Raw genomic sequence first — 121,896 nt, forward strand, 5'->3', positions numbered from 1 at the left:
ACCGAAGAGATTATCCACAGAACTCCGTCGAGCTGTAGATTGCTAGATTTGATCAGGAATCCCCCTGAGATAAGAAGGCATTTCTAGCAGCGGAAGACAGAGTCTGGATTTCCAACAGGCTGTGCTGAAAGTAAGCGAGACATTTTTTTCTTTCTCTTTTAAAAACGTTTTTAACGAGCTAGCCTCCTTCTGTCTAAATCTTATCAACTAACTTAAATTACTATCGTAAAAGAGACTTGTTTACGAATCGGCAACTCAGAAACTTGGGTGAGTCACACTTTTTTCGTATTATACAAAGCTAAGGAAGAAGGGAGCAATTCAAAGAACCTGCTTTATTTTTTATGACAAAAAGCTGTCTTAAAGCTGGAATTACAAAGATTAAACGGATAAGAGGCAACTTATTAGATAAGATGATTTGATTATTTGAAGGAAATATATCTGAGAATATTTTTTTCTATTTTTTTTATTTCGGATTAAATTTTTTTTTTTGAACGAATCTGCTGTTCGTGTATCTTACTAACTGCTGGATGCTGAGAACTGGATTTGTTTTATATTCCTGAATGTGCTGGAGATAAGAACTGTGTTGGTTAAACAGGCCTGGAATATTAACTTTTTTGTTGCTGGGAGAAAAGAAACTGTTTGCCTCTACATTGGCTAATAATAGAAAAGGTTTTTTTTTTCAAGAATGACAACTAGGAAAGCAGCCAAAGTTTTGGAGCGAAGAGTTTCAATTGATACACAGGAAGGGATGGACATGTTCCAGAAAATTATGGAGGGATTTAGTGATTTTAAACAAGAGTTGAAACAAGAGATGAACAGGACAGACAACAACTTAAAGATGAATTTTGCAATATGAAAAAGGATTTTAAAGATTTACAAGATCATATTAAAACAGAAGTGGGTGAGATTAAAAATAACATTGGGCAATTAACACAGGATGTAAAAAATGTTAAAGATAAGGTGCAATCCTTAGAGAATAGAATAGATATTACAAATATGGAATTGGAAAAAAATTTGGACTATATTGCTGTTATGGAACTTAGAGATAAAGAACATTGCTTGAGATTCCATGCAATTTCTGAGGAAACAGGTGAAGATATCAGAGAGAAAATTGTTAATGTTTTGGCAAAATCCTTTGACAGGAATGAAGATCAGATGGAATTTGAAATAGATAAAGTTTATAGAATTAATTCCAGATATGCAACAATAAAAAAAATCCCAAGAGATGTGCTTGTTTATTTTTTAAAAAAGAGGACCAGAGATATGGTTTTGCAACATCATTTTAACAATGTCTTCAAAATTGATGGTAAAGAAATACAGGTGATGAAGGAAATTCCTGTTAGGCTTCTACGTAAGAGAAAAGATTACGCTTTCTTCACAGAAAAACTTAAACAATGTAAAATTCAATTTAGATGGGATGTTCCAGAGGGAGTGATTTTTACATTTAGACAACAGAAGTATTGATTAAATACTGTTCAAAAAGCAAGGGATTTCTTGAGAAAAGCTTCAAAAGACATGGAAGAAGATAAACTCAAAGATATGGACATAATTCCTGGGAAACAAAGTCAACAGAAACAGGTAGAGGAAGAAAAGGATGATGATGGATCAAAGGGAGCAACAGGCACAGACTTTTCTAAAATACATGCTTGAAAATGGATTACAAATATCTAACTTGGAATATAAATGGAGCTAATTCGTCGCAGAAGAGAAAGTATTTCATTATTTGAAAAAATTAAAATTGGATATAATTTGTTTACAAGAAACTCATATTAAGAAGAAAGATTCTAAATATTTAATTTGTAAAAATTTGGGTGAAGAATTTATTTCGGCAAGATTCAAAAAAAAAAGGTGTGGTTCTTTGTATTAATTCACAATTGTCTCCTAAATTGATATTATTGGATGATAGTGGCAGATTTGTGGGAGTTGAAATCACCATTCAGGGTACAAAAATTTTGATAGTGGGCATTTATGCTCCTAATGTACAAGTGTCAGGAAATTCCCTCAGAAAAAATAGAAGAGTATATATCCAAACAGAATTTGCCTAAAATTACAGATCTTCAGAGACAAGCTATTAATGGTCCTATTACATCAAGAGAAATATCTGAGGCTATAAGTAAAATTAAACTAGGAAAGGCACCAGGACCGGATGGACTATCAGCAATGTATTACAAATGCTTGGAGGAGGAACTTTTACTACCTTTACAGTATACAATGAATTCTATTTTACAAGAGGGGAAGATACCGGATAGTTGGAAAAATGCCAATATAACATTAATACCTAAAGAGGAGCAGGACCTAACTAAAACAAAAAATTATCGGCCGATTTCTTTATTGAATAATGATTATAAAATATTTACAATGATTTTGGCAGAAAGAATGAAAATAATATTGCAACAATTATCCAGGAAGATCAATCGGGTTTTTTACCTAAAAGACAACTATGTGATAACGTCAGGAATGTTTTGAATGTGTTGGAATATTTAGAACAACGAAATGATAAACAAGCAGCTTTGATCTTTTTAGATGCTGAGAAAGCGTTTGATAATTTGAATTGGAAATTTATGTTTAAGGTCCTGGAGCAAATGGATTTTGGAGATAATTTTATTAAATGGATTAGATCGATTTATACATCTCAGAAGGCACAGATAATTGTCAACGGGGGCTTAACGGATTCATGTGAAATACAAAAGGGTACAAGACAGGGATGTCCGTTATCTCCCCTTTTATTTATCTTGGTCTTAGAAGTGCTGCTTAGAGATATAAGGCAAGATAAAAGGATTTGGGGATTAAAGATTAAAAAAGAAGAATATAAACTGAGAGCATTTGCTGATGACTTGATGATTGTATTAGAAAATCCTTTGGAAGGAATTAATGTATTGATGGATAAATTAAAAGAATTTGGACCGTTAGCAGGATTTAAGATTAATAATAAAAAAACAAAGATGTTGGTGAAAAATTTATCTCTAAGGGAACAAAAAGAGTTAATGGACAAGACAGATTTGAAATAATCTGTCAAAAAAAGTTGAAATATCTAGGTGTTATTATGACAAATAAAAATTCAAAGTTGTTTCATAATAATTATGAAAAATTATGGACAGAGATTAAGAAAGATTTGTGAAGATGGGATAAACTACAGTTGTCATTAATGGGTAGAATATCTGTGATAAAAATGAATGTATTACCGAGAATGATGTTTTTGTTTCAAACAATACCTGTAATATCCTCTGATTTACCTTTTAAACAATGGCAAAAAGATATTTCTAAATTTGTATGGCAGGGAAAAAAACCAAGAGTTAAATTTAAACTATTACAAGATTCCAAAGAAAGAGGAGGATTGGGACTACCAAATCTGAGACTTTATTTTGCTGCTTGTTGTTTGGTCTGGATAAAAGAATGGATTTTACTGAGGAACAAAAGACTATTGGATTTGGAGGGTCACAACCTGAAGTGGGGATGGCATGGATATCTATGGTATGACAAAGTAAAAGTTAATATGGACTGTAATAATCATTTTATCCTTTGTTGAAAATATGGAATAGATATAAATCAAGGTTTTGTTCCAAAATACCATTATGTGTCTCAAGTCAAGAAGCGTTCTATAGAAGAGAAATGGCCGGAAAAGAGAAATGGTTAACTTATCAAGAACTATTAGAAAATGTGCATGGAGAATATATAATGAAACAGAGAGAACAACTAATAAAGGAAGGATATAGTTCTCAATGGTTTGCCTATTTACAATTGTTGGAAAGATATAAAATGGATAAAAAAATGTATGGTTTTGAAATAAGTAAATCTGATTTTGAAATATGTCTGTGTACAAATGATGAATGTATAATTGCGAAAATGTATAAACTTTTGTTAAAAATGGAAATGGAAGAAGAACAAGTAAGAGTGCATGGTAAAATGGGCAAAAAAAATTGGTTATAACATACAAATGGATCAATGGGAAAATATGTGGAAAAAAGGATTGAAATTTACACTATGTTACAATCTTAAAGAAAATTTCTATAAAATGATGTATCGTTGGTACATGACTCCAGAAAAGTTGTCAAAAATGTATAGCAATGTTCCTAATGTTTGTTGGAAATGTAAACACCAAGAAGGATCATTTTATCATATGTGGTGGTTGTGTAAACAGGCGAAATCATTTTGGGCACAGATAGGTAGGATGATGCAAAAATGTTTAAAGATAAATATTCAATTAAAGCCAGAATTTTTTTTATTGGGTTTTATGGATAAACAAATAGAAAAGAAATATGGAATAATAATATTATATATGATTACGGCAGCAAGATTATTATATGCACAAAAGTGGAAAATGGAATCAACACCAACAACGGAAGACTGGCTATTGAAATTAATGGACTTAGTAGAGATGGATAAATTGACATGTTTACTTAGAGAAAAATCGACAGACACATTTCTTAAGGAATGGAAGCCTCTCTTAGACTTTTTGCTGAAAGATCAAAATGAAATGATGATAATGGGATTTGACGATTAATTAAGATAGCCTATGGAGAAAAGTGATCTTGTATCGATTAAGGGACAGGTTTGATATATACTATATACTTATAGCTGATCTGCGACAAATCGGAAGTCAAGATTTTTAGTGTACTATTATGTTTTTGTTTTTTGACTTTGTTTTGTTTTGTTTTCTGAAACGTTGAATAAAAAATATTTTTTTAAAAAAGAAATTTTAATCAAATAAATATATTTTATGTTCTATCAATCTAGCCTGATGATTCACGTGGTGGTGATGAAATGCCTTGTGCTACCACTTCACTACAGTAAATTTGTTATTACTAGTTAATATACATTTGCCATTTATGAAGGAGTCAGAGTCGGAGTCAGACAGTAGAAAAACAGAGGAGTCGGAGTTAGTGTCGAAGGTTTGGCATACCCACTCCACAGCCCTGTGATGACCCCCGCTATTTGACATTGATGGATGACCCCCTGGCCTCCCCCTGACCTCCCCCACCCCAGCCCTTACCCCCCTCTCCAATGACATCACCTGCCCCAACCCTGGTCTGTGGGGTCCATTTCCAACCCTCCCCCTCCAGATTGACCCAATACAGCTACATCACTCAATAGGCTGAGGTTTTGAACCAATCAGGAAAGGGGGCGGTCAGACCAGGCATTTTACATGCCCAGACACATTGTGAGCTTTGAACATAGCCCCAGACATGTTCTGAGCTTTGAACATGGAAGCATCAATACCAGCATTTGAGGACCAAGCTGTCACCAGTCATTACAGGTAGACATAAGTAGCTTCCCTGAGTGGCTGCTGGTCACCTCCCATGAAGTCAGAAGCCTTATTTCTAAACTGAAAGCTGGTAAAGCACCAGGGAGTGATAATATTCCATCAGAACTCCTCAAGTTAAATTTAGAGTGGTGGGCCCCTATCCTAGCATCATTATTTACATGTATTGATCATACAGCATGTGTTCCAGAGGACTGGGGGCTTGCCATCATTATTCCAATATACAAAAAAGGAAAAAGGTCTGATCCTGCTAATTACATACCGATTAGCTTGCTAAGTATAATTAGCAAGCTATATGCTTCTCATTTACATGAGAAACTACTAAGCTGGCTAGAGCAGGAAAATATACTCGGTGACAAGCAGGTTGGTTTTAGGTCAGGTCGCTCCACAATTGATCAAATACTTGTTCTTCGATATCTTATGGAAAAATATACTCTATCAACGAAGGAGGGGCTTTACGCAGCTTTTATTGACTTTAAATTTGTGTTTGATTCAATTTCAAGAGACAAACTTTGGGAAAAATTTGAGGCCACAAACATTGATAGGAGGCTCCTTATATTGATGCATAGTCTTTATGAAAACACATGCTTGAGGGTTAAATGTGACCGTGTTGGTCACTTAACAGGTCCCATTCCCACTTTTAATGGAGTGAAACAGGGATGCATTTTAGCTCCCACGTTATTTAACTTTTATATCAATTCATTGATCGAAACCCTAGCAAAGGTAAATTCACATCCTCCTAAGTTGGCAAATAGACCTGTGTCAATCCTTCTCTACGCAGATGATGTGGTTCTTCTATCCTCGTGAAGAATCGGCCTGAGATGCCTTTTATGCACTTTAGCCTGATACTGCAAAGATGAACGACTGACAATTAACTATGACAAGTCTAAGGTCCTAATTTTTAACAGGAGGAGAAGTAGGCATCAGTGGCAGATTAATGACCATCAAATTGAGCAGGTTACCTTCTACAGATATTTAGGTGTAACCTTTCATTCAACAGGCTCATGGAAAGTTCAAATAAAAAATGCCATTGCGAATGCCCAGAGAAGTACAAAGGCACTTCTATCCTTCTATTACACCAAAGGTGGCCAATATATCCCCGCAGCCCTACAGGTTTTTGTTGCTAAGATCATAGCCCAGATGCTGTACAGTTCCCAGCTATGTGTTTTTGATAATTTTGCTCCTTTTGAGACTTCAAACTAAATTTATAAGAGCAATATTAGGTACTCAGCTATGTGCCCCTAATATAATTTTACGGCTGGAGGTGGGCCAAATCTCTGTTGAGGGTTGCACATTGATATATAAGATAAACGTCTGTCTAAAACTAATGTTCTTCCCAGTGGGTTTAGCTCCTTTGACTCTGGTAGATACTTTTCAATCTAGATGGAAAAGAGAATTGTCAATGAAATTGTTGTACTTGGGGTTTTCCATCCCCGCTATTATGGCATTAGGCTATGTTCAAGTAAAAAAGGCTGTCTCTCAGCTACTCAGGGACATTGATTTACAAACCCATTTGAGCTTGGCTGCACTCTATTCTAACTATGGAGACTATGCGAGAAATTTTATGACAACAAATTATATGAGAAATCTGTCGACTCCTAAACACAGAAAAGCTTTCACGCTTGCTACACTTAATGTCTTACCTTCTGCACTTTTAGAAGGTAGATTTAGCAAGGTGCCAGTACAGGAGAGCTTTTGTCCTTGTGATACGGGAAGTGTGGAAATGGCTGTACATGTATTGTTGTATTGTCCGTTTTATCGAGACTCCTGATTCGATTTTATTAATCCAATTCTCCAAAAAATCCCAGGGAAGTCTGAAGCATTTTATTTAGAATATTTGCTCTCCGACAGGAACCAGGAGGTGACAGCCAAGGTGGCAAGATTCTGTGCTTCGGCTGTTACCTGCAGGAGACTGATGATGGCAAATAACAATAATAGTTAATCTTGGGTGGGTCACTGATGTCTTAACCTAACAACATTAGTACCATATTATTTCAGGCTGCTGCTCTGGTTTCCTCTTCTGTATAATACTGATATGTTTTATTGTTTTACTGTTTTTACATTTTATAGTGCTGGTCATTGACCGTAATAAATGATGATGATGATGATGATGAGGCCAGCATTTGGGCTAGTAGGTTTTTCCTATCCTGAAGCACCTTTGAAAATGCATTCAAAAAGGCCATAGGAGTTTATCATTCCCATCAGCAGATATGAAAACTAACCGTGGAAAGAAAGAGCCTGTGCATTTCAGAAAAAAAGGTTCTGTTTCAACAAGAAGCTTACCTGTAGCGGTGTTTACTGCCAGATCCAGACCCTGAAACCAAGTTCTGGGCAAATTCTAGTGAACCCAGGTCCAATACAGAATGTGATTGTGGGTGTGATCTGAAGACTCACTTCCTAAAAGCAGAAGAAGAACTTATGAAACCTGCCAGAGTTTGTGGATGGAGGTGTCCTTTTTCAACCGTCGGAGGAAATGGACGATAAAGAAAATGTGCTGCCAGAAGAATTAAATGAAGGCATTGAGCAAGGGAGTCCACAGGTAAGTGTTTTGTTTCCGAGTTGTGTTTTAATAGTGTGTTGTTTTCCAGTATGGTGCAACATCAATGCTAAAATGCCTCTTTGTTTTCTACAGGAAGATGTGCAGCATGATGGTGATTATGAAAATCTACACATCAAGAGTTCGCCAACTGTTAATATTTCCTGCATTTCATGTGTCTGTCCCCATCCTGAACCCTGAAAGCATAAGTTTTTGTACCAATAAAAATAGTTTGTTTTATTACTCGGTGTCCATACTTGTATCAATCAGCAATATGGCTGAGCATGAAAAAATTCTAAAAAACATATATTACTCACCCGGGGAGGTTGGGAGCTTTGAGGGAGTGAACCTTCTATTTCAGGAGGCAAAAAAGCAGAGGAAAACACTAAGAAGGAAACATGTTTTGACATGGCTTTCAGACCAGGATGCTTACACACTGCATAAACCGGTCAGAATCCATTTTAAAAGAAACAAGACTATTGTGTCTGATGTTGATGCCCAATGGCAGGCTGACTTAGTAGATATGCAGCAATTTTCTAAGCACAACAAGAACTATAGGTACATTTTATCAGTCATAGATATTCTGTCTAAGTATGCATGGGCATTGCCTTTAAAAGACAAAACAGGCAAAGCGGTCTCTAGGGCTTTTAATGTTATATTCAGTCAGAGAGGAAGAAAGCCCAGAAAGCTCCAAACAGACCGTGGCAAAGAATTTCTAGCCAGAGCCATAAGCTGTTTGTTAAAACAGCATGGAGTTCACCACTTTGTCACCAATAATGAAGTAAAAGCTGCTATTATTGAAAGATTTAATAGAACTTTGAAATCAAAGATGTGGAGGTATTTTACAGCTAACAATACCTATAGTTATATTGATGTCCTGCCACAACTCGTAAAATGTTATAATCATAGCTTTCACAGAACAGCAAGGCCTGTTGATATTAATCATTCTAATGCCTTGTCAGTATGGAAAACAATGTATGGAGATTGCATTTACAGAAAAGATGTACCACCGCTATTCAGTAAAGGCGACCAAGGGGATTTCTAAAAGCAAAGGGGTATTTGTCAAGGGCTATGAACAAAATTTCACCACAGAGCTGTTTATAGTGGATCAGGTCATCAGAAGAGGTAGGAGAACTGTCTTCCTGTTACAAGATTATGCAGAGGAGCCTGTAGTTGGTTCTTTCTATTCTGAAGAATTGCAGATGGTTGATGCCAATCAGGACAAGGTGTACAGGACTGAAAAAGTTCTAACATGTATCTACAATTCTATCAACAAAAGGCAGGTATCATCTAGTGAAATGGTTAGGCTGGCCCAGTAAGTTCAACAGTTGGGTACTTGCTTCTGATCTTCATGAACCTGCCCAGAAGAATGGGAACTAGCCGTTCTTACATTACTCTATCTAGCAATGCCTGTATAATTGTTTTTCCACAGAACACTAGCTCAGTCTTTTACTATTCGCCTAGCAAGGCCCCTGGATCTACCAGGGGCTTGGGAAGTCGGGTTAGTTGAGATACAGTACCCACGCAGTTGGAACAATCTAACATCTGATGCCCGATTTGAAATTGCTAATGGAAGAAAATATGGTCCTACCATCTGCGACGTTCATCGGCTTGAATGCCAAGAATACTAAGGATGAGATGGTTGGGCTGATTTGATGTCAGACCTGCAGAATCATAGAATCATAGAGTTGGAAGGGGCCTTGTAGGCTATTGAGTCCAACCCCCTGCTCACAGCAGGAAATCCACAGCTAGAGCATCTCCCGCAGATAGCTGTCAAGCCTCTGCTTGAAGACATCCAGCGAAGGGGATCCCACCACCTCCCTAGGCAGTCGGTTCCATTGCCGAACTGCCCTTACTGTCAAGAAGTTCCTTCTAATGTCCAATCTGAATCTACGCTCCTGCAACTTAAAACCATTAGACCTAGTCCTACCCTCTGGGGCAGCAGAGAACAAATCTGTACCCTCCTCTATGTGACAGCCCTTCAGGTACTTAAAGAGTGCAATCATGTCACCCCTCAGCCTTCTCTTCACCAGACTGAACATGCCACGTTCCTTCAACCTTTCCTCATAAGACTTGTTCTCCATACCGGCTATCATCCTTGTCGCCCTCTTCTGAACCCACTCTAACTTGTCTATATCTTTCTTAAATCCTAAAAAACAAACAACAAAGATTTAGAAAAATCAAACACAGACCTTTCTTTGATTTTATACTACATCTTGGAAATAATTACTCCACAAACCTGTATTTGAATGCTTCCTATTGATGCCATTTTCCACAGAGATGTAGGTGTTGGTTGGGAACAAACTTCAGCACAGTTTTCAGTTACTGAAGATCCCTAGAAAATTAGGGACATGTTTTAACATTTTTGCTTCCTTTATTTTACAGCTCTCCAATCATGTAGTTTCCAAATAAAAGCTTACCTGCATTACAGCGTTATCAGTGGCAATTGCTTCCAGCATGTTGTCCACCTTTGGCCGATCACATTCTCTTCCTCTTTTAGCAGTTTAGTTGGTGAAAAACATTCATCTTCATCAGAACTCGTGCTAATATAGCGCTTTCGAGGGTTAGGTCACTCTACCAATGGCTGTGTGGTTAATTGAACAGAACTCTTAGGGGTGCTGGCTGCTTCCATGTTCAAACCTCAGAACGTGTCTGGGGCTGTGTTCAAAGCTCAGAACGTATCTGGGCATGCAAAATGCCTGGTCTGACCGCCCCCTTTCCTGATTGGTTCAAAACCTCAGCCTATTGAGTGACGTAGATGTATTGGGTCAATCTGGAGGGGGAGGGTTGGAAATGGACCCCAACACCCCATGGTCCACAGACCGGGGTTGGGGCAGGTGATGTCATTGGAGAGGGGTGTAAGGGCTGGGGGTGGGGGAGGTCAGGGGGTCATCCATCAATGTCAAATAGCGGGGGTCATCATTTTGACAGGAGGTGGTCTTCTTATACTACTTCAGATATACTGCTGGTATGACAATGTTCCCTGAGTAAAATTCTGTTTACAGAACATGGCTTTCATTATAAAGCAGAAACCCTAAAATGCAGGCACGTCCTTTGTCCCCCCACCCTCCTGCGTTACAGCAAGGTTCTACTGTAATATGAACAAGTTATATTAGCTAAACAACAAGGTTATTCATTTTGTTTACTCCTAAACTGAGAGTTTTCTGATCTGTAATACTTTTGCATATAGAATACATGCTGCACAAGTCATGCAAGATAACATAATTGTATTTAAGCAAACATAACTGTGTTCAAACAAACATGTTTACAACCCCTTTCAGACCTTGCCACTCAACATGGCAAGATTTGGAGTGAAAAGGGCAGGGTTGGTGCTCACTGCCTCATGGCTCCAATATTTATTTATTTAGTTTATTATACTTGTATACTGCCCCATAGCCGAAGCTCTCTGGGCGGTTTACAGTAACTAAAAACATTAAAACAAATACAATTTAAAACAGATCTTATAAAAACAATTTAAAACAAAATTTAAAAATTTAAACAGTATAAAACACATGCTAAAATGCCTGGGAGAAGAGGAAAGTCTTGACCTGGCACCAAAAAGATAACAGTGTTGGTGCCAGGCGCACCTCATCACACAAGTCGTTCCATAATTTGGGGGCCACCACTGAAAAGGCCCTCTCCCTTGTTGCCATCCTCTGAGCTTCCCTTGGAGTAGGCACCCGGAGGAGGGCCTTTGATCTTGAACGTAGTGTACGGGTGGGTTTGTATCGGAAGAGGCATTCCATCAGGTATTGTGGACCCAAGCTGTGTAAGGCTTTATAGGTCAAAACCAGCACCTTGAATCGAGCTCGGAAACATACAGGCAGCCAGTGCAAGCGGGCCAGAATTGGGTTTATATGTTCGGACCATCTGGTCCCTGTTACCAATCTGGCCGCTGCATTTTGCACAAGCTGCAGTTTCTGAACCATCTTCAAAGGCAGCCCCACGTAGAGTGCATTGCAGTAATCTAATTTGGAGGTTACCAGAGCATGGACAACTGAAGCCAGGTTATCCCTGTCCAGATAGGGACGTAGTTGGGCCACCAACCGAAGTTGGTAGAAGGCACTAGGGCTTGTGGAGTCAGAGTCGGAGTTGTGAAGTTGGAAGCAATTTTGGGTGGAGTCAGAGTCGGAGTTGGAAAAAATGTACTGACTCCGACTTCAAAATAAATGTTGATTGACAATTTTTTTAAAATATAAATTCAATATGTCAAAGAAGCTTCACATGAAGTCAGCTGTAATTGAGCATTTCACCATAACTCAAGATGGAAAACATTTTGTGTGTCAGTGTATGACACAGGACCCAGATGAAGACAAATGCTGTGATGCCAAGATCAGCGCATATTCAGGCAGCGATAAAAATGCTCCTATGAGAGCTTCCAATTTAAAAAGACATTTACAGCCCTTTCCAGGGCTGTGGAGTTGGAAGCAATTTGGGGTGGAGTTGGAGTCGGAGTCGGACAGTAGAAAAATAGAGGAATCAGAGTCGGAGTCGGAGTCGAAGGTTTGGAGTACCAACTCCACAGCCCTGGAAGGCACTCTGTGCCACCAAGGCTACCTGAGCCTCAAGTGACAGAGATGCATTTATTTTAATAATGCCTGAAGAGGTGGATCTTCCTTGGCTTGTTCCATGACTGAGAATGGTTGTTCTTTCTTGCATAAATTGTAAGTATTGAATAGATTTTGCTTCTTTAGCTATTTTTAAAAAATGTCTTCATTCAAAAAAACCACACATGCTTTGTTGTACACAGTAGAGATCTATCAATCAATCAATCAATCAATCAATCATCAATCAACCAATCAATCAACCAACCAATCAATCAATCAACCGCCCAGAGAGCTTCGGCTATGGGGCGGTATATAAATGTAATAAATAACTAAATAAATGTCTGTCTGTCTGTCTGTTTATATCCCACCCTTCCTTCCCAGTAGGAATTTTCTCTTGCTTTGTTGCTCCCTTGAACCAAGTAGACGTGATCTAATTTTTTTGCTTATCATATCCTTAACTTCTGCTCCCAGATGATGGACGAAATGGTTGTTTCACAGATACAGTTTAGACAAAACAGAATTTTCACATATAGTAAGTTGGGTGGGGGAAGGGGACATGGGAGACATTTGTAGCAGTTAGTTAACCCTCCACTTGCTTACCTTTGTGGAGATGAGAGCAAAGTATATGCATGCAACCACCATCTCGTTTGCAAAAATCCAAAAATCTTACATTAACAGAAACAGCCAAAAGAAAAAAGAAAGCATATTGTATGATATCATAGCAAGAGGGACATACAGTGAATTGGTAATTCCCAGTTCACTGATAAATAAAGGTATAGTACAGGCATGCATGGGGAATCTTCGGGGCTACAGATGTTGTTGAATTACAATTCCTATGATCCCTGGCCATTGGCCATACTTACTGAGGCTGATGTTCAGCAACATCTGGACTGCCAAAGGTTCCCCATACCTTCTTTGGTGATCAATCATTTAAGAGTAAATTCTTTAGTATCCTGATTAATGAAATGAACTTTTTAAAGCCTCCTTGGAAGCAAAGTCCTCAATCAAATCACTGTAATTCAAACCTCCTCCACATTTATATTCAGCTGAAATCAGTGCTAATCCTACTAGGCATTCTTGTAACATAGACAAGCAGATAATTTTTTTATCAATTTCAACTTTGAAAATGTCCTCTCACCAGACACAAGTTACAGGTACAGTGAGAATAATGCAAAATACTACACATATATTGGGGTAGGTTTCCTAAATATTACACTTGCGAATAAATTGAAGGGCTGCCAAAGCTGTGCATTTTTCTTGAGGTTGATTATATAACCTAAAAAAACCCTTTTGATCTCAGTCAGCAACTCTGTTGAATAATTGTCTCCCTCAAGGTGCAAAGATACACCTTTGCAGCCCCTTTCAAGGACATCCTCCCATTTCAGTCAAAGATGTAACATTAAATATGAATCCATGCTTGCCCATAAAGTGCACCATTTGCTTAAATCTGTCACTTAGATGAGCAATTGTTTCATCCACCATAACACTAAAGAGTTGTATGAGAAATTTGTCTTTTGGATTGAGAATGGGGTCATCTGATGTTTCATCTAGGGAAAGTTTTATGTTTCTTTTTCATATGATGTTATGGGAGTATTATATTTACTGATAGCCACTACATATGCGGATGGTCCTGGCTTAAAGAGGAAAAGGCCCCCCTAACTGTGTTTTTGTGGTGAGGGACTTGCTTGCTTACAATGCTGCTGAATTAAAGATAAGGCAGACTGAGCTGAATTGATTCTAAAGGAAGGAGGGAGGAGTTTGTACAAATTCCCCTCCCCAAAGTGTGGGGTCCCAAACAGTTGCCCAATTAGCTAGCTAAATGTGGGCTGGATGGAACAACTATCAGGTGGATCCACAGTTGGCTCCAGAATTGTACTCAAAGATTACAAGAGTTCCTTCTCAAACTGGGCAGAAGGAATGAGTGGGGTACCACAGGCAGAGCCGCCCCTATGCACTGGGAAGCGGGGCAGTGGTGATCTGAGAAGCTGGGCTGTGGCAGGGTTTTTCCTCTCTCGCCAGCCGCTTCCCGAGCTGATTTTAGGCGGGAGGCTTGAATCCCCTGCCTGCTCTTCGGCTGTGTGCCTGAGTCAGAGGCTTCCCTGTGCTGCCGCCGCTCATCAGCTGTGAAAATCTACATTTTGACAAGTTGATTAATGATTTTGCAGAAGTGAAAGCAAGGAAAATAAATCTTTGAGAATATATAGTTTCTTATATTTGTATTATTTTAATTTTAATCCAAAAGTAATTGCCCATCAACAAAGCAGCCAGGCCCAGACATTTACAGAAATGATTAAATTCTGTCATCCTTGATGTTTAAAACAATGATTCTGCACAAAGTGTTTTCAATTGTTTAGTTAGGAAGATAAAGATGGGAAAATATGCCTAGAAATAGACTGCCATATCTAGCAGATATCAACAAAGGGAAGACAGATGTTGAGAGACCAGTGAAGAAATGGATATGTATGGAACAGGTTGACTAGAGGCCTATTCCCTGAAGGTAATTATATTTATATTTAATAGGTTGTTAGCCTCATATGTAAATATTATAATTACATATATTCGTAAATAAAATCTCTCTCTCTCTCTCTCTCTCTCTCTCTCTCTCTCTCTCTCTCTCAATATACATATGTATATAGACAGAAAGAATGTGGGGGTCCCCCAACTATGCTTTTGCCCCGGGCCCCGCACATGCTAAGGGTGGGCCTGATCACAGGGCTCGGTCCTGGGCCCAGTGCTCTTCAACATTGTTATTAACGACTTGGATGAGGAGGTACAGAGCATGCTTATCAAATTTGCAGATGATACAAAATTGGGGGGCATAGCTAATACCATGGAAGACAGAAACAAAATTCAAAGGGACCTTGATAGGCTGGAGCATTGGGCTGAAAACAACAGAATGAAATTCAACAGGGATAAATGCAAAGTTCTACACTTAGGGAAAAGAAACCAAATGCACAGTTATAAGATGGGGAATACTTGGCTCAGCAATACAACATATGAGAAGGATCTTGGAATTGTCGTTGATCACAAGCTGAACATGAGCCAACAGTACGATGTGGCTGCAAAAAAGGCAAATGCTATATTAGGCTGCATTAACAGAAGTATAGTTTCCAAATTGCGTGATTAGTTCCCCTCTATTCAGCACTGGTTAGGCTTCATCTTGAATACTGTATCCAGTTCTGGTCTCCGCACTTCAAGAAGGATGCAGACAAACTGGAACAGGTTCAGAGGAGGGCAACAACGATGATCAGGGGACTGGAAACAAAGCCCTATGAGCAGAGACTGAAAGAACTGAGCATGTTTAGCCTGGAGAAGAGAAGACTGAGGGGAGATATGATAGCACTCTTCAAGTACATGAAAGGTTGTCACATAGAGGAGGGCCAGGATTTGTTGGGAATCTGTTGGGAATGCTTTGATTTGGATTCCTGCATTGAGCAGGGGGTTGGACTTGCTGGCTTTATAGGCCCCTTCCAACTGTACTATTCTATGACTCTATGATTCTATGAATTTGCCCTCCTGAAGTCACCATTGCTAACTTATCTGTGGGATCCTGTCCTCCAATGTCAGTCTGCATATAAAGGCCTTGTTCTGGCCCCAGCTGTTGAGGAGATCTAACAGTTATGGAACACCCTTCCCGAAGAACCTTTCCAGGCTTGTTGCTCAGTTTCAGGCATTTTAGGAGGGGAGTTGATATGAGTATTCTGGGGAGTTCTTGCTGCTGCTCTTTCATTAATTGTTTTATTTGTGTTTTAAGTATTTCATTGTTCTTGTACATTGCCTTTGACTTTTTTATAGAAAGGTGATAGACCTTTCTTTCATCATTAAAAAATGATGACTATATTACCTAACAAAAGGGGAGAGGGAATGAGGGATGGCTTTGCTGCAGAGTGAGCATTTGTTCACTGTTTTGGAAACCAACAAATGAAGAAGAGGAGATATTCATTCCAGAATTGGAAAATAAACACATTCATTAAATTGGGTGCAAAGCATTTCCTGTGAAGGGGTGCAAGTGGCCTCTTTCAGATTTCTAATTTTATTCAGAAATATTTCTGTACTTGACTGGTACAATGAGGAAGCACTCACATCTCTAGAAGCATTTTTGTTTTCAAAATCTTTCAAACTATTGGATGTGGGAGTGTCATGTCACTTTTGATGTTAGACAATATAAAAAAGAAGTTTGTGAGATTTACACAACTACTTTCCACAATTGCACGAATGCAATTGATACAACAGCTGGAAGGAAAATGCAGTCATGCCCACACTAGAAGCAGAAACTTGAGGAAATGATATCTGGATCTTCCTCAACCAGTATAACAACTTTATTATTTATTTGTTTGTTTATTGGAATTCCACACTCCCCACCAAATAAATAAATAAATAAATAAAATCTTATAAGGTCTCAGAAGTGTCACCTGTAACACATTAATTCAGGCTGGAGAGCAGAAGCAACTGCTGGTTTTACTATACAGCCAAACTTTCACTTGGTTCACTCAATGCCTCCTCTTTACTAATTTATCATAATTTCTTACAAGTCAGGCCAATTAATCATGTTTCAGAAAAAATGTGAGTTCTCAGAAGTACAATATTTGTCTCTGCCAAACAAGGGATAATTCAATTACCTTCCTTTTCTAAACATTCATTAACTGGTTTTGGTAAATTATCCAATTTTTAAAGTCAGCTTTAATCTGGAAATCTGACTACATCATTAGGCTCACAAAGCCTTACAGAAATGTCATTTATGAAGCATAAGGTTTCATTTTCATAGAGACATTAGCATTCATACAGAATGGTGTAGAGAAATTAGAAAAGGTATCACAAGAAACTCCTTCTCACCTCCCTATGGAGGACAACGCCGCTGAAGAATGAAAGCTGTCTATTCTCTGAAGAAACTGTTTGAAAAAACCATGGTCCTCAATATGGCACCTACAGAAATCTACCCTGTGGTGCCTGCAAGGCTGTCATTTCCCCTCTACACCCAGTTCCTCCTCAATGAATTCAATACCCTTGTTAGTATGTACCTAGGCAACATTTCTTTTGAGTAACAAGAAGGAAGGCACCCCATTCCAGTGATGACAGGCAATGGAAAGGGGTTCATCATGGTAAACAAGGGTATGGCTGCTTGCATACCATCCCCTGTAGTAAATCCTTCCCCTGTCCACAGGGTTGATCTTCCAGCATGCCTCCCGAGCTCGCAGTGCTGTTATTTAACACTAGGCTAGTCCATTACAGGACTTTACTTATCCATTATTTAATTGTTAGTGAGGGGGACATTCCCATGAGTTATGGAGACCTGGGTTGATGAGCTGAGTGGAATAGATCTGACCCAGATTTGGCCACCCGGGTACATTTTTCAGCATCAACATAAGTTGGAAGATAGGGGAGTAGCTATGGTCTGTAGAATGATCATCTTGCTCACCAGGAAGCCCCTTTGTCTTGGGATGGGCATGGAGGGCTCACATCTGGTGTTGGGACATAGAGACAGACTGGACATGATGTTGGTGTACCACCTACCAGCTGCCAAGGTGGTCTTGGCTGTGGTGGTGATCTAGGTGGTCTTGGCTGTAGTGTTAGAAGAGTCCAGTACTGTAATCCTCGGCAATTTTGACATTCATGTTAAGGCTCCCACTGATAGGTCATGGTCTCCTTCGGGCTATCTCAGGTGGTCATCGGCCCAACACACAGAGCAGGCATATCTTCAGTTTGGTCTTTGTCCCAGGTACTGAGGAGGATGCCATGGCAAGACTACTTACTGGTGAGATTTGGAATTACAGCTTCTAAACTGCCCCACCCATGCATTCAGATGGGCCACCCTCAGAGACTGATGGAATCTGCTGGACCAATATCAGACTCAAGGTAGGATATAAATGTAGTAAATAAGTGTAGTGGATTTTCCCACAAAGCATGAATGAAATAATTGCTGTTAGAGTGGGAAGTGGGGGCAAAACATGAAACATTTTCTTTAAAGAGTGAATTTTTTTTTAATGTAAGCCATACAGCATTGGTTCTCAAACTTTTTTATCCATGGACCACTTGAAAATTGCTGAGGGTCTTAGCAGACCACTTAATGATTTTTCTGTCTGTTGTAGCAATTGTAATTCCATAGAATTCAAATTGTAATTTAATAAAATACAATATAAGAAATAAAAGTAGCAATAAAAATACAATTAAAAATCAATATGAATATTCCATGCAAGGGATGCACCATCTCCCATCTTCAACTATAAATCCACAGGCATCACACAGACTACAGAAAAAAGATCATGGACTACTGGTGGTCCATGGACCATAGTATGGGAACCCCTGATTTACAGGATTAGAGAACTATTCACTAATAGGCAAAAAAAAAAAACCTTGTGCTTTAAGAATGTACCTATTGCCAACAGATATTTCTATCAAACTGTGAAAGTCCAACCCAAATTGTATTTGCATTTTGTCAAATTTGTAAGGTAGCACAATATCTCAGAGAGGAGGTCAGGTCTCCTGCTCCCCTGGTGCATTCACTATAGCTGCCCAATTTCCCTGGTTTTTAAAGTTTGATAGAAATATCTGTGGGCTACAGGCACGTTCTTAAACTGCAAGGTTTTTTTTTTTTTTGCGTATTAGTGAATTTCCCTACTTTTTAATCCAGGAGGTAAGAAATGGGAGCCTGGGCAAGTTTGCTGAGAATGGATTGATCATTTGCATGAATGTTTAATTCAATTGGATTTAGTCCCCTGCAATCATGCTTAGGATAGGTGAAATTGACCATGGAGGAGGGGGAGAGGGCTGGAGTGGTCAGGGAAGGAGGGAGAACAGAAAGACAGGGGGAGAAGGAGGGAGGAGAGAGGAGGGGGAGGGAGTGGAAAGGCAGGTCTGATAGTTTGCATGCTTACTGAGCTCAATAGGATTTACTCCTGTGCAATCATGCTTAGGATAGGTGAAACTGACCACAGGGAAGGAGGAGAAGGCAAGAAGAAAAGAGGTGGGAGGAATGAAGGGGCAGAGAGGGAGGTTTGATCATTTGCATGCTTATTGAGTTTAATGGGATTTACTCCTGTGCAATCATGCTTAGGATAGGTGCAACTGATCTGGGGGAGGGGCAGGGAGGGGGAGGAGGGGAAAGGGTAGGGAGAAAGGGGGAGGAGGAGATTGGTGGGTGGGCACTGGGCAGAGGGAAAGTCCCTTTCTTTTCTGAGAAGAAACCACTGTTAACAGTATCATCATTTTGGGCGGTTTCCCCCACCCTTTTATTCTACAGCAGACATGTGTAGTCTCCCACACAATTTTAAACCAAAGCTGTCCATGGCCACATCCACACCATACTGTTCCACTTTAAACAATCCTGGCTTCCCTGAAGATTCCTGGGAAGTGTAGTTTGTGAAGAGTGCTGAGAGTTGTTAGGAGATGCCCTATTCTCCTTACAGACCTACAATCACCAGAAGAGAGTCTGACTGTTAAACCACTCTACCACTGGAGCTCTGTCAGGGAAACAACTCTTAGCACCCTTCACTAACTACACTTCTCAGGATTATTTGTGGAAACCCAGGACTGTTTAAAGTGGAATAAATGTCTGGCATGGGTGTGGCCCCCTCTGTAAGTCTGGCTTTTAGAACACTGACAGTTGGTTCTTACAGAGCAAGTCTGCACTATCATAGACTCCAATGTTAAATTTCTTAAATTAATTAAAAATCAGCACACACTTTAAAAACTTTTAAACTGCAGAAGATGAAGGTCAGAGTATTAGGCAAAGTCAGTAATAGGATATTATGTTCTGTGAACATGCTGAGAGGCACATGTTACCAAATTCTTCCAAGCTACACATGAAGTGGATTGGACTGTGAAAGACCAACCCAAATTATGTTTGCATTTTTACAAATTTGTAGGGCAGTACAATATCTCTGAGAGGAGGTGAGGTCTCCTGCTCCCCTGGTGCATTCACTATAGCTGCCCAATTTCCTTGCTTTTTAAAGTTTGATAGAAATATCTGTTGGCTACAAATACATTCTTAAACCACTAGGGTTTGTTGCTTATTAGTGAATAATAATTTTGACATATACAACACTCAAATCCAAGATGCATTTCTGCACCTACAAGGAGCTGCCATCTTCATGAGTAGAGTACACAGGGGCTTGCTTGTGAATTACTACTTGCATACTTCTGGAGACCTTTGGTCTAGTTTGAAGAAACAAGAAGTATTCTTCTTCTGCTGTCCTTTTGACCTGCCCTTCCTGTTTGGTTGTCCTTTTCACCTCTCTCAAACAACTGACACACCTCCTAAACAGGTGCAGAAGAAACAAACTGAGATTTGCTGTGGGTGCCAGAGACTCAAAAGAAAAATAAGAAAGAGGCGAGAATTCTAAGACACAGAAGGAACTGGACTACAGCTGGGTATATTCACAATTTTGCTTGTACAAACCTAAGATTTATAATTTCATATTTAATAAATATGTTAGAAAGTACAATTTTATATATTATATTCCAAGTAAGTTATAAATTATGCATTTATGTTATTAAAGCACTATAATAAATTTAGAGTTCATTACAAAAAAACCAGTGCAATCCTACTTACCTTACTCAAAGTCCCACTGAGTTCAATAGGACTTACTCCTAGTTAAGTAGGTATAGGAACTGCCGCCTAAGGATTGTATATATTTCAATTTTTGCCCAAATTTGTTTTTTCTGGGTGGGGAGATAAAAACCTTTTCAAAGTCTTCAAAATTTCCAGAAATTTTACATTCCTACCTCCCACATTCTCACTTTGGGTAGTGCACTGGGAAAGAGGACTGGGCCCAGTATAGCCATCTAGAACAGGAGTTCTCAATCTGTGGTCCATGGACCATCTGTGGTCCACAAGCCTTCATTCAGGTGATCCACAGCATGTCCACATTAAAAAATGCAAACTTTTTGTTGCTTTTTATTTCTTATATTGTATTTTAATGTATTACAATTTGAATTCTGTGGAATGCAAATTGTAATACAATAAACCACAAATTAAGAAATAAAAGAAGCAAGATACAATTTAAATCTTACAGCACCTAGTATAGCACATTACAATTGCTACAACAGGCAGAAAATGGTTTATTTTATTAATTTATTTATATCCCACCTTGCCTCCAAAGACCTACTTGGTTTCCCCCCCCCTCCATTTTATCTTCACAACAATTCTATGAAGTAGGTTAGGCTGAGACACAGTGACTAGGCCAAGATCACCCATCGAGCTTCATGGCCAAGTGGGAATTTAAACTCTGACCTCCCAAGTCCTATCATAACACTCTACTTTGCCACACTGGCTCTCATTAAGTAGTCCGCCAAGTCCCTCAGCAATTTTCCAGTGGTTTGTGGGGGAAAGATTTTTTGAGAACCACTGATTCAGAGGGAGGGTGTGATCAAAAGAAGGCAGTTGTTATTCCTTGGGAGAGGAACCATAATCTCTGCCTGCTCACTTGCCTTCTTTCACTGAATGACATGGCAAGGGAACATTGGGCTTGTTGGGTCAAATCCTCTCCATTGCACCACCCAGAGAGAGCACACAGGTAAGTGAGAACGTTAAGTGACTTTTCCTCCCACGAACAAGCTACGCTGTCCAGAAAGAAGGGAAGCAAAAAGGCAGAAGGGGCTCCTTGCGATTTTTCTGCTTTCTCTTGCTTGCACATCCTCCCATTCACTGCTCCGAAGAGGCAGAGCTCAAAGGAACTACTGCAGCAGGACCAGAGCCAGGACCAGACTTTAATAGGCCCTCAGCATAGTGCTGCCGACGGGCCTCTGCCTGATGGAGCCATCCTGACATCCCAGTTCATGTTGCTGCCAACCCCACCACCATCAGAGCCCTCTGCAGCAGAGGTGTGTGCTGTTGCTGCCACCAACAACTCACAAGAAAGCCCCTCCTCTGAACAGATGCGTTTTAATCAGCTGAACCATCACCTATTATGGGAGTCAATTTGGCATACTGCTCAGTTCTGTTTTGTGGCAGGCAGCTGCCATGTGAGATTCCAGAAGGTGCAACACCCAATGTCAATATCAGGTGTTGCATCTTGGGAATCTAACATGGTGGTCACCCACTGCAGAACAGCTAAGCACTGGCAACTCTCATAGTGTCCTGCCCAGAGCCCAAGACACAAGAAGGAGACGAGGCTTGGTTTAATTCTCGTTTTATTCGAGTGATACTTATGTCCAAAGCAGTGCGCTTCATAAACCTGTCTGCTCTAGCTCACTACGTTCCCTAGCTAATCTACCTAATTAGTCTCTGCAGCATGTGGGGAGAGTTGAATCCGCACTGAAGCCTGGGCGGGCACCTGCTTCAGTAGGGAAGGCTCCTCTGAAGTTCCACCCTCTCAAGGACCCTTTTCTCATGCTGTCTTGTGCAGGATGAGGGGGTGCGAGCCTCCGATGGCCCATCTGACAGCGGGGCTTTGATAGGTAATGACTTGACTTCAGGGAGCGGGAAGCTGGTTGGCTGGAAAGCATTTGAAGTGCCAGGCGGGGATTCCTGTGAGGGTGTGGTTGGCACGCGCGACGGGTCGCTTCCCAACAGCTCAGGTGGGGGGCTCGCAGGCAGAGCAGGAACTGCCTCAATGGGGGGGGGGCTGGCCAATGGAGTCTGCAGGTTGACTGCGCTCTCCCTTCCTTCAACGCTCCCAGGGACCTTGTCTTCATCTGACTCCTCTCCCTGAGCTAACTCCTCTTGTGTCTGGGGCACAACACATAGTGAGTGCCGCTGTTGGGTAAAACATGTCTGTAGGGAGGAGGGGTGAGGTGAATGGCTGGCAGTAACAGCAAGCAGCCCTGATGGCCAGATGGGCATCAGCAAGTTTGGTGGTGAGCCTGTCTGAATCCCTAGGTTTTCAGCAAGTGTCTGACCATATCAGTCCCTGACTTAGACCCTGGCTGGTCAAGGAAAGGGACAGAAAGGTTGCTATTTACTGTCTGATCTCTTCTTCCTCACCAGCAACAATTGGGAATCAGCTGCTTTTCCTTCAGAATATAAGCAGCATCTTTAAGCATACTTTTAAAAATGTGTGCTTAACAGGGTGTATAGTTAGAGTTTTAAGTTTTTTTAATCTTCTCAGGAAAAAAAAAAAGTTCCAGCTGGACTGTTTTCAATCCTGGGGTAGCATTTCCTAGATGAGAAGGCATCCTACATGGTATTGTGAGTCAGTGTTTTTAAATATGGGGTTGACAAGATTTCTAGTCCTAAATATAATGCTGGCAAATTATACAGCCACGAGAGTGTTTATATACTATAGTCAACATGGATTTTTCACATACCACAATGTTGAATTGAAAATACCCCACATGCCATTCTGATCCTTCCTATAAACTCATTTAAAAACAAAACCTTACAAAATGTATAGTCCTGAACTCAGAAATGCTTATTTAACAACCCTCTAATTTTTCATGGTGATACACTAAACAGTCAGAGAGAATCGAGGGTTGAAAGTGTAAAAATAAAGAGAAAATAACCAGACCCCTTCTGGACTTTTTTCTGTCAGAGTCCACGGAGTACATGTAATCCTATTACTGACCTTGCCCCATACTCTGACCTTCATCATCTGTAGTTTACAAGTTAAAAAATGCCTGGCTGATTTTTAATTAAAGAAATTTAGCATTGAACTCAATGATAAGGCTAGGCATGCTCAGTACGAACCAACTGTCAGTGTTCTAAAAGCCAGACTCACAGCTGCTGGGCTTGCCTAAACACTCCCCAGGATTCTTTGGGAGAAGCCATGACTATCTAAAGTGAAATAAAGGTTTGGTGTGGATGTGGTAAGGGAGAGCTTTGGTTTAAATTTGGGTGGGAGGCTACATGTGTCTGTTGTAGAATAAAAAGGTGGGGGAAACTGTGAAAAAGAATGATACTGTTCACAATGTTTTCCTTTTGGAAAGAAAAGGAGCTTCACCTCTGCCCCATGCCCACCTATCCAATCTCCTCCCTTCCCCCTCCCCCAGGTCAGTTTCACCTATCCTGATCATGATGGCACAGGAGTAAATCCCACTGAACTCAATAAGCATGCAAATGATCAAACCTGCCTTCCCCTCCTCCTATCCCCTTCCCCTTGCTGCTTCCCTTCCCCTTCCTTCACCCCACCCTTCTTAGAATCATAGAGTTGGAAGGGGCCTTGTAGGCCATCGAGTCCAACCCCTTGCTCACAGCAGGAAATCCACAGCTAGAGCATCTCCCGCAGATAGCTATCCAGCCTCTGCTTGAAGACATCCAGTGAAGGGGATCCCACCACCTCCCTAGGCAGTCGGTTCCATTGCCGAACTGCCCTTACTGTCAAGAAGTTCCTTCTAATGTCCAATATAAATCTATGCTCCTGCAACTTAAAACCATTAGACCTAGTCCTACCCTCTGGGGCAGCAGAGAACAAATCTGTACCCTCCTCTATGTGACAGCCCTTCAGGTACTTAAAGAGTGCAATCATGTCACCCCTCAGCCTTCTCTTCACCAGACTGAACATGCCAAGTTCCTTCAACCTTTCCTCATAAGACTTGTTCTGCATACCGGCTATCATCCTCGTCACCCTCTTCTGAACCCGCTCCAACTTGTCTATATCTTTCTTAAAATGAGGCACCCAGAACTGAACGCAGTATTCCAGATGAGGCCTGACTAATGCAGAATATAGTGGGACTGTTACTTCCCTCGACCTGGAAACTATAGCTCTGTTTATGCAGCCCAAAACCGCGTTTGCCTTTTTTGCCGCAACATCACACACCCCTCCTTCCTCTCCCTCCCTCCTGCTTGGTCAGTTTCACCTATCTTAAGCACGATTTATTTATTTTATTTATTTATTATTTAATTTATATCCCGCCCTTCCTCCCAGCAGGAGCCCAGGGCAGCAAACAAAAGCACTAAAAACACTTCAAAACATCATAAAAATAGACTTTAAAATACATTAAGACAGAACATTTTTAAAAACATTTTTAAAAACGTTTACAAACCATGTTTTTTAAAAAAGGTTTAAAACATATTAAAAACAATTTCAACACAAATGAAGACTGGGATAAGGTCTCTACTTAAAAGGCTTGTTGAAAAAGGAAGGTCTTCAATAGGTGCTGAAAAGATAACAGAGATGACGCCTGTCTAATATTGAAGGGGAGGGAATTCGACAGGGTAGGTGTCGCAACACTAAAGGTCCGTTTCCTGTGTTGTGCAGAATGGACCTCCTGATAAGATGGTATCTGCAAGAGGCCCTCACCTGCAGAGCACAGTGATTGCCTGGGTATATAAGGTCTTTCAGGTATCCTGGTCCCAAGCTGTATAGGGCTTTGTACATCGAAACTAGAACCTTGCCCAGTAGCAAATGGGGAGCCAGTGCAATTCTTTCTGCAGCGGGGTGACAGGTTGGTGATACCCTGCCCCAGTGAGCAGTCTCACCACCACATTTTGCACCAGCTGCAGCTTCCGGACCAACCTCAAGGGCAGCCCCACATAGAGTGCATTATAGTAATCCAGCCTGGAGGTTACTAGTGCATGGACAACAGTGGTCAGGCTATCCCGGTCCGGAAACAGCCACTGCTGTCTTACCAGCCAAAGCTGGTAAAAGGCACTCCTAGCCACTGAGATCACCTGGGCCTTTAGCGACAAAGATGGATCCAGGAGCACTCCCAGACTATGGACCTGCTGCTTCAGAGGGAGTACGATCCAATCCAAAACAGGCAACTGACCGATTATCTGAATTAAACATCTACATGAAACCGTTGGGTGCTGTCATCCAGAGCTTTGGAGTGCATTCCCATCAGTATGCTAATGACACGCAGCTCTATTTCTCCTTTTCATCTTCAGCTGAGGCTGTCAATGTGCTGAACCGGTGCCTGCCTGCGACAATAGACTGGATGAGGGCTAATAAACAGAGGCTTGAGATGCTGCTAGTGGGTGGTTCTTCTTACTGGATAGTAGATGTCCAACCTGTCCTGGATGGGGTTGCACTCCCCCTGAAGGAGCAGACCCAAAGGAACAGGTTTGTAGTCTGGGGGTTCTTTTCGACCCTTCCTTGTCACTCGAGGCTCAGGTAGCCTCGGTGGCTCGGAATGCGTTTTACCATCTTCGTTTGGTAGCCCAACTACGTCCCTATCTTGGCGGTGATGACCTCGCCTCAGTTGTTCATGCTCTAGTGACCTCTAGATTGGATTACTGTAATGCACTCTACGTGGGGCTGCCCTTGAAGACGGTTCGGAAGCTGCAGCTAGTGCAAAACGCAGCAGCCAGACTACTGACGAGGACCAAGCGGTCCTCACATATTACACCTGTTCTGGCCCGTTTGCACTGGTTGCCGATTTGTTTCCGGGCCAGATTCAAGGTGCTGGTATTGACCTATAAAGCCTTACACGGTGTGGGCCCGCAATATCTGATGGAACGCCTCTCCCGCTATGAACCTACCCGTACACTTCGTTCGACATCTAAGGCCCTCCTCCGAGTACCGTCTCACCGAGAGGCTTGGAGGGTAATGACAAGATCTAGGGCCTTTTCGGTGGTGGCCCCCGAATTGTGGAACAGTCTCCCCAAGGAGGTACGCCTGGCGCCTACGCTGCTATCCTTTCGGCGCCAGGCTAAAACCTTCCTATTCTCCCAGGCATTTTAATATATTTCTATGTATTTTACTGTTTTAATGTTTTAGCTATGCTAATATCATTTAGTGTTATTATGAGTTTGTATTTTTATCTGTGATTTTGTTCATTTATTGTATTATTGTATGTTGTACACCGCCCAGGGAGCCATTGGCTATGGGCGGTTTATAAATGAAATTAAATAAATAAATAAATAAATAAATAAATTGTAGCTTGGGGGTTCTCCTAGAACCATCTCTGTCACTTGAGGCTCAGGTAGCCTCGGTGGCACGGAGTGCCTTCTACCAACTTTGGTTGGTGGCCCACGTGGACAGGGATAACCTGACTTCAGTTGTCTATGCTCTGGTAACCCCCAAGTTAGATTACTGCAATGCACTCTATGTGGGGCTGCCTTTGAAGACGGTTCGGAAACTGCAGCCTGTGCAAAATGCAGCGGCCAGATTGGTAACAGGGACCAGACAGTTCGAACACATAAAACTGATTCAGGCCTGCTTGCATTGGCTGCCTGTATGTTTCCGAGCTCGATTCAAGGTGCTGGTTTAATGTATAAAGCCTTACACGGCTTAGGACCACAATACCTGATGGAACGCCTCTCCCAACACGAACCCACCCATACACTACAGTCAACATCAAAGGCCCTCCTCCGGGTGCCTACTCCAAGGGAAGGTGGGAGGCTGGCAAATTATGGAATGATTTGTGTGACAAGGTGCGCCTGGCGCCAACATTGATATGTTTTCAGTGCCAGGTCAAGACTTTCCACTTCTCCCAGGAATTTTAACATGTGTTTTTAAATTACTTTTTAATAATGTGTTTTTAAATTTGTATATTTGTTTTAAAAGTTTTTAATTGTTGTAAACCACCCAGAGAGTTTTGGCTATGGGGCAGTATACAAATGCAATAAATAAATAAATAAATAAAAACTCAGGAATCATCAACCCACAGCACCTCTGTCTTGCTAGGATTCAGACTCAGATTATTGGCCCTCATCCAGCCCACTGAGTCCAGGCAGCAGTCCAGGTTTGCACAGCCTCTCCTGATTCAGACGTTATGGAAAAACAGAGCTGGGTATCATCAGAGTACTCACCCCAAATCTCCTGATGACTGCTCCCAAGGGCTTCATATAGATCAGCCTTTCCCAACCAGTGTGCCTCCAGATGTTGTTGGACCACAATTCCCATCTTTCCTGACCATTGGCAATGCTGGCTAAGGCTGATGGGAGTTGTGGTCCAACAACATCTGGAGGCACACTGGTTGGGAAAGGCTGATATAGATGTTAAACAGCATGGGAGACAAGATGCATAACTTCCAAGGGGCCGAAAGAGGCCTGAACCCAGACTGAAATGGGTCAAGATAATCTGTTTCATCCAAGAGTACTTGTAATTGCTGTGCCACAACCTTCTCGATCCCCTTCCCTAAGAAGGGGTATTTGCGACCAGTTGGTAATTGGTAACCAGTTGGTAAACCAATTGGTTCAGGGTGGGGTTTTTCAGGAGCAGTCGAATCACCGCCTCTTTCAGGGCGGCTGGAAGCACTCGTTTCCACAATGATGCCTTCACCACACCCTGGATCCCCTCGGTCAACCCCCCTCGGCAAGCTTTAATAAGCGAAGGGCAAGGGTCAAGAGGTCATGTTGCTGGCCGCATCAACGCAAGCACCTTGTCTACGTTATCAGGCTGCATCAACTGAAACCATTTCTAAGAAGTTGCAACAGATGTTGCACTGGACACCTCTATGGGGACTACACTAGATGTGGATGGGGCATCGGGATTACTACGGAGGTGAGCAACTTTACCCTCAAAGTGCCTTGCAAACAATTCACTGTGGACCCCCAAAGGGTCTAAAACTCCATTTCCTGGTGTTGATGTCAACAGACCCCTGACAATACATGAAAGCTCCACTGGAGGGCTACTTGAGGTTGCGATGGAGGCAGAGAAGGGGGCGTTCTTTGCAGTTACACAGTAGGTACACTATAGCCGTCGTCCAGCCTGTTTCATTGCCCTCAGCTCACTGGTGTACCAAGGTGCAAACCAGGCTCCACAATGCCAGAGAGGGCGCTCGGGGGCAACCACGTCAAGAGCCCGACGTGCCTCACTGTTTCACAGCATGCCAAGGGCTTCAATAGGGTCATCTGCTCTATCTACTGGGAACTCCCCCAGGGCATTCAAGAATCCAATGGATTCCATTAGTCTCTGGAGGTGGACCATCTTAAACTCTTCACCACCCCTGCAGGGAAGAATCAGAGCCATATGTCTAAACTTCACCAGGAAGTGGTCTGATCACAATAATGGAGTGACATCCACCCCCTATCTCCAGACCATCCCTTCTTCCATCTGGAGCAAAACCAAGTCAAGGGTGTGTCGGGTGAGTGACAACTTGAGATAGCCCCATGGTCGTCATGGAGGCCATGAAGTCCTGAGCCAGAACACTTGAGGCAGCCTCAGCAGGGACATTTAAAACACCCAGGACTATCGTTCTGGGTTCCTCCAATACCACAGCTGAGATGGCCTCGGCCAGCTCAGTCAGAGAACCTGCCGGGCAGCAGGGTGAACAGTACACCAGCACCAACCCTAGTTTACTGTCTCCTTGGCCCAACACCAGGCCCTCACAGCCAGCTCCAAGACAGAGTGGTTTCCTGGTGACAGAGATGGAAGTTCTGTAGACCACAGCAACTCCTCCCCCCCTCCCTGCAGCCTCTGCTGGTGTTGCACCCAGTATCCAGGTGGGCAAAGCTGGGTTAGATCAACTCCTCCCAGCTCACCCACCCAAGTCTTGGTAATGCACACCAAATTGGCACCTTCATCCACAATCACATCACGGATGAGTGTGGTCGTATTGTGTACCGATCTGGCATTAAATAACAACACACACAGGCCAGTGGGCACAGCAGATGAGCAACAAGGAACCCATCCGTGAGAGGAGTGGCAGCAAGGATTGCACAGGAGTAAATCACATTGAACTCAATAAGCATGCAAATGATCAGACCTGCCTTTCCCCTCCTTCCCCTCCTCTCTCCCTTCCTCCTCCCTTCTTCCTTCTTCCTCTTCCCCTGCTCACTCCAGGCCTCCATCCCAATGGTCACATGGAGAGGCACATGTTACCAAATTCTTCCAAGCTACACAGGAAGTGGATTGGACTGTGAAAGACCAACCCAAATTGTGTTTGCATTTTTACCAATTTGTAGGGCAGTACAATATCTCAGAGAGGTTAGGTCTCCCGCTACCCTGGTGCATTCACTATAGCTGACCAATTCCCCTGCTTTTTAAAGTTTGATGGAAATATCTGTTGGCTATAGGCATGTTCTTAAACCGCAAGGTTTTTTGCCTATTAGCAAATAAACATTAAACTTCAATATACTAACATATCAAATGAGAGCAGAGAGGTTTCCCCCACATAATCAGAAGCATGTGGTTTTTACTGCAAAAATGTGCAGTTGCTGTACCAGACATTGTGCTTACCAATCCTCACTCAAATTACTCCTTTCCATAATATTTTCCTGCACTGTGGCTGCACTGGATAATTTCTATGTTTAGAGTATGCTCCCTGGATTAGCCTTTAAGACAGCAACCTCAGTCACCTCTCGTCTTCCTTTTCCCCAGAATATGAGTTCAAGCCTTGGAACATATGAAATATGAGAATGCCTATGAGAACATTCAAAAGGCTTTTCATTACTCACAAAGGGCCCCCTTTACTCAAGACACCGGTGCATGTGGCAAGCACACATGCAACTGTTTTGCCATATAAACACATGGCAGGAAACTCCAGGTTCCTATGCCGTGCATAGTTAACTATTCAAGTTAACTATTACCCAAGACAGCAGATGCAAACTATGTAGGCAAGATGCAAAAGTCAAATTTACGCAGAGCATTCATCTTTAGTGTTCTGTTCAGTGCTCACTTTTAAAAATGAAGCTCAGTGCCTGCTTCTTTTAAGAATTAAGCACAGATATGATTATTGGTCCAACTATAAAGGCATTGATTGACCTGAGCCTTCACACATTTACTTGGGGACAGCAATCCCACCCAGCGATAACTCAGCAAAAGGCGCAGGGAACTACTGGGTAAACTCAAGGATGTATGACATTCTCTTGTCACTCATCTCTAAATCTAAGGAAGAAGAGAAGTAGGGAAGTTCTCACTACTTGCAAGGTCACAAAAGTTTGTATTAAATCCTCTAGGGCTGCTTTTTCTGGCAAAGAAGTTTCAAGTGAGGAAGTGGCTGGGACTACTTCGCTTCTTCCAACTCATCACTTTCCCTTTATAAATACTCAACCCTACATCTGCTTCGTCTCTACCTAGGCTCCCCGCAGCTGTACTTATAGGACACTACAGACAGTCTCCTGGAAACTAGGCGCGCGCATGAGACAAGGGAGGGATTCAAAAAAGGACTATAATATTCCGCTGGAAAGCACCACTGCAACGTCCGGTTTGCCTGAAGGAGCCAGCCGTTTGAGTTTTATTACAAGCGTTTGCGCATAAAGAGTACTTCGTCCCTTGTAGGCATACCTACACAGTGGTAATAACGGACTACCAGATGAAATGATCGGGTGTATACACTTACGAAGCCCTCTGGAGTTTCCAGTGTATTTCTACCCAAGCAAGTACGGGTAATAGAGTTTGAATACCTGCTTTGCTCCCGTAATTCTCCGCGCATTATAAACCCACGTTCCTTGGGCAATTTGAGTAGCTGGCTGGCTGTTTGGGTCCTTTTAAAAAGCAGCTTTAAGAAACAACTACGCCCCGCCTCTGTGTAGAGAGGTGGGGGTGACAGGCGTGACTTTGCTTCTGGGGCCTCCTTCGCAAGAATATCTTCAAAAGTCGGAACTTTTTTGTTCATGACCGAAGCAGAAATATTGAATCGCCGGCGAAGAAAGGGAAGAAAAGAGGACGGAAAGGGAAGACGAGGTCGGTGGATAGGAGAGTCGAGACGAAGAGAAAGATCAAGAGTAGCTTCCCTTTCCTTTCTTTCGCTGCAGGCGATGCGTCTCCTGGTCCCGATAGTGCTTTTGCTTGGAACACCAGGTAAGAGGACGTGTACACGGATCGGGCCGGGGAGTAGTGCTGCAGGCCCCCTCTCCGACTCTCCCGGATGTAAGCGAGCGAGGCGCTCTCTTTCAACCCTCTCCCCCCGCCCCCTCCTGCAGTCCGCTTCGGAATCGGTTTTCGGCGATCTCTTTACGCAAGCTCTACAGATACTGGAACGGGGCGGGCGCAGCTGTTCTCTCTTGTCGGATGCCCAAACTGCAGTAGCTGCTACAACAGTGTCTGCCTGGGAGATGAGCCAAGGCGGAGGAAGAGAAGGCTCCGCCTGGCCCGTTTATTGACGGTCCTCTCATCTTCCAACAGCCTGTGCTGAATGGCTGGCTGGCCCCCACCCCAAGATCTGTTAGGGGGACGGCGGCGGCGGCAAAAGGGATTTAGAAGCAGGCGAGCGAGGGGGCGTGCGCCTTTCATTGGTTATCCACTGGATAGCTGAGACAAATATAGTATAAACTGTTACACATGTGTCTGTTGGGAATACTCGTGCATGAACTTGCCACCGTCATATCCCTTTAAACACAGCTTCAAGAGAAGAGGGAGATCTTTTGCTAGAGATAAATCAGGTGCTTTGTCCTGAAATGTGACTAAATAGTGTGTGTATAACCTAAGAAATGTAGATCCAAACCAGGCAAAAGCAAAACTTTCATTGGAAGAAAAGAGAAAAATAGAGATGCCCAATAATTTTGTATGTGGCAGCATTACTCATTAATACCCTAACCTAGTCATAGGAGGTCCCTTCCCTACAACTATAAGAAATGACAGGTAGCAGAAATTACCCATCCTAGGCCCAAGGTGTGGGCGTGGAATACAGCTGCAGAGATGTGAAAGAGCTCTGGCCAAAAAGCAGGAAGGAATCAAGGTTTCCACTGAGATACAGACACACTTGCTGACCTCTAGCCTGAAGTCCTGCGCTGCACTCTTTGAGAATGTAGTTACAAACTGAAGCTCAGATCGCCATCTTGGGTCTCAAACCCTGCTCTTAAATACACTTTCTTTCTTACAAATCCATAGAAAAGGAGGGATCTTGGTATGAGGTGATCTTATGCCGTGAATATATTTCTTGCTGACACTCTGGGAAAAAACTAGTTCCACTTTCTAATGCCGTTCTGCTAGGCATGAGAGAAATCTGCCAAGAAATAAGAACACTTAATTCAGGGTCTGAATGTTTCTCTGGAATTAACAAATTATTATTTTGAGGATTGTTCCAACAGATGCCTGCGTCTATTTCTGTAAGGTTTCAGGGGGGGGAAAGGGGGGGCAGAAGTCCAGCGTGCCTTTGTGGTTGCCAAATCTCCAGCTTAAAATAAACCAGATGCCGGTCTGTCACAGGCACATGCAGTTACAACTGTTCATATGACATTAACTAGGGAGCGCTGCCCCGCTGCTTGCTCTGCTTGCCACCCCCCAGGCATCTTCGCTTCCATTGCTAACACCCTTGCTTCACCTGTTCCTCTGCTGCCCCATGCCACCACTCTGGACAAACTCTACTGCAGCTCTGCGCAGCGCAGCAGGCTGCACACCATCCTTTCCCCCAACCTGCTGTTGCAGACAAATTCTGCTGCTGTGCAGTGTGCTAGGCTGCACACCATTTTTTGTCCAGGCTGCCATGTAGGCCACCTGCTCTCAAAGGCTGCCACTGTTGCCACCTTGCCTGCTTGCTGAGGTGGGCAGTGTGTGTGGTATGCAGGTGGGGGGGGGAGAAGCATTCACGCTGCAGTTTGTTTAGTGCCACCTATCTGTTTTTATTATATGTACTAGGTTCTCTGCCCTGCTTGCTTTGCTCGCCAACCTTGCCTACCATTGCCAAAGCCCCCCCTTCCTTCCTGGGTCACCAAAGCCCCCTCCATGGTTTGCTGTAGCTCTTCCCCCACAGTGCCCAGAACTTCCCTCCTTTTTTCTCTCCCTGCCAAACTACCCCAGGGGTTGCCAGAGCTCTCCTCGTCTTCTCTGCCCCCCCCAAACCACTCCAGGGTCACCAGATGTCCTCTCCCCTTTTCTCCCTCCACCCCAGGGAGGGTTTCCCCTAGTTGATGAGGTTAAGACCTAGGCTGCAGCCACCAAGCTGCAGTGCTTTGGGTCTGCCGCTGCCGGGGCTGCAACTGCCATGCTCTGGGCCTGCTGCTGCACTTCATGTCTGCTGTCACCATGGCCACAGTCTTTTGTTTTTATTGTTTTTGGTAAGAGACTTTGCTGCCACACATCACACTGCATGACATCATGACGGCGGAATGTCTTACAACAATATGGTATAGTGATACATAAAAACAGATCTATAAACCCTAGCTTATCTTCTATACTTATATATATGGGCTCCTACTGGGAAAAAGGGTGGGATATAAATCTAATAAAATAAATAAATAAATTTGTTAATGGATCATCTTATACAGCAGGGATAAATAATACATGTAAATTGTGAGCCAAAACCATAAATTGACCTTGAAATGCAATAAAAATAATATATTCAATAGTTGAACAAACATGGGGGTACTATGCATCCTTCCGCAGAAACTGAATTTATAAATCTGGAATGCAATTTCACTCTCCTGTAAAACAATTCTGTTTGGTCTAGCTTCCCTGGGTTCTTCCTCCACAGGAAAACACATAAAGTATGAAATACATGTGCACACTCTACCTGGAGACATCCACTAGAGATCTGTCATTGGCCATGGTTCCCTAGGAGCACATGTCCAATCCAATGCATGTTTAAGCTCATGTCTTTAACCAATCCTACCTTATTTTTTTACACTGGGAAACCCCAAATAGGATTGTCCCACAAAATGTGAATGTGCTCTGCCCCTTTGGAAGTCCATTCTAGTCTTTTTCTGCAAACATTCCTCTACAGTAAGAGTAAATACATTCTTGGGGATATAGCGTTTGTGTTTCTTGGGGAACTTTGATATACATAATAGATAAAATTATGATTCTTTTTTTGCTTCTGCTATTTTCCTAGAACTATAGCTTGGAAATGCCATAATAAATTTTAAAAATGGGGTTGTCCTGAGTTCTAATGTTTGTTTTCACACCAGGTATAGCACCTTGTGTAAGGATAAAACCAGACAAAACAGATCTATAAACCCTGAAAGAAATGTGAATAGTCCCTTTTTAGTTTCTCTCCGCCCTCCCCCTGGTCCCACACAATGTAGCTGTAGTTGATTGCAGCACTGGTGAGGGGAGACATGCTGAACCCTTCCTCCTTCTGCCTTTTCTAGGAGCAAAATCACTTTCTCCAAGTGCCTTTTTCCAGTCAGAGTAGAAAATAACTGGGCAAGATGGCTGTTCTGGCCACAAAAGTGGCCTTCGGGGAAGGGTTAAGCACTCCTTTCCCACTGCTGCTCCAATCTCATTCTTCCATGGCTGCATTCACTTAAATGGGGCGTGTAGCATGAGAGTAGCAAGTCATCAGTTTGTGGGACTAAGTAGGAATTTTTGGGTTGCCTATGCAATGGTGAACATTAGGGTGCCTTTTTTGTTGTCTTTATGCTATACCATTTGCAGGCTGTACTGTATCTTGGATAACTGGTACTAGTTTGATTGGCACCATCGGCAGGTTCAGTGTGGGCAGTGAAGGAGTAAAGCTGGTTCTATCCCAGTGACCATGCTTAGACAACGTTTGGGTGAATGTGAGGCACTGTGACAGTCCCAGGTTCCTCTGTGACAGCTTGTTCCTGATGTGATCATTCAGTCAATCCCTTAGCTACATCCAAACTTCCCTTTAAACTCCTGCTACCACCATCTGTTTACCATCTGTTAATATAATTGTTTTTATATGTATTGATGACTGTCCAGTATTTTATTTACTGTTATTAATATGACTGCATTGTTATTGTTGTATTTTATCTCATTTTAATGTACGTCGCCTAGAGTGGCCATTTGCCAGATAGGCGACAAACAAATTAAATATTATTATTATTATTATTACAGAGAGCAGTGGGACTCTCCCTTTATATTCTTATTCAAGTATGTGTACACAAGCATATGGGATGAGCTATATTTACCTTTGTATCTTCCCCAATCTAGAATGGAGACACTTAAAAGAACACATAAAGAACATAACATCCAGAAGAAGAGGCCATTTTATACAGAACACTTAGATTTTTAATTTCCTGACCTTATATAATTGTCTGTCCTAACTTTCACAACAGCTATTATTTTACATATGTTTTCATTCTGTCTCTCATCTTATTTCCCTTTCCTTCTGCCTATCTCATAGCCACACCGTCTTTTTCAGCTTGTAATTTCCCAACTGACAATGTCTCTCACTCATTCCTCCACCCAACATTCCATTTCACTGCCCTGTTGTAAATCATTATTCCATTCAGTCTTCTTCACATCACTCTTTCAAGCATTTGTCCAAATTATTATTATTATTATTATTATTAAATATCTATCCTGCCATTCCTCCCAGAAGGAGCCCAGGGTGGCAAAGGACAAAATGCTAACATTTCGAAAACAGAACATCTTAAAACTAAAATATCTCTTACAAGCATCTTTTTAAAAAAGTGTTTAAAACATCTTAAACAATTCCAAGGTTACCAATGCATGGAGAACAATGGTCAGGCAATCCCAGTCCAGAAATGGCCACAGCTAAAAAGCTGGTAAAAGGCATTCCTAGCCACTGAGGTCACCTGGGCCTCTAGCAACAAAGATGGATACAGGAGCACACCCAGACTATGAACCTGCTCTTTCAGAGGGAGTATGACCTCTTCGAAAGCAGGCAATTGACCAATTATCTGGATTCAGAAACCACCTACTAAGTGCCTCTGGATTTGTGAATGCCCTGGGGGAGTTCCCAGTAGACAGAGCAGGTGACCCTGTTGAAGTACTTGTCATGCTGCGGAACAATGAGATGTGTTAGGCTCTTGATTCCTTTGCCCTGTGTGTGCTCTCCAGCATTGTGGAGCCCATTTTGCTCCTTGGTGCACCAGTGAATCAAGGGCAATGAAACAGTCCAGACGACAGCCAGAGAGCAAGTGGCAAAAGACGTGCTGTGAACCTGATCAGGCACAAGTAAAACAACATAACTGTGCCTACTGTGTGGCAGTGAGGGCAGCAAAGATGGCCTCCATCACATCCTTGAGTAGCCACCTAGTGGAACTTTTTCATATTGTCTGTGGTCTGCTAATATCAACTCCAGCGTTAGGCCCTTCAGAAGCCGACTGTGAATTGTTTGCAAGGCGCTTTAAGGGTAAAGTTGCTCCCCTCCATAGCAATCTTGATACCCCATCGACATCTACCGTAGTCCCCAGTGCAACGTCTGCTGCAGCATTTTGGGATCAGTTTCAGCTGATGTGGGCTGATGATGTGAATAAGATGCTTGCAATGATGCAGCCACCAACATGTCCTCTTGACCCTATTAAAGCTAATATGGCTATTACCAAGGGGGTATGACCAAGTGGATCTAGGGTGTGGTCAGCTTGTCTTTGTGGGAGGGAGTGGTCTCAGCCACCTGAAACAGGTGGTGATCTTATTGCTCTTGAAAAAGCCCACCCTGGACCCGTTGGTTTGTAACAACTAGTGCCCAGTCGCAAATACCCCCTTTTTAGGGAAGATGATTAAGGGGGCTGTGGCGCATTGCCATACTGCAGGATGACCTTTATTGGGAGGAGGACAGGGGGAGTGCTACCCTGTTATTCTTACTTGATCTCCCAGTGGCTTTGATACCATTGACCATGGTATCCTTCTGAGCCAACTTGGTGAGATAGGTATAAGAGGCACTGTTTTACAGTAATTCTGATCCTATCTTGAGGTCAGTTTCAGAAAATAACATTGGGTAATTGTCTTTCGGCCCCCTGGCAGTTGTGCTGTGAGATGCCGCAGGGTACCATCTTGTCCCCAATGCTGTTTAACATCTATGTGAAGCCCTTGGGAGCGGTTGTCAGGAGATTTTGGGCAAGGTATTGGCAGAACATTGATGATACCCAGCTCTGTTTCTTGGCAGCATCTGAATCGGGAGAGCTGTGCAAGCTCTGGACCAGTGTCTGGACTCAGTAGTGTGCTGGATGAGGGTCAATAAACTGAGTCCGAATCAGATGGAGATGCTGTGGTTAGGTGGTTCCCAAGTCCGGATAATTGATCAATTGCCTTTGGGTGGGGTCGTACTCCCTCTGAAATAGCAGGTTCTCAGTCTGGGGGTGTCCTACATACTTCTTTAACGCTGGAGGCCCAGGTGACCTCAGTGGCTAGGAGTGCTCTGGCTGGTAAGGCAGCTGCGGCTGTTTCTGGATTGGGTTAGCCTGACTACTGTTGTCTATGCACAGACAACCTCTAGACTGGATAATGCACTGTATGTGGGGCTGCCCTTGAGGTTCGTCTGGAAGCTGCAGCTGATGCAAAATGCAGTGTCATGACTGTTCACTGGAGTAGGATATCACCAATATGTTACCCCACTGCTGGAAGAATTGCCTTGCCTGCCCATTAGCTACTGGGCTAAGTTCAAAGTGCTGGTTTGGTATATAAAGCCCTATACAGCTTGGGACCAGGATACTTGAAAGATCGTCTTACCCCTTATATCCCCAGTTGATCACTGGGGTCTCCTGAAGATACCATCTTATCAGGAGGTCTATTCTGCACAACATAGGAAGGAGACATTTAATGTTGTGGCTCCTACCCTTTGGAATTCCCTCCCCTTCAATATTAGTCCTTATTCCTCCTCTAGGATGCACATCTTAATGTGGTGAGGGGGTTTGAGACTGTCAAAGAAGCTGAGAGCAATGCCATCAGGAATCTAGACCAAGAGGCTAGACTCCAAGCAGTGGCATCACTAGGGTTGGTGTCACCCAGTGCGGTAACTCATGGTGTCACCCCCATGGACCTCCTCCCATACCAGACCATACAGAATCCTTAGTAATGTTTTTTGTACTAATGTTACTCGTAAATTGTAATTCCTGTATATCACTGAATGTAATGGCAATAGTAGTGACATAAACAACTAGCAAAATTAAAATTACACCTTTAAATTACAATATCATACGCACAGCCCAAATTCTTGCTCTTATCACTAATGGGAGTTAATTATCTTGCATATGCCCATAGTAAATTTTCAGATACTTTCAGACCCTCAGCAATTTTCAAGTGGTGTATGTAGAAGAAAAGTTTGGAAACCCCTGGTATAAGACATCTGCTTATGTCCCTATGCTGCTCTCTCCCCTCATTTAGGTGCCTGGGATGCATGCGTGTGGACACACCTCCTTACAATTATGGAAAGTGATTCTTAATAATAAGTCTCCAGACACAAAGTTACATAGGTATTTATCAGTTGTTTAGTAGAAAATTCAGAAGTGCACAGTCTCTTCATGATAGTTGCAGCCACGTACACCCTTTTTTGCTCCTGGATTAAGAATGAGATCTTTGTTAATGCCTCCTCCCACAACAACAAATGTTCCTAAGAGCCAATAAGCATGGTAGGGGGGAGTGTTAACTACTGAAAAGAGTCTTCTCAGTGGCTGACTCACCTCCTTTCACTCTGATTGGCTCCAATCATCAGGAAAGGCAAGGGAGCATATTAGAAGACTCTTCTCAGTGACTAACACACTCACTTTTCATGCTGACTGTAGGATGCTTGGAGACATAGGGACCCTGCTCCCAAAAAAGCAGAGGGACTAAGTTCCCCTGGGCGACTACCCTCCTGGTGCTTATGGACATGACCGTAATATATTTTGTGACGTGCAAGTTCGATATTTATTAAGTGTGTTTAGGATTACACTGATGGCATTTCCAAATATGTACTTTCACACAGACTTTGGTTTTCCATAACACAATGTTTGTCCAAGCCTCCACACTTGGGGGGGCACTACTTGCACACCCCTTTCATAAGCACATCAAAGTTGGATACACACCTGAACCAAGACCCAGACAAAAGGGCACTCAAAACAAAAAGGTAATTACAGTGGCTGAGTAGATCTTGTACAGTGGTTATACTGACTGGGCAGCCGCTGTCCTTCATATTTTACAAAATACTTTTTCCTATACAAAAATTAAATTTCTGTGTATGAAAAAGTAATATATGAAGTCTCAATAGTGAGAAAAGTAAACAAGTGAATGGTGATCCAAATGTTTTTCATTCTCACGTTATGAAGCTAGCTGCCAGATGATGTATCACCTTCCCTACGCATGCAGCGTAGACTGAAAAAACAGCACCCAAACCACCATTCATGTGTACATGTTCTTTCCAACATGAATCTACAGGTCTCAAAACGTAATGTGTGACAAAGTCCTCAAACACCTTACAACATGCCTCAAACGTGGTCTCTTGTTCTACCAGCATGCCTTCACACCATCACTTTGCCAAAACATAAGGATAGATAAATTGTTTTTAGGGGGGTTCACAATTATGATTTCCTATTTATTTAATCTAAAAATATTTAAAATACATAAAAACAGCCAGGGGAAGATATTGGAGAAATATAAAATAAATACAAATAAAAAAGGGGGGGAGGTGAAGAGACCTTAAATGTGCTACTCACCATCTCTCAGCCTATCCTCTCCTCAGGATGAAAACAACAGAGAACCATGACCACCCCCAGGAAGAAGGGCACACTTAAAATGTAGAGGAAAAAATCATCTACAACCATAGCGTGAAATCAGATACTTATTGGGACACAGTATGAAGAAATATTTATATAAACATGACTCTCAAATATGTTTATGAATTACACAATCTGTAAATATATTTATAGTGCAATCTGATGTTTGTTTACTCAGAAGCAAGTCCCAATGTATTCAATGGGACTTACTCAAACTGGGAAGTGTGCAGAGAACTACAGCCTCAAGTGATAAGGAACTTGTTCTTTCAACTTGTTCTTTTAAGTTGAGACCTTATTCCAGTCTGAGTCTGTGTTGGAATTGCTTTTTAATATGTTTTTAAGCCTTTTCTTTTTTAAAAAAAGATGGTTTTTAAAGCTTTTAAAAAATATTTTCAAATATGTTTTAATATATTTTAAAGTCTGTTTTTATGATGTTTTAAAGTGCTTTTAGTGCTTGTGTTTGCCACCCTGGGCTCCTACTGGGAGGAAGGGCAGGATATAAATCAAATAATAAATAAATAAACTTCATTCACCAAACCCAAAATTCAGAATCATGCCTCTTTAGGCTGTTTTCCAACTGTTTATTCTTGCTTTATGGTTATTGGATTTTAAATGGCTTTATTTCTTGTTGTGAGCTGCCTTGGTTTTCAACCCTACCTCACAGGGTTGTTGGAAAGACTACACACACAAACACTGCAGATGTATAAATACATACAGCCCATATAATAGTTTATTGTCAAACCAGTTGGTCATTGCAGACAAATCAGTATTAGTTTTTTAAAAAGCAGTATTAGTTTCCTACAGAATAAAAACTGTAATACCTAAGTAAGCCCTGCCTACTTGCTTTAAAATAGGACTGGAGGAGGGGGAGACAGAAAGACAACACAAACACAATTCTTTTTTACATTCACTCTAAAGTCCCATTGATTTTCAGCACATTCATAACCATGTCTACTCAAAAGTAAATCCTATTGAATTCAATGGGATTTACTCTGGAGATATTGGATTAGCAATGCTTTTACCCCCACAAAAGCAAGTATTGGGAAGGTTTTCAAAACACTGCCCAGGATCTGACTCCTACACACAAGAGGGGAAAAAACTGAAATGTATATACTTACCCAATTTATGTGATTTTCAGACAAACGGGGGGGGGAACCCACCATTTTCTGGCCTTGCAATGAGGTTTACTAGACACTGCCACAGGTCAAACAAACACTTCACTGATTGGCTGCAATCCTGAACGGGTGGGGTTAAAGCTACGAAGTGCTATACAGTAGTTTAAAAAAAGATTTAATGGGGGGGGCTGACGTTTTTATGTATATCTTGAGAACCGGACCACCTAGAAACTTAATTTTTTTTAAATTAAAGCTGAGAATCACCCCCCTCTGATGGTGTCACCTGGTGCGGTCTGCACCCCCCACACCCCCTTGTGACACCACTGACTCCAAGCAGGGTCACCCAAGTGAATTAAAATGGACAGGAATGGGACATTTTCAATCAGGCAACTACAAAATATTTTATGCAGGAAATGAGAAATTAAGAAGAAATGGGGTTGCTTTAATAGTGAGAACTGATATAGCAAAAGCCAATAGAGTTGCTACAAATTACTGAGAATGAATCTGTCCAGAGTTTGACAAAAAGTTGTCAACAAATATGGAAAACTAAACAATGGCCCACAGACTGAAAGTGTTCAATACATATCCCAATTGCAGAGAAAGGAGATCCCAGGGAAAGGAGAACCCAGGGAATGCAGTAATTATCGAACTATTGCCTTAATATCCCATGTAAGTAACGTAATACTGAAGATTGTACAACAAAGGCTCTTACCATATATGGAGCGAGAAATGCCCGATATCCAAGCTGGATTTAGAGAAGGAAGAAGTACCAGAGATCATAGCGCAAACATATGTTGGATAATGGAACAGACCAAGGAATTTCAGAAGAAAATCACCCTGTGCTTTATAGATTACAGCAAAGCCTTTGATTGTATAGATCATGAAAAACTATGGAATGCTTTAAAAGAAATGGGGGTGCCACAGCATCTGATTGTCTGATGTGCAACAAGACAAGATACAAGATACAACAGGATACTGTAAGGGCAGAATATGGAGAAATCAATTGGTTCCCCATTGGAAAGGGTGTAAGACAGGGGTGTATTTTATCACCCTATTTATTTAATCTGTATGCAGAAATATCATACGGAAAGCAGGATTGGACCAAGATGGAGGTGTGAAAATTGGAGGGAGAAATATCAATAATTTAAGATGTGCAGACTATACCATATTACTAGCAGAAACCAGTAATGATTTGAAATGAATACTGTTGAAAGTTAAAGCACAAAAGCAGGACTTCAGTTGAACGTCAAAAAAACTAAAGTAATGGCAACAGAAGATTTATGTAACTTTAAAGTTGACAATGAGGACATTGAACTTGTCAAGGATTATCAATAACTTGGCACAGTCATCAACCAAAATGGAGACAATAGTCAAGAAATCAGAAGAAGGGAGGGGGTGGTGACATCACCCAACAAAGATAGCGTCTTAGGTCTGCTCTCCACTACTCCTGGGACTAATTCTTAAGCTTTTAAACCACCCAAAGCTTCAACTGAATTTCACAAAGAGGTGTTTTGCCTTTCTGATGATTGAGAGCATACAGTGTGCTAAAAATTTGGAACCTCAAGCAAACTCTCACCAGGATCTAGCAGGAGGCCTGGAACGCAGGAGAGAAGAAGATATAAATGCTGCCATTTCTCCAAAGGCCCCTAGGAGCGGTAAGGTAGACGTTGATCTCATGTCTGATATTCTGGAAAAATTTAGAGAGGACATGTTTTCTGAATGGGAGAAAACTATACGTCCTCTACAGCAAGAAGTTAAAGAATTAGCAACTCAAGTAAAAGAAACCGCACAAGTAACAGTGGAGGTGAAGGGACAGGGAATGAAGCACAAGGCGGCCATTAAAGCCCTGTCACTAGAGCACAATAATCTGAGAGTGAGAGGGGCCATTGAACAAGCGGGAGAAACAAAAGAATCTTTACTAAAGGACTTGGTAATGTGGCTGAACAATCAGTTTCCTGAGGTGAAACTGACAGAAGAAGATATTGAAAGAGCTCACAGAGCTTTATGCTCAAAACCAAAAGGGGGGGGGACGCCCTAGAGATATCCTAATACAATTCAACAACTACGCCCTGAAGGAAACAATTTCTCAGAAGATTAGAGCCCTGGAATCTTTAGAATGGAAATGCTCCCCTGTCTCTGCCTTTCAGGATCTGAGCCAAGATACACTGCAAAGGAGGAGAGATTTCAAACCATACACAGATTTGTTCCGCAAAGCAGATCTGCAGTGCAAGTGGGGATTTCCCTTCAAACTACTTCTAAAAGCAGATGGGACCACACACATTATCAGCTCAATCAAAGAAGCAAAGAAGCTAGTGACTTATGGGTCTAAAACCAAGCAGCAATGAAAATATGGAAGCCATTTCTGACAGCTCAAGCGAAGAAGAAGACAGCTTAAAATGGAGGGAAATGCGAAAAGGCGGCAAAAGAGGACGGCGCTTTAACTCAAAATCGTAACTTATTTCACTGATGGCTTTAAGTCTTTACACTCTGCTTAAAATGGTTCATAAGGAAAATCAATAACTCCTAATTATAAAAACAATGTTTAAATATAGCATCAGAGATAATACTTATTACATTAGGCTTGTTGGCAATGTTACCGCTTGGGTTGGTTACAAGGGGGGATTTACAAATTATGACTTTCACAACTAATTTTTAAGATTAAACTGCATTGTTCCGGGGGGGGGGAGAGGGGCAGTTAACTAGTTCACCTCCACAGTTTCATACCGAAGTGAAGGGATTTTGTCTCTTTAATTCTTGGCTCCTCTCTGAGGACTCCAGTGATATGAAACAGGGAAAGTATGTTTTTATGTTTACTGGGTTGTTGGGGGTGGGTGGGAAAGGTTCGTTAAGAGGGAGGGTACTTATGCTCTAATTGAGAGACAATTAAATATGAAAATCGTAATGCCTAAAGGGAGCATACGTTCGCTGTCTTTCTCCTTAAATACTAATGCCTGATTTATCAATTATGCCCTGGAATGTTAATGGGCTGGGGACGGTGGTCAAAAGAAAAAGAGTTGCTAAGTTTCTATACAAGAACAATGCAGATATTATATGTCTCCAGGAGACTCATGATCCAAAACTCCAGTACTTCCCCCTAGAGAAGGAACTTGGTTCTCTTCCCCAGGTTCCTCCAAAGCCAGAGGAGTGGCATTATGGGTAGCTAATAGGATTGCTTGTGTAGTAGACAAAGTGCTCACAGACTCCCAAGGCTGATATGTGCTAGTCAAGGGCACGACTGATAGCGTAAAATATACACTGGGCTCTGTCTATGCCCCAAACACAGCACAGGTAACCTTCTTGTCAGATTTCTTTGCCCAACTAGAATTATTCCAAGAAGGTAAACTAATACTAGGAGGAGACTTAAACCTAGCACTAGACCCACTCCTAGACAGGAAGTCTGAGTGTTCTAATACCACACACAAGACAGACTCAGGACTATCCGCCCTGTTGAACTCACACAAGCTGGTAGATTCTTAGAAATTTTTGCACCCCCTAGGTAATGATTTCAGCTTCTATTCATACCACCATCATACATACATGAGGATAGATTACATTCTACTTACAGATGACCTTGTCTCTGCCTTCAAATCAGTCACAATTGACTCAATAATTATTTCGGACCATGCCCCAGTCTCTGTCAAACTAAGTTTTACCCCACAGCAACACAGACCTTGTTGATGGCACTTGCCCCTAAACCTTCTTCAGAATGTTTTGGCTTCTGATAAAATTAATCAAGACATTAAAGAATTTCTTCAAAATAACAACAATGAATCTCACAGCCCAGCAGTTATTTGGGAAACACTTAACGTGGTAATTCAAGGCACAATGATAAGTGAGCAGAGGAAAATACGTAAAGAGAGAGAACTGGCAAGGTTCACTTTACTTAGTCAAATAAAAGCTTTGGAACACCATCATAAACTAAAGGGAGACCCAATCATCTTTACTGAGTTGACCAGGAAAAAATCAGAATTGAGATCCCTGGAGGTGGCTAAAATCTCAACAGCAGTACAATTTGTAAATCAATTCTTTTATGAATTTGGAGACAAAAATTCAAAACTGTTGGCAAATAAATTGAGAAAGAAACAAACCAGGAACAAAATAATAGCATTAAAATCATTGGACAACAAAAAATTTTTTAACACAGAGGAAATTCTGGATGAATATTGTCGTTACTATGCAACATTATATGAATCTGATAATCCAGAAACCCAGTCAATAAATGAGTATCTTATAAAGCATGGTACTCATCAGTTGAGCCAGGAACATGTAGAATATCAGTTTTGGAAATATCAGTTTTGGAAATCTCAAACGCTATTATATATGGTTATAGTGGTGCTTTCTATCAAAAATACAAAGATTTATTAACCCCTCTCTTACAGAAACTCTTTACAGATATTCAAAGGGTGGCCAAATCCCGAATTCTTGGAAAGCCACACATATTACTGTTCTGTCTAAACCAGGCAAAGATGAGGAATCAGTCAAGTCTTACAGTCCGATATCCCTTATAAATATAGATGCTAAACTGTTCACTAATATTCTTGTAGATCGTTTAGCCAACTTAGCCCCAAATTATATTCACCCTGACCAAGCTGGATTCATTTGCTTCCACTCATTAACTGACCCGGTCTGCAGGATACTGAACACCATCTTCCACACTAACCTTAGGAAAAACCAAATGGCCTTGGTGTCAAAGTGGAGTGGAATTTCTTATTTACTATACTAGAACACATGAAGTTTGGTCCTATTTTCCTTCAGGTTTTGAGATCACTATATAAGGGCACTTCTGCTTGCATCAGGGTAAATGGTAGGGATTCCAAACACTTTTACATAAACAAAGGTACAAAACAAGGTTGCCCTCTTTCGCCTATTTTATTTGCCTTTGCACTTGAACCTCTTGCGAATGCAGTAAGACACAACCCCCTAATAAAAGGGGTTACAGTAAATGGTCAGACGCATTTGCTCAAATCTTTTTGCCAATGACATAGCTATGATGTTGTCTAACCCAGAGGAAGCAATTCCAGCACTAATGAAAGAAATCCAGACCTACGGGAAAGTGGCAGGTCTTGAGATTAATTTTCAAATATCAGAACTTTTATGCTTTAATATGCCTCCAGAATTAACCCAAAGATTACAAGAAATCTCCATACTGAAGATATGCTCCAAGTCATTCAAATATCTGGGCCAGGGAAGTGATTAATGCCTCATTGCGAGAGGGAGTGGTCCCTAGCTGCCTGAAAGAGGCGGTAGTAAGACCACTTCTGAAGAAATCGTCCCTGGACCCAGAAAACCTTAATAATTACAGGCCGGTAGCAAATGTCCCATTTCTGGGCAAGGTCCTAGAACGAGTGGTTGCCGGCCAGCTACAGACACTCTTGGATGAAACCAATAATCTGGATCCATTTCAGTCGGGTTTCAGGCCCGGTTTTGGCATGGAGACAGCCTTGGTCGCCCTGTATGATGACCTTTGTCGGGAAAAAGACAGGGGGAGTGTGACTCTGTTGATTTTCCTTGATCTCTCAGCAGCTTTTGATACCATCGACCATGGTATCCTTCTGGGGAGACTCGATGATTTCGGAGTTGGCGGTACTGCTTGCCAGTGGTTCCGCTCCTGCTTGGCGGGTCGTCTCCAGAAGGTAGCACTTGGGGAACATTGCTCGGCATCCTGGGTCCTCCAGTATGGAGTTCCGCAGGGGTCAGTTCTGTCCCCCATGCTTTTTAACATCTATATGAAGCCCCTGGGTGCGGTCATCAGGAGTTTTGGAGTGTGTTGCCATCAGTATGCTGATGACACACAGCTCTACTTCTCCTTTATATCTTTTTCAGGTGAGGCTGTCAATGTGCTGAACCGTTGCCTAGCTGCGTCAATGGACTGGATGAGAGCTAATAAACTGAGGCTCAATCCAGACAAGACTGAGATGCTGTTAGTGGGTGGTTCTCCTGACTGGATGGTGGATGTTCAACCTGTTCTGGATGGGGTTACACTCCCCCTGAAGGAGCAAGTTCGTAGTTTGGGAGTTCTTTTAGAACCATCCCTGTCACTTGAGGCTCAGGTAGCCTCGGTGGCACGGAGTGCCTTCTACCAACTTCGTTTGGTGGCCCAACTACGCCCCTATCTGGATAGGGAGAACCTCGCTTCAGTTGTTCATGCTCTGGTAACCTCTAAATTAGATTACTGCAATGCGCTCTATGTGGGGCTGCCTTTGAAGACGGTTCGGAAACTGCAGCTCGTGCAAAATGCAGCGGCCAGACTGGTAACAGGGACCAGGCGGTCCGAACATATAACACCGATTCTGGCCTGCTTGCATTGGCTGCCTATATGTTTCCGGGCCCGGTTCAAGGTGCTGGTTTTAACCTATAAATCCTTACACGGTGCGGGACCACAGTATCTGGTGGAACGCATCTCCTGATATGAACCTACCCGTACACTACGCTCAACATCGAAGACCCTCCTCCGGGTGCCTACTCAAAGGGAAGCTCGGAGGGTGGCAACAAGAAAAAGGGCCTTCTCAGTGGTGGCCCCCGAATTGTGGAATAGTCTTCCTGATGAGGTACGCCTGGCGCCAACATTACTATCTTTTCGGCGCCAGGTTAAAACCTTCCTCTTCTCCCAGGCATTTTAATACGTGTTTAATATGTGTTATAAACGTTTTAAATTTAAAAAAATTTAAGGAAGCCCATTTTTAATGTTGTTTGAATTGTTTTAAATATGTGTTTTATTGTATTTTGATAGTGTCTGTTGTGAACCGCCTAGGGAGCTTCGGCTATGGGGCAGTATATAAATTTAATAAATAAATAAATCTTGGAGTGGTGATCCCGAAAAACCTATCCAAATTAATGCAATTAAATTTTACTCCCATAATTAAGGAACTAATACGTATGCTAAAAGAATGGTCCCAATTCTCCTTATTGGATTGGGCCAGATTGCAGCAATAAAAATGTATATTTTACCTAAATTAAACTTTTTATTTCAATCCATTCCAATACTGATTCCTAAAAACAAATTAACAATTTGGCAATGAATTATTAACAAATTTATTCAGCAAGGTAAAAAGCCCAGATTAATCAAAAATACTCTTTATAGGTCCCCCAAGAAAGGCGGTCTGGGCATACCCAACCTGCAATTTTATCATGATGCATCTCACCTAAAAAGCATAATACCTCTACTGCAGGAATCTACAAACAAATCTTGGACTGGCATGGAAAGAGACAAGAATCCAGAGGTCTCCCATTTGTGATTTATATGAAGAAAAAATTAGATGATATAACTAACCCATTTTTGAAAAATAATTTAACAATCTGGAAAAATTGGCACTCAAACAGGGTGACTACTGGGGTGCGGGGGGTGCGGATCGCACCCGGGTGACACCATGAGGGGGGTGACACCCAGAGCCGCACCCCCCACACTCCCACTAGTGATGCTGCTGCCCCCCTGGCACCTGGTCTGGTGCGTGCCAAAAGCAGGCGCCTCCTCACTGGTGGTGAAGCCTGGATGGGCCTTCCACCGTCAGCGTGGAGAGCAGCATGCACGCACGACCAACCATCCCTGTCCATGCCCCTGGGAGGGCGCGTGCCGAACGTCCGCACCCCCCGCACTCCCGCTAGTGATGCCGCTGCACTCAAAATTAACCTCCCTCCTTTTGCCTTTGACCCCTATTCTCAATCATCCCATGTTTTATGAAAGGAATAAATTTCAGCAGTTCAAAGATTGTGAAAAGGTGGATCTTTACTGCATTAGAGACTTTTAGCCATCCCAAAACGCCTGACCAACTAAAATCTCAGCTCAAGGAAATTAAAACATCCTGGTTTCAAATTCACCAAATTTACCATTTCATCACAATGCCAATTATCATCCAGCAAGTGACAAGACCCCTAACCCCCTTTGAATCTTTCCTTGCTCAACCTTGGGGAAATGGCAAGGGGACATTATCAAAAATATATGGCATATTACTAGAGACAACAGTAGGTTCTTCTATAAACCATAAAGCCCCTTGGGACAAAGACCTTAGTCAAAACATCAGCGAATCTGACTGGAATGGTATTTGGACTAGAACCCCTTTCAAATCTGTTTCTTCTAGGATCCGTGAAAATGCACTGAAGCTGATTTTCAGATGGTACCTCACTCCCCACACCCTACATAGAATCAATAACAAGCTCTCCCCCTTGTGTTGGAGAGGGTGTGGAGCGAGGTACATTTGTTGTGCTCTTGCATGCTGATTGTTCCCTTTTGGGAGGAAGTATTTAATGAAATCAACAAGATTACCAATCAATCCCTTCATTTAGACCCATCTCCGGCTCTGCTACTTATAGCTGATGAAGCCAACAATAAAATCATACACAAAACCTTGACAAATTTTCTTCTTATAGCAGCACGACTGGTGATAGCTGCTTCCTGGAAAACACTTGACCCACACATGATTCATAAATGGTATCAGGAAATATGGAAAATAGCACTTATAGAAAAACTAACACATAGTTCAAAAGCAATGAGACAAGGAACAGATGCAGACAAGTTCTGTGAACAATGGTATAGCTTTATTGTTTTTGTTAGTCAAAGTGATGGGGCATGCAAACCTCCAACCTTGCATGGTCAGATTTGGCGGTCCACATTGGGATAATTATCTGGAAAACAATTCAGGACAATAACCATTTAATATATGCTTACCTCCCTAGAGCATTATAGGTACCATAACTCCTATTGTCAACTGCACTGTTTTCTCTCATTGTTGTTTAAGTTATTCTTGTTTTGTATTCTGTTCTACCCAAAACCAATAAAAGCATTATTTTAAAAAAAAAGAAATCAGAAGAAGGCTAGGACTGGGGAGGGCAACTATGAGAGAACTAGAAAAGGTCCTCAAATGCAAAGATGTATCACTGAACACTAAAGTCAGGATCATTCAGACCATGGTGTTCCTGATCTCTATGTATGGATGTGAAAGTTGGACAGTGAAACAAGCCGATAAGAGAAAAATCAACTCATTTGAAATGTGGTATTGGAGGAGAGCCTTGCAGATACCATGGACTGTGAAAAAGACAAATAATTGGGTGTTAGAACAAATTAAACCAGAACTACCACTAGAAGCTAAAACGATGAAACTGAAGTTATCATACTTTGGACACAATGAGAAGACATGATTCAGTAGAAAAGCCAATAATGCTGGGAATAAGAGAAGGGAGTAGAAAAAGAGAAATGCCAAACAAGAGATGGATTGATTCCATAAAGGAAGCCACAGACCTGAACTTACAAGATCTGAACAGGGTGGTTTATAACAGATGCTCTTGGAGGTTGCTGATTCATAGGGTCGCCATAAGTCAGAATCAACTTGAAGGCACATAACAACAACAAAGTCCTTATTTTTTCAACAAGCCTTTTAAGTCAAGTCCTTATTCCAATGTGCATCTGCATTGGAATTGTTTTCAAGATGTTTTGTTTTTAAGATTTTTTAAAGATGTTTTGTTTTTAAGATGTCTTAAAGATGTTTTTATTTTATTTATTTATTTAAATATTTCTCTCCCACCCTTGTACCCTATAATAGGGCACTCAGGGCAGCTTACAATAAAATTGAACACATACATAATAAAATTGTAGACAATAAAGTTAAAAAATTAAAATATATTAAAATACATAAAATACAATTAAAATTAAATACTATATTTTATACACACACACACACACATATAGGGGAGTGTACTGAAGGGACTGAAGAAGTAAAATTCAAATAGAAGGTGTAAAATCAGTTTCAAGCTCTACCTTTGGTCCCTCCCAAAGGCTTTCCGGAACAAGATGGTTTTTGGAAGTCTCCGGAAAACCATCAGGGAGGGAGCAGAGCAGGCTTTTTGAGGTAGAGCCAGTGTGCTGTAGTGGTTAAGGTGTTGGACTATGACATGGGGGACCAGGGTTCGAATCCCCACATAGCCATGAAGCTCAGTGGGTGACTTTGGGCCAGTCACTGCCTCTCAGCCTCATGAAAGCCCTATTCATAGGGTCGCCATAAGTTGGAATCAACTTGAAGGCAATACGTTTACGTTTTGTATTCCAAAGCTTGGGGGTCACAGCTGAAAAGGCTGTCTCCTGCGTGCCTGTTATTCTAACATCTTTCATTCCAGGCACACAGAGGAGACCAGAGGCAGATGATCTTAAATCCTGGGCAGATACCTAGAATCATAGAATCATAAAACAGTAGAGTTGGAAGGGGCCTATAAGGCCACCAAGTCCAACCCCCTGCTCAATGCAGGAATCAATATGGGTGTTTTATAATTTGTTTGCTGCCCTCAAGGAATAAGCCCTTCTGAAACATGAATGACTGGAGGGAATTATTCTACAGCAATCTGTCCCTCTATGGCTGTGGTTCTCTTTTGACAGTCCAGTACAATTGGTTGGAGACTAGTATGCTGTAAAAATACACAGGGCACAGGGCAGAAATCTTAGCCTAGGCAGTAGAATGCCCTTGTATGGTATCCAGGAGTGAATAATAGACAAAGTCAAAGCTTTTCAGAGAGAAAGGGGTGTATCTATAAAGTAAAAAAATTGCAAGGCAAATTACAGAAAGTTTGTCCCAGAAGGGAGGAGGAGGAAGGAGAGAGATCAGAGCTTGGAAAAGTTACTTTTTTAAAACTACAACTCCCATCAGCTGCAGCCAGCATGGCCACTGGATTGGGCTGATGGGAGTTGTAGTTCAAAAAAGTAACTTTTCCAAGCTCTGAGAGAGATGAATAGAGGTTAGGTAGCAAGGCCAGACTTCTTGTGTGGGGGCACTCTAGAGGGAAAGGAGAGTGGGGGAGAGAGAAGAAATCAGAGGAATGGGAGAAGAGTGTCATACTGCAGTCTTGTAAATATCCTTGCCTATAATCTGCTTGAAAACATGTCAAAGTGTGTGGGTCCTCAGCATTAGGATGACTCAAAGAAGGCTGGAAGAACAGGCATTGTCTGATCATGACAAGGCTTTAGTGGGTAAGGATTGAGAGATGATGAACTGCAAAGATGGTGAACTCAAAGCCACGCATTCCAAGCGTTAGTCAGATGTTGTGTCTTAGGCAAGACTGCTCTCAAAATCAGAAGGATCCAAGACTGGTTATAGTCTTGAAAAACAAAAACTAGGCTGGCAACTGAAAGGGAGATTTCCAGGTGAACAAAAGAGAAGGATGCATTTTTCTGAACAGAGTTGTGCTGTTGTGCAATGTGTTCTTGCATTGTGGAATGTCACACAAGAGCTCAGGACTGTCATAGCCTATTAATAAGTGGTAAAGTGTTGTCTTGATTGCATTAAGATCTGGAGAACCTCTGGCTTTTGAGCCCAAGGTATAAAAAACCAAAGTGCTTTCTTGTCCATATCAGTAAAGGATGGTGGCTAGTTCTGCAAACACAGCCTGTCTTGAATTATCATGTTTTGCTAGCAAAAATTACAGACAAGTTGGTGATTATGAGTCAACATGATAGTGAGGGGACAAAATGGAGTGAACAGGTGCTCTCTGGTAACATGCTACTTTTTTACACTGCAGTTAAAACAAATGAATAACCTTTGTGTTCAGTTTTTGTTCCTGATTTAGTAAGGCTGAAAACCTCAGGATCCATCTTTCTTGCAAGAAAGCTCTAGTTGGCCAAATAGATATGACTGGGATGAGTTGGATGCCATGGGGTCTGGGCTGCGCTGGCAGGCTCCTGGCTGTGCTGGGCTGCACTGGCCTCTGCCAGCAGCATCTCCTATATTATTTGCAATTACAAAGAAGTACTAGCCGATTAGAGCAGATCCTAATATTAAAGGTTTGGTTATTAATGACCAAGAGCACCTTATCAACCTCTTTGTGAATGACGTACTCCTATTTTTAAGAGAACCTCATGACATGCTCCCATGGCTGCAAACCCATTTAGCTAATTTTAAAGAAGTAGTGGGGATAGAAAATTACAGGAACTCTGAACTTTTTTACAAGCACAGGCTCACTTGAGTATTGGTCTCCTGCTGGTGTTTGGTGGCTTTAAATATCTAGGGATAACTATTACCAAAGACAATATGGTAATAATTAATTAAAACAATTAAAAAAGTGTAAATTTGACCCATTAATATGAGCTATTAAAACTGAGCTTTATTCTTCGAAAAACCTTTCCCTTTCTTGGCTTGGCAGAGTGGCTGCAGTGAAAATGGCCATTCTGCCCAAATTCCTCTTCCTCTTCCAAACTCTCCCCATTTATCTCCCTGAGACACTCCTACAGAAGTGGCAACAAATGCTTGACTCTCTGTGACGGCGGTAAACATTCACACTTAAGTACAGCAGTTCTGTATCGTACTTGTTACCAAATTCTTCCAAGTTACACAGGAAATAGATTGGACTGAAAGACCAACCCAAATTGTGTTTGCATTTTGACAAATTTGTAGGGCAGTACAATATCTCAGAGAGGAGGTCAGGTCTCCTGCTCCCCTGGTGCATTCGCTACAGCTGCCCAATTTCCCTGCTTTTTAAAGTTGGAGAGAAATATCTGTTGGCTATACTTATGTTCTTAAACTACAAGGTTTTCTGCCTATTAATGAATTTCTCTGCTTTTTAATCTGGAAGGTAAGAAATGGGATCCTGTGCAAGTTTAATGGATTGATCATTTGCATGCTTAATGAGTGCAATAGGATTTACTCCTCTGCAATCATGCTTAGGATAGGTGAAACTCACCACAGGGGATGGGGAGGGGAGGAGGAAGAAGGGCAGGGGTGGGGAGGAGGACAGAGGGGAGGAGGGGGATGAGAACAGGCAGGAGGGAGAGGGAGGAGGAGGGTAGTCTTGATCATTTGCATGCTTATTGAGTTCAGTGGGATTTACCTGTGTGCAATCACGCTTAACATATGTAAAACTGACCAGGGGAGGAGGAGGGGAAGAGGGGGTAGGGAGGGCTGGAGTGGGCAGGGGAAGAGGAAGAAAGGAGGAGGAAGGGAGAGGAGAGGAGGGGGAAGGAGGAAGGGAGGGGAGAGGGAGCGGAAGGAGAGGAGAGGAAGGAAGGGAAGGGGGAGGGGAGAGGGGAGAGGAAGGAGTGGGAGAGGGGAGGAGGGGTTTGGAAGGGGAGGGAGAGGTGTGAAGGAAGGGGGAGAGAATGGGCAAAAGGGAGGCAATGGGAGGGAGTAGAGGAGGGCAGGTTTGATCATTTGTATGCTTATTGAGTTCAGTGGGAATTACTGCCATGCAATCATGGTTAGGATAGGTAAAACTACCATGGGGGAAGGGAGAAGGGAGGAGAAGGAGGGGATTGAAAGGGGATGGGGAGGAAAAGGGCAATTGGAAGGGGATGGGGAGGCAATAATGTGCAATCATGCTAGGATAGGGGGAGGGGAGGGGGAGGGAAGGAGGGGATTGGAGGGGGATGGGAGGGAAAGGGCAATAGGAGGCAATAATGTGCAATCATGCTAGGATGGGGGAGGGGAGGGAAGAGGAGAGGGAAGGAGGAAGGGAGGGGAGAGGGGAGCAGAAGGTGGAAGGGAGGGGGAAGGAGGGGATTGGAAGGGTAGGGGTAGGGGTAGAGGTAAAAAGGAGATGATGAGAGGGAGGAGGAGGGGAGGGCAGGTTCGATCATTTCCATGCTTTAGTTCAATGGGATTTACTCCTGTGCAATCATGCTTGATCAAGCAACTGTGCAGTCTGGAAATGCTGCCGGCTGGGAAAACAAAATTTCTGATCTTGACCCTGCCCTTAGAAAGGTCCAAGATAGTACCCCTGTTCCAGAGCCTCGGTCTAAAGATGACCTATCTCAAGGCTTTTGGTCTTCTTATGATGGCAGGATGTGCTCCCCTTATAGTAGGCCAGGGAGGGGGATCCAGGTGGCTCCCATTAGCACTATAGAGGGCAGAGGGAGATACAGTGTGGGGGGACAGCGATGTTATCGGGTGAGAGGGATATGCAACAGGATGTTGGTTGCCCCCAAGCTGTCTCTCCACGCAAATAACCTGGATAGCCACGGTGTCAGTCCCCCTGGGTTGAAACTGCTGCTCATGAATGCCAGGTCGGTGAATGGTAAAACAACGGCCATTCAGGACCTGATTTTGGATGAGCACGACAACCTGGCTTGTATTACTGAGACCTGATTGGACGAAGCTGGGGGGGGTTAACCTCTCTCAGCTCTGCCCATCAAGTTTCTCGGTGCAGCAGCAGGCGAGACCTGGGGGGCGGGGAGGAGGAGTCGCAGTGATCTACCGAGATACCATCTCCCTGACTAGGTGCCCTGTCCCACAGTATTTTGGATTTGAGTGTGTGTATTTGAAGCTGAGTGGCCGGGACAGAATAGGGATTCTGTTGGTGTACCGCCCACCCAGCTGCTCAACAGTCTCCCTTCCTGAGCTAGTCGGGGTGGTCTCGGGGTTATTGTTGGAGTCCCCGTGGCTTGTGGTGCTGGGGGACTTCAACATCCATGCCGAGGCCACCCTGTCAGGAGTGGCTCAGGACTTCATGGCCTCCATGACAACCATGGGTCTGTCCCAAGTAGTAACTGGCCCCACTCATGTTGCTGGTCACACTCTGGATCTTTCTGTGTGGAGAAGGATGATGGTGATCTTGGGTGGAGGATCTTTCGTTGACTCCTTTGTCATGGACAGATCACTACCGGGTTGGGTTTAGACTCACTGGGACTCAGAACCTCTGCAAGGGTGGGGGACCGATTAGGATGGTCCGCCCCAGGAGCCTGATGGACCCAAATAGGTTCCTGAGGACTCTTGGGGATTTTCCTGCCACCTTGGCAGGTGATCCTGTTGAAGCCCTGGTTGACCTCTGGAATGAGGAAATGGCCAGGGCGGTGGACACGATCGCTCCTGAGCGTCTCCTCTCACGTAGTGGAGCCAAACCTGCTCCTTGGTTTACCAAGGAGCTGGCGGTGATGAAGCAAATAAGACGGAGACTAGAGCGACGCTGGCAGAAGACTCGGAGCGAGTATAACCTAACACGAGTTAGAGCCTATTTGAAGGCCTACTCCATGGCAGTATGGACAGCAAAGAAATCTTTTTTCTCAGCTGCCATTGCATCTGCAGGGAGTCATTCAGCGGAGCTGTTTCAAGTGGTTAGGGGTCTTTTACATTCGGGCCACCAAGAGGGTAACATACACCACTCAACAGCCCGCTGTCAAGAGTTTGCACGACATTTTGCAGATAAAGTCGCTCAGATTCACTCCGACTTAGACGCTAGGATTGATATAGTCTCAGGGGATGTAACTTTGACACCTGCCTGTCCAATATTGATGGATTCCTTTCAATTTGTACAGCCTGAGGATGTGGACAGGATCCTTGGAGAGGTGAGAGCCACCACATGTCTGCTGGTCCCTTGCCCTTCCTGGCTTATAAAAAAGGCCAGAGAGGGACTGGCTGAGTGGGTGAAAGGAGTGGTCAACGCCTCCTTACAACAAGGCAGAATTCCAAGGTGCCTAAAGGAGGCAGTTGTGAGACCTTTGTTGAAAAAGCCCTCCCTGGACCCCTTAAACATGGATAACTACCGGCCAGTGTCCAATATTCCATTCTTGGGTAAGGTAATAGAGCGTGTGGTGGCTTCCCAGCTCCAGGGATTCCTGGATGAAACGGAGTATCTAGATCCATTTCAATCTGGTTTCAGGCCTGGGTATGGGACAGAGACGGCTTTGGTCACCTTGATGGACAACCTACACAGAGAACTGGACAGGGGGAGTGTGTCCCTGTTGGTTCTGCTGGACCTCTCAGCGGCTTTCGATACCATCGACCATGGTATCCTCCCGGACCGCCTAGCTGGGATGGGACTTGGGGGCACTGGTTTTGCAGTGGCTCCGATCCTTCCTGGAGGGGCAAACCCAGAAGGTGGTATTGGGGGACTCCTGTTTGACTCCTTGGCTGCTGGCCTGTGGAGTCCCTCAGGGCTCAGTTTTGTCCCTTATGTTATTTAACATCTATATGAAACCGCTGGGAGAGGTTGTTCGGGCTTTTAGAGTTCAGTGCCACCAGTACACTGATGACACCCAACTCTATTTCTCCTTTCCACCTTCTTCCAAGGAAGCTGTCTTGGTTTTAAACCGGGGTCTTACGTCAGTGGTGGATTGGATGAGGGTGAACAAATTGACGCTGAATCCAGACAAGACAGAGGTGCTCCTGGTCAGTCATAAGGCAGATCAGGGAATAGGGATACAGCCTGTGCTGGATGGAGTTATACTCCCCCTGAAGACACAGGTTCGCAGTTTGGGTGTCCTCCTGGACTCAGCTTTAAATTTGGATTCCCAGGTTTCTGCAGCGGCCAGGATGGCTTTTGCACATTTGAGATTAGTGCGCCAACTGCGCCCGTTCCTTGACCCATCCGATTTGACCACGGTGACACATGCCTTAGTCACATCCCATTTAGATTACTGCTCTACGTGGGGCTGCCTCTGAAGACTGCTCGGAAACTTCAGTTGGTACAATGTGCTGCAGACAGAATGTTAACTGGGGCTGATTACAGGGATCATACAACTCCCCTGTTAAAAAAGCTCCACTGGCTACCAGTTTGTTTCCGGACACAATTCAAAGTGCTGGTGCTGACCTATAAAGCCCTATACGGCTTGGGTCCAGGCTATTTGTCAGATCGCATCGCCCTCTATGTGCCTGCCCGGACCCTGAGATCTTCAGGAGAGGCCCTTCTTTCAATATCTACATCTGCACAAGTACAACTAGTGCGGATACGAGATAGGGCCTTCTTGGTGGTGGCCCCTAGGCTTTGGAATTCCCTCCCTAGGGAGATAAGAATGACCCCTTCCCTGCAATCCTTTCGCCGACAGTTAAAAACTTGTCTATTTCAGCAAGCCTTTGATTCCGAAGGTGGCCAAAGATAGGCCCAAACGGATGTTGTATTGTTCTTGTCAGTTTATTTTTTTAATTATTCTGACTTTATGATTATGTTTTTTAATTATTAGAAACAGTTTAATGCTATTTTAAACTAGAGTTCATTTTTAATTATATCTGTTTATATTTATTCATCTATGTATGATATGCTTTTATTTTGGATAGGTTTTTAATTGTATGTGTTTTTTACCTGGAAGCTGCCGTGAGTTCCAATTTGGAAAAACGGCGGGGTATAAATAAAGTTAATAATAATAATAATAATAATAATAATAATAATAATAATAATAATAATAATAATGCTTAAGATAGGTAAAACTACCATGGGGGAGGGGAGAAGGGGGAAGGAGGGGATTGGAAGGAGATGGGGAGGGAAGGGGCAAGAGGGAGGGGATAGGAAGGAAGGGCAGGTTTGATCTTTTGCATGCTTTTTGAGTTCAGTGGGATTTACTCCTGTGCAATAATGCTTAGGATAGGTGAAACTGAACTGGGGGAGGGGCGGAGAGGGGGGAAGAGTGAGGGTAGAACTACCATTGGGGAGGGGAGAAGGGAGGGAAAGGAGGGGATTGGAAGGGGATGGGGAGAGAAGGGACAAGAGGGAGGGGATAGAAGGGAGGAGGAAGGGAGGGCAGGTTTGATCATTTGCATGCTTATTGAGTTCAGTGGGATTTACTCCTCTGCCATCATGATCAGGATAGGTGAAACTGACTTGGGGGGCAGGGAAGGCAGGAAGGGGGAGGGGAGGGGGACGGGAGGGGGAAGGGCGGAGATTGTATGGGTGGGCATTGGGCAGAGGGGAAGCTCCTTTTCTTGTCGAAAGGAAAACATTGTGAACAGCATCATTCTTTTTCACGTTTTCCCCTACCTTTTTATTCTACAGCAGACACATGTAGCCTCCCATCCAAATTTAAACCAAAAGCTGTCACTGGCCACATCCACACCAGACCTTTATTCCACTTTAGACAGTCAGGACTTCTCCCAAAGAATCCTGGGAAGTGTAGTTAGTGAAGGGTGCTGAGAGTTGCTAAGAGATGCCCTGTTCCCTTCACCGAGCTTCAGTCAGAACAGCTGACTGTTAAACTACTCTGGCTGCTGGAGCTCTGTCAGGGTCTCCTCTCAGCACCCTTCACAAACTACACTTCCCAGGATTCTTTGGGGAAAGCCATGACTGTCTAAAGTGAAATCAAAGTCTGGTGTGGGTGTGGCCTCCTGATTAGGCAAGACCAGCAGCTGTGAGTCTGGCTTTTAGAACACTGACAGTTGGTTCTTACTGAGCATGCCCAGCCTTATCATTGAGTTCAATTCAAAATTTCTTAAATTAATTAAAAATCAGCCAGGCATTTTTTTAAAAACTTTTAAACCACAGAAGATGAAGGTCAGAGAATGGTGCAAGGTCAGTAATAATTAATTAATTAGTAATTAATTAATTTCAACAGATTATGAGCTCTGAGAGAAAAAGTCCAAAAGGGGTCTGGTTTTTTTCCTTTCTTTTTACACTTTGAACTCTTGATTTTCTCTGATTGTTTTGTTTATTGCCATGAAAATTTAGAGGGTTGTTAAGCAAGTGTTTCTGAGTTCAGGACTACAGCTTTTGTAAGGTTTTGTTTTGAAATGAGCTTATGGGATGCATCAGAATTGCATGGGGGTGTTTTCAATTTAACATTGCAGAATGTGAAAAATCCATGCTGACTATAGTATACAGCCACTCTTGTGGCTGTATAATAAAAGGAAAGGTTGCTTGATAGAATATAACCACTGAAATATAACATAGCTGAGATAAACCTGATAAAACATTTAAGTACTCTCTGCACAATAACAGGCTGTTACCTGATGGTTAGAGTCAGATGAAAGAGCAGAGCCCCAATGTAGGTCCAACATAGAATCCTCCAGGCTCTCAGTAGGGTGATCTAAAGCTTAGGACTCTCTCCCCCACCAAGGCTGAGGCTCCAGAGAAAAGTAAAGGTTTAACAATGCTTTTCTCCAAACTCTCAGCAACAGGACTAACCAGTCACAGACCAGGAGGGGTGTGACCCTTCAAGTCCCTAGTGGCACAACTGATTTCATTACTTAGTAAATGGACTTAAACATAAGATGCATCTACACCTTCCACTATGCTAACAGGCAAAATACAAAATTAATAACACACAGCAGCTTTCAGAATGAATGACAGCAACAAAATGGATCTCATTCAAGACAGGGGAGCATAAGAAAGATCAAATATTTTTTAAAAACTGTCTTCTGAGTACTGATGGGCAAAGATTCTTCTGATTTTGGATTTAGTGCTGGATTTTTCAGTGGTCTTTGCGGAGTGATCCTGTTTGCTCTGAACTTCATCGGCTTTCCCTCGACACAGAACTTTTCCCCCTTGAATATTCCCTCAAATGTAATGTTCTTTTATTGATTTTACACACAGCAGGGCACGGCAGGTCCTTCTTTCACTTCATTGGAATAATCCAAGCTGCAAGCAGAAGGAAGCAAGCCAGGTCTTGCCCAAGTAAAGGTCTTGGGCTTGCTGTGGAGGAGGGGGGCACTGAAAGCTGCTTTCCTTCTTTCTTTCCAAAAGGAAGACAGACAGTCTCTGCTTGCCAACATGAAAACTTACTAGCCTTTGTCACAGCAGAGGAGGAGAGGAGTCGGTTGCAGAGCCACTTTCCTATATCAATATATTTTCTTTAATTTATCAACATTTCCTTTCAAAATATCGATATCTGAAAGAAAATATTTATATTAATATCAATTTTGGGGGTGGGAAAAATATATGTCTTCAAAATAGGAAATAGTTGAATAGGTATTGGAATAATAGCAACATCTGCAGCTTTGCTATGAGAAAAGAAAATACAATATGATAATGGAATAGAATCTCTGGGAATCTCGGATACTGATGAAGTGCTAACTTTCAAAACAGGAACTTGGGCTCCTGTGTTTCAAGTATTAACTTTCCTGATGTCCACTTGAGAATTCCTTGTATTCTTTGACATTGCAGTAGGCCAGGGGTAGGTCTTGGATCTGATCCTTATCTCCTCCACCCCCCACAAGTCAAGTCTGACAAGTGTGTGGAGTTGCCCACCTGTCAGTCACCTGATGTGACAATAATCTTGGGTGGCTCATTTTTGCCTGCATGGCTTGAAATCATACTGTGCGGGCAAAGGCAAAGCATCTTGCAAGTGCTGACAACCAACTGATCATTGGTACTTGCAAAACTCAGTGCAAATAGCTTTGCAGGGACTACTAATCAGCTGATTATTGGTACTTGCTAACCCTGTGCTTTCCAAGTGCAGCTCATTGATGGTGCCTGCAAAATCATTTTGGCCCAGCCCCACACCTGACATTGTATATGATGTCAGATGTAGAGCAGGTTGGTGTGGCTTGGATGAAATGGCCTCAGAGCCTAAATGGGGATGACTGTCTGGCCAGAGGTTTCCCACCACTGCTGTAGACAATATTGTTGCGTGTCTCTTCTCCCAGGCATTTTAGCATGTGTTTTAAATTGTTTTAAATTGTGTTTTAAATTGTTTTAAAAGATGTGTTTTTAAATTTGTATATTTGTTTTAATGTTTTTAGTTACTGTAAACCGCCCAGAGAGCTTTGGCTATGGGGCAGTATGTAAGTACAATAAATAAATAAATAAATAAATCTCTGAGCAGTGAGATTTCCGGGGTCCCTGCACTCATCCAGGGTTTGGTTTCCTTTGGGAAGAAGGTCAGCGGAGACTGTGGTGTCTTTATGTGGTGTGGCGCCGCGATCACATCACCCCAGTGTTGATTGAATTACACTGGTTGCCAGTTGTATACCGGGCCCAATTCGAGGTGTTGGTTTTAACCTTTAAAACTCTATACAGTTCCGGCCCAGTTTATCTGAAGGAGCGCCTCCAGTATCACCAAATATGCCGCCAAACAAGATCAGCCTCACAGGACCTTCTCTCGGTCCCACCGACTAAGACAGCTAGGTTGGTGCGGACCAGGGAGAGGGCTTTTTCGATCGTGGCCCCCACCCTCTGGAACTTACTTCCCTTTGACCTTCGGCATGCCCCCTCCCTACTGACTTTTCGCCGAGCCTTGAAGACCTGGCTCTTCAGGCAGGCCTATGGGATCTCTGGGGTGGGTTAGGTTTTACATTGTATTAATGTAAGATGGTCTTCAGATGAGATGTTATGATATTAATAATGTGATGATTATGTATATGAGTAGATTGTATTTTATATTGTATTTTATATTGTAAGTCGCCCAGAGTGTCCGTTCAGTCGGACAGATGGGCGTCTGCTAAATAAAATTTTATTATTATTATTATTATTTATGAAATATGGTTTATTTATTTACACACATTCCAACCTGAGCTTAGGATGGAGGGATTCAAGGCATCAGCAGTCCAATATCCAGTTTTTCCATCAGTGTTACAGGAGGCATCCTATAGCCATGATGCAGAGAGCCAGCCTTTCTGCCTGCCTCCAGTCTCCAAAACATTCTCTCCACAAATCTAAAACCACTCAAAGCATAAACCTCTGCTAGCTGCCAGGAGGGGGGGGGAGGCTCTCCTGAAGAGTTTCAATGACAAAAGCCTCTTCCTGGCCCATTTCACCAGTTGCTGGGCAACTGATAGACCCATTCTCCTACCTGGCCACTCTATTAGCTTATCAAAGGACAGACTCATCTGACCAGCAGAGTGAGTTCCTCATTCCAAGGCACAGGATTCCAAATCAGAGGCTGGAAAGGGGACTCACAGGGATAATCCATTCCACCACCACCCCAAACTCTCTTCCCAAGAGAAAGTATACCAAAGTATTCAATATACTGCACAGAATGTTCACTAGGTCTAATGCCTGCTTGTTTAAACATTTAATTTCATCTTGAGCAGAGAAACTAATTCACACTTCTGAAACCAATATGTGAACCAAAACACAGCACTTAATTTTGAGATGCCATTCTCTAACCAAATAATATGTACAAAATGCATATATTAGTGAAAGTAACATACAAAAATTCATTATATTAGGGGAAAACTGCTTGCAAAAATATTAGTCAAACCTGCATGCACAAATGCATTTATTAGGAGAAATTAACACTAAAATGCTGATGAATTTTCATGATTTAAAAAAATCATAAATTGTTGTGGAAATGTGGAGAACTGAATTTAAGATTGGAAAAATTAGAAACTTGGAAAACAAACATTGACAGATTAAGCCATCTGTGATCTTCATTTATCTTCCTTGGTCCTTCCTTGCCAATTCCAGGTTTTGCCAGCCTATACATAGCCTGGGAAAGCATATCACAGTTGCAAAAATAGAAATAGGAAAAGATTCTTGACCGATAGGAGAAGGGCACAACCTAGCAGGAGGTAAAGGTTCCAGTCATCAATCCCCAGTTGTCTCTTTCCTCTGTCCCCTGCCCTCCATGGAATCCTTCACCCAATTCCAGCTCATGCTGAAAGACAGCCACTCCTTGGGAACTTGTAGCAATCTGCTTTTGTTTTCACCCCAGACCTCAGCATTATCTATAAAGACCTGGGCAAGTGCCAGGGCGTGGTACCTCCCATGCAGAGTTATCACGGGGTCACTGCTGGTGTTCTAAACACAGTAGATAACTGAAAATAATGAATCTAATTTATTAATGCTTATTAATTTCAACTCAGAGTATGACTAACATTGGATGCAACCCAGTGTCATTAGTTTGTTTGCTGTCATGAGCATGGCATTAGATAGCTACCTTAAATGTGACTTGTGTCCAAACTGGCTATTCTATATGGTATACTTTCTCTTGGGAAGAGAGGAATTATAAAATTGATGATGTGCAAATTCTTGCACAAAGCAGTTGGAGGTGGAAAAAGGTGGTTACATGTGGAAACATGTTGGAGGCAAGCCAGGATAAAGGTGGCTGGGGCCTTGGTGCACTTCCCAAAATAGGGTCTCCCTTCACCCAAGAAGGAACACACAGAATAGGATACCACAAAAGTCTTGTGGTATCCTAAATACTAAGAAATCTTTCATGGCCAAAGCTCTCATGGACTGAAAATACTCTGATCATATGGAGTTTTACAACTCTCAACAAAACACAAAAATCGTTTTGCCGGCAAAGAAGCAAAAAGCAAACAAAATACTCTGAACATGTGCAATTTCACATTTTGAACTTTCCCAGTTATTCATCATCATTGGTTTTGTTCACTTCCGTCAGCCCAGTCACCAGCTCTCAGCCTAACTTACCCCACATGGCTGTTGTGAAACTACAGAAGGAGGGATAAAATGGCTGCAAAAGGGATCTAGTGCTTGAATCATAAGCATCAGATTTTGATCCCTTAACCAGAGTGATGCATCTTTGTCCTATTAATAGCCATGTTTTTCTGCCCCCCTTATAATTCCAAAGCTTCAACCAATCTTAATCTGGCCTGATAATTGCATGTTTTAGAGCAAAAGTGAATGTGAGAAGCATGAACCAGGGAAAGTTAGCAAGAAAGAAATGGAACATATCAACATTACAATATTTGGCATGAGTGAATTAAAATGGATGGGAATGGGACATTTTCAATCAGGCAACTACAAAACATTTTATGGAGGAAAAGAGAAATTAAGAAGAAACGGGGTTGCTTTAATAGTGAGAAGTGATGTAGCAAAAACAATTAAGAGCTACAATGCAAAGTCTGAGTGAATTATTATACAGCCACAAGAGTGGCTGTATACTATAGTCAGTAGGGATTTTTCGCGTTCTACCATGTTAAATTAAAATACCCCCAAAACCCCTTTGTGGTGCTTTGTATAGTCCCAATTCAAAACAAAAACATACAAGTCTTATACTGTTGGATTCAGAATCGCTTGCTCTACAGCTCTGGAAGTTTTCTTGGTGATACACAACCCCCCCCCCCAAGGAGAATCCACAGGTTAAAGTGAAAAAACAGGAGAGAAAAAAACTAGAAGCCATTTGGACTTTTTTCTTGAGAAATTGTCATAATCTGTTGTCGTTGATTACAACCAACTGTAATCGTATCCCTAATCAAATCCCTGAGCTTGCCCCAAACACAATACTTCATCTGTAGTAGGTTTAAATTAAAAAAAACCACATGGTTTATTTTTAATTAATTTATTAAAAAATGCATTGCTGTGTATTATAACATACCGCATGCACAGAAGAGTTCTTTCATTTCACTCTCCCTCCCCCTCCCCTTCCAGTTACTTGGAGGAAGTAGGGGAAGTCTGCTGCTGTGATTGGTGCACAACAGACATGTGACCCACACCGGCCTTCTGCTGAGCTTGCTCTGTGAGAGGAAGCACGCGCGCGAGAGAGAAAAAATGGCCAATGGAGGGAGAAAGCAGCAGCAGAATGGAGGTGAGTGGGAAAGAGTCAGAAAATGGGGGGGAGCTTTGAAGAACTCTGCAATTTTTAAAAAGTCTACTCGGAAGTAAGTCCCATTGGGTGCAGTGGGGCTTACTCCCAGGTAAGTGGAGCAGTGCTTCTGTGTGCTAGCAGTGAGCTTGAGGGAAGGAAGGTGGTAAAATGTCTACTCAGAAGTAAATCTCACTGAGTTCAGTGGGGCTTACTCCCAGGTAAGTGGAGTGGAGGTTCTGTGTGCTAGCAGTGAACTTCAGGGAAGGAAGGTGGTAAAATGTCTACTCAGAAGTAAATCCCATTGAGTTCAGTGGGGCTTACTCCCAGGTAAGTGGAGGTTCTGTGTGCTAGCAATGAGCTTGAAGGGAAGAGTAAAATGTCTACTCAGAAGTAAATCTCACTGAGTTCAGTGGGGCTTACTCCCAGGTAAGTGGAGTGGAGGTTCTGTGTGCTAGCAATGAACTTCAGGGAAGGAAGGCGGTAAAATGTCTACTCAGAAGTAAATCTCACTGAGTTCAGTGGGGCTTACTCCCAGGTAAGTGGAGTGGAGGTTCTGTGTGCTAGCAATGAACTTCAGGGAAGGAAGGCGGTAAAATGTCTACTCAGAAGTAAATCTCACTGAGCTCAGTGGGGCTTACTCCCAGGTAAGTGGAGTGGAGCGTGTGTGTGCTAGCAATGAGCTTCAGGGAAGGAAGGAGGAAAATTGTGTACTCAGAAATAAATCCCATTGAGTTCAGTGGGGCTTACTCCCAGGTAAGTGGAGCAGAGCTTCTGTATGCTTGCAATGATTTTGAAGGGAAGGAGGAAAAAGTCTACTCAGAAGTAAATCACACTGAGTTCAGTGGGGCTTACTCTCAGGTAAGTGGAGTGCTATTTTGATTAAACCCTCCCCTTCCTTTTCCCTGGGTCAGTGTTGGACTATGACCTGGGAAAACAGGGTTCAAATCCCCACACAGCCATGAAGCTGACTGGGTGACCTTGGGCCGGTCACTGCCTCTCAGCCTCAGAGGAAGGCAATGGTGAAACCACCTCTGAATACCTTTTACCATGAAAACACTATTCAAAGGGTCGCAATAGGTGGGGATTGACTTGAAGGCAGTCCATTTCCATTTTCAAACATGATTGCATAGAAATAGATCCCACTGAGCTCAAAAAATATGCAAAGATCAAACCCACCCTCCTGTCTCCTCCCTCCTATCCCCTCCCTTTGTCCGTCCCTCCCCATCCCCTTCCAATCCCCTCCTTCCCCTTCCCCCTCCTCCCCCTCCCCTTCCTCCTCCCCATGGTCAGTTTTACCGATCTTAAGCATGATTGCACAGAAGTGAATACCATTGAACTCTACAAGCATGGAAATGATCAAACCTGCCTTCCCCTTCCTTTGCCCCCCTCCAATACGTTCCTTCCCCTTCCCACTCCCACTCCTGACCCCATGGTCAGTTTTTCCTATCCTAACCAAGATTGCATAGGAGTAAATCCCATTGAACTCAATAAGCATGCAAATGATCAATCCATTCTCAGCAGACTTGGACAGGATCCCATTTCTTACCTGCCAGATTAAAACGCAGGGAAATGAACTCATAGGCAAAAAACCTTGCGGTTTAAGAATGTACCTATAGCCCACAGATATTTCTATCAAACTTTTAAAAACAGGGAAATTGGGCAGCCATTCTCTCCCCCTTCCTTCACACCTCTCCCTCCCCTTCCAAACCCCTCCTCCCCTCTCCCACTCCTTCCTCTCCCCTCTCCTCTCCCCCTCTCCTCTCCTTCCGCTCCCCTCTCCCCTCCCTTCCTCCTTCCCCCTCCTCTCCTCTCCCTTCCTCCTCCTTTCTTCCTCTTCCCCTGCCCACTCCAGCCCTCCCTACCCCCTCTTCCCCTCCTCCTCCCCTGGTCAGTTTTACATATGTTAAGCGTGATTGCACACAGGTAAATCCCACTGAACTCAATAAGCATGCAAATGATCAAGACTACCCTCCTCCTCCCTCTCCCTCCTGCCTGTTCTCATCCCCCTCCTCCCCTCCGTCCTCCTCCCCACCCCTGCCCTTCTTCCTCCTCCCCTCCCCATCCCCTGTGGTGAGTTTCACCTATCCTAAGCATGATTGCAGAGGAGTAAATCCTATTGCACTCATTAAGCATTCAAATGATCAATCCATTAAACTTGCACAGGATCCCATTTCTTACCTTCCAGATTAAAAAGCAGAGAAATTCATTAATAGGCAGAAAACCTTGCGGTTTAAGAATGTACCTATAGCCCACAGATATTTCTATCAAACTTTTAAAAACAGGGAAATCTGGCAGCTATAGCGAATGCACCAGGGGAGCAGGAGACCTGACCTCCTCTCTGAGATATTGTACAGCCCTACAAATTGGTCAAAATGCAAACACCATTTGGGTTGGTCTTTCACAGTCCAATCCACTTCCTGTGTACCTTGGAAGAATTTGGTAACGTGCCTCTGAGCATATGGTGAGTGGTGGCAACACCTGCAATCAGCCCAAATAACAGAAACAAGACATGTGCTGTGCTGATCTTGTTTTAGCAGGGAGGAACCAACATTATGAATACAGTTGATATAGTTCAGATGGTCACTTTGAATATGTCTGATTTCCTTTGCAATTTTAGTGAAGTTTCCTATAGGAAATCATTTTCTTTTGCATTTGTTTCTATGAATATGTGAAGTACAGCAACACTTTGCAAAATTTATACTAAAAAAACTCCAAACATAATTGTGGAATAACGGCACTGACTTTTGCAAAATAGTCTCCAGTGGACCTCAGAAGTATCTCAATTTGCACAAGATAAAACAGTGGGAGGTGAAATATATTCTAGCCAAATGCTAGGTGTGCTCTATGTTTTTAATTGACTGTGAACACCTTGCCTTAAATAAAGTGGTTTAAACATAGCAGGCTGAAAACATGCATGCTCATTTTTCCAACAGCTAGAGTCATAGCTGAAGTAGCAACATATTCTAATCAGTCTGATTTTACATCAAACTGCAGTTTCAGATTCAACTGTTAATGGACCCAAAATGGAAATAGAGCATAACCTCCTGTTTGAAACAAAAAAAGGCTATCTTCACCATCATATGACATCATCTAATAAAAAGGCTTTGAAATTAATAAAAATACATTTGACACAGATTTCTAGGATGAATAAGGAGGGGAATTTTTTTTTTCTGGTTTAGATTCTTTGTAGAAACATTAGTAACATAGGAAAGAAGCAAAGTAAGAAGATCACCAACAAACATACAAAAATATAATTCTCCATCATAAGCAATCATAATGCCTAAATACAATTTAAATAACATCCCAGAAGAATATAAAGATGAAATAAGGAACAGGTTTGAGGCTTTAAACATAGTTGGCAGAGAACCAGAATCTTTATGCCGCCCAGCAGAGCTTTTTAAAGTCGTGCGAGGGCTCTTACACTCTGGCCCCCACGATACTATGGAAACATCTGAGATCCGCTGCAACCAAATTGCTGGACACTTTCAAGATAAGATTGCATGTATCCGCAGGGACCTTGACTCTGATGTTGTGACAGATGAATCCATTGAAGTGTCCGGAGCACGGCCTTGTCCTTCTTTATTGGATGAGTTTCAATTGGTGCAGCTCGAGGAAGTGGACAAGGTGCTTGGAATGGTTCGGGCAACCACGTCTGTTCTGGATCCTTGCCCATCTTGGCTAGTGAAAGCTAGCAGGGCTGGGACCACCGGTTGGGCCAAGGAAGTGGTTAACGCCTCCTTGAGGGAGGAAGTAGTCCCTGGTAGCCTCAAGGAGGCAGTAGTGAGACCTCTTTTAAAGAAACCCTCCTTGGACCCAGATAATTTGAATAACTATAGACTGGTGGCGAATGTCCCTTTTTTGGGCAAGGTTTTGGAGCGGGTGGTTGCCAGCCAACTCCAGGCGCTCTTGGATGAAACCGATTATCTAGATCCATTTCAATCCGGTTTCAGGCCCGGTTTTGGCACCGAAACAGCCTTGGTTGCCCTGTATGATGACCTTTGTCGGGAGAGGGACAGGGGGAGTGTGACTCTGTTGATTCTCCTTGATCTCTCAGCGGCGTTTGATACCATCGACCATGGTATCCTCCTGGGGAGACTCGCGGAGTTGGGTGTCGGGGGCACTGCTTGGCAGTGGTTCCGCTCCTACTTCACGGATCGTCACCAGAAGGTAGTGCTTGGGGAACATCACTCGACACCATGGACTCTCCATTGTGGAGTCCCCCAGGGATTGGTCTTGTCCCCCATGCTTTTCAACATCTACATGCAGCCGCTGGGTGTGGTCATCAGGAGTTTTGGAGTGCGTTGCCATCAGTACGCTGATGACACGCAGCTCTATTTCTCCTTTTCATCTTCCTCAGGTGAGTCTGTTGATGTGCTGAACCGTTGCCTGACTGCGATAATGGACTGGATGAGAGCTAATAAACTGAGACTCAATCCAGACAAGACCGAGACATTGTTGGTGAACGCCTTCCCTGCTCAGATGGTGGATGCTTACCCTGTTCTGGATGGGGTTACACTCCCCCTGAAAGAACAGGTACGTAGTTTGGGGGTTCTTCTCGATTCTTCCTTGTCTCTCGAGGCCCAAGTGGCCTCGGTGGCACGGAATGCATTTTACCATCTTCGTCTGGTAGCCCAACTACGCCCCTATCTGGACAGGGATGACCTCGCCTCCATTGTCCACGCTCTGGTAACTTCAAGATTGGATTACTGTAATGCGCTCTACGTAGGGCTGCCCTTGAAGACAGTTCGGAAGCTTCAGCTGGTGCAGAACGCAGCTGCCAGATTATTGACGAGGACCAGTCGGTCTTCGCATATAACACCTGTCCTGGTGCGTCTGCACTGGCTTCCTATTTGCTTCCGGGCGAGATTCAAGGTGCTGGTTTTGACCTATAAAGCCTTACACGGCGTGGGACCTCAATACCTTGTGGAACGCCTCTCTCGCTATGAACCTACCCGCTCACTTCGTTCAGAATCTAAGGCCCTCCTCCGGGTACCAACTCATCGGGAAGCCCGGAGGGTGGTTACGAGATCTAGGGCCTTTTCTGTGGTGGCCCCTGAGTTGTGGAACAGCCTCCCCGAAGAGGTACGCCTGGCGCCTACACTTCCATCTTTTCGGCACCAGGTAAAGACCTTTTTATGCTCCCAGGCATTTTAATCTTCTTAATCTTTTTTAATCTTTTAATCTGTATTTTTAATTTTTGTAGTATTTATTTTGTTTTTGCTGTGCTTTTTGTTGTTTGTTTGTATTTTATATTTTTGTATTTTATTATGATATATTGTATTTTATCTTGTTTGTTCACCGCCCTGAGAGCTATTTTGCTAAGGGCAGTATATAAATTGAAATAATAAATAAAAATAAATAAGAACTATGGAGTGAAGTCAGAGACATTATCAGGGAAAAATGAAAAAAGACAATACCTCGAGTTAATAATAATAATAATAATAATATTATTTTTGAGTCGCCTATCTGACTGAGTGAACGGCCACTCTAGGCGACTTACATGATAATAAAATACAATATAAGAACCAAAATACATTATAAAAAATTACTATAGACACCAATTAATAACAACAATTAAAAGACTAACCTACCCCAACGATCCCATAGGCCTGCTTGATTAACCAGGTCTTCAGGGTCCAGCGGAAACTAGTCAGGGAGGGGGCATGGCGAAGATCGAACGGGAGGGAGTTCCAGAGGGTGGGAGCCACGATCAAAAATGCCCTCTCTCTGGTTCTCACCAGCCTAGCTAATTTGGCTGGTGGGACCGAGAGAAGGTCTTGTGTGGCTGATCTTGTCAGGCGGCATGATTGGTGATGCTGGAGGCGCTTCTTCAGATAAACTGGGCCGAGACCTTATAGGGCCTTAAAGGTCAATACCAACACCTTGAATTGGGCCCGGTACACAAATGGTAGCCAGTGTAGATCTATTAACACCGGAGCGATATGATCACAGCGATGGCTGTTCTTACTCAAACGTGCTGCCGCATTCTGTACCAGCTGCAATTTCCGGACCGTTTTCAAAGGTAACCCCACGTAGAGCGCATTACAGTAGTCTAAACAGGAGGAGACCAAGGCATGTATCACCCATGGGAGCAAATGGACAGGAAGGTAGGGTTGCAGCCTTCGTATCAGATGCAATTGATACCAAGCTGCCCGGCTCACTGCTGAAACCTGAGCCTCCATGGACAGCTGGGAGTCCAGAATGACCCTGAGGCTGCGGACCTGGTCCTTCAGGGGCAATCTTACCCCATCCAACACCAGATCAATATCTTCCAACCTTCCCTTGTCTCCCACGAGCAACACCTCGGTCTTTTCGGGATTTAGTTTCAGTCTATTCCTTCCCATCCATCCACTTACAGATTCTAGGCACTTGGACATGGTCTCCACAGCCAACTCTGGTGAGGACTTAAATGAGAGATAGAGCTGAGTGTCATCCACATATTGGTGACATTACAGCCCAAATCTCCTGATGATGGCCCCCAGCAGCTTTACGTAGATGTTGAATAGCATGGGGGAGAGGATAGAACCTTGTGGCACTCCACAATTGAGAGGCCAAGGGTCTGATACCTCATCCCCCAATGCCACCCGTTGATGTCTGTCAGAGAGATAGGAACAGAGCCACTGTAAAACAGTCCCCCCTATTCCCAATCCCTCTAGGAGATCTGAAAGGATACCGTGGTCAACAGTATCAAAAGCCGCTGAGAGATCCAGGAGGACAAGGAAGGTATATTCTCCCCTATCCAATGCCCTCCTCATATCATTTACCAGAGCGACCAAGGCCGTTTCAGTTCCATGTCCAGTCCTGAAGCCCGTTTGGAATAGATCTAAATAATCTGCTTCATCCAAGTGTGTCTGTAACTGTTTGGCCACCACTCGCTCTATCACCTTGCCCAAGAATGGTAGATTAGAGACTGGGCAAAAGTTATTCAACTCTTGAGGATCCAAGGAGGGCTTTTTCAAGATGGGCTTTATTATTGCCTCCTTGAGGGCTAATGGCATTGCACCCTCTTCCAAGGATGCATTTACCATAGCCTGGATCCAGTTGCTCAATCTCTCTTTGCAGCTCATAATGAGCCACGAAGGGCAAGGATCCAGCAGACAGGTGGTTGGCTTCACAGTAGAGAGCACCTTGTCCACTTCCTCAGAAGGAAGAGGCTGAAACCGATCCCACCGGACTGGGTTGTCCTTGACCGCGTCTGGTTCACTCCCTGTGTCCACGGCGTGCGGGATCGTGCTCTTCAGGCGCTCGATTTTATCAGCAAAGTGTTTCGCAAATGTGTCACAGGAGGCTTTAGAATGCTCCATGGGTTCCTGAGGCACTGGACTGACCAGGTCTGGGTTCTCATCCAGAATCATATCATGGATGATTGTTGTTTTTTGTACCACAGACCTGGCATTACATAACAGCAATCGGAGGTTGGATGGAGTCTTGCATCCTCCAGTTATCTTCTGGTTATGGACAGGCCCGGAACAGGGGATGGATATTATGCATCTATCCCTTGTTCCCCTAGACTGGCAAGGCCTGCCACCTGCACCTGTCCAGGATCTGCCGCCTAGCCTCTTAATCTCATGGCTCCCCACTCCTCCCACGATACCCCCCCGGTCTGCACATCCCCCACTCCCTGTCCGCCCAACAAGCAGGCCCTCACCCTTAACCGCACAATATGCCTAAAGTCCAACAGGCTCTCTAGTCTGGTAAAAAGGAAGTGCAGGCAGAGGTGGTAGGATGCTGTAAGTCCACTACATCTTTTGCTCCCTGATCTCGAGCTCAACGAAGTTGGCAGGACGCTGAGCTGTGGCAATGGTCCAAGGGCTACTTAAAAGCGGTGTTAAAAGTCTAGCACAATGAGGTGGCAGCAGCGGATGACACTGGTCATGCAAAGGGTCCGTTTCACTCGCCAGCAGTAGTGTCTCTGTGTAAGGTGGAAAAACAAAACCAGGGATCTCCCTGTATGGCAACCCCTTGGTGACGCGCAACGTCCAAAGCAACGTGATGGACAAGACGTCCCCACATTTGATGTCACGAAAAAGGACAGCATCAGCACAGTCCAGGTCGAGCGAGAACGCCCCTCTACCTCCTCCATTCCCTCCAAGCCGGCATCTGTGGCAACGGGAACGGGGCGGGCGGCAACCGAGCAAGGCACTGCCGTGAAGAGGAATGGCGTCGGCAGTCCGGCAGTCCAGATCGGGTGAAAACGCCCTCCTCCTCCACTCCCTCCCAGCCAACGCCAACAGCAATGGAAGCGAGGCGGGCGGGCGGGCAGGCAGGCGGGCGGGCACCTGAACAATGCATTCCCACATCCAGCGCCGCGGAGAGGAACGCCACCGACACAACCAGGCCGGCTCGAGTAACCTCTTCCTCCTCTCCACCTCCTCCAGCGGCAGCGGACCGGAAGCGAGCGGGCCGCCAAGCGAAGCCCAAACGAAGGCCCAAAAATGAAAGGCCGCCACACCCGACCTGGCACCAGACAGCACAGAAGGGGACTGCCGAGCTCCAGGTAAAACCCAAGCCGTCTTATCCTCAAGTTGCAGCAGACAGTTGTCGCAACGCATCCACCTCTGCCCCGTAGATGGCCCAATTTTAGTTCAACCACGAACTCAGTGAGGAGGTAGCCTCCCATCCCACCACACGAGCCGCCATCTTCCACTGATCCCAGAGCCACCAAGTTGTTTCCTGGCTTAAGTAGCACTATGAGCCTTGCCTGTCGCTGAAGGAGTATTACCCACTTAAGATGCCTCATACCAGTTTTTCAATGTGGGAGTAGTGACTCCTTTGCCATCTTATAAAACTCACTTCCAAACCTGTTTGTGCCTGATGTCTTGCCATTCTTAGTCTTTTGAATAGACCTGAAGTTCCTCAGTAGTCACCAGTTGGTTAAGCAGTTCTTTATGTGGTTGGCTAGAGGCCTGAGATGGATGACCTCAATGGATGACTGAACAAACTCTTAAAATAGTTAAAGAGAGAAGGAAATCAAAAGCAAAAGGAGATAGAAACACAGACCAAACCCTAAATGCAACAATACAGCGACTAGTACGTAGGGACAAAGAGAACTATTACAATAGTTACAACAAAAAGGGTAGAACAAGAGCCCTATTCCAAAAGATTAGAGAAATTAAAGGGAAATTTAAACCAAGAGTAGGGATGTTGAATAATCTACAGGGCAACACACTGACCCAGATGAAATAAAAAGAAGATGGAAGCAATACACTGAAGAACTCTATAAAAGAGATGCCAGGATGACAGATTCATTCATGGAGGAACCATATGATGAAGAACCAGAAAATTTAGAATGTGAGGTGAAAGCTGCTCTTAAAATTCTTGGAAGAAACAAATCACCAGGAATAGATGGCATACCAATAGAGTTGCTACAAGCTACTGAGACTGAATCTGTCCAGATTTTGACAAAAAGTTGTCAACAAATATGGAAAATTAAACAATGGCCCACAGACTGGAAGCATTCAATATACATCCCAATTCCAATGAAAGGAGATCCCAGGGAATGCAGTAATTATCGAACTATTGCCTTAGTATCCCATGCAAGTAAAGTAATGCTCAAGATTCTACAACAAAGGCTCTTACCATATATGGAGCAAGAAATGCCAGATATCCAGGCTGGATTTAGAAAGCGAAGAGGCACCAGAGATCATTTCGCAAACATATGTTAGATAATGGAACGGACCAAGGAATTTCAGAAGGAAATCACCCTGTGCTTTATAGATTACAGCAAAGCCTTTGATTATGTAGATCATGAAAAAAATAAAGAATGCCTTAAAAGAAATGGGGGTGCCACAGCATCTGATTGTCCTGATGCACAGCCTATACTCTGGACAAGAGGCTACTGTAAGGACAGAATATGGAGAAATTGATTGATTCCCCATCAGAAAGGGTATGAGACAGGGGTGTATTTTATCACCCTATTTGTTTAATCTATATGCAGAAATATCATATGGAAAGCAGGATTGGACCAAGATGAAGGAGGTGTGAAAACTGGAGGGAGAAATTCAATAATTTAAGATACGCAGACAATACCATACTATAGCAGAAACCAGTAATGATTTGAAACAAATGCTGATGAAAGTGAAAGAGGAAAGCACAAAAGCAGGACTACAGCTGAACGTCAAAAAGACTAAAGTAATAACAGAAGATTTATGTAACTTTAAAGTTGACAATGAGGACACTGAATTGTCAAGGATTATCAATAACTCGGCACAGTCATTAACCAAAATGGAGACAATAGTCAAGAAATCAGAAGAAGGCTAGGACTGGGGAGGGCAGCTATGAGAGAACTAAAAGAGGTCCTCAATTGCAAAGATGTATCACTGAATACTAAAGTCAAGATCATTCAGACCATGGTATTCCCAATCTCTATGTATGGATGTGAAAGTTGGACAGTGAAAAAAACAGATAAGAGAGAAAAAAACTCATTTGAAATATGGTGTTGGAGGAGAGCCTTGTACATATCATGGACTACAAAAAAGACAAATAATTGGGTGTTAGAACAAATTAAACCAGAACTATCACTAGAAGCTAAAATGATGAAACTGAGGTTATCATACTTTGGACACCTAATGAGAAGACATGATTCAGTAGAAAAGCCAATAATGCTGGGAAAAACAGAAGGGAATAGAAAAAGAGGAAGGCCAAGCAAGAGATGGATTCATTCCATAAAGTAAGCCACAGACCTGAACTTCCAAGATCTGAACACGACAGATGCTGTTGGAACCTGTGGTTTCTAAAAGCAGGGATATCCTCCATGAAGGTTCCATGTATATCTGAGACCATGAGATGAAAAATTCTTTGGAAATAAAGGGCCAGATTTTGCCTACTTACTTTGCCTGAGAGATCACATGGTGTAATAGATAAAATGTTGGATATATAAAATTCTCACTCAGCTATGATCTTTGCTATCTCAGTGTGGTGTTATGAGGTTAAAAGTAAGTAAAGTGCTCTTTGGAGAATCAATGCGCTATAAGTGCAGGGTAGTGATGGTTTTAGTTCCATTGCATGAACAACCTATGAGACTCTCAGAGTACTATACATAATTCCCATGAGATATAGTTCAAGTTTTCAGTGAGATGGTACATTTACATACACATAGAAGGTGGCATGTCAGAAAGAAGGCTATGTTGGAACCCTTCTCTCTGACAGACTAGATTTCTATACGGAACAAAACAGAGAAGTATCCCAATATGTGAACCCCAATCAACAGTCTGAAGTGGTACTGCCCAGACCATACGTCTGCCATCTCAGTGAGAAGGGACTGCTGCAGGGGTGAGACTCTGCTGGGATCATCAAGGGGCAAGCTTTTCCATCTGCTTTTCCTTCTCACCCCTGCTCTAAGTGACATTTTTCTGGGGACTGTCCTTTACCAGGAAGATGAATGCTTTTGGTTTTTAGCTGTTGTTGCTTTTTAGAAATGCTAGGATTTTGTTAGCTTGAATTTTTGTAAATTGTATTGTTTTTATTTGTATTTTGTGTTTGTTTGTTTTCTATTTGTGTGTAAGTCGCCTTGGGGGCCTTTTTGGCCGAAAGGCAGCCTAGAAATAAACCATAAAAAAAAAAAAAGGAGGGCATAGAGGGAGTTTTAAGCTGATGTGCTGATTGGAGGGAGAGCATGCTTTTGGTTTCCTGTGCTCAAAGGAGCTTTGTTTATTTAAATTCTGCTGTTAGGCAACTAGAGCTACGTTCCTCCAACTTGAGGCAAATGTTAGAGAAGTCCTGTGGTAATTTGTCCTTGTACTGATGCAGAAGCACACACAACCTCCCAAATAAAAGGGCCATAACATAGTTGTATCCCTTCTTCGTATTGTAGATACTGTCCAACGAGTGATATATGGTTGCATGCCTGTGTTGTATCTTATAATTGCTTCAGCACTGATTGTACCAGCTGGAAAGAGAAAATTGTGTTTTGATTTTACCAGAAAGCAAAGTTTGTTTTATTTATTTGTGCAAGAACCCTAACCAAATAGTAATAGCTTAGTAGCATTCTAACAACTCAGTACAAAAAGCCCCTAATTAACATAGAGTTCATTGTAATCCAATAGCCTTTGTTTTTGCTGCTGACTGTTGATGGTCTGTGTTGCAGGATGAGTGCTGGGAAAATATAATATCCTAGCAACAAAAGAAAAAGCTATATAAAAGATGCATGAATCTGCTTCCCCTCTCCATGTAAGCAACAATGATGCATTTATTGTACACAGAGATAACCCCCATACACACACATTTCTCAGTACTGTATTGTAAGACCTTGTTTGGTAGCCTGTGTCTGTCCTTTCTCTTGCAGTTGTCTGTAAAGCTCTGAATGTCACAGTTTCTCCAGGACCCAGAGTACAATATGTGGTTGGAGACAATGCTACCCTATTTTGCCATGTTTCTCAAAAAAAACAAATAGAGAATTTGCTAGCTGTCCGGTGGGTCTTTGCCCTTCCACCTACCCAGGAGTATTTGATGATCAAAATGACTAAATATGGAGTAGTCCAGTACTATGGAAATTACACGCGTCATTTCTATAAACAAAGGCTTCATCTTCTAGAGGAGAAACAAAGAACAATGTACACATTTTTTATCCTGAATCTTCAGCAAGCTGACCAGGGACACTATATTTGCAAAGTTCAGGAAATTGGCAAGCATAGGAACAAGTGGACAGCATGGTCTCATGGTAGCGCATCTACTAAAATCGAAGGTAAGTAAATAATTAGCTCTGCTTGAAATCTTCCCTTTGCTTATTTATTTTTATTTATTTAAAATATTTATGCATATTGTACATCTGTCTGTATTGAATAAATCCAGAAAGAATCTAAATCATTCAGGTGTTGTCAAAAAATGTCAAAACTTGCTGAAAACAAATATATTCACAAATAATTGTGTATAATAATTGTGCATTTTGAGACCCCTTCGCCTTGACAGTGAGTTGACTATATGAAGACAATTTGTGAACTTTCTGTCTGGATAAATGTTGTTCACCTTTCAGTCATAGGGTTGGTCAATAACTTTGTGTTTATTTGGCATAAGAGATGGGGAATTAGTGGCCCTCCAGATGTTGTTGGACTCCAACCCCCATCAGCCCCAGCCACTCTGTTCAATGGTCAGGTATGATGGGAGTTGTAGTCTACCAACATCTGGAGAGCCACTGGTTGCTCACCCCTGGTCTATATGCTGCAAGCTTCTAACTGTCTCACTTTATGCATATTTACTTAGAAGTAGGTTCAGCTGAATTCAGTGGGACTTATCTCCATAAATGTGCATGAGATTGAGGGCATTATTCATGATATAAAGTTCAAAAACCTACCTCAACAGTATATGGGGTGTAGCTGACCCCATAGTTTTTAAACACAAAAGCCATATTGTTCTATTAACATTAATATAACACAACTGTCCTGCCCAAACTCGAAGAACTCAGACATGGCTGTGGTTTTTTCTTTTATTGTAGTAAGAGAAAGTTTCAATTCAGTGCACTTCATGAATCTACCTACAACTTACTCAGAACTCAGCATCTCTCTAGGTCTAACTAGGCACAACTTCGCTGCACTAAGACATTGACTCAGCAACTGAGTCATATATATATATATATATATCATCAAATATATAAATTATAAATTTATATATTTATAAATCAAATAATAAATAAACTACTCCCCTCACTTGGCTTAAGTAAGGCTGGCCAGGCATCCTGCTTTTATGTGCTAATTGTCACTGTTGGAAACACATGTGCAGGGGAAGACTCCACCTCAACTGTGTCTGTTGAATTTTCTGCCGCATTCGCCTCCTGGACGAGGTGGAGGTGGAGCCCCTGTCACTGTCTCATCTTCCCCCTCAGAAGTAGGAGGGCTGCCTGTGGGCAATGCGGGTGCAGGGAGAGGGGAGCGTCAGGCTGGGAAACAGCCAGCTGGTCAAGTTGACTCCACAGGAATATCTGGAGCTGCTGGGGTTAAACTGTCAAAGTCCAGAGCTGGGGCACCTTCTGAGTCCAACTCCATGCTCGGCCCTTCACCGGCTCAACCATCCCTCTCTAAGTCCTCCTCCTCCTCTGCTTTCTTCTTGTCGGTCCACACACCCCCTCCAGCAGGGCTCATGACAATAACAGTGCAGAAGTATACTCATGAATTAGTTGTGAATTAATAGTAACAACATCAACAATGAATCTCTCAGGCCTTGCAACCATAGCACAGGCTATCTGAGCAATCTGTTCATGATCACCACATTTCACAACTTCATGAGTCTTCAATTTTTTTGTCATTGTGCTGATTGCAGAGATGACAACCTTTCCCTTTTCTTGGGGTCAACAATGTCAGGCCCAGTTCTGAGGCTGCCCTTCTTGACATCTGAGACAAACTGACTAAGTGTCTGAACTCAACCCAGAGTTTGACCAACTCTACTAGGAATATATTTGGGGAATATATTTGGGATGTGATATATTTGATCACATCATCACAGGTTGTTTAGCTTCCAAGCAACACAGACATTTAATCTGGCCATTTCTACCACATTCTTTTGAGAATCTAGCTGGGATTTCAAGCTGCTGGTGCACTTTCTTCCTTCTCCACATGTATGGCTGCATCATAAACATATGATCTGGAGTCACAACACAGGCAGAATTTTATGCCACACTTTATCTGTTTGGATGGCACTGTAAAAAATAATTAAAGCAAAATGAACACAAAGCAATTCTTAAAAGCAGTGGCAAAAAAGGCAACTGAAAACATCTAAAGAGAGAAGGCTAAAACAGTCAATCATTTAAAAACCTTAAAACAGCTTAACCTGTGGCCTTCCAGATGTTACTGTGGCCTTCCAGATGTTTCCTATAGTACCTGACCATGCTGGCTGGGGCTGATAGGAGTTGGAGCCCAAAAACATTTGAAGGGCCACAGGTTAGCCTTCCCTGCTTAAAAAGCATGAGTAAATTCATTTCTTATGAGGGAGGCCAGTGACATTGGGCCCCAGAAGTGTTGAGGGTAACCCTCAACAAAACATTTTGCAGAGATCTTTCTGTAAAAAGAAAAAAGTGGTTATCTTATTGACTAAGTTACCTGCTAAAGTGGGGGTGCTGGCTGCTTGCAAACATTTTGCTGAAGCAGTTGGGGTCTCAGTGACCACAAAAGCCCAATTAATTAATTAATTAATTAATTACTATTTATTTATTTCATTTATATTCCACCCTTCCGCCAAGAAGGAGCCCAGGGCAGCAAACAAAAATACTAATAACACTCTGAAACATCTTTAAAACAAAGGACTTTAAAGAATATAAAAACAAAACATCTTTAAGAACATCTTTAAAAAAACAGCTTTAAAACATCTTAAAAAGCAATTCTAATGCAGACACAGACTGGGATAAAGTCTCTCCTTAAAAGGCTTGTTGAAAGAGGAAGGTCTTCAATAGGCACCAAAAAGATAACAGAGATGATACCTGTCTAATATTTAAAGGGAGAGAATTCCAGAGGGTAGATGCCACATTCTGCTTCCTGACTCCTAACAGAGCAGAGCAGAGCAGAGGGAGCTGTCTCACTTGATCTACAGGTGAGGACATATAAGCAAGCCAGCTTTCAGAGAGCGAGCGAACAGAGCGAGTAAACAGGAGTTTGACAAAGGAGCTGTGCGAGGAAAGGAAAAAAGGCAAGAGGGCTCTAAGCCGTGTGCTCTGAAGGGCTGCATAGCAGCTTGATTGGAAGGGGTGTGGCCTGATAGCTATTGGCTGAAGGGCATGGCCTGAGAACTGCTGAGAGCTACAAGCAGCAGCTGTGTGTGCTGGGACTCTCAGTCTGCTTCCTGACTCCTAACAGAGCAGAGCAGAGCAAAGGGAGCTGTCTCAGTTGGTCTACAGGTGAGGACATAAAAGCAAGCCAGCTTTCAGAGAGCGAGTGAATAGGGAGAGCAAACAGGAGTTTGACAAAGGAGTTCGACAGGGGAGGTCAAGGGGGGGGTCCATTAAAAAAAATCCCAAACAAATTACTAATTCTCCTTGTACAGCGCACCGCACACCAGTAGGACTCTCAAGTTTACCGTGAAGTAAGAGAGGACAAAGCACAGGCCACTCCAAAACAAGTAGTCAGAAAGAAACAAAAGGTAGAAGAGAGTATGACCGGGAAGGATTCTCCAGTGGTTGTGACCTGCAAGGTGTGTGCCATGTTTGTTTTCTTGCCTGAGAACAACATGGCGTACACGTGCAACAAGTGCAGGCTTGTGGCACCGTTGGAAGAAAAGGTGAGAGGCCTGGAACGGCGGGTCGTCACACTGAGGAATATAAGAGAAGATGAAGAGTTCTTAGACAGAACGCTGGAACAACAGCAGCAAAGAGATGTGGAGGTGGAGGAGCAACAGCATGTGGTAGCAGAAGAGGAGACTGCTTTGGAGAGGAATAACGAAGTGGAGGAACCTCCGTGGGAAAGGGTGACAGTTAGGAGCAGAAGAGCTAGAAGACACAATTTCCAGTGGAGATATGGAACCGCTTTCAACCACTCGAGGAGGAGACTGGTGATGGAAGAATTACAGGGGACCCCTTGCAACAACGAGCAAGAGGCTGAGGCTCAATCAAGCAGGGCCAATGAAACCACACCCCACAACAAGAAGAGAAAAGTACTAGTAGTGGGAGACTCCCTACTGTGTGGGATCGAAACCCAAGTATGCCAAGAAGATCTGTGGACTTGCCAGGTATGCTGTCTACCAGGAGGACGGATTAGAGATGTGACGGAAAGGTTGCCATCACTCATCAAGCCCACCCACAGGTATCCCTTTCTCCTCATCCATGTGGGAACAAATGACACTGCCAAACAGAACTATGAAGAAATCACATCAGACTTTGAAGCTCTGGGAAGGAAACTCAAGGACTTTGGGGCCCAGATAGTTTTTTCATCCATCCTTCCAATACTTAGAAGAGGAGTAGAAAGGGAAAGAAAAATATTCCGTGTGAATGAATGGCTACAAAGGTGGTGCAGACGTGAGAGATTTGGATTCTGGGACCATGGGCTATGGTTCCTGGAAGATGGACTGCTGGCAAGTGATGGGTTGCATCTCACAAGGACTGGGAAGAATGTGTTTGGCCACAGCATGGAGAAGTTCATCAGGAGGGCTTTAAACTGAATCCTGAAGGGGAGGGAGACATAAACTTGGTGGTAATGACTGATGAAGGCTTATGCACAGTAGCGGGACCAAAGAGATCTGCTCTAATAGGGCCCAGTAACAGAGGAGGGCAACAAAGATGATCAGGGGACTGGAAACAAAGCCCTATGAGGAGAGACTGAAAGAACTGGGCATGTTTAGCCTGGAGAAGAGAAGACTGAGGGGAGATACGATAGCACTCTTCAAGTACATGAAAGCTTGTCACATAGAGGAGGGCTGGGATCTCTTCTCGATCGTTCCCGAGGTCAGGACACGGAATAATAGGCTCAAGTTGCAGGAAGCCAGATTTCAACTGGACATTAGGAAAAACTTCCTAACTGTTAGAGCCATACGACAATGGAATCAATTACCTAGAGAGGTAGTGGGCTCTCCGACACTGGTGGCATTCAAGAGGCAGCTGGACAGCCATCTGTCGGGAATGCTTTGATTTGGATTCCTGCATTGAGCAGGGGGTTGGACTTGATGGCCTTGTAGGCCCCTTCCAACTCTACTATTCTATGATTCTACAACACTAGTTGTTCACTTCCTATGTTGTGCAGAATGGACCTGCTGACAAGATGGTATCTGCAGGAGGCCCTCACCTGCAGAGCGCAGTGATTGATTTGGTTTATAATGGGTTATACAATCTTTCCGGTATCCTGTTTCCAAGTGTCATAGGGTTTTGTACACCAAAACTGGAACCTTGAACTTGGCCTGGTAGCTAATGGGCAGCCAGCCATGTTTTGCATGAAATTATACCTAGGATTTAAAAAAACAAAACAGTTTTCCTTGCTCACAAGGATCTGACTGGAAAAATAATTCAGGTTAGTAAAAGGGTTTTGTACTATTGACTCCCCCCAAATTTTGTGGAGCTGTTAAAGGAAGTGGTGCTTTGTCTGTTAGGGCACCCTCTACGCTCCTTTCTCTCACAAAATGGATAGAACAGATGTCTGACCCAATGATGTGTAGAAGCGATGAGTAACTAATAACTTTAAACAGCATTTTGCTGGGTCACTGACCCTTAATAACTTAAGTACAATTATTTGTTTTCTTAAATCATTCTACCAGTGTTGGTAGAATTGATCCCCAAAGCCGTCACTAAATAGATCCTTACTATATTAAATGAATATATTCTCTCTTTTCCTTGAATCTAATATAATGGGTTAACTTAGCCATTGAGACAAATTCCCACATTGCTTTCTATTATCTCACTAGCTGAGATATATATGACAGGGAATTTAGGGGTCCACTGGACCGGGGGTCCTGAAGAAATTGAGGACACAGGCTTGTAGCAAAAAGGTAGGCCTTTATTTAGTAAGAAACATACAGGAAGTCAGTTTCCAATGATGTTCGATGGAGCTCTGACACATCGCACTGCTGTCTACATTTTTATACCCTCCAGGACAAAGAAATTAGCATCTTCCAATCCAAAGGTTACACATAAGTATTACATAGATATTATGCTCCCTACATTAAGATCTAGCCAACCAGATACTATTCAGAAAATCTAATACCAACCCATAACTTCTAATACATTCCAAAGCTGACCCTTCCTGACCCTTTGGAGACACAGAGACTGCTGTGCCAGGGTCTTAATCCCTTTATTTTATCTCCTGATCCTAGCTGTACCAGGATACTGAACATTCCAAGAAGGGGCCCAAAAGAAACAACATCAAGCAGAGAAAGAGAGAATTCTAGCTTTGGTTTACCTATTAAAATATTATAACATTATTCCTAAAAATATATATAGCTTATTTGTTCTTTATAAGAATTCCTTATCATTTACTAGATGACCTAGGGGCAGCTGTTTGTATGTGTTGACCTGAAATCTGCCTTTGAAATAATACTTTGTGAAAAGTGTCTGACTAGTTTACCAACACTCTTGTGTGCCCATTTCAGTGATTTCATCTAAAGATTCAGATGACTCCACTGCTGAGAGAAATCACAAAGCCTGGAAGTTTTTTGAAGGTTAAGTATACATTTTCCCCTTTGTTCATCTTCATAAAAATGCAAGAATCCACTGAAAGGTTCTGTTGTACAGCCTTGCTTTTAAAAATAAACCAGAATGCTGCATCCACAAAGTTTCTCTGAATGTATGAATTCTTAGAAGGGTACAGCCATGTTCACATATTTTCTCCACCCACCACCCACCTAGCATACTGTACCTGTCAGGAACACCATAATGGGGACCACATTGCTCAATGCCTGAAGGTGAAGACTGGATAGCTAAACCTCTGGTGAGCAGGCAGGAAGGTGGTTTACTGGCCTTCTCTAGCCTACCACCTACCCTTGCATGCCATCCAGTGATAGCAGCCCATGATAGGTGGGGTGTCTCATTGGCAGCATATGATGGCTGACCCAAAAAAGATGGAAGAGGAAGAAATCTATTTTTTTTGTCCAATAACTAGCAGTCTCTTTAATATAATTCGTATATATATCTTTTACGTGCTATTATACACTACTCAGATGATGATGATTAAAAAAGCCCTTTTCAACTTCGCACATATTGCGGATATGATTTGGGAATATTATTCCATATTCAACTCCACATTTCTTGTGTGATTGTGTGATTTTGAAAATCATTAAGCTTGATTTTAAAGCAGACATATCAAACAATATATATAATCTAGGAGGCTTTAACTGTCCCTGGTTACAACCACTGTCCCAAAACTAGGTTTAGTATAGAACCTGCACAGGTGATCCAGACTATCCACCCCACCTTTATTTGCATTGTAATGTGTGATAATACCTGGGTTCTGCTCTTTACAAGACACCATGTCATGATTCAGGGTTGACAGCAGAAGGACTGCTTTTCTTTTCTTTGAGACATATGACACAAGTATATGTTCACCATCAAAGCAAAATTTTGAAGCATGAACTTGTCTTTCAGGATCAGAGCTTGGAAGTAATTAGTTACAAAAAATGAATTACTTGTAAAATAAACAAACTGCATTTGGCAATGAAAGTTTATAACACAAAGCTGGATGGTGGTGGAGGGGAATGCCAAATTTTGCAATATATTTTGATGCTTTCCAATTGAGACCACTATGCTTTATGATGTTGAAAGTATGTAAGCACTGGACATCTCTAGAAGAAGATCAAATGGGCTAGGCCCTTTTCAGACCATCCTATTTAATTATGTCACCCTCTCCTTTTTGAGAAAAACAGATAATCCATTTACATTGTATACAAGTGTGGAAACGTTGGCAAACCTGAATATCCCCGGTTCAATCCAGTTTCGGCCCCTTGCACTTGCATCCAGTCATACCAAAACAATTACAGGTTGTAACAATTATAGGTTGCAAGATTTGGCCATGAATTGACTGTATATTGGAGTGATCACACAACTTTTACTAGGCCCAATGGTTCGTACAGAGATTACCAGGCCCCTTACGCAGTTGGAAAATGTTTTTTAAACTCTGGATCAGGGAAGGGATTGCTTGCTGACTTATATGAAGAATGCATTTGCATACAGGGGAGGTCAAGGGGGAGGTTCCTAAAAAATAAATAAATTACTAATTCTCCTTGTACATCACACTGCCTACTAGTGGGACTCTCAAGTTTACCCTGAAGTAGGACAGGACAAAGCACAGGCCACTCCAAAACAAGTAGTTAGAAAGAAAGAAAAGGTAGAAGAGAGTATGAATGGGAAGGATTCTCCAGTGGTTGTGACCTGCAAGGTGTGTGCCATGTTTGTTTTCTTGCCTGAGAACAACATGGCATACACGTGTAACAAGTGCAAGCTCGTGGCACTGTTGGAAGAAAAGGTGAGAGGCCTGGAATGGTGGGTGGCCACACTGAGGACTATAAGAGAAGATGAAGAGTTCTTAGACAGAACACTGGAACAACAGCAGCAAAGAGATGTGGAGGTGGAGGAGCAACAGCATGTGGTAGCAGAAGAGGAGACTGCTTTGGAGAGGAATAACGAAGTGGAGGAACCTCCGTGGGAAAGGGTGACAGTTAGGAGCAGAAGAGCTAGAAGACACCCTTCACCAGTGGAGCTATAGAATGGCTTTCAACCACTCGAGGATGAGACTGGAGGACAGCCTGTGGTAGGAGAATTACAGGAATTACAGAATTACAGCTCAGTCAAGGGACAGTGAAAGTACGCCCCACAACAAGAAGAGAAAAATACTAGTAGTGGGAGACTCCCTACTGCATGGAATCGAAACCCAAGTATGCCGAGAAGTTCTGTGGACTCACCAGGTATGCTATCTACTAGGAGGACAGATTAGAGATGTGACGGAAAGGTTGCCATCACTCATCAAGCCCACCAACAGGTATCCCTTTCTCCTCATCCATATGGGAACAAATGATACTGTCAAACGGAGCTATGAAGAAATCACATCAGACTTTGAAGCTCTGGGAAGGAAACTCAAGGACTTTGGGGCCCAGATAGTTTCTTCATCCATCCTTCCAATACTTAGAAGAGGAGTGGAAAGGGAAAGATAAATACTCCGTGTGAATGAATGGCTACGAAGGTGGTGTAGCTGTGAGAGATTTGGATTCTGGGACCATGGGCTATGGTTCCTGAATATGGACTGCTGGCAAGAGATGGGTTGCATCTCACAAGGACTGGGAAGAATGTGGTTGGCCACAGTCATCAGGAGGGCTTTAAACTTTAAAGGGGGAGGGAGACATAAACTTGGTGGTAACGACTGATGAAGGCTTATGCACAGTAGTGAGACCAGAGGGTTTGGCTCTAATAGGGCCCAGTAACAGCCCTCAGAAAAGTGTAGTAAGGAAGCTAAGCCATAAATCACATGGTCATCGATGTCTGTATACTAATACGCAGAGCATGGGAAACAAGCAGGACAAACTTGAACTCTTAATACAGGAGGGCAATTACGACTTGATAGGTATAACTGAAACTTGGTGGGATGACTCCCATGACTGGAATACAGCAATTGAAGGATACAACTTGTTCAAGAAGAACAGAAGGAATAAAAAGGGAGGTGGAGTTGCGCTATATGTTAAAAATATATATCCTGCACAGAAATACAGGAGGATGAGAACAATTGTAAGTACGGTTCCATGGCAAGCGACCCTAATGAGAAAAGGAGTCCAAGATGGGAGAGAGTTTCTAAAAAAAGGAAATTCTAAAAGTGCAATGGCAAGCAATTCCAACAAGAAAAAAAGGGGGGAAACAGCAGAAGAAGCCAATGTGGCTTCACAAAAAGCTTAGAGATGATCTGAAAAGAAAAAAAGACACTTACAGGAAGTGGAAAGAAGGCCAGGCCACAAAGGAAGAGTACAGGCAGGTATCACGGAATTGCAGGGATGGTGTCAGGAAGGCTAAAGTTGAGAATGAGTTGAGGCTAGCGAGGGATGCTAAAAGCAACAAAAAAGCTTTCTTCAGGTATGTTCATAGTAAAAGACAGAGAAAAGAAATGGTGGCACAGCCATGAGGATGGCAAAATGATAACAGATGACAAAGAAAAGGCAAAAGTGCTCAATTCCTACTTTGGCTCAGTCTTCTCCCAAAAAAGGATCTGTGACCCTCCCAGGAAACATGAAGTAGAAGGGTCAGGATTGGAGCTTGAGATTGATAGACAAATGGTCAAGGAATACCTAATCACTTTGAATGAGTTCAAATCTCCAGGGCCCGATAAATTGCATCCTTTAGTATTGAAGGAACTGGCTGAAGAACTCTCAGAAACACTCTCTATTATTTTTGCGAAATCATGGAGGACTAGTGAGGTGCTAGATGATTGGAAGAGAGGTAATGTTGTCCCTATCTTCAAAAAGGGCAAGAAGGAGGAACCGGGGAACTACAGACCAGTCAGCCTAACATCAATCCCTGGAAAAATTCTGGAGCAGATTATAAAGCAGTCAATCTGTAAGCACCTTGAAAGCAATGCAGTGATTACTAGGAGCCAACATGGATTTATCAAGAACAAATCCTGCCAAACTAATCTCATCTCATTTTTTGATCAGGTAACCTCCCTTAATAATATCTCGACTTCAGCAAAGCTTTTGACAAAGTGTCCCATGATATTCTGATTAGCAAGCTCGCTATATGTGGGCTGGATGGAACAACTATTAGATGGATCCACAGTTGGCTTTAGAATCGTACTCAAAGAGTGCTTATCAATGGTTCCTTCTCAAACTGGGCAGAAGTAACCAGTGGGGTACCACAGGGCTCTGTCCTGGGCCCAGTGCTCTTCAACCTTTTTATTAACGACTTGGATGAGGAGGTAAGCATGCTTATCAAATTTGCAGATGATACAAAGTTTGGGGGCATAGCTGATACCGTGAAAGACAGAAAGAAAATTCAAAGGGACCTTGATAGGCTGGAGCATTGGGCTGAAAACAACAGAATGAAATTCAACAGGGATAAATGCAAAGTTCTACACTTAGGAAAAGAAACCAAATGCACAGTTATTAGATGAGGTATACTAGGCTCAGCAGTACGACATGTGAGAAGGATCTTGGAATTGTCGTTGATCACAAGCTGAATATGAGCCAACAGTGTGATGTGGCTGCAAAAAAGGCAAATGCTATATTAGGCTGCATTAACAGAAGTATAGTTTTCAAATGGCGTGAAGTACTAGTTCCCCTCTATTCAGCACTGGTTAGGCCTCATATTGAATACTGCATCCAGTTCTGCTCTCTGCACTTCAAGAAGGATGCAGACAAACTGGAACAGGATTAGAGGCGGGCAACAAAGATGATCAGGGGACTGGAAACAAAGCCCTGAAAAACCTGATTGGTTGATTGATTGAAACTTTATTTTTACCCCGCCCTTTTTCCAAACTGGAACTCAGGGCGGCTTACAAATAGAACTACATGTAGTTAAAAACATAAAAAAACATACAATTAAAATACAATTAAACTATGCACAACCTTAAAACTGTAAAAGGCACTTAAAAATCTAAAAACAATTTAAAAAATACAAATAATAATATAAAACAATAAAACAAGCCTTGTAAAGCACAATCCTAAAGACCTTCTATCCCAAAAGCCTGTCGGAATAAAAAAGTCTTTACTTGCCGACGGAAGGATGGCAAGGAGGGGGCCATTCTTGCCTCCCTAGGAAGAGAGTTCCAGAACTTAGGAGCAGCCACCAAGAAGGCCCTATCTCGTGTCCCCACCAATCGCACTTGCGAGGGTGTCGGGACTGAGAGGATGGCCTCTCCTGAAGATCTCAGGGCCTGGGCAGGCTCATATGGGGAGATACGGTCTGACAAATACCCTGGACCTGGGCCATATAGGGCTTTAAAGGTCAAAACCAGCACTTTGAATTGTGACCGGAAACAAACTGGCAGCCAGTGGAGCTGTTGTTTAGCCTGGAGAAGAGAAGACTGAGGGTAGATATGACAGCACTCTTCAAGTACATGAAATGTTGTCACATAGAGGAGGGCTGGGATCTCTTCTCGATTGTCCCAGAGTGCAGGACACAGAATAATGGGCTCAAGTTGCAGGAAGTCAGATTTCGACTGGACATCAGGAAAAACTTCCTAACTGTCATAGCCATATGACAATGGAACCAATTACCTAGAGAGGTAGTGGGCTCTCTGACATTGGAGGCATTCAAGAGGCAGCTGGACAGCCATCTGTCAGGAATGCTTTGATTTGGATTCCTGCATTGAGCCGGCTGGACTTGATGGCCTTATAGGCCCCTTCCAACTCTACTATTCTGTGATTCTATGATACAGGACCAATGACGGTCCATGAAAACCTAGTAGGAGAAAGACATGTGAATCCAGTTAGAGGATTCACAATGGTCAAACGTATTCAAAAACCTATTAAGTTGATCTCAATATTTATTAGAGAGGTGACACAGGTGGTATAGGACCCTGATGCAGATCTCACAGATGATAATGCATGCCTCTGCAGGTTGCTGGAGAGGATGTGGGAACTGAGATACCTATTTCCACCTTTGGGGGACCTGTCCTCAGGTTCATACATTTTGATCATTAGTCTTTCAAGAAATTTCTACAATTACTCATTTTCATGTACAGGCAGTGTCTCAACTGGCTTTACTTTCAATTTTTGATGACCCTAATGTAGATATAACATTTAAGGAATTAGTGGTGTGTTTTTGTTTCCTCTCCATTGCTCAAACATGGAAATGTTTGGATAAACTAGACCTCTCCTTGTGGTATAAAAATGTCTGGAACATTGCTATTCTGGGAAAAAAAACACTCTTTTATTTGCAATCATTCCAGGGATGAACTAAGTCCAATGCACTTCATCTTGTCTGTTATGGACATCATCCTGAACAGCAACTTTCATTGGCTTCCTGGGAAATTTGGAATTCTTGATTTACCTGTAGATGGCGTTTTGGTTTTGTGCACATGTTTAAGACTGTAAATCCATCCCATTTCTTATCTTTGTTGTTATTTTTGTGTTTTGTAGTTAGTTGTTTTATACCCGAAAAATCCAATAAAAATTGTTACAAAAAAATGAAAAGACAATACCCCACAAAATCATCATTAGTTTTCTGTTATAATAAAATTAAAATCGTTTCTAAACAGTTTGTAGTGTTTCCATGACATTTTTACTTCATTTTACTTTAAAATCTAGTTTTTGTTGTTTGTAATTGAAAATAAAAATCTTACCTTTTTAAAGGACCTAAAACTGTGTTGTTTACTCAATATGCATAAGGAAGGAGCAGGGTTTACTGCTCAGAAAAAGTCTACCTCCTCTGAATAAATGTTTTATGGCTCTGGGTGTTTGAGTATTGTCAAGCACACTTGACCCCTACCTCAAGGTTTCTTGGGGTAAAAATAACCCCACTTTACCATTGGGGTCAAAAGATATTCCCAAAACTGACAGTGTGATCCCCCCAAAAAAATCAGGATGAAGGTTAAGACAAGATTTTTGGCAAAACAGACTTTTAGTATTGCCAGTTCTGGATGTTGGCAATATTTATTTGTTATTACCTTTCCTCCAAAGAGCTCAAGGTGGCGTTCATGGTTCTTCTCCATTTTATCCTCATAACAACCCTGCAAGGTAGGTTAGGCTAAGAGACTGTGACTGGCCCAGAGTCATCCAGCAAGTGTAATGGCTGAGTGGGGATTTGAATCCAGGTTTCCCAGGTCCTAATCTAACCAGTCCACCATGCTGGCTCCTTTCATACCTTTCTTGCAAATATTTTGGGTCAAGAGCCCTGTGTATTTTAGTTTTTTTCAGAAGTTCTTCTTAGGTATATTAAGATAAATGGCTAATCTTATTCCTCATTTGCCTTTCAGACCTCTATGTCTATGCTGTGTTTGTATGTTCCATAGGCATAGTTGGTGTTCTGCTGTTCACTCTTGTTGTCCTCTGCCAGACGTTGATCAACAAAAAACATTCCCGTGGTGAGCGATGAAGAAACACCAAGATAGATAAATGTTTTTATGTGGCCAAATCCAAACCATGAGAAAGCATGATTCGTAGTCATGCCAAAGGAAATATTGTAGGAAATGTCTCCCCTTTCCCTAAAAATGTAACCTCTTCTCGGTTAATGTAAGTATTCCATCAGTTAGGAATGTTTCCTGTTGGGTGATAGGACTGTGAAGGTATCTGGATTACTGCTCAGCTTGGGTTTGCTCAAAGTAGTCTGTCAAATGGATTCTAGCAAGGAAAGACAGAAGCTCTCTTCAGGCATTCCTATATGGTTTAAAAAGGGATAGCCAACATCCAAGGCCCAAGGCTCCCCATGTGTTTTAGAACCCTAGAAAATCAGGCTTCTAGAACATGGGAGAGCATCCATGAATACAAGTTTATCTCATTGGGAGAAATATAACTTGTAACTTTAAGATAAATGCAGTTCTTTATTCTTATTCCCCCTTCTCTATAGTCATTATCCTTTACCTTTATAATTGGAATATTTTGCTTAACTAACATAGTACAGGAATACCCCGCATTAACGTATGCAATGGGTCCTCAGAGTGAGTACATAAACTGAAAATGTACTTATCGATGCATGTACTGCACTGCAATCGCCACTAGATGGCAGCGATGTCATGCCATTAAGTGTCCGTAAGTGCGAAGTGAGCGTGGGGAATGGTGGCGTATGGAGTATGTCCGTACTCGCGAGTGTATGTAAAACGAAGGTCCATAAAGGGGGGTATTCCTGTACTGTGATCAGTATATTAAGATATTGTTTTGATTTTGCAAATAGTATTTCTCTCTCTCTCTCAAATACAGGCATACCCCGCTTAATGTCGCTTCACTTAACATCGCCTTGCTATAACGTACATGCTCCATACGTCCCCATACCCCTCTTAATGTTTGCGCGCTTTGCAATAACGTACACTTTATTGGCATGACACCGCTGTCATCTAGTGGTGATTGTGTGCAGTACAAGTGAAAACAATCGCTTCACTTAAAGTTTATTTTCGCTTAAAGTATACTCTCCGGTCCCATTGCGAATGTTAAAGCGGGGTATGCCTGTACATTCAAAGCTTTGTTCTGACATTTTCCTGAGAAAATCCAGAAGGGGGAATTGTTGTTCTTGGATCAGACTATCCAAAGGTCTGGTGGCTTTGCCAAGCAAGCCCTGCTTCATGGGCCCACCCAGCTGGCCACTGCCTGACTGAGGACTTCTCCAGATTTGATTACCCTGTGCCTTTTCTCTGTTCCACCTTATTGATATTAGCATATGGTGTATAACTTGCAGTCCCGCAATTTGCAAGAAGAAGATGGCAATTGCTCACCTGCTTGTGAAGGGGATTATTTGCAATGCTACATTTAATACATAATGTGTTATTTTTATTGTATTTTTAATGTTCACCGCCCAGAGAGCTGTTGCTAGTCGGGCGGTATATAAGTTTAATTAAATAAATAAATAAATAAATAATTTAAAAAATCATTTTTCCTGCTTTCTTTCTCCACTGTTTTTCACAGTGAAACATTACTTGGTGAAGTGTTCCAAGAACAGGTAGGAAAAAGAACTTCAGTTAATTTGCAAATGCAGTTAATTTTGCTTATTTATCTCCAAATAGTTCATATGAATTGTTTTGTTTGTTTTCTGTTTAAAAAAACATATTGCTGCATAATTACAAAACTGTTTGACAACCTTTTCTTAAGTAGTTGTAGAACAAGCAGGCAGGAAAGAGTTAACTCCTCTTCTACCTTTCCCCACCAAGCTTGCATTCACATGGAGAGAAGCCCCTCTAATTCTCAGCTCTCACTTCTGATGAAGAATATTTTTATTTATTTATTTATTTGTTTGTTTGTTCCATTTTTAAACCGCCCATAGCGAATAGCTCTCTGGGCGGTGTACAAAAGGATTAAAATACAAAATATCATAATAAAAACAGCCGAACAATAATAAACACAAACAGAAACCACAGAATAGAACAGAATAGCTGTTACGCTGAGCTCCACAAGAGAAGTGTGTTTGCTCTTTCTGACTTAGTTCTTATTTCATGTGAAAAATGTTTAATATACTCCTAATGTAAATTCTAAAGCAAATGTCTCAGGTCGGAGCACTTGCACCCACCCCTTTACTAGTGGGCAAGCTATTTAGAACCTCAGTCATAGACATTATGGAAATTGAAGAAAAAGACCCTACCCATGGAACCAAGGAAGAAAAAACATAAACCTCCCAAAGCTAGCCAACACATCTTTTGGGGGCAGTGATCTCTTAACAGGGTGGGGGCAAAGTTAAACCCCTGGATGCTCAAATAGAAGCTATTCAGAGTTGGCCTGTGCCAACCAAGAAACAGGTCCAGTCATTCTTAGGCCTGGCTGGGTACTACAGGAGGTTTGTGCCTCAGTAGTAGTGTGGCCGCTCTCTTAACTGATTTGTGCAGGAAGCATCAACCTAACAAAGTTCAGTGGTCTGATCAATGCTAGGAGGCATTTGTTAGTTCAGTATCCCATCTTGAGAGTACCTAACTTTGATGCTCCTTTTGTAGTTCAAACGGATGCAAACTGGTTGTGCCTTGATGCAAACTGATGAGAAGGGGAATTTATTTATTTATTTATTACATTTATATACCGCCCCATAGCCAAAGCTCTCTGGGCGGTTTATAGCAATTAAAAACATTAAGAACAACTTTTAAAACGCAAAAAACAATTTAAAAACACAATTTAAAAAAATTAAAAATAATTTAAAAACACTTGCTAAAATGCCTGGGAGAAGAGAATTTGCATCGTATTGCTTTTCTTAGCAAAAAAGTTGCTCCCCAGGGAGAAAAGTTTAGCCACTATAGAGCAGGGGTGCTTAGCTATTTTTTTGGGCACTGCACAAACTTCACCCATATTTATGGGGAAGGCATTTTCAGTTGCAGACAGACCATTCACCACTTTGTTGGCTCTCCAGAATGAAGAATTCAGATCAGAAAGTTTTGTGTTGGAGATTAGACTTTGATTTTTCTATTTTTCACATTAAAGGCAAGGACAATGTCATTGCATACAGCTTGTCCCGTGCTTTTGCTTCTGATGACTAATTTTCTGGCTAAGTGACCCATTTTTGCTTTGACCTGAGTTGGCCTATCCCTGTTTAAACTTTTTAGATTTTCCTGTGTTTAGGATCTTTTATCTTTTAAGACTTGTATCAATTTTAAATAATAATATTTTAAATATATGTTAATCATGTGCTCATGTATGTAAAGCAGTTATGCAATTGTATTGTTATGTGCATAGTAATGATTCATGTATGTTTAGCTATTCATGATTTTTTACTCACTAAGATGAAAATGTGAGCTTCTTCACTCCCAGGGGTGCATGTCAGAAATAGCTAAGGTTGGGCTAAGAGTGACCAAAGTAAAATGGCTCAGCCAGAGAGAATTATGGGGTTTTTTTTGCAAATATCTTTGGGATGCTCAGTACTGGAAAAATTAAGGTGTTTTGTACCAGCCAGCTGCAGATTGTTATTCGAAGGGGGAGGCAGCTGAGCCTTATCTGCTTCCTGATATCAAAGTCAGGAGGTTTGAGTGCTGTAAACCAGAGTCTGGCCAGTGTGAACTTTTTGGCTATTCCATCATCATCAAAGAGGTGCCTGGATTGGATCATTGAAGGGGTGCCTGGATTGGCTAATTGGCCCTCTTGCTGTTGCCAGCAAAACCCCATAAAAAGAAGGGTGATTGTTCAGTTAGTTGTTCCTTTTCCATCCATCTTGACTTGCCTATGGACATTCTGTGGAAACCAGGCTCTTATACTTGTTGGCGTGTGTATTAGCTAGGCTGGTAAGCTTTGTTGTTTTCTTGTCTGTTGAACCTCTCACTTGTGTTTATGTTAGCGTTTACTATGCCTAATCCTGTTGAGGGTGATTGGGCTTAAAGGAATTTGTATGCTGCTCTTTTTATGTGCATCCTTATATCTTTTAATAAACTACCTCTTGCTACTGGTGTGGGTTACTTTGGGGCTTTGGCTCTAAATTCAGTCCTTGACCATGACATTACAGACTACTGATTATTATTCCAGCTTTAACATTCCAGGGCAAGGAGTGTAACCATAGCCCTTGCTCTTGGGGATCTTTGTCATTCTAGTGGGTACTCTGAGTTACCCTTACTCAGAGTGGAAAACCAGGTTAAGATGTGGTAGCAGTCTACCTACGTTGCAGGGTTGGCATTGGTTGCAACTCAACCCTGGTAAGCTGAGGCACGGGGAGTGTCTGCATGGGAACAATTGCCCAGGGGTTTGGGGATTGATATCAGAAAGAAAGAGGTCAGGGACCTGAGGGGTTTGGCCAGGGAACTTTGACAGTTCATAGCATATCATCAATCTACATGTTTCCTTACCTGTATAATATACTGATATGTTCTACATCCAAGAGTCGGAGTATCACTGACATGCAGACAATGGTCTGGGGTGTCAGGTCAGGTGCCATGTATTGCTCATTAAGAGGACAAAGGATTTGTGCTGTCTCCAACACAGCACTTCCAGCAACTGGGGGTGATTCCAAAAATCTGGATCTTCCTCTACCCAGAGTAACAGGACAAGATCAGAAGACCAGCTTTGAACATTCAGACTGAGAAACTTGATGCATGCTTTCAAGGATCTAAGATTAACTGTCTGAACTATGTTCCTTAGGCACATCTCATTCTTTCTTACCAGAATATGATTGCCCATAAACTCCAATAGCAAGTGACACTAACTAGAGGTGCTCTGGTTTCCATCCAGGCAGCCTCAGCAGCACATCCTCTTGAGAGGACTTCCACTTGTGGTTTGGGGACTTCACACAAATACTGAGATCTCCATACTGAGATCCTCGGTCACTCTTCATAAGAACTACAATGGTGCGTTGACATCTGATGATGCAGATACAAATGAAAATTGAAGAACTCCTAAGTGTGAGAGAGTTAATATGGCAGATATGGGTTATGTTAAGACTTTGGAGAAAAGAAGACCCTATTTTTAAAAAATAAACTTTAAATTAAACATTCTAGATAGGATTTTATGTGTTAGCTTTTCTTCTACGGCACTCTCCTCACTTCGCTTTCTCTTGCTTCCTAGCTTAGGGGAGACAGTCACCAGTGTGACAAGCTTGTCTGCAGTGCAATCTATACAAATCAAAAGGAAGAAGAAAGCTGAGCAGCCTCCTGCCATCCCAGCCAAAGGTGTGGTAAGCTAATGAGCAACATGCCATGAGAGTGTGGTTCAATGATTCCACAGAGGGGTTTTTAGTGTGCATTTGCTTGCAAAATGTGGAGTTGGATTAAGCTGATAATGTGCAGTTGGAAAAATGGGGTGGGGATGAGACATGTTAGGTATGTGTGTTTATTAAGCACTAAAATATGCAATATCAGGGTCAGCATGTACACAAATTATATTAGGGAAGAATGCACTCAGTTTTCATATTTTTCATATTTGTTTTCATTATGTTTTCAAATAGTAACAACAAAATGAAACCAATACAAACAATAGAACAACCAACATTCCTGGTGTGTATAAGAGCATAAACATTGTGCCACAAAGCTCAATTCGAAAATACAAGGTCAAATCTTTACTTCTTCAAGATCTTTGCACATGCCCCTGCCACAAGGAGGTATGTGTTAAGGGGGGATTACAGCCAGAGCCTAATCCATTTATATAACTAAAGAACAAAAACCAAGTACCGTCAAAATTGTCCTGTTTTGTAATCACTCTACAGTGCTGTGTGAGCCATTCAGACAAGGTTATCTCCCAAACATTGTCCATCTACCCCTTGCCATTCCAGTGACTTGAGATTTCTATACAAGCAGTGCCTAAAAGCATACAAATTAAATCTTCTTGAGTCACCAAAGGAGTCATATCACTCTCAATTGATAATAAGTCCACGACCGGATCAATAAGCGTGATAGCTGTTAAGACACTCTCTTCCAAAAGCACTGCACCACCTCAAACTCTCACATTCCTGTCAGGCCACAACCACACCAGTGCTTCAGAGAAAAATCTGGTACCATGCATGAAAAGCACACCAGTGTCTAGTGCCATCACATTAATAATTTCAGTGTGGCCTCCTGTATTCTGGCAGAATGGTTTTTAAGGGAGGTTTAGTCCAGACCTGCTCCCTCTGAGCATCATCTAGTTGCAAGCTTAATATATTTCATATATTAATACTAGAGATTTACAATTTCATTTGCTTCCATGGAAATTTGGACATCATAAACTCACAGTAGCTTGTTTTGCTCTTGGACATAGCTCTCCAGAATTAGTATAATTTTAAAATGAATAATTTGAATAATATGTATGAATAACAAAATATTTTATCCTTTTTTTCTTTTTCTTCCTGGGATTTTTTTGGATTGTATCACACAATAAAAATTATATATAGAAACTGACTTTTGAAGAAACCACCACAGATTCACTAATAGGCAAAAAACCTTGCAGTTTAAGAACGTACCTATAGCCGACAAATATTTCTATCAAACTTTAAAAAACAGGGAAATCGGGCAGCTATAGTGAATGCACCAGGGGAGCAGGAGACCTGACCTCCTCTCTGAGATATTGTACTGCCCTACAAATTTGTCAAAATGCAAACACGATTTGGGTTGGACTTTCACAGTCCAATCCACTTCCTGTGTAGCTTGGAAGAATTTGGTAACATGTGCCTCTGAGCATATGGCGAGTGGTGGAAACACCTGCCATCTCCAAAGATAGACAATTATATTTTTGTATGTTTGCTGGTGTGCTTACTTTGCTTCTTTTCAGTGTTACTACTGTTTCTACAGAGAATCTAACCTAGAAAATTATATTTCTCTCATTATTAATCCTGGAAATCTGTGTCAAAATTATTTTTATTATTTCAGAGCCTTTTTATTGGTCAATGTCATATGATGGTGAAGACAGCCTTTTGTGTTTCAAATTGGAGGTTATGTCCTATTTCTATTTTGGGTGCATTAACAGTTGAATCTGAAACTGCAATTTGATGTAAAATCAGACTGATTACAACATGTTGCTACTCTAGCTGTTGGAAAAAACAATCTTGGCCTCCCTGCTATGCTTAAACTACTCCACTGAAGGAAAGATGGGCATGGTCAATTAAAAACATAGAGCACACCTAGAATTTTGCTAGAATATATTTCACCTCCCACTGTTTTATCTTGTGCAAACTGAGACAGTCCTCATATCCATTGCAAACTATTCTGCAGAACAGTCAGTGCCATTATCCCACAATTGTTTCTGGAGCTTATTTTTTCAGTGTTGCAAAGTGTTGCGGTACTTCACATATTCACAGAAACAGAAGCATAAGAGAATGATTTACTATAGGAAACTTCACTAAAATTGCAAAGTAAATCAAACATATTTAAAGTGACTATCTGAACTATATCAACTGTTTTAATATTGTTGCTTCCTCCCTGCTAAAACAAGATCAGCACAGCACATGTCTTGTTTCTATTGTTTGGTGTGATTGCAGGTGTTTCCACCACTCACCATATGCTCAGAGGCACATGTTACCAAATTCTTCCAAGGTACACAGGAAGTGGATTGGACTGTGAAAGACCAACCCAAATGGTGTTTGCATTTTGACCAATTTGTAGGTCTGTACAATATCTCAGAGAGGAGGTCAGGTCTCCTGCTCCCCTGGTGCCCCTTTCTTTTCCAAAAGGAAAACATTGTAAACAGTATCATTCTTTTTCAGTTTCCCTCACCTTTTTATTTTACAGCAGACACATTTAGCCTACCACCCAAATTTAAACCAAAGCTGACCCTGCCCACATCTTCACCTGATCTTTATTTCACTTTAGACAGTCATGGCTTCTCCCAAAGAATCCTGGGAAGTGCAGTTAGTTAAGGGTGCTGAGAGTTGGAGATCCCCTGTTCCCTTCACAGAGCTTCAGTCAGAGCGGCAGACTATTAAACCACTCTGGCCATAGCAGAATAGCAGTCTCCTCTCAGCACCCTTCACAAACTACACTTCCCAGGATTCTCTGGGGGAAGCCATGACTGTCTAAAGTGAAATAGCAGTCTGGTGTGGGTGTGGTCCCTGATTAGGCAAGCCCAGCAGCTGTGAGTCTGGCTTTTAGAACACTGACAGTTGGCTCTTACTGAGCATGCCCAACATTATCATTGAATTCAAGGCTAAATTTCTTTAATTAAAAATCAGCCAGGCATTTTTTTTTAACTTTTAAACTGCAGACGATGAAGGTCAGAGTATGGGGCAAAGTCAGTAATAGGATTACAGGTACTCTGTGAACATAGCTGATTGTAATTAATTTCAGCAAATTATGAGAACTCTGTCAGAAAAAAAGTCCAAAAGGGGTCTGGTTTTTCTCTGTCTCTTTTTACTCGTTGAACTCTCTGTTCTCTCTAATTGTTGTGTGTATCACCATGAAAACTTAGATTGTTGTTAAGCAAGCGTTTCTCAGTTCAGGCCTATAAGTTTTGTAAGGTTTTGTTTTGAAATGAGTGTATGGGAAGCATCAGAATGGCATGGGGGGTATTTTCAATTGCGGTATGTGCTGGCTCTCATGGCTGTATAATACAGAAAGTAAGCAAAGAGCAAAGCAGGGTTTGTGTTCCTTTGTACTTTTTTTTGGTGGGGAGTCTGATGGTTAATTTGTGCAGTTGGAAAATCCTGCTTTTAAAAAAAAACTTGTAAAGAGGCAGTCTAGGCGAGAGTATTTGTGGGCTGAGTTCCTGAGTGTTCATAGTCTAGAACTGGTGATGAGCAGAACCCCCATTATGTTTCATTGTTAGTCTGGGGTTTCCCTCTTTCACATATTCTACTCTACCTGCATTCTGGTTTGTCTTGAAGAACTTAAAACGAATTCCAGAATTAGCAGATCTGCAAATCTGACAGTTTTCAGTTTGTATTTTTTTTTGTCATATACTGATATACAAGCATATGTGCACACCATGCAAATGTAAAATAAATAAAATAATTGATGAACCAGGATTTGTTTTTGTATCATGATTCATCAAAGTGTACATATGCTTGTCGACATTGCTGACCTGTAAGCCAGCCTTTCCCAACGTTGAGTCCACAGATGTTGTTGGACCATATGGTCCATATCCATGACCATTTTCCATGATGACTTTATACTTAACATTTTAGGATTGTGTCTGTCGTGTCCATGTGTTTAACTATGTTTAGTTATTTTGTTACATTGTTTCAGTGTGTTTGATATATGTTTTTAATTGTATACTGGATGTTTTTATGCTGTAAACCGCCCAGAGAGCTTCGGCTATTGGGCGGTATAGAAATATAATTAATAAATAAAATAAATAAATGACTTGGTTTAATGGGTGTTGGAGTCCAACAATGTCTGGGGACCTAGTGTTGAGTGAGTGAGTGAGTGAGTGAGTGAGTGGGAGGGAGGGAGGGAGAGGGAGAGGGAGGGGGGGCACCTGTGCATGGTGTTGCAGTGTGAAAAGTAGTATGGTTTGACATGTGAACCAGGCCTATATTGAATGCCTCTGGAGAAAAATGCTATATCTTGTGCTACTGAACTTTGGTAGTCACTATCTTTGATCGTTTACTAAAGAATAAATTTATTCCTTAATTTACTATATATTGGTACCCTATCCTCCTATCCTACCTCCAAGGACCTCACAGCGGCACACATTGGAGAGTCCCCATTTTATCCTTGCAACTAGTTGGTGGGGGAGGAGACAGAGAAAATGGCTACTTAAGGCCACCCAGATTGGTTATTGGTTGAGCAGGAATTTGGACTCCCAATAGAGCATTTTTTCCTCTTCAGAGGAAGCTGTTTAGATTCAAACCGCTTCATCCAGAGGAGGGAAATGCTTTGTTTGGAGGAAGCAGTTTGAATCCAAATCAGTCCCTGCAAATGGAATTTTAAGGGGCTCTCTGTAATGAATGATCAGCTGATCAGAGGTTACAGCAAGCCACTTTGATGGTATGTTCCCAGTGCCATCAGCTGATTGGTGCTAAAAGTGTTTCAAAGGAGATTGCAATAACCACTGATCAGTGTTTACAGCAACCTCCTTTGAACTTTGAAAGGTGTCATAAGAATTTAAGAAGAGCCTGCTGGATCAGGCTAGTGGCCCATCCAGTTCAGCATCCTGTTCTCACAGTGACAGATGCCTCTGAGAAGCCCGCAAGCAGGACCTGAGTGCAACTGCACTCTCCCCTTCTGCAGTTTCCAGCAACTAGAATTCAGAAGCATACCACCTCCAACTATGGAGACAGAGCATAGCCGTCATGGCTAGTAGACACCAACAGTCTTATTCTCCATGAATTTGTCTAATCTTATTTTAAAGCCATCCATGTAGGTGGCCATTACTGAGAGTGAATTCCATAGTTTAAATATGCGACAGAAGTACTTTCATCTGTCCTAAATCTTCCAACATTTAGCTACATTAATTCATTACGAATTCTAATGTTATGAGGGAGAAAAACTTTCCTCTATCCACTTTCTCCATGCCATGCATCACTTTATACACTTCTATCATGTCACCTCTAAACTGAAAAGCCCTAAATGTTGCATCCTTTCCTCATAGGGGAGTTGCTCCATCCCCTTGGTAATTTCAGTTGCCTTTTTCTGAACCTTTTCCAATTCTACAATATCCTTTTTGAGGTTAAGCAACCAGAGCTATACACAATATTCCAAATGTGGCCACACCATAGATTTGTATAACAGCATTATGATGTTGATAGTTTTACTTTACTTCCCTAATGATCCCTAGCATGGAATTTGCCTTTTTCACAGCTACTGCATACTGGGTCAACATCTTCATCAAGATATCTGCTAAACCCCAAGGTCTCATTCTTGGTCAGTCACCGCATGTTCACACCCCATGAGAATTAAGATTTCTTTGCTCTGATATGCATAACTTTACACTTTTTTACATTGAATTGCATTTGCCATTTTACCACCAATTCACTCATTGGAAAGGGCCTTTTGCAATCCCTTTTTGGTTTCACAACTGTGAACTATTTAGTATCATCAACGAACTTGGCCACCTCACTGCTCACCACTAACTCTAGATTGTTTATGAACAAGTTAAAAAGCACATGTCCTAAAACTGAGCCTTGGGGAACCCCACTTTCTCCATTTCTTCATTGGAAGAACTGTCCATTTATTCCTATTCTCTGCTTTCTGTTTCCTAGCCAGTTTCTAGTCCACAAGAGGATCTCTCCTCTTACTCCATGACTCTTAAGAAGTCTTTAGTGAGGTACCATGCTGAATGTTTTTTGAAAGTGAACTGGATTACCTCTATATGCTTGTTGACACTCTCAAAGAACACTAATAAGTTAGTGAAACAGGACTTACCTTTGCAGAAGCCATGCTGGTTCTACTTCAGCAAGACTTGTTCTTCTATATGCTTGGTCATTTTATCTTTAAAAATATTTTCCACCAGTTTTCCTAGGACATATATTAACTGTCCTGTAACTTCCAGGATCCCTCTGGATCCCTTTTTAAATTTTGTTGTGACATTGGCCACTTACTAGTCCTCAGGTATGAAGGCAGCTCTGTGGGGCATGTTACATTTTTGTTGGAAGATCAGCAATTTCACATTTGAGTTTTTTGACAACTCTGGGGTGGATGTCATCTGGACCTGGTGATTTGTCAGTCTTTCTTGTCTATGAAGCCTAAATCTCTCGTCACCACCGTTTGCTTCAGTTCTTTGGACTCCCTTCCTGCAAAGGTTAGTTCAGGCACAGGGATCTGTCCTATGTCCTCCACTGTAAAGACACATGCAAATAATTCATTTAGCTTCTCTGCAATCTCCTTATGCTGCTTTAGCACACCTTTGATTCCCTTTTCATCCAAGGGTCCAAAGGCCTCCCTAGACAGTCTCCTGCTTCTAATGTACTCACATAATTTTTTTGTTAATGGTCTTTATGTATTTAGAATTGTTAAATTCTTTTTTAGCATCCTTTATTTCTGCATGCGTTTCTTTTGACAGAGTTTGTGTCCCTTGTCATTGTGTCCAAATGACAAGACTTCCGTTTTTTGAAGGAAACCTTCTTGCCTTTAATAGCATATTTGACTCTGCTCATTAACCATGCTGGCATCCTCTTGGACTTGGGTACCTTTCCTGCTCTATATACTCCAGCTGAGCTTCTAGTATTGTGTTTTTAAACATATCCCATGCATTTGGAAGTGATTTGACACTCTTGCCTTTGCCTTTCAGCTTTCTTTTTAATCAATCCTTTCATTTTGGGGAAGTTTCCTCCTATGAAGTCAAAGGGAACTGCATTGGATTTGGCTATGTTTAGCACTATGCTTACTGCTTCCCAAACAGTTTGACAACACATCTCATCTTGCACCAGGACCTGGGCACCACTTAAGATTAAGTCCAGGGTTGCCGCCCCACTGGTCGGTTCTATGACCAACTGTTCTAGGGCACAGTCATTTAGGGTATCTAGAAATGTTACCTTTTTGTCAACTCGAACACATATGTTACCTTTTTTTGTCTTGAACACATATGTAACTGGTCTATGTCAGAATAGTTGAAATCATCCATTGCTACAACATTTCCTAGTTTGGATGCTTCCTTAATTACATTTTTCATCTCAAGATCTCCCCGAGCATTTTGATCAGGGGGACGATAGAACATCTCCAGCACAAAATCACTCTTTGGACCCACCCACCACCCACAATGATTCTGTGGAGGAGTCTGCCTTTCTAGCTTGCTGGATTCAATGCCCTCTTTCATAAAAAGATACCATCTCCAATATGTCCTTTCTTGTCCCTGTCTTTCCAATTTAGTTTATATCCAGGGATAACCATGTTCCACTGGTTATCTCCATTCCATGAGGTTTCCTTATGCTATTCTCTAAGTGCTATTTCTTAAGATCAAGCACTCCAGTTCTCCCATGTTGGTTCAGAAACTTCTAACATTACCATATAAGCGCTTGTATATAGTGTTTCTCTTTAAGTGTCTTTGGCACTTTTGTTTGGGCCTGTGGTTCTTTAGCCCCTCTCAATTGCTATCCTACGCCCCTGCACTAACAATGCCTACCCCATTTAACTGTTCATCATTTTTTTGGTCTTTATTTCAGAGGGGAGGTTTGTTCCAAAACAGACACTCCTCAGCTTCTTTCCCCCTTCATTCAGTTTTAAAGCTGCTCTGCCACCTTTTTTATTTTAAGAGCCTGCAGTCTTCCATCCGAGTTCAAGTGGAGCCTGTCACTTTTGTCCCCAAATTTTCTTTTTTTTTTTACAATAATTTTTATTCAAATTTTCATAAAACATACAAAACAAAATCATAAAACATTCAAAGACAAAAAACAAAACAAAACAAAAATGATTAAACAAAAAAATAAAATGTTGACTTCCCATTTGTCGCAGATCAAATCAGTTATAGGTCTACAATATATAACAATCCTGTCTCTTAAATTATATTATGAAATCACTTTCCTCCAGTAGTTATCTTAATTAATCATCAAATCTCATAAACATTACTTTATTCTTTCCACAAAAAGTCAAAGAGAGGTTTCAATTCTTTAAGAAATATATCTATCAATTTTTCTCCAAATATGTCGATTAATCCATCTCGTTAATAATAATAATAATCTTATTGTCATAACCATAGTCCAAATAAACATATCGATTAATCCATCTCATCAAAATCTGTTAGGTCCAATAATTTCAATAGCCATTATTCCATTATCCCTATTAATTCCATCTTCAATAGTCCTGTTAAGTCCAGTAATTTCAGTGTCCAATCTTCCATTATCAGTATTCCATAATAATCTTGCTGTCATAGCCATAGTCATATAATAAGAGTCTGATGGGAATTTCCTCTATCCCAAATATTTTCTTGCCATCAATTCTGAATAAGTTGCTGAAATATTGTTGTAAAGTCATATCTCTGTTCTTCTTTTTTACAAAATGCACTGGCTCATCTCTTGAGAGTTTTTCCATTGTCACATGGCTGCAGTTAATTCCATAGATTTTCTCTATATCAAGCTCCATCACGTCATTCCAGTCCAGAAGATTATCCAAGCCATTGATAACTTTATCTCTAATATCTTCATTAATTTCTTCAGAGATAACGTTAAATTCCAAACAGTAGATTTTATTTCTAATATCCATAAACTCCAGATCTTTTTCCAATTCCACATTTGTTCCAATCTCCAGGGCTTGTATCTTCCCTTTATTTTTTCTTTTCTCATCTCTGATCTCATTCTCCTCTCTCACAGGATCCCCTATTTCTTTAAGCTCCTGCGTCATTTTGCTCAGTTCAATTTTCAGCTCCTTACTGCCCTGTCGCAGGGTTTGTTTCGTTATCTCAATCTCATCCATTATTTTCTGAAACATAATTACTTCCAGATTCTCAGCCACTTTCTTGATTGCCATTTTTAAAACCACGAAAACAAAACAAAACAAAAATAAAGAAGAACCACTTCTTATTTCAGCAACAATTGGGTTAATATTCCAGGCTTGATGACATCACAGTATAAACAGAGCAGCCTGCCTTATCTCTCTATGTTCAAGAATACAAAACAAATTTAGTTCCCAGCATCAAAACAGTTAGTGGCGTCGTGAAGAAGCAGATTCGTCAAAATAAAATAGACCAAAAAGAGAATAGTCCCAGACAATATAATGTTCCTCGGAATAGAAATCCCTCTTCTGTTTATATCTTTAGAATGCACTTCCAGGACAGCTTTTTGCAATAGAAACAGAGATAAGCTGTTAATTTCGTGAATAACAGAGAAGAGTTATAGCTCACCCAGAAGTTCTTTAAAGCTGATTCATTTGACAAATCTCTTTTTGCTGCAACAATTTAAACCAAGTAAAAAAAAAGAATAGAAAGAAGGGTGCTTGCCTGTTAGTCCGTTTTCTCTTTGAAGAAAAGATAAACGTATCGCATTAATCAGATAGAGCTTGTTCCGAAGTCCATCCGGCATTGCTGGCTGGACCTTTTCTCATAAATTAATGAAATCCAGTCCTCCCAACAAAAACAGGCTTTTGAGGTTGATCTCTACGTTTCTCCCTACCCGGGAGGAATTTCATCAGTCAAAAAAAAAAAATGTTCTGACTGATTTATATCTGAATAAGCTTCTTTTGAGGCGGGAGCCCGTCTCAAAAGCAGGCACAAGCAAAGTCACCCTTCCCCGTCCCCAAATGTTCTTCAGTGCCTAACAAATCCAAACCCCTCTTCTCAACACCATAGTCTCATCCACGCCTTGTCCAGTCATGACAAAGAAGCAAAGTTTCTAGATATTCTAAATGACTATTCCCTAGATCAGTTGGTCATGGAACCGACCAGAGGGACGGCAACCCTGGACTAAATCCTCAGTGGGGACCGGGACCTAGTGCGAGATGTAAGTGTTGTTGAACCGATTGGGAGCAGTGACCACAGTGCTATTAAATTAAACATACATGTAACTGGCCAATTGCCAAGAAAATCCAACACGGTCACATTTGACTTCAAAAGAGGAAACTTCACAAAAATGAGGCGATTGGTAAAAAGAAAGCTGAAAAACAAAGTCCAGAGGGTCACATCACTCGAAAATGCTTGGAAGTTGTTTAAAAACACTATATTAGAAGCTCAACTGGAGTGCATACCGCAGATCAGAAAAGGTACCGCCAGGGCCAAGAAGATGCCAGCATGGTTAACGAGCAAAGTCAAGGAAGCTCTTAGAGGCAAAAAGTCTTCCTTCAGAAAATGGAAGTCTTGTCCGAATGAAGAAAATAAAAAAGAACACAAACTCTGGCAAAAGAAATGCAAGAAGACAATAAGGGATGCTAAAAAAGAATTTGAGGAGCACATTGCTAAGAACATAAAAACCAACAACAAAAAATTCTATAAATACATTCAAAGCAGGAGACCATCTAGGGAGACAATTGGACCCTTGGATGATAAGGGAGTCAAAGGTGTACTAAAGAACGATAAGGAGATTGCAGAGAAGCTAAATGAATTCTTTGCATCTGTCTTCACAGTGGAAGATATAGGGCAGATCCCTGAACCTGAACTAACATTTGGAGGAAGGGATTCTGAGGAACTGAGACAAATAGTGGTAACGAGAGAGGAAGTTCTAAGCTTAATGGACAATATAAAAACTGACAAATCACCGGGCCCGGATGGCATCCACCCGAGAGTTCTCAAAGAACTCAAAGGTGAAATTGCTGATCTGCTAACTAAAATATGTAACTTGTCCCTCGGGTCCTCCTCCGTGCCTGAGGACTGGAAAGTGGCAAATGTAAAATTATGCATATTGGAGCAAAAAATCTTAATTTCACATATACGCTCATGGGGTCTGAACTGGCGGTGACCGACCAGGAGAGAGACCTCGGGGTTGTAGTGGACAGCATGATGAAAATGTTGACCCAGTGTGCGGCAGCTGTGAAAAAGGCAAATTCCATGCTAGGGATAATTAGGAAAGGTATTGAAAATAAAACAGGCAATATCATAATGCCGTTGTATAAATCTATGGTGCGGCCGCATTTGGAATACTGTGTACAGTTCTGGTCGCCTCATCTCAAAAAGGATATTATAGAGTTGGAAAAGGTTCAGAAGAGGGCAACCAGAATGATCAAGGGGATGGAGCAACTCCCTTACGAGGAAAGGTTGCAGCATTTGGGGCTTTTTAGTTTAGAGAAAAGGCGGGTCAGAGGAGACATGATAGAAGTGTATAAAATTATGCATGGCATTGAGAAAGTGGATAGAGAAAAGTTCTTCTCCCTCTCTCATAATACTAGAACTCGTGGACATTCAAAGAAGCTGGATGTTGGAAGATTCAGGATAGACAAAAGGAAGTACTTCTTTACTCAGCGCATAGTTAAACTATGGAATTTGCTCCCACAAGATGCAGTAATGGCCACCAGCTTGGATGGCTTTAAAAGAAGATTAGACAAATTCATGGAGGACAGGGCCATCAATGGCTACTAGCCATGATGGCTGTGCTCTGCCACCCTAGTCAGAGGCAGCATGCTTCTGAAAACCAGTTGCCGGAAGCCTCAGGAGGGGAGAGTGTTCTTGCACTCGGGTCCTGCTTGCGGGCTTCCCCCAGGCACCTGGTTGGCCACTGTGAGAACAGGATGCTGGACTAGATGGGCCACTGGCCTGATCCAGCAGGCTCTTCTTATGTTCTTATGTTCTTAAGCTTTGCCTGTCTAGCTTGCCCTGCACATGGAACTGGTAGCATTTCAAAGAAAGCTACCTTGGAAGTCCTTGCTTTAAGCATCCTTCCTTGAAACCTAAATTTTGCTTCCAGGATATTTCCCCATGTCATTGGTGCTAATCTGCTCAACCACTATCCCCAGCACTATCTACCAGGCTGTCTAGATGACAGGTGATATCCATAACCTTCATGCCAGGCAGTCAAATCATCTTGTGGTCTGCATGCTCATCACACACCCCATTATCTATCTTCCTAATGATTGAATCACTCACTACCAGGATTCCTCCACTCCCTGGAGAAGGATCCTTGGCGCTGCTCATCCTCCAAGGAATGGGTCCCTTCTTTTTCCCTCTTCCTCAGGATGACACTCTCCTTCTGCAAAGCTCTCATTCTCCATGATAGTGGGAAGTGGGATATAGCTATAATGTCCCTGAAGGCTTCATCCACCAGCCTCTCTCAGCTTTTTCAAGTCAGCCACCCTGGCCTCAAAGAAACAAACTTGTTCCCAGAGAGCCAGGAGCTCACTGCACTGACAGCACAACCCATGACTTCTGTCCAACATGCAGATATACGTGTGACAGTGCAAAACACTGGAAAGCTGCCATACTTTCCAGCATAATTCCTACCAGTATAATTGTTTTTGTAGTTTATTGAGTTACTTTATTAAAAGGTTACATTTTATTCAAGAGACACAGCCAGAGTGGTGTGCCCTGACCTCCTTGCCCTGCTGCTAAATTCATCTTGGTGCTTTGTCCCTGGGGCTGTTCTAACTCATGGAGTGGGCTCCCTTGCTCAGCTGTCCTAAAAATATATGCCTGACTGGTTCCTCTCAGCTGCTAGTACAGCCAATGAGATGAGGGTATGTGTTCAAATTCCTAACTGAAGGAATTTGAAAAGTCAGTAGGAGTCAGGGTAATTTGGCCCCTGGCAATGGGGGGTAAACACTTAGTGTAGATTAAATGCACAATGGGTGGTGAGTTAACTTCCTGGGAAAGTTTTCTTTCCTTCCTTCTTCATGTTTGATTCACAAAACCTAACTTGTTTTTATCTGACCCCCCCCATATTTTTACTAAGCAGAACACACTTTTTAAAGTTAAAGGTGCCCTGTAGCTTTAAGTGGGAATTTGCACTCTAGATTTATTAGTTGGACTGGTTTTGGACTGGTTTTAAACTGATCTGAAATCTAAATTTTTCAGCTGAGTCTTTTCTCACCTACAAAAACTGCCTAACCTTTTTTAGTGTAAGAAAACTGAAGTCTAATGCTGAGCTTGTTTTTAAAGGCTAAGGCTACCTTTTTACAATCTAGGCTGTCTCACTAATTTGAGCTATATGTGGGCTTATCCACATGGGAGCATTTCTTCATAGCAAATACACTGTTTTCACTGCCATAATAGATGTGCAAGATTTGCATACTTCATGCTTAATGGTAGCTTCAAATTCATTGCTTTCCATTCACACAAGTAGGCGTTCCTCTAGGAAAGATTTGTGTCACTGTTTCCTTGTGGGCCTGCCCTCTAATTTTACATTTTTACCCCCTCCAGTTACTGGGCATGTGCAATATTTCCACTCCCTCCTGCCGCCACTGTTTCCTGAAACCGCTTTGGCAGTTGAAAAGAAGATAACTCACAGGCACCCTCTTTCTCTGCTGCCCCTTCTTTTTCTGAGTTAATTTTTCCCTGCTGGAAGAACAAATCAACATAATATTGATATTTTAAATAAAATATCAATATCAATATTTTGAGGAAAATATCAATATCTTCCCAAAATATCATTGTTAATATTGATATTTTTGAGGTGACTCTTTAAAAAGGGGGGGGGAATCAGAAACCAGGAGCAGAGAGATGTTACTTTAAAATTCTCTCCACAGATAGAGAATATGAGAAAGAATGATAAAATCCTGTGGCAATTCCCATTGCTAGTTACAAGGAAAGAAGGAAGTTTACCAGGGAGAAAGGGAGGAAAGAAGGGAGGGCTGCAGCAAACTGTGAAGGAGGAAGGACTGAGCAGTCGGGAGTTGCTGGATAAACCACCAGAAACAAAGTGGAATTCTTGGGAGAGTTAGTGGGCAGAGAAAGGGGAATAGCTGAAAGTGACGATTCACCCGCCCACTAAAAACCATCAAAGCAAAGACGTGTGGAGCGAAGTGGAGCTGTATTCTTCTAAATTTTTCGTATTATCAGCGGATTGGTTAGTATAGATATACGGGGGGGGGACTGCATGATAGCTTCTGTTTGTCAGTAATGTCATGTGAACCATGCAAATTAAAAGATGAAAACGCACAGTAAACCACCACATAGATGAACCCTTCATATGTTTGTGAAGGTTTTCCTTTTAACTCCTTCCCCAAAATTGGTCCAGTTTGCTTTGACCCCTCAAGCTTCTCTGCTGGGGTAGGGCTGTAAACTAGGTTTTTTCAGGCTTCCTTCCTCTAGAATTTAGCTCCTGAGTCTGGCTTCTAGCACACAGTGCCATTACTGTATCCTGACTAGTCTGAGTGATTACTTTAATTAAATAAACAAATAGGTGTTAATTACCCTTGAAGTTTTCTCACTAAGACAGGCGCACCATTGGCTTGGGCTCCTTCTAGCTTGTGGAGCAGGCTCCCTTGATAGACAGTCTTGAATTTATATAAATCAATCAGCTGATGGCATTATGATGTCAGATGATTGAAGGTAGGCAGTCCCATGAGGAATGAGGAATCGGGTCTTCCGGCCAGATCCAGATCCTCATCCCTGGTCTATCTTCTGCTACAGTAGCACCCATGCAAGATCAGCTCCAGGACAACCCAGTTTTGGCCCCAATCCAACTGTACCTTACCCACACACAGCAACTGGAGCTGCATGGAGTCTTCAAAAACTAATAATTGTGCAATGCTGTTGCTCGAAGGAGTGATGGAATATCAGGGGACTGGAAACAAAGCCTGATGAGATGAGGGTATGTGTGAAAGAACTGGGCATATTTAGATTGGAGAAGAGAAGACTGAGGGGGAAACTGAGCACTCTTCAAGTACATGTACAGAGGAGGGCTGCGATCAATTGTCCTAAAGTGCAGGACACGGAATAATGGGCTCAAGTTGCAGGAAGCCAGATTTTGACTGAACATCAGGAAAAACTTCCTAACTGTTAGAGCCATACAACAATGGAACCAATTACCTGGAGAGGTAGTGGGCTCTCTGACACTGGAGGCATTCAAGAGGCAGCTGGACAGCCATCTGTTGGGAATGCTTTGATTTGGATTCCTGCATTGAGCAGGGGGTTGGACTTGATGGCCTGATAGGCCCCTTCCAACTCTACTATTCTACGATCCTCCCAGGCACAATTACTGATTTCTCAGAAGGGTTCCACAAAACAGGGAGAAGATTCTGTGCAGGTGTTTCCTAACTTGACTGCACATGGATGTTTTGGATTGCAGATGGCCCCTCGATGGATCAGGGTTTTTCTAGCAGATGATAGAGATTGCTAAACAATAGGCTGGCAGTGCATTTTTGAGCACAAACTGCATTTGATCTGGAGCACAGTTAGCCTTCCCTTTCCATTATTTTGGCTGGCTTTCTGTGAGCCAAAGCTTATGAATGTTGTTGAAGGAACCCAGTTCACAGAAATAGAAGTAATTTCCCACTGTGCTCTTCTTTTTTTACAGCACCAATATCCAACACTTTCTCTAATCCTAAGCTTCTGAAACCGCAAAGGAAAATCCTCCTGGTAAGTAGCCCCACAAAGACTTGTCCATTCTGGTTTGAATCCCCACCTAGCCACGAAGCTCACTGGGTGACCTTGGGCCAGTCACTGCCTCTCAGCCTCATGAAAACCCTATTCACAGGGTCGCCATAAGTCAGAATCGACTTGAAGGCAGTACATTTACTTTTATAGTGGGAATGGAATATATATATTTAAGTATAAAGGTAAAGGTGTCCCCGCACTTATAGTGCGAGTCATTTCAAACTCTTAGGGTGACGTCTTGCAACGTTTACCAGGCAGACCGTATATATGGGGTGGAATTGCCAGTTCCATCCCTGGCCTTTCTTTACCCCCCAGCGTATGTTGGGTACTCATTTTACCGACCACGAATGGATGGAAGGCTGAGTGGACCTCGACCCCTTTTACCGGAGATTCGACTTCCTCCTTCCATTGGAATCGAACTCCGGCTGTGAGCAGAGCTTCGGCTGCGTTACTGCCGCTTACCACTCTGCGCCACGGAGGATCCTATATTTAAGTATACATTTTGAGTATTTTAAGAATGGTTGCAGACAAACTGGAACAGGTTCAGAGGAGGGTAACAATGATGATCAGGGAACTGGAAACAAAGCCCTATGGGGAGAGACTGAAAGAACTGGGCATGTTTAAGCTTGAGAAGAGAAGACCCTTCACAGAGGAGTACCAGGATCTCTTCTCTATCATCCCAGAGTGCAGGACATGAAATAATGGGCTTAAGTTGCAGGATGCCAGATTGTTACTGAACATCAGGAAAAATGTCCTAACTGTTAGAGCTGTATGACAGTGGAATAAGTTAGTTAGGTGGGCTCTCCAGCACTGGAGCCATTCCAGAGGCAGCTGGACAGGCACTTGTCAGGTATGCTTTAATTTGGATTCCTACATTGAGCAAACTCTACAATTCTGTAATTCTATGATTTTTCCAAAAGAAGTTCTGGGTCTGCCTAAAATAGCAGGAAATACTTGGTATAAAAGATGACCAGACTTTTGTGATCCATGCTCAGTGTTCTTGTCTGTCAGCTTTGGTAGAACTAAGGAAGGATTTTTTTTAAAAAAAACACCACACTTGGAATTTTTCAGTAACTGGAGTGGCTCCTGCCTCTTCCCTCATCTGAATTTTTGCATGTTTATCTCAAAGGTCTGAAGGAGACATATAATTGCATTCAGCTGAACTCAGAAGCCTCTGTGTTATCAGGGTTGCCAATCTCAAGAAGGCTCTAAGCCTGGGGCTGGGCATGTTGGGTCTCTGTGTGTGCCCCAACTCCTCTGCACAATTTTAAGCCTTGTGTGTTTAGGCAAGTTCCCGAAGAGGGTTCATTAATTTTGGCCCTGAATTATGTGAGTTCTAAGGAGCTGCCAAGACAATTTCTTCCCCAGCATTTCTTGAGCTAGTCAAGTAGGGTAATTGGGATTGGGGAAGAGGAAGAACATAAAGAGAGACCTGCTGGAGCAGCCAAAGGGTGGGTGAGCGGGCGGGCAGGCAGGCAGGCGGGCGGGTGGAGGGGAAGCAAGTGGGTGGGGGGGCAAGCAGGCAGGTGGGCGGGTGGAGGAGTGGGTGAGCAGGTAAGCGGGCAGGCAGAGGGGCGGGTGGAGGGGCGGGCAGGCGGACAGCTCCCTCTCTGCAATCCACAGCAGATGCCAGCAGATGCCAGGGATTGAATCTGGGACCTTCTGCATACAACGCTGTGGCCCTTTCCCATTGGCCCGCCCATTTCTTCCAATGATTCATAGGTGCTTGTGTTGCTGCTGAATGAACCTAGTGAATACCACTGCAGACACTCCTCTTTGGTGAGATGGTTGGTGACTCTTAAAACCACCTGCGGAAAGGGGAGAGGCTAGTGAACACTTTCCCTTCCCGACATTTGCTTGTTTGCAACTGCCCTCCCCAACCTGCTTTTCTCCATGCGGAGGAAAAGTTAGAGAGACCGCAATACCTTTTCCTTTGTGATTGGGAAACTGCTAGGGAAATGAATCGTGTAATCCCTTTCCCAAAACTATTCAGCAAAAATATGTTCAAAACCATTAACAACCACCAGCAGGTTAGAAGCAAATATTCTGGAAAATAGTTGTGCCATTTTTTCAGTATAGGAATAGTAGAGCAAATGTTGAGCCCCATTTAAGAGCCCCATAATGGTCTGTCTTCTTAACTGTAGGAAGGGCTGAAAAGAACCGTTCTCCCCATTGCTAGCCTGCTATGTTCTTTATATTTGCTGGCTGTCAATGATGACTCTGATTCTCTACATCGCTGTCTGAAATATCTTTTCTTTCCTGATACTTCATAATAGGTAGAGTGAGAAGATATTTTTGTCACTGGGCCCCTTGCTACCCCGAGCAGCAGCATAAAATATTTGTCCTTGCCATCTTATGGTTTTAGCTGAAGCTCTTCGCTGTTCTGAAAATGTTCTGAAAAGTACTTCAGCTGAGGAAGTTTCTCTTCCTATTTTTGTGAAAACCTGTTTTCAACTAAATAAACTTCTAAAATATAATTAAAGATAGACAGTGACAGCACACGCCCCTCCTCTGATTTCTGCCTGGAAAAGGGGCTTTGAAAAGCTGTATCTTCTATGCTCAGTTATTACACATCCTTTGTTGAGAACTGTATGTGCTCTACAGTTTGAACCTCCTGTGTGTTTCCTCATATTTTCAATCAAATTATTACATACTGGAAATATGCATAAGGGAAATTATTCTACACATTTTATGGTGTGCCGTTGCTTGTAGCAGTAATTGAAGTACCTTTTCCACTTATGAAAGTACTAATTTTATTTGCTTTTATTGCTTTTCTAGATGCAATTATTTATTTAGTGTGTTTTGGCTTTATTAAATTATGTTTACTATAGGAACATCATAAAAATGTATGAATGTAACACATCAGCCAGTGCTGCCCAGTGACCTGTATTGGAAGAATCGAGTGTTATTTTTCATATCCAAACTTATAGTAGGAATAAAGAGATAATCTACCCAAGAAAACAATGCAATTTCCAGATAATATAATAATACACCTGGACAATGTGATTTCATAAATCTTAGCTCTAAAATTTACATGAGCTGGCCGTTTTAGGATTCATGATGTTTTGGGATGGATTTAGAATGAGAAACGTAGCTGAAGAGGGGAGGAAAGGAGCCTATTTGGTGTGAACAGAAGATGCCAACAAAAGTAAAATACAAAAGCTAAATGGGTCAAGCCTCTGAAACTGAACTTCAAAGTTCAGCCCGTCAGGTCTTTCCCCATATACTTCAGACTCCAAATGGAGACTCGCATGACTGAACGCTACTTTATTTAAAAATAATAATAAGAATGACCACGCAGAAAGATAGCGTACCAAGGAAAAGGTTTCCTGCCTAGCCTGCTCCGTAACTTTCCGCATATATATATTTAGGAACAATTTTGTAGAGAAGCATTGTCATACGAGCACCCACTTGCAGTCTGAAGCAAAACAGCCTAGACATAGATTTACACTTGCAGTACTTGGCACATAGTAGTGAAGGTTTCAGCACAGGGTAGGAGAGCATTCAGAAATGCATTGTTGAGCTATTTAGTTAAAACAAAGGTGGAGAACTTTGTCAGTCTGAGGGTCAGATTCTGTCATAAAGACCTTGCAGTGAGGCTACATAAAAGTCAGAGGTTTCTATACTTGTAACCACATCCTGCAAGCAAGAAGTATTATCACATGGACACATTCCAGCCAGGCAAAAGTGCTTGAGGAGGGCAGGGAGCAGGGTAAGTGAGGGGTGTGGCCTGGGAAGACGCTCCTCCCAGTGACCTCCCACTTGCATTTGGCAAAACAAAGAAAATGTTGGAGAAAATGAAATTCAACTAAGCATTATCAAGTTTGGATCTCAGTCAGTCACCAGCTAGACTCTTGTTCCATGAAGATCTGAGAGCAGTCTAGATGAATCTCTGTCTCTCACACACACATACTTCATATATTGATTGCAAAAAAGCATTCAGACTGCTGAGCTTCAGAACACAGAGTGTTCAGTTATTTATTCCCCTTTTTCATTAGCCAATGTTAGAACTATATAAAAGCAAACTATAGTATATTAAACTATACTAAAGCAAGGTTACAAAGCTCTTCTACTTTGGGTTGGTTGCTGATTCTTGGCATATATCCAATTTTATTCTGGACATTTTCTCCACAAGACATGGTTTTTATTTGTAGGCACATAAACGTATTAGCATGCAGGCCTGTGCACTCTTACTTGGGACTAAGTCCCATTTAAATCAGTGTGACTTACCTCTGAGTAAACATGCATAGTAGTGTGCTGTTGGTGCTTCTGCGTAATGTCCAATGATAATCATACTCAGAGCAGACGCATTGACTCACTTCAGCAGAACTTAGTTGGGCACAACTCTTTGATTATTTTAGTAACTGGTTCTACAAGTCTATATAACTGAGGAAGCCCTGGCTATGGGCCGTTGCTAGCATTGTTCTGTGGTTCATTTACTGCTGTCTCATGCTTGCATGCTGAAAGGCAGACTGCCAGTTCACCCAGTAAATTCAGTTGTCTTCATTGTTTTGCAGCCAAAAATTGCTGATGAGAATTTAACCTATGCTGAACTGGAACTCATCAAACCTCACCAGGAAACAAAAGGCATCCCCACTATGACTGTCTATGCTCAAATTCTCTTTGAGGAAAACAAGATGTAAATACAGGACAGGCCCTATTTAAATTCTTTTTGTGCTCTTTTTCGATAAAATGTTATACAAATGTCTTGTTTTTGTTTTTGCTGCCATTCCTGTTGTGTTTTTTATATGTTCTTTTATAAATTGTTCTTCAAGGAAATCTATCAGCAACAGACACTGTTTAAGTTTGCAAGCTGAGAGTGCTGAATCCTCTATATCACCCACTTTTCTTTTCATGTTATTTCTGTTTTATTGTGGTGGTAACTACCTGAATGGCCCATGCTAAAAACACTGCTTCAGCTTCTCAACTGGCTACAATGCTGAATTAAAAGTCCAGATTTTCTAGACATGGGAAGATGTCCTGAAGAACTTCATATGCAAAGATAATTTGCCAGTCCTTGCCCCCTTTGGATTCCCAAACACTGGCACTAGAATAATGTAACCAAAACAGGGTGGGGAAAATGAGTTCACAGGAAGACAAAAATGATGGCATGCTAATGGGCAAACAAAGAAGAGCAGGTGGAGAGGAAAGGGCAATAGACTATTGCTGTTTTGCAGATTCAACCACATACCTGCAAATTCAGGTTGCACAATTAAAGTGGTTTGTAAACAATAAACCAAAACAAAATCAGACTCCTTGTGGTAAGGAAAGTGATGAGAAAATGCGCTGGAAAATTAGAATGAATGCTCAACTCACAGGGGATCACATAACCTTTCTGCAAACAAATCAGGATGAATGCTTAACAAACAGGCCATCTGAAAGCAACACATTATAAACACAACAAATATCCTTTTCTCCAGAAGATTCATTACAGCTCTTAGTAGACCATAGCTTTTACTAGCCACAGTTGAATTTGTCATCTTAGGAGGATAAATACATCTCATGTGTATTTCTCTTTCCCTCTGTTTTTTAAACGGGGCTGCTTATCTTCCACAGGAATTGTCATCTCCTCTTTTTCATTACCTCAGCCAAAACCACACACACACTGCCCTCTTCCTCAGCTTAGTGTTTGTTTTGTAAGTAGCTTTGAGTTCACTCTTCTGAAGAAGAAGAAAAGACTAATATAGTATTTTGTTGCCTAGGTTTTTGCAGAATGCACATTACAATATCTCAGGGCTGAATGAGATAAAAAATCAATCCAGTCACTCCATGCATCAGATTACTGTGGACCACAAACTGTGTTGCACAAAGAAACTCAGTGCAGTTGGTTCCTGCATACTCTAGGTGGGATACACACCTGTCACTAGCTACTTTGGGATAAAAGATATTATGTAACAATTGAGTTTTTTATGTTACCTGTGAACCATAATCCATGGATGGATATCCTCTGTGGGAGGCATTCTGTGTTTAGAAAAAGCCACATACTATTAACTGCTCTACAATGTGGGGCATCTGGTTGGATATGGGATGAACTGAGAGTCTTCAGGTTTATCAATTTACCCCACCCTTCTGCCATCCACAGAGATTTACATTCAGGCTAAAATAAACTGATAGCACCACAGGAAACTCTGGAATGTATGAGGAAGAGGTTAAAAATCTCTCCTTTTGTCCCAGTGAATTTTGAAAAGCAGCACTGGTCTTTTCATTTATGTAAAACACTGGACCTGATGGATTGTTTCTCATCCTTGAAGACTGCATTCTGTAGCAGCGCTCAGCTATAAGCAACCTGAGCAAGCATTTGGAAAATCAAAGTTTATAGGAGCATGATTTGAGTGATGCACCCCAGGATCCCTTGCTTTGTCATGCTGGATGATGGAGCACACTTTTTGATCATGGCATAAAGCTCACATTCTCTCCCTTTTCAGACCTTTACTGAATTGTAATAACAATCTCCACTCCTGATTTATATGTGTTCATTGGACATCTGAAGAGTATCCCTGAATGTAGCCACCCATGCATGCTTGTGCAGGATAATATCTAAAAAGAATTGTGCGTTGCCAGCAATCCTGGGAATACATGTTATGTTGCCTTAGGGCAGCAACTTGTCTTAAGGTGGCCCTGCTTTGTATACCAGATGACTGGATGCTCTGTTATTGGAGATGGGGAAGTCAATGCTAAAAAAATAAAAGAATGCAATATGTGAGAAGAGCAAAGGTACTGAGATGAAAGATGTTTAAACTCCAGAAAACTGGCCCTTCTGGACTTGGTCATCTTCATTCCTGTTAACCTATCCACCAACAACCCTTAAACTATTCCAGCATCTTGGTTTTGCTACAAAACCATCTGCATCTACAGGAATGCTTACTGTTGATTACTTTTTCAGTCTTTGAAGGGAACTAAACACTCATGTGCACCCTTTTTGTGAGTCTGGCAGAGGAGATCTAGCAGCAAAAACTGTTCCTGCTCAGAAGTTATTTTCACTAGATCAAAGATACAAGGGCTGCAAATGCTTTTTATATAAATGAAAGCAGAGACACTCAGGAATCAAACTGGAAGACAAAATATAAAAATATTCATTAGTGACCAGAGTTATCTCTCAGCAAAGCTCACAAGTCATGGTTGAGTCTTCTTGCATTTTTGCTCGATTGCAGATAAAGCTCTTTGTACAAAAGGGAGTTCTCACACTTAGTGATTTTATCCCATAAACTGCAGATACAACATGTGGTGTTGTACTGGTGCAGTAATTGGTACACTCCTATTCAACTAATCACTTACATGTTGATTGAACAAGGTTTGAAATTTCACTCTAAAGCAGATGGGATTTGCTCATAAACATCAGATCAGTTCCTGAGATAATAATATTAATGCACAGGAAATACTGCAAAGAATATTGGTGTTGAAGTTTTCATTCTGTATGTATTTTCAGTTATGGCTCATTTATGTGTAATTCTCAGCTCATGTGAGCTAAATAAATAGCATACATAAATAAGTTCAATCAGCCTGTGTGAGATTTTTTTTGCTACTGCAGTAAACCCAAATAATATGAGTGTTGAGAAGTGATGGGTAGTACAGTTTAATTTAATTTTCCAGGATGCATGGTATGCCTCGCCTTCAGGGGTCTTTGTTTATTCCTATCTGGACAAATATTCTTCAGGCAACACAGGACAGAATATCACATGCCTGCAGCAATTACAAGTGTAGATCACGACATGTCAGGACAAGGCTATCTGGGAGAAATCAACTAACACAATCATGAACAAGAACTTATCACTGACAACGTTTCTGGACTTTCTGGTATATCCTGGCAAAATTTTAACCCTTGAGCACTCTAGAGGTACCTGATGCCTGGACAGGTTCCCATGACATAAATTTGCATAAAATTTACATATACTTATTTGTATATATGCATATATGCTTCCTCTCCCCCTCAAAAGTATATATGCTTCCTCTCCCCCTTAAAAACATTCTTGCGGCTACATTGCACTGTTGGCTTATATTCAGCTTGTGAGCAATAACTGTGCACTTGGTTTCTTTTTCCTAGGTGTAGAACTTTGCACTTATCCCTGTTAAATTTCATTCTGTTGTGTTAAGCCTAGCGAGATCAATTGAATGTTGTTTCTGTCCTCCAGAGTATTAACTATCCCTCCCAATTTTATATCATCTTCAAATTTGATAAGCATTCCCTGTACCTCCCAATCCAAGCTATTAATAAAAACATTGAAGAGCACTGGGCCCAGGTCCGAGCTCTGTGGTATCTTACTGGTTACCTCTCCCCAGTTTGAGAAGGAACCACTGAAAAACACTATTTAAGTTCAGATCCCTGAACCTGAACTAACATTTGCAGGAAGGGATTCTGAGGAACTAAGACAAATAGTGGTAACGAGAGAGGAAGTTCTAAGCTTAATGGATAATATAAAAACTGACAAATCACCAGGCCCGGATGGCATCCACCCGAGAGTTCTCAAAGAACTCAAAGGTGAAATTGCTGATCTGCTAACTAAAATATGTAACTTGTCCCTCGGGTCCTCCTCCGTGCCTGAGGACTGGAAAGTGGCAAATGTAACGCCAATCTTCAAAAAGGGATCCAGGGGGGATCCCGGAAATTACAGGCCAGTTAGCTTAACTTCTGTCTCTGGAAAACTGGTAGAAAGTATGATTAAAGCTAGATTAACTAAGCACATAGAAGAACAAGCCTTGCTGAAGCAGAGCCAGCATGGCTTCTGCAAGGGAAAGTCCTGTCTCAGTAACCTATTAGAATTCTTTGAGAGTGTCAACAAGCATATAGATAGAGGTGATCCAGTGGACATAGTGTACTTAGACTTTCAAAAAGCGTTTGACAAGGTACCTCACCAAAGGCTTCTGAGGAAGCTTAGCAGTCATGGAATAAGAGGAGAGGTCCTCTTGTGGATAAGGAATTGGTTAAGAAGCAGAAAGCAGAGAGTAGGAATCAACGGACAGTTCTCCCAATGGAGGGCTGTAGAAAGTGGAGTCCCTCAAGGATCGGTATTGGGACCTGTACTTT

General features: G+C 42.3%; 1 protein-coding gene across 2 annotated transcripts; it reads left to right on the top strand.

Moving 5' to 3' along the window:
* Positions 1-31,023: 31,023 nt before the first annotated feature.
* On the top strand, positions 31,024-120,369 carry VSTM4 (V-set and transmembrane domain containing 4). Of its 2 annotated transcripts, XM_061634763.1 has the most exons (8): positions 31,025-31,905; positions 77,944-78,342; positions 84,651-84,719; positions 91,949-92,056; positions 93,588-93,621; positions 97,146-97,249; positions 112,795-112,856; positions 117,392-120,369. In XM_061634763.1, the coding sequence occupies exons 1-8, from the start codon at positions 31,719-31,721 to the stop codon at positions 117,515-117,517; spliced, it is 1,089 nt and encodes a 362-aa protein (XP_061490747.1). In that variant the 5' UTR covers positions 31,025-31,718; the 3' UTR covers positions 117,518-120,369. The 2 variants fall into 2 exon arrangements, with proteins under 2 accessions (XP_061490748.1, XP_061490747.1); XM_061634764.1 differs by lacking the exon at positions 91,949-92,056 and having other exon boundaries at positions 31,024-31,905.
* Positions 120,370-121,896: the final 1,527 nt, after the last annotated feature.

The sequence above is a fragment of the Rhineura floridana genome, chromosome 7 (genome assembly GCF_030035675.1).
Source record: "Rhineura floridana isolate rRhiFlo1 chromosome 7, rRhiFlo1.hap2, whole genome shotgun sequence".
NCBI lineage: Eukaryota > Metazoa > Chordata > Lepidosauria > Squamata > Rhineuridae > Rhineura > Rhineura floridana.

What these genes read in the sequence shown, in the direction of transcription:
- VSTM4 (XM_061634763.1), top strand. Translation starts at nt 31,719, where the DNA reads ATGACCGAAGCAGAAATATTGAATCGCCGGCGAAGAAAGGGAAGAAAA. An exon ending in AGCCTGGAAGTTTTTTGAAG is followed by an intron (nt 84,720 to 91,948) that starts GTTAAGTATACA and finishes TTTGCCTTTCAG; the next exon opens with ACCTCTATGTCTATGCTGTG. An exon ending in TCCTGCCATCCCAGCCAAAG is followed by an intron (nt 97,250 to 112,794) that starts GTGTGGTAAGCT and finishes CTTTTTTTACAG; the next exon opens with CACCAATATCCAACACTTTC.